At 38.7% G+C, this 116,153-nt stretch overlaps 1 protein-coding gene across 2 annotated transcripts; it reads right to left on the reverse strand.

Moving 5' to 3' along the window:
• Positions 1 to 5,879: 5,879 nt before the first annotated feature.
• On the reverse strand, positions 5,880 to 93,219 carry GALNT1 (polypeptide N-acetylgalactosaminyltransferase 1). 2 transcript variants are annotated; one of them, XM_039550171.1, is made up of 13 exons: positions 93,033 to 93,219; positions 67,786 to 67,960; positions 50,699 to 50,928; positions 43,331 to 43,505; positions 29,862 to 30,028; positions 23,808 to 24,015; positions 22,153 to 22,323; positions 20,579 to 20,696; positions 19,431 to 19,611; positions 11,984 to 12,123; positions 10,955 to 11,053; positions 10,057 to 10,191; positions 5,880 to 7,399 (listed from the first exon to the last, which is right to left on the reverse strand). In XM_039550171.1, exons 3-13 carry the CDS (start codon positions 50,835 to 50,837, stop codon positions 7,253 to 7,255), a joined length of 1,680 nt encoding a protein of 559 aa, XP_039406105.1. In that variant the 5' UTR covers positions 50,838 to 50,928; positions 67,786 to 67,960; positions 93,033 to 93,219; the 3' UTR covers positions 5,880 to 7,252. The 2 variants fall into 2 exon arrangements, with proteins under 2 accessions (XP_039406105.1, XP_039406106.1); XM_039550172.1 differs by having other exon boundaries at positions 6,022 to 7,399; positions 67,786 to 67,955.
• Between the last annotated feature and the right edge of the window lie 22,934 nt (positions 93,220 to 116,153).

Below are 116,153 nucleotides of genomic sequence, written 5' to 3' on the forward strand. Positions count from 1 at the left end.
GGGAACCCGAAGAAAACAATTTCTTTTTAAAGATGTCAGTGGTGATTTAAGATCACTCCAGATTTATTTGTCACAAATCTGACTTCAGGAACCAATAGAGTTAATGGATTATACTTAAATGGTTTCTGAAGCTTGCATAAGGCTGGAAGATCATTGATCCAATTGGACTGAAGTGTCCAGGAACAAAGTATATCTTAGGAGACTGATCTCTGCACATTCAGGAAACCCAGCCCTGGAAAGCTCATAGCCAGAAAAAACCCAGAACTTATGGATCTGGTTTCTACAAAAGCCATGACTCAGAAGAAGATATAATTTCCTCCAAGTCACATTCCAGCACTGTGGCATAGGGTTGAAATGCATTTTTCAAGGCAAAAGTACAAGGCAGAAAAGTGGAAATGGCACCTGATTCCTCGTGGCAACCCAGAGCCATGGAAAGGAAGGAGAACAATGAAGCGTCTCCTCACACCAGGGACCTGACTGAGCAGGGTTGAGGTGGCACTGGCCAATTTCTGTACCAAACAAGACAGGCAGGGCTAAGCATGCCTACACCATTTAACAAAGTTGTACAACAGCCTCTTGAGTATAGATTGGGTGCACATGCTCCTGCTGCCGGGTTCAACTTCAGTCCTAATTGAAGCAGTTTAATGTGCTTTGTCTGAACTACTTCACGTAAATACACACATATGCACAATCTGTAATTGAATAATTCTCTGTTTTCATTCAGTAATTCACATTCAAGATCACAAAAAAACAGGCCAGATCAGAATAATGATTGGCTTTGACTACAAAGGGTAATTCTGAGAGCTACTTCATTCAAGCGTGCCCTAAGTATGGGTAATACAGTTGGTTCCTGTGGTTTTCAGCATCTGGGAATGTGAGAGAGGATTTTGGGGTTTGAGATTTTTTTCCAGTTCATCCACTATCTAAGTACAGCCACATTTAAATGGAATTATGTGTGCAACTTGATCTCACTGCCTCAAGCACACATTTCTTTCATCATTTCACACAGGGAGAGGTTCTTTACTGTGGGTAATGGAAATGACACTTTCCACTCCCAGCACTTCCCTGACTCTAAAGAGTACAGGAGAAAGCACAAGCAAAGGGTCATTGGCATTCAACAAGCCATCGCTTACCCTATTACAGAGATCATCTATAGTGACAGCTGTTATATCCTGAGATCCTGGAATACTTACCACCAGAACTGGTCATTTGAGCTGTGTCTATCTAACTGGCATGGACTGAAAATGCTAGTTTGCTAATCTGGGTAGCTACCTGAAAACATTTTCAGACCAAAATGATCCATTAGAGACTCAGATACCCTGATGAATCAATTCATGAACATCAAAACCAGGAGAGAAAACAGCAGCTAGAAAATTCTTCCTGTTTTCACTGAACTTAAAACAAGTTTTTGCTCTGAAACAATCCAGATCTCCTCATCGCACAGCCAAGGCAACTACAAAACTTACTCTCAAGTTCTTTGGTCTGAATATTTCCAATGCTGAAGTCACCACAGCAATAAAAGCTGGGCTTCTTTCCCACTTCTTGTGGACTGGACATGGACCCAACAGTTTTCCTTGGACCATTTCACAGGATAGGTGCCTCTCTTTGCCAACATTAAGTTTGTAGGAAAGGCATATTTCTAGAATTTACAGGAAGTAGTGGTGAAGTCTCTTGAAACAGTGGTTTAACCTCTGTTCTATTAGCAGTTCACTCTCAGTATATGAACTATACATGGCCAACTGCTAATAGTCCCAGAAGCAGGAAGATGACAGTATCTGTGAAGTAAAGATTTATGATTAACTTTGAAAGGCACAGTGAAAGGCACAGAAAAGTTGCAGGAAAGGAAATTCTGATTAGGTACTGGCAGGGAAGTAGGGGATTCTTCACCATGAGAGGGGTCAAACAGGTTGGCCAGAAGGTTGTATCCTTCAAGACAATGAGAAGCTGACTGGGAGAGGTCCTGAGCAGTTTGATCTAACTTTGAGGTCAGCCCTGCTTTAGCAAAGGTTTGGACCAGATGACCTGCAGAGGTCTGTTCCAACACAAGAGAAAAGCAAAAGTGGGAATGTCTGAAACGTGTGACTGAACCAGTATCATTAAGTACTGAGAAAAAGTCCCAAGTTATTTAAGACAGCAAATTAACCAACCCTAGGTGACTAAACAGCATACATGGAAAGAAAGCAAAAATCTATAAATTTGACTTTATGCAAAATGGAACAAAGAATTACTTCTGTAGTCTTGTATAATAACCTAAATGTTCCAAAGACTAAAATGCCACTGAGGATCACTTCCTGAAAACATTTACTTAATGCAATATTGGAATGCCTAAAAAATAAAGCACAAATAATGCACATTTCTAAGGCAATATATATGTTCTCATCATTATCTTAAACACCACAATCCAATTCTTGAAAATAAATAAAAAATAAAAAAAAAAGAAGACACAGAGAAAGGTGATGAAAATGAGACAGGACTTCACAAGAGGTGATCCCAAAAGGCTTTTCTGAAGAATATGAAGATGAACGACATCGAAGTTATGAGAACTCCTAATGACATCCATCCAGTGAAAGAAAGAAAGATGCATTTAAAATTGAAGGAAGTTCTATGTGTCTTACTATTTACTCCAGGGGTGAGGAAACCAGTCAAGATTATTTCAGAGGCAGGTTGCTACCTATGCCCCAAACCAGTGCTATGACAATTACTCGGTTTGTTGTCAGAAGTAGCAGTTTGCTTTCTTCTTACAATTCAATTCTGCTATGGAGCAGTATCACCAAGCCTGGCAAGGTAAGGATCACCTGACACTGCATGAAATGCAAGCAGAATGCTACAAAAACACCCTCTAAGATTCATTAAGAAAGTGAACAATGTTGTGAATTAGTTTTCTTCTCAATGCCATAATTTCTAGCCTTTAGATAACCTATTAGTTATGTGCCAGTTTTGTTTTCTGCATTAGAAACTTACTATTTCTATTACTATAGAAAAGTACTAATTTATTGTTCAAAGTACCATACACTGTGCTCACCACCTTTACATATCACAACTATGCTTAGCTGAACAATTCTCAATCATCAGTGGTCAGAGTAAGATGCAAACCTGAGAACTATTTGCTTTAAAATGACTGTAAGAAATGCTATAATAGACCTGAGAGCAAACAGCACTGGGACACTCTGCAAGTTTCAAACTTTGCACATTCCTGTCTTGTCCTAAATCTCTACTGTTTACAATTTCATTCAAATCAGATACAAGGCTCCTAAAGCCATCAAAATTTATTCTGCAGCACTTATGTTTTCCCACATTTCTTCATTTGAAAGCTTGAAGGAACAGTTAACGTAGTGAAGGAAAGATCTGAGTTACTATTTCTTAGTTAATCTTCTGAAGCACATTTGCATCTCCTCACTTACCTTGAAGGGGAAATATAGCAGAATAAATCTGCCAGGGTTTTGCTCATCTCTCTGAATGTGCTACATTACTTGAATAAAGACAAGAAAGAATTAAAAAGGATTATCTTAATTTTGTTTCTAACTTGTAACACAGATTCTCTCTTTTGCTTACAGTACATACCTCAGATGAGGACCATTGCTGTGATAAAATGAAAAGTGACTGCTAAGCCCCTTTGAATGGAACTACCATAAAAATAAAGCTACTAAAATACAACTTAATTTAATACTGATAAAACAAACTGACAGATTGAGACAACAGTCACAGTCATATGTACACACAGATAACTTCTGCAACTTTCAGTATCTGAACAGACTGAAGAGGACCTAATCAGACCTGGCACAATGTAGTTATCTAAAGTTTGTACCATAATGTATAATTTACTTCAACTTAGTTAAAAGGCACTGGTGTTTCTCAATAAATGTCATTGCACACGCAAATGAAAAGAGATGGAAAATGGAACACAGCCTTTAGAACATGCATAGGAAATTTATGCTAAATACATTGAGCACAGGATAGACAAAGGACAACAAGAGAACTTACCAATTCTCTTCAAAATATAGGTACTGATTTTTTTTCACTACCCTGCATGTATTTGCTATCAAGGTCAAATAAGACAGCAGTGGTCTTTCCCCACCCCCCCTCCTATGTCTGAACAGCAATAAATGCTGAGGAACTGGAGTGGGATTTCTACTGGAAACTATTCATATGTCTCATAACACGGGTGTAACAGTAAGGAAAGGCAATGCTTTGGTTTTTTTGAAACAGGTTAAATAAAAATTCCTACAGAGATTCTTAAAATTCTATCTGAAGACTTCAGCACAAGAAGACAGACTAGATAGAAAGGAATTAAGTATGCCTGCAACTGATACAGCCAACTAATATTCCTACTCGAAGCTGGTATATAGAAACACTCTGCCTGTAAGTGGAGGACCACTGCTGGGTGACACAACTGAGCAGGGTCCTAAGGACCACTTGCAGCAGGGAGCTCTGGTGACACAAGCTTCTGGGTCAAGAGAAGCTCTAAGATAACTCTGTGTGGGAAGCTGTTCCGTGGCCATGTTTGAAAAGTGCTTAATACGACAGTATTTGAAATGCACGTTGGTGCAGGGAATTTTTGCAGAAGCCCTGTGTTGTCCACCAGCACAGCACAGCTGCTGGGTACGTGCCACAGAGACATGGACAGGCTAAGCACAGCCCACTGCCCATAAAACCAGCACCAGTTACCCACCATGGGACTGGCTGAGCTGAGGGGTTTGGAGCCAAACACCTCGGGGCTGCAGCCGCTCTTGGGTCTGCTGCTTCCCCTCCCCATACTCAGCAGGCAGGAACTGGTAACGTATAGGCTGGAAATCTGATTGTTCCTTCAGCTTGCTGACAACTTGATACATGCAGTTTAAGTTGTGCAATTATTTGTACTGCAGTTTTATGTGACCGATATATAAAAGGACTTGTTAAAATAAGAAGGGTAAAATCACAGTAACTTCGAGGCCTGCCTATGAGTTTATCTTGCAAGCCATGGCACTTCAGTTTTGTTAACAGGATATCACAGCAGGAATCATAAGTGTTGAAAATACAAAGTGAAAATGTGTTTTGTGTGTTCAGTGATGTGCTGTGTGCATATGAAATCTGAAAGAAACTAAGAAATTTTGAAAACTTACAGGACTTTTGCACTGCATTTCTGATGCTCCTGCTTCTCACTCCATGAAAGCTTACCCAACTCTGATTTAGAGCCTCTTTGCTGGAAATGTTTTTAAAAGGATGTTTTGTGTTTGGGAAATTGTTTCTGAAGTAAAAGATACCACATTTTTAGGCACCACCACACACACATGCCCTAAAAATGGCTAGTCTGCTAAGATTAAAAAAAAAAAAAAATTACACTGTCACCCACCTTATCCACTTCACTGACCATAAGAAAGGAATAAGTCTTCTCACATTCCTCACATAACCATTAAGATGGACTTTTTCCCTTTTTTCTTTTTTAAGTCATCTTGGCACTTTTCAATATATTTCTGTTAAACTGCTTTCATAAATCCACTTCAATCTCATACAATTTGCAGGACTATCCAAACAAAGGGGTCAATATAAGACAGTTAGATATTTGGATGTTTTCTCTGATATTAACCCCACACTGTCTCAGCCCATGTATTTTTAAAGTAGTGATGTAATAGTACAATTTGTTAACCATTCCTCTGCTTTCTGCATGAAAACTCTTGTGTACTGCCACAGAAATAATGGAGATAACACTGACTACAACAGCCTGGGATAGTAAATCTAAAAAGGCCTTAACAGCCAAATATAATTCCACACAACTTTTGCATGAGTCTAGGTTTAATTTGCTTGACAGGACAGTTGGCCAAACAACGACATTTATCATAAAAATATCCTCTCCATTAAGCAAATCTCATTTTTCTTTCCAAAAGAAAATTCAATGAATACTCTGAGTGTTCAGTGGCTCATTTTCAAGATCAGCCCATACAGATTTTTTTTAACAAAACAAAGCAATTCAGTTAAAAAATGCAGACCAATGTAATGACATAATCATATTGCTTTTGGCTATGTTAACTTTAAAAACCATGCCAATTTCGCTAGTTTTCTTTAGGTTTTATTAGAAAAAAGCAGCAGATCAACATTACAATTCAGAGTCTAATCTAAATATGCACTTGACAATGAAGCACATCTGAATATGAAGTGAAAAAGGATTCCAGAAAACCTTCAGTTTTGCCAATCTTCTGCTACCCAAATCATGTATCTTTTCTTCTGGCTTTCTGATGACTGAAATCAAACAAGGAACAAAAGATTTATTGCTACGAAAACAAAATTGTAGTAGAGTAGTACAAGTCTTGGGCACTAAAGCATACTCAAGTTAACTTAATTTCAAAGTGTACTTAAATCTTTTGTTTGGCCATGAAAGTCCATAAGCTGACTGACCCAAGTATAAATTGAAATGGCAGGCCTGGGAAAAAAAAAAAAAAGTTAGACAGCATGTTAACCTCCAGTTTTCAGACAGTAATAAAAAGATACAATTCCAACAGCCAAGAAATTAAAATTTAAAAAAAGTTGATCTGACATTCAAGAGCTCAGTTTATTCTTATGCTCATTTTGTTTGCGCCCAAAATAGTTTTAGACTCGCCAGGAAAAACAGAAAGTATTTATGGACTATCACACAATTGAAAAAGAGAAACAATTGCCTTTTGACTTGGTTATTTTCCCCCACTGAGGTATAAAATCTACATATAAATTTGATACTTCACTATAACAAATTGTACTTTTCATAGTTCTGATTTAGTTTCATTAAACCCTGTTTACTTTTTGTTCTTAAACCACAGAATTCTTATGTCATGATACTGAATCTGGTTTCCAGCTCTCTCTTTCATTTATTTGTGGATCTATATTTAGCAGTCTGGTTACCACTGCTAACCAGGAAAAAAAGAATTCTTGAAACTTTCTTCATTACAACAGCACTTTCAGCATAGGTTACTGACGTGCAAGCAAACTAAAACGATATGTAGCTCTTCAGAGAGACTATTTCATTGATTATGTTTCCACTGTCCAAAGGTTCTCTAAGTTATTTGCTGGAAGAAACTCTTTCAATCTTGTAAACATCAGTGGGCACAGTTTCACTGCTATGTGTGGTAGTTTCACATCCTTATACAGGAAGGCTGGTTCACAGATACTGAGAAGCTGCAGGAGTTCTAACAGCTGAGGAACTGTGGATTCTGCTGAGCAGAAGTTTCTTCTGTTGCTACTTAACAGTGTAGCCAAAGTATCAGCCGAGGTAGCCCAGTCAATCTTTGCTTTTCTTTAGAACCCCTCAGAATATTTCTGGAAGGGTGACGTTGCGGAGCAGCCACTGCTGGGAGCGGCTGCCGGTGCAGTCTCTGATGCTGGGTACCTGGCTGTCCTCTTCAGTGGCTTTGTCCAGGCACTGGTTACTGTTCACATGCAACAGGGTTAATTTCTTGAAGACAAAATAAAAAGAAATTAGCTTTATAAAAATCACCAGGCATAAGGCAACCAAAAAATTCCTAGTTGGCATCAAAACTTTTTCTGTAAGTAAGAACTAGACAAGACCCTGTGGTTACAGACTCCAGATCCCAATCCTAAAAAACACTTAAATATGCTATTTGACATTGTAGATACTAAAAGCAGTGCTTTATGAAAAACAAAACAGTCTGAACTTGTAAATGATGTTCTTTATCAAGCAACATCCACCATTCTTTAAATAGGACTATACAGCTAGGGATCTTTGAAGAGTTAGAAATTACAGGTTGGTAAGACATACAACTTCAATTATTAGTTATAATAGTAGCTTTTATCAGATCAGAATGAATATGTTTTCAAAAGTACATTTTTTTCCTCAGCTGGGGACACAATACTGACTTTACACTATGTTCTTTTAGCACTTCTTCGGCTCTTTTCTAAAAGTATGTTCTTTTATAAAAAGTATGTGCAATTTCACGTAAGTATACATCTTTTCCAATACCTACTAATCTCATTTATACAATCTTTGGTAAACCATTCCATCTACACCTCAGCACTACCCTCATGGAGAAGAGCTCTTCAGAAGCTGCATTTCCTGCCACTGTACTATGGATACTCCTCAGTGCACCAACTTGTCTATGGTACCACAGGCCTTACTATCAGTGTTTCCTCTCTCATTCAACAGCTCAGCCTGGACACTGGAATGACTGGAAAGTCGTGGCCTTATGTGCACAAGCAGCAAAGCATAATTTAAAAAAAAAAATCAAATTCAAAAGCCTGAGCACATCAATCCCCTGCACTCAGAGAGGTGCTGAAGAATGAAGGAAGGAGTCGAACAGAGGCAGAAAGAAAAAAAAACTACAGAAAAAAAAAAATCACTCAACTATGTAGGCAGGAGTTCTTTTAAGTACCTTATAACTTATTTTTGAGCTTTATTTGCCATCTTTCAGTAATGTTCTGAAGATTATGCCTAGATTTTCTGCTACATATAGCAATATATATAGCAATACATATAGCAAAAAACCACATATAACCAAATTTATGGCTAAGGATCAACAAAGGGGAAGTCTGTGGCAATCACTGCAAGACAGACTATTGCGATTAGGTGCCTAAAGATGCATTTTTCTTAGCACTGATAAGGTAGAAACCTAATGAAAACCACTTGCCCTTTGGTAAAACACTGTAGGTGGTAATATTATTCATGTTACTGCTTAAGTCAGGTAAACTAACTACATTAAAACCAAGAACAAATAGTTCCCAAGACCAATTTAATCCTGCAAGCCTTCAGCTTTCTTCAGTGTCCTATAAACAGTTGCCAGCAATGTGCAGAAATCCTAGTAGAGATCCATTGTCTTCCACATTAATGCCATTCTAATCAGAAAACCATACTTATATATTTGCTCTTAGTCTAAAAAGCTGCAGGCTTTGTTAACACCTCAGCTACTGAAGTCTATAACAAGTATATTTAGTCAGAAACAACCCCCACCTTGCTTTTTAATTAGTGAAATTACTTTTTAGTAGCTAAATATCTAAAAGTTCTTTTTAAAAACAGTTGTTGCAAATATACTGGCAAGATTCTTCATCCACAAATTGTCTCACAACTGTCTTTTGTAATAACTGATTTTAAATTAATAAGCTTGAGAACTACTTTTTTTTAACTACCCATGAAGTCAGAGTTCTTGACTGCATTACTCAATCACAAAATCATTTTTAGACCTTGCAAATCAAGTTAATGATGAACTGATCCATGGACAATGATTTCTAGATCTGGCAGATCAGCATATGAACCTCAAAGTAAATTTGAACATTATGTACAAGAAAGACCCTGACTTAAATAAAGGTGTTTTAAGCACCTATACCTCAGACATACCACGATTAGAAATGTACAATCATTTTTATTAGTTTGGAAAGCTCACTTTTTAATTAGACAAGCATTTCCTTGTAACTTTGTGCAAGAGAAGACACCAAGTGCTGAATTTGTCAAACATCATTGTCGCAGCGGGGATTACTGCAACAAGCATATTTCAAACCAGGAGTCCCGTGGAAACGAAGTATATATGGACAGATTCGTGGTAGATGTTTCAGAGGTGTTTATTTCTCCAGCCGCATGGCCGGGGCTCAGCTCAGGAACTCTGCAGTCGCGGGACCCGAGGGTCCTTGGCCACCCCGGGGAACCCAAACCAACCAATGGGGAATGAATCTGAGCAGGGGCAGGGAAACCCCGTGTCTCCCCCCCAGGGCCCATCTCCCAGGGCTCCATGGCAGGGGAGGGACCCCAACACATCATTACTCTTATCTTTTATTGGTCCAGTAGACACCTGGAACACTTCCCCATTTTTGATCTAACTCTAACACAACACTACGCTCTCTGACTATATTTCTCCAGAGGGTCCAAAAGCACATTCAAAATGCTCTTCCAAAAGCTCCCCCAAAACTCACCAGGTAATTAAATCAACACAGATGTCCACTGTGTGACTACATAGTGAATTAATAACAGAGGGAACATGATCCTGACTTTTGTTTCCTGTTTTGTCTGTCCAGCAGTGGTCTCACACTGGAATAACGTTGCTCTGTAGGCTCATGTAAAAGTCCAAGTTGTCTCATTTTACAGTCAAAAGTCATTAGAAGACTTACCACTGGATCATATTCCCAAAGCTGATTTCCTTTTAGATGGTGGCACTTGAGCATTGTTACTGGGCCGTTAAGTTTGGATACATCTAAACACAAATCATCTGTTCGAATTTCTTTGTTGGCAGTATATGAGAAAACCTAGACAGAAAAAGAATGAGAGGAACTGAAAAACAACTGTTTCAACCAAAAGATTCCTGGAGTGAGGGGAAAGGGAAACATTTGTGCATTACTTCACTTATCCCCACTAATTTTTTCTTTTGTTTTCTGTTCCCTTCACAATAGTGAGGCATAGAAACAATTTTTTTTTATTTGAACAAATATAAACACTGTCTCAAGCTCTTCAGTCAAAACAGACTTCTTTTGAATTGAAGATTGCTTGCTGTGAAGGAACAGGAGAATCCCCAAACACAGGTAATCTCTGTTTATATGAAAACAATTCATCAAGAATCATTAAGAAAGTAGAACAAAAAAATAGATGAAAAATATATCCCACACTGACACCCAGAAAAACACATATTAAAAAAAGTATTTCAGGCATGGGCATGTTTGTTTGGTTGGTTCTTTTAAAGTAACAATGCCAGTCAGGAGCTCAAACCAGAATGCATTTCCAGAGAACCTACAGGAGGTGAAGTCTAGCTCACAACAGTATTGTCCTCCCATGATTTTGTTTTTGACTTTAAAGTTGATCTAAAATGTACTGCAATCAGGCCTCAAAAACATACAAGTACAAACCACCACCAAATCTTCTCATGCATTTCCTCTTACAGGCATTTCCTTTAATGAGGGTTTCCTAAGTATATTTTGAAGATAACTACTGAAAACATCCAAGAATTTCCCCAATGAGCAGTAGTGTCCCAAATAATTCAATACATTAAGAAAATTCCTTTTTAAAAATTGTCACCTGATTGCCACCCATTCCATGGCAGTTAAAGATTCCAACTTTCTCATTTTCTTTTCTTGCCATGTTATCCAGACATTGATTTGTCTCCACATTTCTTATCTAGAAGGGAAAAAGAGCACATCACCAAAGGTTGATATTTTTATCTCTATACACCAGAGGTTATGTGAAATAAATGACCCACATTAGCAATGAGGCATCACTGTCCAAGACTCAAACTCCCAAGCAAATGTTCAAGCTACCAGGTTACAGAACCATGATTGTTTCTGTGCTTTCTTTGGGGGATCCTTCCACCTTGGGAGCACTTTTTGCTCAAATACTCAGTTACAACAGAATGGACACAATGGAGTCTCCAGCCCAAAACCTTCAAAAGTATTAATCCCTGTATCACTGTACAGTAAGCAGGCAGGAATATCAGGTCTCCTGATAGTCATGCAGAAGCACAAATGCCTGCTCCATTTTGCTAAAAGTGTTTCTTTTTAAACCAAACAGTACAAAATCACTCGATAGCAAACCTGATATTTAGTTCAACATGACTTACAGAGGAGAGGGTGCCTACCTATTTAGGACAGCATCATCTGCACTATTTCTACAGTCACAGCAAGGCTTAGAGGTCACTAGAATTTTCTGGTCACTGATGAGGGTTCTGGGGTAAAGCTCAGAACAGCTTTTAGGCAAAGACCTTGCTTGACCTAGTACAGCTTTCAAGCAAAACTTCACTCATACTGTATGCAGAGAACATTATACAGAAAGTTATCCACAGCTACATTTCTGAAGGAATATTTCCAAAGCCATTTATATGACATTTTGTACTGTAGTAGGAAAAAGGAAAATATTCAAATTACAGTACTGTATACCAAAGTTCAGTGTCTGCCCCACTAAGAAGCCAGATTTGTCATTTTACCTGTGACAGAAACACGGGTGCAAGATACTTGAACTTTGCTGGAACTTGCTTGCACTACTCAGTTCAAAACACAACTTACTGCACAACGTACTTTAGATAGGGAAGATGAATATGAAAGAAAATCTTACCTCTCCCAGAGAAAAGTAATGGCGTGGGATTTGGGAATCAGGATAAACATTCTCCAGGTACCAGGAGAAAGGCCTGCACTGGAGCTTGCGCCTTAGCCCAAGTCGTGAAGATATGTCCCCATAATCAACTTTAGTAACTCCTGTAGGAACAAAGGAAGTTGTTTTCGATGGCTGCCAATAAATATCATTTAATTCCACTTCATAAGAAAACACATCAGTATAATTTACTACTTCCATGAAAGGCTTTCTCTCTAAAAAGTCACCTCTATACAAAGGGGTTTTTGTTTAATAGAGCATTATGCTGTTTATACTCAGAGAGAACATGTCTGAACCTGTGACTTCTTTTTCCACAACAGATAGAATCACTACATCTGGGCTGTGCATGACAATTTCTTACCTGTGGTTTGTGGAACAATTTGAATGTAGTTGCTTACTAAGTTAACAGAGGAGAAAGGCTGAAACCTTTTTAGTTACTAATGCCATTCTATCCCCAGTGGTAACTGGAGTGCATATCTATGCAGGATAACACAGCAGTCTCCTTCTGTGGAGCAAGGAGAATTCCAATTTAATTTATTTCTGTAAGCCAGGTACCACCTGCTGGACTCTTCCTCATCTATCTAGATGCACAAAGAAACAGGAAGAAAGCAGCCTTCATACAGAGCACTAAACCTTAAATAATTCAGCATTTGTTCAAGATAACCGCAGCATTTGCAGGAAGTATGTTCACCATTATGACTGCTATCATTTTCTGGTGGTATTTTGCTTGCCTTTTTATTCCTTTGCTCCTCATTTATCAAAGTGCTCCTTTATCCTGCATCTTTCTACTCCTTTATGGTTGCTTTAATTCCTTCTGAAAATTAATTTGTGCAAGTCCCATCTGCAGATGGGCTGAGGATGGTGCACAAGAACAGCAGGTATTTTTGTTTCACCTGAATTCAGCACTATTGTATCCAATACAATATTCCAATAATAACAATTAATAAGAGTAGGATAATTTCTAGTTTTCCAGCATCATGTCTTTTTTCTGTTTCCCACACCACACTCCATATCACACAGGTCAAATGCAGTACAGTACCAAAAATCCCAAACAAGAACAAAAACTAGTTGTGACAATTTAAATTCCCCTAAGAGACTACTAATATGGCTCAACTGGCCAGCACACAGACCTCCAGATGCACACATCTTTCAGAAATCTCTCCACTTGGAGGACTGCAAGTAACCTCTAAAATTCTTGAACTGGGAAAGAGTTTGAGACATTTCTAAGCTGGCATACTGTGTATTAAATCGACTTGCCAGCAGATGGTGTCTTTCTACTCAATTGAGACAGATAATTGGATCAAACTTTAGCTAACTGTCTGTAAATGTCAATGAAAAACACAATTTCAATATTCCAGAAAGAAAAAATGTTAGCCAGGTTTTTAGGCTTTTTTTTTTTTTTAATTAAAGACTTCATTTTAATAAATATATTGGAAAACTATACTGGTAAGGGAATGAAAGCAAAGGAAAGCTTGTTTTTATAGAATCCCAAAAAATTTCAATCTGGGCTTTCATGTCACAGAAGAAATCCCAAAATCAAAAAACACAAGACAAATTAAAGAAAAAAGAACAAAAAAATCAGCCACAGAATGCTGCTCTATCTTCATGAGAGCAAATATTTGCTCTACAAGAAAAGCAACACTCTTTCAAAAGCTAATGTAAGAACAGAAAGTTTCCAACCACAGCTAAGTACTTGATTCTTCGTTTTTTAGTGATGCAAAAGCAGCTGATGGATGAAGCAGTTTTCATGCCACTCTCACAACAACCATACAACACTCAAAACTTACTCAGGTTGCTACACCAACCTCCAGAAAACAACACTGTTAAGGCTTTGTCACATTACTGAATGGCAATAAGAATTAAAGTCACAGCCATAAATAATTAACTGTAAAGTGAGACTTCACAGCATACAAGCAAGCTGTTTCTTAAGGTAGTTTTAAATGTCACCACAAAAAAGTGCCAGCTCATTTTTCTCTGTTACAAGGTATTCCATTAAACCATTTTTATTCAGAAAGGTTTTTAAAAAATCCTCTCTGAAGTCAGGTCTGCACCAAACCATACACAAAGACATCAGGTTAGCAGATGGAATGAAGAGCAGAACAGGTAGAATTGCCTTGAGGGTGTCCTTTACTAAGGCTGAACTATTCTGTTTCCAAGATTTCTGGTACATTACCAATACTACTCTAAACCAGCTTGAGTATTTCTATCCCGTGCAGTGCCAGTTATTTATGAGGAATTTCTTTTGGGGGGAAAAAAAGACTTGAAGAAAACAAGGGAAACTGCAGCAAAGTATAAAGCCTACCAAAAATTAAGTACAGGTTTAAATCATTATTTCCTCCACAGACCAGTAAAATTTATATGTATATCTACAACAGTGACATATGACCTTCCAGGAGTTTTGGACATTTTGTCAAAGGCTCAGCTAAAAAACAAAACAAAAACCAAACTGCAAAACATGACTTAGCTCAGATTTCCTCCCAGGAGAGAATTATGCCAGATTCTAAAGGTATGCACACCGTGAGGAAGACAGCCATGTCCACTTGATGTTTTCTCAAATCTTTGGTTCATTTAAAAAAAAAAAAAAAAGGAAAAAAATCATATAATCACAGAATGGTTTGGGTTGTAGGGGACTTAAGGATCATCTCATTCCAACCCCTCTGCCACGCGCAGGGACACGCTCCTCTACGCCAGGCTGCTCAAAGATGCATCTAACCTGATCTTGAACACTTTCAGGGATGGGGCATCCACATCACACAAATCAGAAATAGTATTTAAGAAACCTTGCTACTGTTGTCTTTATTTGACCATAACAATATATTTTTCCTCAACCTCCCTGCCCCCAACCCTAATCACATTTAAAAGTTTGGGCCTCCCTGATGATTCTATTTGTCACGCAGCTTGCTGTTTGCTGTGGGACAATCACATGCTTTTTTTCACACACATGCTTAAAGACAAACAAAATATAAATATTGGTAATGCAAAAAAAATCAACACCAAGTCATCCAGCACCAGCACCAGTTCTTTTGTGCAAATATAAGACTACACTTGCTTGTACCATCACAATTCTTGAAGTTTGGTACACAGAACCAAATCACTCTGATTATTAAATATAATGGTCTTTCTTTATACCTTTACAAAAACATAAATGTAATGATGTCTATCAGTAGAATACTCCTTTAAGTTTAATATTCTTTGGCACCTTATATTTAAGCTTCCCATCAGTCATGTTGCAACAGTTGTGACATCCTCAAAATTTCAAGAGCCAAAGGTTTCCTTGCCCAAGTTTAATAGTGTGTGGCAATATACTTATGCTAAAATTCCCTTGAAAAAAAATAGCATGTTTTTATCATCATGATTATAAATTGCTCAGTCATTTTCAAAAGCAGAGTATGAAAACTGTTTCATCTAAATCTAGTCTTCTGATAAAAATAATATAACTTGTTTTTATTTAGTATTATGAAACTCTATCAGCAATAATAATTTAAAACCAATTTGAATAACTACATTCTTTGCATTCCCAATTAATGCTAGCAGGGAATAGTGGTTGAATACAAAACCACAGGGAAACACTCAGTATGTATTTTGAACACAGGCTTAGCTACACCGCAAGATGTGGACTCAGTCCCTCCTCTGTCCTCCCTATCAACCATAAATAATGTTTTCCATTTCCAGTCTGTACATACTGCACCTTGACTTACCATACCTGGCTAGAGAACAGTGCATGCAGCGATTAGATATGAGGCCTACAGATCCAGTTTTCAGGATAACACACCCCTGTCACTGTCTAGGTGACTCCTGCTTAGGTAATTCCACAGTGCTGTCTTTTCAGGCTTTCTGCCTGCCCACTTAGTCCCAGGGCAACACATTTTCTGGGTATATCCCAGAATATACCCTTTGGGGCATACATTTGGTCACCAATGAAATTAATTTCCGTATAAGTTATATAAGGCTGTACCCAAGCTCACTGGAGCTGCTTTTGGGGATGTCTTCAGCTCACCAGCCTAATGCCTTGCAGCTGCTGCTGCCAAAGGGGCAACTTCCCTTGCTGAGCTTCACATTCCTGCTGTACCTCCTGTGCTGCTACAGGTTCTAACTTAACCCCAGGGGACCCAGCCCACAGGAGAAATAATCCTGAGAAATCCAGCAAGTCATAGAAGCAGTTGATGCAGATGAAGGATCAGTAAGTGAGGGGAGGTGAAACCCTATTACCTGCCATACCAGCACACCTGCCATGAAAAGCGAGGCACTCCCCTCACAGCAAGCTGTGAGACTGGCATCACCACCTTGTGAAGCCTCCTCACCTTGGACAATACAGTCTTAATATTTCAGCCTGGAGAAAGTGATGAAAGACCAGCACTGGAAATAAAGAAGTGGCAGAGCCCACAGAAGGAATGACTGGAGCCAGGAAACAGATTATTCACATGCTGGATTTGTTTTCTGAAAGCTGAAGAGAAATAGTCTGGGAAACAGGGCCCTGGTGTAACACACAACTGCGAGAAAAGCTACCAGCTAATGAGAAAGGCCTGCAGCCAATGCCTGTGCTGCCGGGGAGAAGAGCTGCTGCCTGCAAAGAGACAGGCTTGATTTTGGCTGAGCAGCAGCTGCAACAAGTTCCTGCCCAACCTCCATCTGTACCTAACCACTCCTAAGCAGAGGAGTAGGCTTCTAAAATGCACACAAGCTTAAAACAGACAAGTAGCATTTTCTACTGGGCTATAGTTACAAAAGCAGAAAAGGATTACAGGCTTACTTTTCAAGAGGGCAGCTTTCCATTTAACTGCATTACATCAGTAGTAAAAGTCTCTTGAGTTCCTATCATTCAAGCAGCAAGCCTTTTTTTCCCAGACAACACAGATTACGTGAAGTGGGAAAGCTACCTGAGAATCTTACACTTGCTTTCCTGGATGAATCCCTCTATGTTTCACTATCCTAGGGGAACAGAAAAGAAAATATAAAGGAGGAAACAAGTGTCTTTTTAGCTAGGCTCAATGTTGCTTGTCAGTGTATTATCTCCTTCGAAATCCAATTTTTTCATCCATATCAACTAGTGAGAAAAATTCTGGGTGCACAGAGGATTGCCTGCTTTCCACACTCATCTGCACCCAAGGCTTGCAAACCTGCATCAGCTTAAGAATCCTCACCTCGCTCCTTGCAAGAACTCGTGACACTCTCATAGTAATACTGAAAGTACACATTTGTACTAGCAAGCAGTTTCACAGGCTGCATACTGCACTCTGCCTGAGGATTACTACACCAGCATTCTGTAAGAACTATACATTTAAATTTTTATATTAGAAGGATATCTGGAAAAGCTAAGTGAGCCAAGCTAGCAGAGATTCACTGAGTTCCTAAACAACTAATACCCACAGGAGACTTACTGAAACTTGTACTGATGCTATTTGTTGTCAATGGGTAAAATCACAGTCTGCAACACTCAGCTAAGATTGGAGATACCAGAATAACAAGAACAAGGTGTTTGTGAACTTCCCAAAATAGTAATTCTTGTTAGTTAATATCTACTGGCTCTCACAATTTGGGGGGGGTGAGAGGCATGAGCGGCACGGAGTACATTTGTGTGTTCATTCTCTGAACAAGAGGTTTTCACCAGAGCTAAGGAATGACCCACAGTACTGGGCATTCTCCTCAGCCCCAAGCAACAAATCAATTTCAGAATAACCCAACTTATTCAGATACAATATGATCCTATTCTCGAGACACTTGAAAATTCTGGCATCGAACTTCAGTGCACGGTCAATACGGTCATGGGGACACAAACGAGAGCGTGTGACAGGCAGCAGGTGCAGATGCTCTAAGAGGAGCTTGGCAAGAGCACATCCCTATCCAACAATCACTCAGGCCATTAGCATACAAATTATGCAGACATGCATCTCTTGAAAGGAAAGAAAATATACAGTGCAGTAACAGAGAATTGCTTGTTACTTTCACCATTTCAGAATTTTTACTGTCTTTGGAGAATGCATACATAGTCTACAGTACTGCAATGCTATGAAAGTCCTATCAAAAAAACCCTATCTTACAAAATTCAAAGAGTGTAACTCCTTTTGTAGCTTATGCTTACCACACCAAATTGAAGGAATATAGAGATTACATATAACGTAACAGAGCCTTATCATGGCTTATCAGTAATTTACATTTTGGAAAGGATTTGATTATTTTTTATAATTAGGTCTTCCTGCAACTTTGTATATTTTAAAATCTAGCTTGACATGGATGCATAAGAGCAATCTTAATGAAAAAAGACTACAACTATTTATATACAACTTTTCTGAATATTTATACATGCTCATGATTGAATTCATAATGCTGTATTAATTACAGGGCAATAACAATAAGTTCTTAGCTTCTGATTTCACCTAAAAAGCTTTGAATAATATCAAGACTTTCTTTTAATTAAAAGTCTTACACAGTCTCATTTGAGTAAAACATTATTTTATGACAAAACCACCGTAAATCTGCACTGTCAGTTGCTCTCACAAGCATCTCTAAAACCCATAATCTAAAATTTAATGCTGTTCAGACTCATATTGCATTGTATTACAGCTTTCAGATGTCAATAGTAATGCAGGTTTAATAAGCAGGTCATAAGGAAATACTAGTTTTAAGGAAATTTACTTGGAAAAGCAGATGTGGCATAAAAACTACCACTTAGTATATAAGGTCTAATGTCTCAACTGTTTAGAAAGGTTGCCTGTTGCCACCCAAAGTTTGTCTTTTTTATACAATAAATATAACCTGTAGTTGAAAGTAATAATTCAATATTTCGCAGGCTTCCTTTCTTCTCCTGTTTTTTTTTTTTTTTCCAGCAAATGTCAGTTTATGGGAAATTTACTCTCATACTTTACATCCTCTTGTTTTGTTAACATCCACATAAAGAAACATAGTAAATACCATCACAGTCAATTGTATTGGCAACTTGCCCCTATACTCTAGATAGTGAAGTACAGATTCTATCAAGACAGACAATATTCACTTTTGCCACTCCTACTTCTGGGTTTCATTTAAATCACTTCTGATGTATTCAATGTGGAATGCCTACAACATAGAAGCCAGAGCCCAAATTTCAGCACGTTACGATATGAATTCAGATGGCTAGTTTTCAGCACTACAGCTGAGCTCTTTCATGTTCCACTGAGTTCCAATTCTATTGCACAGGAAGCTCATTCATAAATCACGTTCATGTTAAAAAACAAACAAAAAACCCTTCAGGGCACATCTCTGGCTAACAAAAGTCTTCTTCAATTAAGACCTTACTTTTTGTACACCTTAATTGAGTTCTGTCTTAACAAACTTCAAAGCAATAACATTCTTATATAAATACTCACTTTATTTCCCAGTAGTAGCAGCATTTTAATTGTTAATAAGTATTTCTCATAACCAAAGACCTGCTCACCTGGGGAAATAATGTAGAAAAAGTTTTTGAATTCATCCATCCAGACTTCTGCGAGCCGCCTGTTATTTTTGTTGATTATCTGCCCTGTACCTCCTGGGAAAGTGTACGGTGTTGCTTTTCTGAACACATGCCCAACATGAGAACAAGTTACAATTTCCAAGGTGCCACCACACTGCCAGATCTGGAAGCGATAGAACAATTATTGCATAGTTACAAGTTGTTAAAAAAAGTTCCAAAACATTAATCACTTGCTTCTGTTCAAGGTGGGGAAACAACATTAGCTGAGGTCTAGAACAAATGCATACTGCGTGGAAGAGAACTGCATGTTTTTTCCTGCTCAACAGCCAAAGACGCTCACAAGCCCAGGCAAGACAGCATGTGAAAGTACTTCAGCCCCCAGAGCAGTACCACATCAGCCAGAGATTACTTTAAAGAACGGGGCAAGCTGACCACAAAGGAAGGAAAAGGCTCGCATGAATCACAGGAACTAACAGGTGTCTAAAATAGTCCATTATGAAACAGAATCTCCATGTATAAGAATCCATACACTTCCCAAGTCTCTGAAAATATTTTCAGTTTTATTTTGGACCTTGAAAAATGGCAGATTCAGAAAGCTGAAGTACTTCAGAAGAGTCCACCTATGTACCTTCTGCTGACAAGTACAATGAAAGGAAATTGTGCTACTTGGTAGCAACAAAAATGAGAATAACAATGGTTAGATCCAAAACCAAATGAACACATGAGATCATGAAGTTAGTAAAGAGCAAGAAGAGAGGGTTTGTAACAGAGGTGCTCACATTTCACTGACACATTAAACAGCACACTGACAACATCACCCTTAACTGATGCTCCCCCACCACCTTTTCTAACCAAATTACTTTTAACAGACAAACACACACTCTTCAGAATAATCATCTTAATCACAGAGATGGTTAATCTTTTAATCACAAAGCTCTACCAACTATTCACCATGCACATTTCACTGACAGGTACAGTCTTTGTGTATCTCTGCTTGAGGAACTTAATGGGGATGGGAAGTGCCAGCTGCAAGAGAAGAGCACACTGGTGCAGGCAGCAGATCTTGTGAACTCAAGATGCACTGTCCTAACAAATTAATGATTAATAAAACACTGCAGAGTTTTACCTACCCTGAAGGAAATTTCTAAGTTTTCTCCACCCCAAATATCCATTCCAGCATCGTATGTTCCAATTTCCTGAAAGTAATCTCTGTCTATTGAAAAAAGGCCTCCTGCCATTGTAGGTGTCCTGGGGTGGAAAAAAAATGCACATCAGTCACTAAAAAAACATACTTAGATACATTTCACACTTACACTGACAAAATAGCTGTTTATTTCCCAAATTCCTAACATGTTCCTTCTCAGTAAGCTTCCACTCAAACTCTGTTACCATTGGTGTACTTGCTAGCTCAAAATTTTCCAGAGCTGGAATCAGGTAGTGGCAATTCTCCTTATTTTCTCACTTCAAACTGGCATCTGGATAGAGAAACAGTCCCTAGAAAGCTGCTATCACTCCTGAGAAAGACTTCTGCCTCCAATGCTGGTAACTCATAAAAAAGAAACCAGTTCCACACAGGAAAATTATACTTCTGGCTACTGCTCTTGAAACAGTTTTGGGAGGCCATTAAGCAGCCTGCTTGCTTTCACTTTTATTGCTTCATGCAAGAAAATTGTACAGCCAGGGTTACATCCAGATTTTCCTTACAGACTCCTTATTGGTAGAAAATAATAAAACTCTGCTAGTAGCTTCTCAGAGCTTTAGAAACATCTCCCAGATTTCAGCTTTTTTGAGACAATGAATATACAATAAGTAAATTCTATGTTAGGCTGCTGACATAACTTTGTAGTTCAATTATTTACACTTCTGGCAAAAATGGTTTTATATCACTAGCTATTTTCCTGAAATGTTTTGGGCTTTTTCTGAAAGACATATAAAATACAAGCTAGGTCACAATCTAACCACAAATTTATATGTCTTTTCCCCACTAAAAAGGAAATAGGGGGAAGGGAGGAATACAATTAACCATAACCTGAGAAGACCTCTTAATTTCTTAAACTAAAGACAAAAAAAAAAACCCAAAAAAACCCAGCAAAGGTCAGATCCTGAGCTTTACTGCAAGTGAATATTGCCCAGTTTCCAGAAAAGTAAGGACAGAACATGTATGTCAAAAGGTACATATTACATTCAAGCTATCTTTCTTATTACCTTTCTCATAAACCTACATGATATCCAAGTATAAATTCACCTCCCATCCCCCCTTTTAAGACTTAAAGTTTGCATATGAATGCACATACACAAATACACACACACCAAAAATCAACGCATCTTTACAAAATACAGTTTACTTTGTTAGAATAAAAGATAAAAATAAAGTTCAATTAAAAAAAATAAAAATAAGCTTTGTTAAAAACTTGTGCATCATTGTAAGTGCTATCTGAAAACTAGCAATTCTGCAGTAATTAAGATAGAACTGAAAAGTATTTCCAAAGTGACAAATTGATTGATTCCTTTACTGCTACCAAAAGTTACCGACAACCAATCAATGCAAAAACATTTATGTTATTCCTTCAATCAGACAAAAAAGATGCTACAATGATTAACTAAGTACTTAACAACCTTAAGTACTTACTTTCAAGTTTAACATAAAAAGGTTATGAGCAAACATCAGACAAAGATTTTAACCAATTTAATAATTTCTCATCACCTAACAGGGAGGGTTCGGTCTCCTTTCCGTCGATCCATCTCTCTCTGAGGAACAGGGTACCAACGAAAATTCAGCTTCCAGTTGAATCCACCATAGGTCATATCAGATCCTGCCATATATTCAAAGGTGTCATCACTGATTACATCAATGATGGGACACACTACTGTCCTCCTAGGAAAAGGAAAGAAACAAAATCTATCAACCAAAAGTGTCAAAAAAGATGTTTGGGTTTTTTTTTTAATATTGTTTTTAACACATACAGTTGAAATTTTTATAACGCCATCTCTTAACAACACTATTCAATAAATTATTAACAGGGAACACTCAAATTCTACCTTGCGAATTGTAATTCTGATACAATTTTGGCAATGCCACATCTTTTTTAAAATCATATTTGCATTATTACCAGTAATAAATACTCATCCCTCTGCAGACAGAAATAATGATCCCAACTTTCTCATTGTTACGTAGTAATTAGATAGAAAACAAGAGGTTCTTGTTTCTAGTTGAGTGGCCAAAGTAACTTTCATGTTTTGAAAGTAAAACTTGGGCATTAAGTCTGGGTAAGTATTTTTATATACCCTCGGGACTAAGTGATGACAGTCATTGGTAGAGAAGTACAACTACTACATCATAGTTGACAGAAGGTGGCCTTGTTGACTAGTGTCCTGATGTTATTAATACATATATTCACAGAAACCAATTCTAATAATCTTAAAGACACTTAAGTGTCATGCTCAAGCAGGCTTCCTCTCATGGGAAGCTCTTTAAAAAGATTCAGAGGTTGCTTGCAACTGAATTCAAAGAACTTAAGTGGAGGCATTTGCACAGATTGTAGCAATGGATGTACAGTAGTCTCACAAAACCTGATTAATGACAACAAAATTTACTTTGTTTTTGCATAGTGCTGAAAAAAGATTTTTCATTATTTGTAGCTTATTCTTTATGTAACACTATATTTTGTAACGTTGAATTTTAAGTGTGGTTTTTATCTATAACAATAAAAACTAGGGATCTTTAACACCATACCTAATACCTATTCTATTTAATACGTTGTCTACTAACAGACTAGTGTGCAACTACAGCTACTGTTCAGATGTATGAATACTTTACAAAGTGGACAATTCTCTCACTTTCATCCCCAATACAATTTCCATCACTGATGTAAGTGTAGATCATCATCATTCCAGTAATTATTCTAACTTTAGAAAATACATCCCAGAAGACCAAGACACAGTACAACCAAAACCATTATGTAATAAAGAAATCACAATGAGAGCCTGGAAACAGTTCTTGCTCACAATGTTGGTGCTACACTACATCAGGGCTCTATTTCTTTCTCAAGAATATCTTCCCAAATTCTTGAAGGAATAGGCCAGGCTGCAGACTGAAGACCTCAAATTCCCTTAATTCCTCAATTTCATTCATTGCTCCTGCTATTTAACACATTATTCCATGCATCCCAATATAGACTTCACGTGAAATGGAGTTTTACTTTTAAAAGTTTAACTGAATTAGCCTTTTATCCTTACACAAATGAGAATTTATTCAGCCCTTCTGAAAGTAAATATTTGCTTGTAGGCTATTTTGTAATACTTGGAAAATTTCTTAATAACTGGAAAACACTCAACATGGGGGAATAGATGGATAATTACCTGTCAGCTTTGATCCTTGCCAGCAGAGGTTCAAGCCAGCCTACTGTACATTCACAATGAGCATCTAAGAAGGTGATGACCTGGCCTTTAGAAGCAGCAGCCCCCTTTAATCTTGCTCTAATCAATCCAGAACGCTGTTCCATACGAATCACATGAACAGGTACTTTTAATTTTTTCACATAACTCTCCAGTGGTCTTTTCAAGAAGTCTGTAAAGAATATCAAAACAATGAAAACTGTTGGTTATGTAGTTCAGCTTTTTTTTTTTTAATGAAGAGACTTGAACTAAGACACATTTCCTCTTTTCTTGCCTATCCTTTTCTACTTTCTTAGCTGGTTTCCTCTACTGCGTATTCTTCACTTCACAATACTCCTTCCCACATCTCCCAAGTGTTTCACTGGATAGCACAGAAAGTTCTTCCTCCTATTTATTTCTTCGTTATGGAAAACACAAAAAAGAAGAGAGGGTAGAACGCTTACACAAAACCTAGATGGGATAAGCAAGTTTTTACGGCAGAGAAGATGTGATTCTTACTTTCAAAAACATGCATAAGTGCTCTTGGACATTACACTTCTCCACCAAGGAAATACAGAAATGGTTTGACTAGGTGACCATAATGATTTGCCTCCTACAGTAATGCAACTTACAGATAATTTCTTTGTGAGAAGTTTAAAACACAATCAAACTGACTTTTCATTGTGCCTTCTCTGGTGTTTTCTGGCTAATATTTTTTCCTATTAAATTATCCCTATAATACCTAAAAAAAAAAAAAGTAATCAGCCATACATAAACGAGAATCTGTAACAACAACAAATCTCAATGTAGCAAGAATTATGCAGAACAAGTTATTCAGAATACAACAGTTGATTACCATACGCCTAGAGACTCAAAGTTACCTGCACTGCAAAGAGCTATTGGGTTGTGATAAATGATGCCAAAGGAAGAACAAAGAAATGAGGGAGAATCCAATGGACAGTCACAGAAATAGACTTCTGCAATAACTCGCAGATTCTAAATGTGTAAAAAAGGCAAAATGGTCTTACTGCACACTATGGAATATTACATTGTACACTCAAAGGACACAGGAGCTGAAAGTTGTACTACAGGAGTGCAAAGCCTGTAGCAGGATTTCACATAAGGTAGTAAGTACCTCATACAAGAGTGACACTGGAGGGGATGGGAAAGGCTCAGCATGAACTCTTAGGGGGTCTTTTGTAAACCTCAAGAGGCAGGGCTGACTTGAAGGTGATTACCATTCCTTACCACTTCCATGGATGAATGACTTCTAATTGCCTTCACATTTTTTTCTGTGCATTGTTGGACTGCCACTAAAACCCACAGAACTAAGTTCTGACATGCCTTGAAAGCTAAACTGTGCTAAAAGTACATAAGAATTTGATACATCTAAATATTTGTTTCCAGAGAAACTCAAAGCAAGTTAATTCTTATTTTGCATATGAACAGAGACTCAAATTAATAAATATTTATTAGTACAAACCAAGCGTATACATGTCTGAACATTTTGCAAGGCTTTGTCTCAACAGAGACCATCTGACTGAGTCTGTAGCAAATACAGACTTATCTCTTTACAGTGTAGCTTTCCAAAGACACTAATTTAAAAGAAATAGTATCATGGCAATGTTTATAGCTTTAATGTATAAGGCTCCCATGATATATTTATAGAATGTGCAGCATTCCTCTCTATGCTCACCATCTTACGAGCAAGTCACACAAATCACCACGTTTCTCTGCACATTTCAGGTGTAGTACTGATAAGCTTTTAAAGTAGTTCCATCCACTTTAAACTTAAATGAATGAATATAGGCTGTGACATTGGTTCTTGAATGTAGTTACATTAACAAAACAGTAAAATTCTGGCAGGGGGAAGAGAGAAAGATTGCAATAATACAACTGCAGCCAGTCAAGAACTAGCATAAAACACAAACTTACATTACAGAAAGTCATGCCCAATGTATTGCATATAAAAATCTTGAGTCCTACCTACATTTTCTCTGTAAAGTATTTAAAATTTCAATTTATCAAGTACTTTTCAACTTTTTTTCTCTAAGAAAGAATCACAGATGCGTGCAGTGTTTTCACTATGGAGGGAAAAAAGTTAAGAAGAGTCCTTCTCCCATATTTAACCATGTCCATAAGAATATTCTTATGAACTATATCACCTTGTTCAAAACTTCAGAAGGGACAACTACCCCTCTGACATTATGACAGACCTTCAGTAACTGTGTTCTTAAAATATTACTAGAGCTTCAGCAAAATAGGCAGAAAAGATAAAGCTTGATGTCTCATCCCTATAAAAGCAGAGTAAATAATTCAGGCATCAAGATTTCCAAAGTTCCTCTGCTACCAGCAGTTAGGGTAAAATGCTCAAATCTAAGCAGCTATTTTCCCTCCAGAACACCCTCTCTAATAGCATCCCTTACAAATACACATCCCTTACAAATTGCTCCCTTTGTTCAAGTAGCAGGAATCTAGCTTTTGTGATTAGTCATGCACCCAGAAACTAGTAATAGTTTCTTATTAGGTAAGCCTTGGTTTTTTCCCTTAAAGAAAAAAGCAAATATTTGAATAATCTTCTAATGACTGTAATACATTTTGGCCTACAAGAAACACCAGGATCAAGCTGTGAAGATGATTTTTTATACAAACCTGTTGGTCATATTTATACAAAATTCTATATTGAACACTGAGATGAGAAGTTTTATGCATTATAGTGTCAGCTGCTTTTAAGTGACCCAGGATTAGAGCTGATTAATTTTTCAGCATTGTTTCATTTACTTCAGAGTGAGGTTTGATAACATTTAAAAAAACCTCAAATATCTCCACAATACTTCTAATTTGGAACAATATTAATTAATGTAGTTTCATAGGTATAACTCTTTGTGGTGGATATTCCTTTCAAGATTTTTCTCTGTCAAAACTCTGCATAGTTTTACCTAGGACTGAGCATCTTTTGTGCAAGCAGCAGAACTAAGGAAGCCAAAATAGCAAATATATTCTGTTCAAGTCAACTAAGTGCATTAGTTGAAAAATACCTTGCCAATTCTATTACTGAGTCACATTGATATGAATATAAATGAATATAAATGAAAAATTAAGTTTCAAACCTTTTTTTAAAATTAAACTACAATAAAACACAGATTTATCATTTTTATAAGCATGCAAACATGGTTTTTTAAGAAGTATGAACATTTTTACAAGTCTTGTTGGCAGGATTTTGTTGCGGTCGCATTGCTTTGACCTGTATCTCTATAACTAAGTTCTGTGGATGTGATCTATCCTGATGTAATCTGCCTACCACACCTGGCTATTGGGTGCTGACCTGCTTTGGAGTACCAGCAAATCCTGATTTCCCCTGTTAACTGTTTTGAACTAGTTACCAAAAACCAGTACTTAAAAACTAAAGGTGCAATTCTGATCAGTAAGTAGAGAACAATGTTACAGATATGCCTTGTCTCTCCAACGCTTTTCTTTTGGGTGTAAATAAATGCACGATATTATGCAAATTCATTCTTCTAAGAGCATGACACTAGCAGGTACAAAGTGTGCTTCAGGCAGACTGAATGCTTACTTTATTCCAGTTAAAATGACTCTGATGTTAGAATTCAATATACAATACTCAGGCTGAACATTGTCTTTTTCTGGAAAAGTATGCTGGTTTAATTCAACACAAACAGAATGCTTAAGTAGCAAACACAAACCCTTCACATCTTCAGTCATCATACCTTCTGTTTTGTTTAATGTAAAAGCATGCTTGATGGAACCGTAACAAGTTCTTGGAAAACAGAACAACAAAAAAAAACCTCGCAGTAATTGTTGAGAATAACAACAAATAAAAGATGCCTAAGTGATCTGAAACGAAGCTCACAGACTTCAAAAAGAAATACTGGAACAGGTTCAGTAACACCACCAAAAAAAGTATGAAATGCTCTATCTTTCAGCCTGGAATTAAGTCCATTTGTTTATATTACCAAACCCAGAAACAGAAAATTTAGCTAGAGAAAGCCACATGCTTTTTAAAGTGGACTATAATTCTATTATTCATAGTGAGGACATCTCTATTGCTACGTTGAAATTGATTTTTTTCTAAAACAGAAATTGAAGAGACAAAACATAAGTAATATGATGTCTACATCATTCAGATATTAGCTTGCTCTTCATTTCTAGGTCATACTGACAGCTGACCTGTCACAAAAAATAATTAGCACTGATTTGAATTCGTGCCAAGATCTGTTTTGATTTAAAAAAATGTGGAATTTTTATATAAAGGTTAAAAAACTGCAACAAATCAAGGGCTATAATTACACATTACCCACAAGTGCAAAAAGCAAAGATTTGATGTTGTGCAAAAGTTGATCGTGCCTCTCATTTAATCTGGAACACGTTTATGTGGCACTTTGCATAGGCATTTCTCCTCTGCTGCCAGAATGTCATTGTATTTAATGCTTCTGTCTTTTCTTCCAAATTGCGCTGGAATTAGCTGAATCATTTAGAGTTAGGTAAAAAAGGAAAAGCAAAAGCCAGTGAGAGTGCCCGAGAGAGGAAGGGAACAGAGACAAGTGCAAGCACAACCCGAGTGCGTGAGCTGCGCTTCCTCAGGAAAGCCGATCGCTGAGAGCGCAGTTGGCTGACGGGATCTTCCCTCGGCTGCTCCACAAGAGCCGTGCTCCACACCTACTCAGCATGGAACAGGCCAGCTAACGTGCCACGCATCACACACACACACCCCTAAGCTGAAGAAGCAACTCAGTATATTTTCTACCACCTTAGTGCAAAAATCCACTTCTAATGCTCCTCCAGCTACAAAAGCTCCTGTCAGCCATGGTAGATGGTTCCTAACTATCCTAAAACCTCCCATTAGCCACTGTAACCCACATATCATAGTGCTACTTCGAGCAAATCCAGTGTCTCTCTTCATACATGCAGATCTGGGGCAGATCCTGCTGTTTAGACAACAGTCAGACATCCTACCCTGAATTTGGAATTACCATAAGCAGCAAAACACGAATTTTGCATCACTGGAATCAGAAGCAACAGGCTGAGCTGTGTGAGCAACACTGAGCATGCTGTGTGTAAAACCCTTCTCTGTGTGACACATCGGAATTCCTTCTGATACAGGCGACAGCCTACAAGTGGTGACTGTCAAGACTTTTTCTCTGGTGGCCTACTAGCCATTAGTTCTAGGAGAAAACTTTTGAAATAGAAATATAGAAAAAAAAGGTGGATCAATATAAAAATATAGCCATGTTTTAGATGAAAAAACCTGTACTACCCTCTCACCTCCATTTACCAGCACAGGGGAAAAAAGTACTTCATAACCTCTACCAACAAGAAATATTAAGCAAAGAACAAGCCAAATATCAACTATTAACCAAAATTAAATGCTAAGTATTATATAGATTATTATTTTTATTTCTAATATACTGTAATTTAAAAATACCACGAAGTTTAAAATCTAAATAATATTATATTTTAAGAAAAAAATCAGCTTCAAGTTTTGCTTATTACACATGGCAAGTTTCATTCTGTAGCATGGAGTTTTCGTCTGGAGCACTATTTATCAAGAAGTGGAACCTTCTGCAGAATAGACAACTGAATTTTAACTTCCCATGAACTGAATAATCAAAACTGATCCCTCTGAACCCCAAGCCTAATGGTGGCAGTGATAGTAAATTCAAATGCGTGCAACAAGCAGAATTGCCTTTGCTACTATTCACCAGATGATTCAAGTACTAAACACCCTCAAGCTGTATGAACATGCTAAAATTCTAAATGGAAAACACTAAAACTGTAATAGAATAAACCCACTAGCAAACACAAAGTCCATGCTGCCAACAGAAGAGTAACCAGACCAACAAACTTACACCAGTTTTCAGTGCAGAATGATCCATCTGTATTTCAAAATGGGCATTGCTCCCTCTGCCTTCCCCTGCCCCAGGTGCTGTGCTTTGCTAAGAAGGGCTAAGCCCACATCAAGTCAGTTTCAGCTTTTGAAGTATAAAGAGCAGCAAGCTAAAGCATCGATGTCATCCTCACCTCTTTCACTGGCATCATCGACGAGGACGATCTCTTCCAGCATGTGCCGCGGGGAGCGGTTTATCACGCTGTGAACGGTCCGCAGCAGGGTGCTCCAGGCTTCATTGTGAAACACAATGACAACGCTGGTCGTGGGAAGGTTGTCTGCATACACCTTCGTTTTACACCTAGTAAAATTAAAGCATGTGTTTGTAAAGGTCAGGCCTTCAGTTGGAGCTGCAAGTCTGGTGGGGTTCATCTCTTGAGTATTGATGCTAACATTCCTGATACATCAATTTCATGCAGAGTGTGACAAAGGAGCACACAGTGCACATTTGATACATGTTCAAAGTGCTCAGAAGTTCATCAGATTAAAAGAGAATTATATTCACATTCCAAAGTTAGCATGGAAAACCATAGGTTTAGCTGTCCAACAGCACATATAGGGGATTCACGTAAACTATGACATACACTTCAAGTAAACCCATATGCCGCCAAAATTTTTACATTCTGCAATGCTATTCTAAAACAATTGATGTTTTCATTATTTTCTAGAAAAATCAATACACTGTACACAAAGTACTGATCACAATTCTGAAAAAACTCCAATTCTGCTCTAAAAAATAACCACACAAATTTAAGTGTTCTCTGCAGAGATCTGTTCCTCCTGCACTTTTAAAAATGACACGGTTACTTATGTAAGATTTCATGGTATTAATCCTCCAAGAATCAAAGTTAAAGAGATATATGCAGATCTTAAACACAAGGAACACACTGAGGTGGAAAAGGAATTATATTAAATGGAGCTCCATTCCAACAAAAAAGCTTTTATTAGATCCCAAATTGTTAAGTCAGTTCACTGTAATGTAACCTGATCTAGGCGCTACAAAAATACATTAACGAGTATTCATGACTAGCGTCCTAACAGCAGCACTGTCCAAGGGCTTGAGAGGCAGAGTGCATATCCTCTACCCTAAATATACAGAAGCAATGCTTAAGGAACAGCCTGCCAATACAACAGGATTATGGTGGCAGCATGCCAGACAGTGACACCAGGAATGTCAGCCAGAACCAGGCTCCCAACATCAGTATTTTATTTTCTGGATAACTCAGCCAGAGCACTTCTCAGAGAGAGCAGCTTCTCACAGCAAACCGGCATTTCAGCTCTGAGGTGGTGACAAAAGCCCAGCATGCACAGACATCTCAAAAAGGATCAGTAAGTCCAGGTGCAAATGAAGAAATACCTGGAAGAGCTTCTGTGAAATCATTTCTGAGAACTGAAGCAGTAGGATCAGGCACTATCTGCCTTCAATATTGTACCTACTTATTATACAACTATGCCCCATTTAATTATTCATCACACTGAACTAATAAATCTTTATGAATAAAATCTTTATGGAAAGCTTCCATATATCCCTATGTTATCCTGATTTATTTCACATGTGAAAAAAAAAAAAAACTTGCAAAGCATGCCAACTGAAAAAGTTACTTCTTTGGTAACCCTTGAAAAATAAAATAGGTTTTCACAAAAATGCTATGAATTTCAGATGAAAAATTCAATCATAAGCCATGTAATTTTATCTCCATGTTTGCCACTTGTTCAGTCTGCTTTGCTACTTTAAAACCAAAATGTTTTATTCCTTCTGCTGCACTGCTCTCTAGACCAGAAAATAAGTCTCTGACTGTAGACATTCAGCTACAATAGTAATACAAATCCACCATTGCTCCTCTACTTTTCGGAAGAATATTTGTAAAAAAGTCAAGAGAAGCCTGTTAGCAGTTCTCTGTGAAAAACAGTAACAATGTGTCATTCACCAGGAATATCATGCTGCGATAGCCCCAGGATCTACTATTGTAGTACGAAATCTCTCATCTTCAGCCTTGCCTTTTATCATGGTTTTACAGAAGATTTTATTTTACTGAGCTCAAATCAATGAACTGGTATAAACATCAGCCAGGTGATCAGGGACTACAATGTTTATACAGCATTACACTGTCTGAAGTATAAATATATCAAAACATTTGAGTTCTGTCTTTGAGGGGGAACTTTTTAGCACCAACAGGAAGGCTTACAGGAATTTTTTGGGGACACCCCTCCCTACCGCAAGGCATCCCTTCTGCAGAAGGTGAATCTCCACTTTGCCATAATGAATCATGTCGATTCTCCCCCCAAGAGATCAGCTCTTCCTGGGCTAACAATTTAGGAGTGACCCTGCACTGGCACTTGGTTGCTGGCTGGGTTTAACCCATGACACTTGTTTACCAACACGTGAAAGGCTGCCAGGCGTAACACAAGGGTGCTTCATAACAAAACTTGGCATTTTTGAATGCTATTCTTAATAAAGCGTTTGGTGTGAAATTATTCTGGAAAGATTCATTGATGCAGACAAGGTAACTGAAAGAATTGATGGTATGAGACCTGTTTTTTAATATCCCTTTTACCTGCCCTTCTCCATATACCTTTTAGCTATATCTGTACAAATTGTTATGAATACATTATAAATAAAACCTCCTGGTTTTAATTTTGAAAACACTGGTAACTCCTTCCCCCCCAGGAAAATATCACTGCAGAATATAAGACAAATAAAAGAGAACACTTGATGCCCATGATTAGACATTAGCCTTCTAAGGAAACTTCATGTTTTATTCTATTAACAAACATTTAAATTAAGAATTCTTTTTGTCTTTCATTTGAAAACAAATTACCCCAGAAAAGACTACTATAGAATTTAAAATACAGCATTAGCTTCAACCAAGTTATGCAACATTAGAAGCAGAATAAAACCATGAGGGGTATGACACACAGCCTATGAATTAAGGATAATTTGAATTTTAATGAGCTACTAATACATTATGTTCCTTTTGTTGGATCATGCCTCAAACAGCTTTAAAATTGAGTGCATAATATTAGGAAGGCATACCATCTCCAGTAATTTAATGAAGACTCCAAACAGCAGCTGAGAATGTCTACTCCACATGGAATGCATCATCCTTTCCTTAATCTACGGAATTCACTATGTAAACTCTCAGCTAATGTGACTCCATATATTATTTAGATTGTGGAACTCCCCAAAAACATCATATACTTTAAATACAAACAGAGACTTCTGTCCTATTACCTAAAAACACATAAAAAGAATAGACCAGATTGTTAAAATATGATCAGAGTGATGGTGTTTGTCTTCCCAAGTCACTGTTCCAGGTGATGGAGCCCTGGGGATGGCTGAACACCTGCCTGCCACGGGCAGTGGTGAATGAATTCCTTGCCTATGTGGCTTTTGCTTTCCTGATTAAACTGTCTACCTCAACCCATGAGTTTTCTCACTTCTACCCTTCTGATTCTCTCTCCCAGCCCACTGTAGGGGCAGTGAACAAGTGGCTGCATGGGGCTTAGTTGCCAGCTGGGGTCAAACCACAACAGAAATAAAGTGGAAAATTACATAGGAAATAGAATTAAAATTATCAAAGATTTTAATGCCCCATCAAAATCAGATGTGAGAAAAAATAATTAAGTTTAGTACCTATACTTTTTAAAGCTGTTTTACAAACACATAACTGTAAAGACATGACTCTGCTCTGACCTCTGTAAGATGCTCACACATATTCTTCACAGAATTTCATCTCTTTGAAATCTTGCATCACATATTCAGAATACTGAGTACTGCATTCTGTCTGCGGCCATCAACATAAGAAGGACATGCACTTGTTGGAGCAAGTCCAGAGGAAAGCCACAAGGATGACCAGAGGGCATCTCTCCTATGCAGACAGGCTGAGAGAGCTGGGGTTGTTCAGCCTGGAGAAGAGAAGGCTCTGAAGAGAATTTATAGCACCTTCCAGGACCTAAAGGGGGTATAGAAGAGCTGGAGAGGAGCTTTCTACAATGGCCTGTAATGACATGACAAAGGAGAATGGCTTTAAACTGAAATAGGGTCAGTTTAGATTAGATAATAGAAATAAATACTTTACTGTGAGGGTGATGAGAAACTGGAACAGGTTGCCCAGTTTGTGGATGACCCTGAAAGTGTTCACAGCCAGGCTGGACAGGACTTTCAGCAACCTGGTCTAGTGGAAGGTGTCCCTGTCCACAGCAGGGGGATTAGAACTACGTGATCGTTAAGGTCCCTTCCAACCCAAACCATACCATTCCACGATTCTATGGGTCTGTGAGAATAGTTTGGCCCAGTTCACTACAACCACATAGCTAGTCCTAGGTCTGCATCTCCCCAAGAACACAGGGCAGTGTAACAAGTCAGAATACTTTATAACTTGAAATCAAGTTTAATGGACTAAAAGCAAAGAAAGTTGGACAGATCCTAGCATATAACACTGCTAAAGAAGAACAATGACAGCAAAATAAATACACATTGTTGCCCCTTACACCCTGTAGCCAGAACTCAAAGTTTTACATCCATTACAAAAGTTTTTAAAATGAAAGGCTAAAAGCAATGGAGTTTTGTTTTGCTTCTCCATTATTGTGACTCTCTGTGAAGGTGAAAGTTGAATCTTTCATAGAAGCTCTACAGGTTTTATACACAAGAGATGTTCAGAAAAAAAACTCTGAGAATTTTATTCAATAGATTAAGTATAACCACTTGGAAACTACCTGATGCTACTTCAAATGCATCTGAAGAGCCTCTGAATAAACTGTTTTGCTGCATTCTCTTTCAGCCCAGAGTACAAATAGTCCACAGGAGACATTACAAAAATAACCAGAAGAGACAACAAGTAAGGCAATTATGTCCAAATAAAATTAAGCCATTAAATCTCAGAGTTTAATTGCAGCTTCAGCATAAACTTGCAGAGAAAGAAGACAACTTTTCATTTTGCACTTTCTACAACACAACCAAATATACACTCAATCCTTCTCCACATCTGACAGAAATGGAAGCCTCTCTTCTCTCACACTGCTGAGGCAATAAGGAAACAAATGCACTTCACCTCTGCAGGGGCAGAAGAAATCTACCAGGTGATCATACAAGATGCTTCAATTGAATTCATCAGAAGGTGAAATTCTTCTGACACCTATCTGATCTGCTCAATCTCCAACCCAGAGATAAAAAAAGCTACCCACAGCCAGGCATGCAGAGACTCCAGAAACTTGGGACATCACCTGCGCTGTCCTCATGCCACCTCTCTCAGTTTACTGCTGGGTCTTTGACAAACACTCCAACTATTACTTTAGGAAAACCCCCAACTGTGCAGCCATCTTATTACAGAATAGCACTCGGCAATTTATCAATGTTAAGAAATTGCATTCACAGATCAATTTAGGAATCATTTCTGAAACCCAAGATTGAGTGCTACATGTGTAGTGTTGGCAAATCTTGAAAGACACCTATTTACAATGTTGGTAGTGATCTGTCTGCACATCCTTCAAACTTATGCTAAATCATTTCTGAAAGTGACAAACAAGGATTTACCATTTGGATAGCTCTTAAATACCTTTTCATAGGCTAAAATAAAAAATCACACCCCAAACAAAGCTACAAGCAAGGAAGAGGTCTTGTAGGAAATCAGTTATACACTACCATAATGCTCATGCAGTGAGACACAATGAGGAAAACCTCATTCACTGAGGCAAAACATGAAATAAATTTTAGGTCATTTTCTAGAAAGATGAGGCCATAATTATAGTCTGTATTAGAAATAAATGCTAAATTTCTAAGTACTACAGGGCAAATGTCTCACCTTCTGATGCTGCCAACATGTTATTCTCCACAGAGGAGAAATAAGAGAAGAAGTTACACATTGGAACATTATTTTTTATATGGATTTTTCAAAACAAGGCCACTGATGCTTACCTAATCATGAAAATTAACAGAGTCAGACACTACCTGAGCCATGATTTGCCCTACTTGTTTCCAGTTTTATTCCCATATTCCACCAGCCTTTCAAAGGAACAAGTCATGAACAATAATTTACAGTGGCTCAAAAACATTAACAGCAGTAAAACATGTATGCAATCCTTGTTTTCTAGCCCAGTGCACACAGCCCAGAGCACTCTGATAAAGGACAGAGAAGGAACACAAGAGCGTCTCCTGTGCACTGAGCAGCTCAGTTGGGAAGTCCCAGTGGAGCTCAGATTGTGCTCGTACGTGCAGTATGATAACACAGTGGTAATGCATTTTTGAAAGCTGAACTAGCAACAGATTGGGGCAGGAAGGGAAGCACATTTAGTCATCTTACAAATTTAGTACAATCTTGTATCTAGCACACTACAAACAACGGTTATAAATAAAAACTGCAGTTATAAATAAACTGCATCTCAGGACTTAAATTTGACAATGACACATTGGAATAATCCAAGTCTTGCTGAAAATCAGGTTAGAGCTGAAGTATTGAGGAAATACTACACAGCACAGCCTCCGTAATAAATTTGTTTAATATTACTGATGCAGTACAAACAACACACATTTCAGTATCAAAATATATTGAGTGTCTCTGGAAAGCAAGCATCAGTATCCTTTGACTTGAAAACACACATTTATTTTCCTTTGAGGTTACAAAAGTTAATTCCAGATCGATAGAAAACAAAATCGGAAAATCTGAACTCCCCTTGTGAAACCTCAGGTTTAATTACTGATATCTGATGAATATCACTGCAGTGCTATAAAATGTCAGCATTCCATTGCTTACCTGTTCATATGCCTTAAGTTATAGGCCGCAATAAAGTTAATGTAACAGAGCTGAGGCACAGCTATGCCCAACAAAAAACCTCCTCTCTACTTAAATCACAACTGAAAACAAGTTTTGAAATAAGACTGCAAGAGTCACCCCGAAGCTGCTGAGACTGACCTACATTTCCATCAAGGGAGAACGCCCTGTGGCAGAGTGTCAGAGAAATTGTCAAAACACTACAACAAGAACCACCAGGACTCAAGTCACATGGTGTTTTTCTGGTAGACACTGCCTTAGTCTTTCCTGGATCACAGAATCACAGAATATGCTGACGTGGAAGGGACCCACAAGGACCATCTAGTATAAGGAGCAGCCTCACAATATCATTTAAGAGCAGGTGTTAGTGAATCTGCTTTTTATATAAATTATAAGAATGCTCCAAGCTCCTAAATTGAAGACAATCAAGCAGGATAAAGATCTGATTTTCACACAGAAGCAATACAGCCGAAAGGACTAAAAGCACTTCTTCTGAGAAAGATGGGATCACTGGCTGTTGTAACATACCAAACCACATTTCACTACTCAGACTTTGCACACAGCCATGGCTTAACTTGCAACTGAACAAAGAGAAAGCACTGCAGATAAGGTTGCAACAAAACTTCACGCTACCCTGAAGCTGCTTCTTCCAATCAAATCAGAGCAATTCATTTTAGGAAGAGGCCTTCTTTTCTATAATTCATATCACAACTTCAATTAATCTTTGTGAACAGGTGCCCTGAATGCAGGCAAATCCCTTATCCTTATCTAGACATTTCAACGCAGCCTGCTTAATATCCGCCTTCAATAGTATTACATAATTTACCTGACATCAAGAGTATGAAATTTTCCTTTCTTCTGATTTCAAAGATTTGGATATAAGAAAGGTCGCATTATCTCATGAGTCAAGTAGAAATCTTCTTTAAACCCTGAAAACAAAATCCAAAATGGTTCTTAAAACCATTGTGGTTACAGAATTCAAGCAGAACTACATAAAAGTAATAGTAGCTGCAATTGACTATTTTCCTTGTCCTAAAAGCAATCACAGAAAAGCATCTCTTGACAGAAGCAAAAGCAATTCTGTCCACAGAGACTGAAATTGAACCTTAAGATCTCTAGACCAATTATTTTCCATACCTGACCTAACAATCTGAATAAATTTCCGGATATGGCAGCTCATCCAAAACGGATAAGCATGAATAAAAAGATTACAACTAAGAAGGAGATTGCCAAGTATTTGTGCACATATACATCTGTGTGTGTGTGTGTGTGTATAATATATAGATATATATACATATATATATATATAGATCTATATCTATATATATATCTATATCTATATCTGAGTGTATAGTGCTAACCCCCTCCAAAAAAACTTTACAGGAAGTAAGCTGATTTTTAATGGGTTTTTTTTCCCCACTAAGCTTTCTCTAGGAAAAAGGTTTCTAGGGAATTTCTTTCAGCTAACTCACTAAACCAATGTGAACAAGAACAATTCCAAACACTGACTCTACAAGGGGCCAGTAACAAGCTACAGGCACCATGAAAGCCAGACAAAAAAACATTCCTGCTTGAAAGAACAGTAAAGTCTTTAATACCTCACATGCTTTCAGACTTCCATGACATTGCTGAAAGTTACATTGCTGGTGATGAGGTCAGCAGATTTTCTTTACAGATGCCAGGTTAATTAATAGCCTGGATTTCTAGCTTGCATCAAAAGCTCCTGAGTCTTCCACCATTTATGTTGACAACTTTGCTCTTTTTTTATAATGTTTACATTACTGTGACCAGAGCTAAATGAATACCTAGTGTTCACAAACTGCATCACAACTTATGGAGCTATTTAAATCCCTACGGCCTTATGGGGATTTCAAAACTCAGGTTCTGAGAAAGCTTTTTTCCCCACCATATTCCACCTAATCCAGTGTGACTGTGGGCTGCTGCAGAAAGCAACAAACCCACCTTTCACCATTACATTTTTGTCCCGTTCCCTTCTTTCAACCAGATCTGGTAGTCATATGGCTGCTGTGTGTGTTGCTTCAGTTTGCTGAATCAACAAACTGTATTTTTTTTCCACTTTTTGGTGTCCATCCAGTCAGTGAACATCCAGGCCACACAATCATCAGATTAGTATCAATAGAAGTGATGAGAAAACTTCTTTCGTCTGCAATCCACATTTATACCAAATTATATGTAGTATGAAACTATGCCCTTAGCTATTCTCCTGAATTAAACTAACTATAAGTAGAAAGCACACTTTCACAAGCCTCACATAGAAGCAAATACCTTCAGTGCTGCCTTTTAAAAACCCACGAAATATCACGTTTGAGTTCCAAGAGCACGCTCTTGCATGTGTGCTTTCATTTGTATTACAACAAATAGTTCTACTCAAGCTATTTTCCTCACATTGAGATTGTGTTAATTTTAGGGATATGTTATATTTTGATTCAACTGTAGAATCCTAAAGCATAGAGCAAATAAATTTGCTTTTACAGGTAAAAAAATCGAAATTCCAGTGTATTCTCACATGCATATTTCATACTTAAAATCAACGTAACATTTTTAAAGCATAGATATGAAAAACAGATTGTGGTAACTGAAAAGCATTATATTGTATCATCTAATTAACAGTGCCTAAATCCAAATTCTGTTCTTACTCATCAAAGATATGACAGAATCAGTCAGAATTACTATTTTACTAGATTTACTCAGAAAGAAGCCCAGCATAATTGCCATAAACTCCCCAACATACATGTATAACTTAAACTTGGAAGAATGGTTTTTAACCTGGAAAATTGTCTACTTCCTCCCAGTTGTGAAAGGAAGCTTGGCAGCAGGAACTGAGCAGGGTAGTTTGATTCAGAAAAAAAACCCCTTCAATAATAATAATCTGACAACATTAATGTACCAGTTAAACATGAAGGTCTCAGAGATATGCACCTTTCTTTTTTCCATGAAGTGGCTGAAGTCACAGTTTGTATGGATTCAAACACAGTTCACTCAAATATGTAGGGCCATCTGGCTAAAAACTCTGCTTATACCCTAACAGGAACTATAGCATTCAAAATGCCAGCACACCTACCTTCCTGAGTACAGACAGTTTGAGAAAATGATAGTTAAAAGATCCCAGACTTTATGCAGAACTAACTGAGTTATAACAAGATGTCTGATACCTTTAATTCTGGCAAAATTATACCAAACAGGGAAAAATGACAAGGAAGACCTTTTATGCCAAATTGTATGGAGCCTGTAGCCTTGGAGAAAGGGTTGCTGAGGGATCAGCAAGGAGCGTGGATACTCCTCCTTGCTGCACATCTGCTTGGGGAAGCCCATCACCTTTCCGAGAAATCTCAGCCTGCAAAATATGACACCCTGCTAGCACTGCATCACCAGATCCAGTGGGGACCAGAGCCTACATGAACACAAAATCATTCTGTCCCAGCTATGCCTCCATTGTTTGAAGCCTTGATTCCTTGTGCCTGAAAAAGAAGGGTGTTTTAAGCAGCTCTTTCCAAGTGTAAAAACCTCAGAATTTGGTTTAAACTCTCACAAAAGGGAACAAATGTCCACTTAAAAGTTTTATATATTCCACAAATTGTTAAATAATGAATTCAGGCTGGAAAGCTCAGTCTTAGAACACAATACTCATTCTTCATTTTGCAAAGCAGTTTCTGAAGTCACCTCCAACTGCACCGAGAGCCAAACCAAGTCACAAAACACGTGCAAATTTCATGCTTTCAACCCCCCCCCTACTTTCCAGTCCGAACACCAATCTAAGGCACACAGGAGAAGCTGAACTCATACTTTACTCACTGGCACCTATTTTATTCATTGCCTCCCTCATCTTCAGCAAGATCAAGGCAAGACACTAGTGCTCCTGATCATCCATCTTTTATTCTTTGCTGTCATGTCAAGCCCACAGCTGCATATTTTCCTGGCAACTGTGAATCAACTCCCACTCTGATGATTGATTCACAGACTAGAATAAGACATACTTGCAAGAATTATTCTATTAACAACTTAAAACCAATCTGGCATGCACAGCTGCTTATTCCCCTGCAAGAGCTTTTGTCCAGAGGTTGTAGCCTTGTTCATTATACTAGTTTGTTACACTAACATGTCCCAGTCCAGATTCTGGGAAGTATCCAGGCTAAAAAAAATTACTTCTGGTTTAGCTTTTTCTGTTGAGCAAATCACACTCAGCTGGGATAAAGAGAAGTAGAACAATGATAACAGACACAAGGTGACTAGCAATTCAGGCACATGTCAATGATTTTATAGGTGTCCATGTGCCTCAGTAATTTTGTGCCAAATAATAAAAATAAATGTAAACCCGTAAATACAACTGGGGGACACTTGCCAGAACAGAGATGTCAGCTTCTGTAGATGTCTTGTACTGAGGAGTTCCCTTAGCTGGAGAAGTGCCTAGAAGTTATTAAAGAAGCTCGTATTTTTGTTCTTCTAGTAAGGGAACAAAATTTCTTGGCCACAACATAAACAGGATGCCCTGAGTGGGTCATCTGCAGAGATTAACCTATGAGCACTCCAGGACCAACACACTTGTCTTTACACAGGTGATAGGGGTTTGGCAGAACTAGAAATTAATTGAAGGATAATGCACTTTACTGCAAAAGCTGCTCTCCAGCTGACACGGTATGCCATTCCCATTAAATACATGTGGCAAATTGGTCCTGGCACTCTTAATTCCACCAGCTTTCCAACGATTAACCACTAGGCAAAACCTCTGCAGGCTTCTGCACTTCAGAAAAACTGACATGCTGGAGAATTAGAGGACTTGAAATAATCACTTCTTTCCACCACACCACATTAAAGGAAGCAACCCACAAAACTTGTGAAGAAAATAATTACATGGTTGAATAGCTAAGTGCGCCTTTGAACATATCCTGCTTTTTCAAAACCTTGATTGAAAGTACTACTGGCAGCTGTGCTGTAGACACATAAATGTGGTAAGAAATGATTAAAAATTACCCATTCTCCTTCTCCATAAACTATTTCCATATTACCAGGGACATAGATAGAACAAATTATAACAGAAGTAATTCCACTAATGCAGCACAGTGTTTCTGACTTTCGAGTATTTTGGCTAATCAGATAAATAGTTTCATAAGACATACACACAACACCAGAGTATATTTATAAGTTTCACAATTCTGAAAATGGTTACAGTGTTCTGGAATAGTAATACTGATCCACCCATACTGATTAAGATACCCTTGCATTGTCAACACAGTACTGTTCTCAAATTTCCCAGAGAAATGTTAACGTACTCCACGACTTCTTAATTAGCACAACCTTATAAAGTACACACTGAAAAGATAACAAATGGAAGAGGTTTTGGGGAAGCATTTTTCTCTCAAAAACTACTAAAAATGCAAACACATGTAAATGTTAAATTTTGGCAGGAATTTACAAGAACAGAAAAATCCAGCTCTGTCCTGAGACTGTACCTAAAATTTTATACTACGATTCCACTTTCACACACAGAGTATAGCAACAGCATTATATCCAGAAAAAATGGAAGAGAAGCAAATGCAACATTATAAAACTTGTAGCACATGTCTTACTGTGAAACACAATAGCTGCAGAGCATAGCCAAATGTGAAAGACAGAAATTTCTATCTAGCTAAACTGGATTTTGAAATTGCAATTTCACTTGATTGCAAGCTTGAGTGATGCCTAGGTAATAATTTTTTAATAGTTTATAACAATTCCTCTCTCCATTTTTGGCTAATTCAAAGTCTAGACCTCAACAATTGAGTCAACTTTTCAGATCCTCAAATGTATGTTTTCATATTTGAAAATCGATTGAAAACCTACCTTATTTCAAACTTGTGAAATCATATTTTGAAAAATATGCCTCCATTATTAAGAACACTAGCACTACCAGGAACTTGCATGCTACACAGAATCACTTTCATCACAACGGATGAAGGCACCTACAAACCAGATCTTTATCACTCATTAAAAATGAAAAGCAGCAAGAGCATCATCTCACTCTGCTAATATTATCTTCTGAGGTAGGAGATGAAAACAAATTCCTCCAGCAGCTAGGCCTTGTGTATACAACAGCAGAGCTTCTAAAGAAATGGGGTTTCTATAGCATCTGATTCTTGCAAGAGAATGTAGATAATTAGGAAAATTTTGTTTCATAAGCTTTATTCAACCTGAATGTCCCTTTCATAAAGAAAGGGGGTTGAGGTGAGTGGAGTCATCAGCTATTCTGCCAGAGTAATCCCAGGAGAGTAAAGCAATCTTATTTTTTGTTAAAATAAGGCTACAATTTTCTTTTTAATTACTTATGACTCAAATAGCTCTGAAAGGATCAATATTCCAGAGGCAAGATCAAAAACAAACCAGATGGATATTAGAAAACATTATAATGCAATCTAAATGAGGCTTAGCACATTTCATTAGGTAAGAAAATTTTTGAAGCATTTCTCTCATCACCCAATCTCTTTTATTTTATACAATGCAGAATTTTAGTCTGCCTCATTACAAGCAGTGCATGAATTTTTTAAACAACTGATTTTTTCCTGAAATGCCAATGCTTAAGTTAACTTTCCTTCAACCAAAATAATTTCTGTTCCCTGAACAGGCTTCATACTTGTAATCAGATTCAAAGTTAAATAACACTGAAGAAAACTAGTTTCTGCTGGTCCATCTTATTTTACAAATAAGTGTCTTATATACAGGAAATTCTCCAACTGTTTGCTTGAAGAGTAATATCTTCCAGAACTGAACTGTTGCTTTGGATTAGTCTTTGCACATTCTTCATTTAAATAGAGTACATTTTTAATACAACATATAGTACTTACCCTTCTAACCTGACATCAGGTAAAGATCTGTTGAGTGCAATCATTTCACTTGCCATTAAATTAAATTGATTTATTTTAAACATTTCTTTCATTTTCTCTTGCTCCTCTTTTGGAATGACCACAGGCTTCCCCATCTCTCCAGGTCCTTCATGTGGTTTTTGTATGGGTTCTGGAACTTAGAATAAATAAAATGTTACTAACTCCTTTTATGCTTGTTTTTGTTTGCTTATACATTAATTCACAATGTAGGCATGCTTACATTTAGAACAGTCCTAAACCCACCAGGTTTTGAAAGTGAAAACCAATCTTCACATTTGGGAGTTTAACAGAAATAGTTAAGTGCTATTCTTAGACACCAAAATTCATGTAAAAAACCAATAAGGATTTATTTCTATCCACCATTATATCATAATTGACTTTAGTAAAGTTCCTGTAAAGGAAAATTCAACTTTTCCAGGAAAACCTGTGTGTGCAAGAAAAAAATGGGATATAAATGACCTCATCAGAGTCTACAGCTTCCTCATGAGGGGAAGAGGAGGGGCAGGCACTGATCTCTTCCTGACCAGTGACAGAACCTGAGGCAATGGCCTGAAGCTGTGTCAGGGGAGGTTTAGGTTGGATATTAGGAAAAGGTTTTTCACCCAGAGGGTGGTTGGGCACTGGAACAGCTCCCCAGGTTGACTGAGTTCAAGAAGCATTTGGACAACACTGACAAGAAGCACAGGGTGTGACTCTTGGGGTGTTCTATGCAGGGCCAGGAGTTGGACTCAATGTTTCTGATAGGTCCCTCCCAACCCAGCACATTCTGTGACTGTGATAAATGATGTTCCAGAACAGTAAAGGGTCGATTAAAGTAAAAGTGTAGCTTTACATTTATTTCCACATTTTTATTTTGACAGAATGACATTAGCAGCAACAGTTTAGAAACAATTTCTCTTGTTTACACCAATGTTATTTTTATGCAACAAAATTACATTTTGGAGTTTAACATTAGTACTCAAAAACAGTAATACTACACATCTTAAACCTTGAATATCAAATATTTGATCAAACTAAAGAGAAAGAAAGGGAGAAAAGGAATTCAGACTCTTGAATTAATTAGGGTTTTAAACAAAATAAGTAAAAAAAACCAGAATAGTTTTTAAAAAGTTACACTTCTCTTTACAAGTACCATTCATTTAAAATAAAGGCACCAAATCCCTGAGAACTAAGCCTAGCTTCAAATTATCTTTAGTTTGGATTTAGGATAGCACAGTGTAATTAAACTTTAGGCAGAGATTAAATAGCCACATAAAAAATTTTTAAAAAATTTTACAAAAAAAGCCTGAGCCTTCCATCCTTGCTGACACACTAAGATCTAAACATGTATTACAAATAAATGAGGCTTTTTGCTGGTCTGCATTTAGCTTCAATTGGTAACAAGCCCAGCGTGCTCCTTGACAAACTTTCAAGAACCCGAAGCTACTGCACTAGTGGCATTCACACAGTAGCATTTAGCAGAGGAAATCCTCCCATCACAAGGGTGCTTTCTTTTTACCAAACTCTCTGATTGCCAGTTGAGCTATAAAACCCTAGAAGATGCCAGCCAGCCACTCACCCACTGACAATCGATGGAGTCAGCATGTTCAAGCAAACCCTGAACAGATGGGCTGAGGTGCTCGTTTCAGCCATGGGCTAAGCTGAGCAAGCAGTTTGCTTTGCATTTTTGCCCCTTAAGAAGGTATGGTTGCAACCTGCATCAAAACTTGCTGACTTGCAATTGCATAACCTTTTAAACTACAATTTGTGCCTTCTGGAGGGTAAGTAACTTAAAATTATGGTATACAATAAAGTAATTATTTGGGCTTAATTTTATATATTCAGCTTGGTATCATTATGTGGGCTATCACAAAGATTTTTATTAAGTGTATAACAATGAGTACATAGGTTCACTTAGACAGAAAATGATTAGACAATGGGTGTTCCACATACCTAAAACAATTTAAAAACCCTATCAGAATATAGTCATGTGCACCATGCTTTTCAGAGTTCTGAAGAGTGAATGCCTTATCCTACCAAATTACCTATTTAGAAGAAAAAATAAATTTCCTGTTTCATTTATACTTCCAGTTCTTTCTTAACTTTCACTAAGCCAGCTAAACTGATTACCTAAATCAGCCAAAACCTCATCTCTCACATTTGCAGATCTTGCTGTTAAGATGAGACTTTAGCACATCAGTGACTGGGCTCCTGGTGTACAAATTCCACAAATTCATCAGTTGAATTTTTAAATTTCATTAATAAATACATACTGCTTGATTACACATTTTACCTCAGTACTCCATTCTCCTTGCAGAAAAATCCAGCAACAACTAACTAGATCCAGATATTTTGTGCAACTCACTAAATGCAGACAGTCAAACTGGGGCACGGGCAGGGCAACAACTTTCCAAGAAAAGTTAACCATCTTCTCTCAAGTTTCTGAGAACCATCTTGTCTGGGGTTTTTTTATGGTTATCTGCTTTCCCACAAAAGCACGTAGTTTTCACATAAACACAAACCAACAACGTTCTCCAAAAATGACTAATAAACGCATTGTTAAGCATTCAAACCACAGGGCTCTTTTGTCAGTTAAATACAAAAAAAAAAAAATTTCCTTTGAAGGACTCCATGTACTAATGATATGCTTCTAACAAACAGAAATTTAATTTATAGCTACAGGTTTCAGAACTAAATGAATGACTGAATCACCCCTTGATCAAGTAAGAAATCTAGTAATGTATTTCCAGACATTTCTTGTTTGTATCAGTAAACCATTAGTTTCAAAGAGGGCTTGATGTCTTCCAGATCTTCATTAAAAAATCAGGAACTCTTTATGTCTGTGGACTACAAATTTCTTTTTACCAGGCAATATGCTTGACAAAAACCAGATACTTCAAAATCTAAGACTATCTGAAGACAGGAAAAATGGTTGGATTCTTCTGGTGAGATGTCTTTAGGGCCCAGGTAAACTGACCAATGCAAAGTCCAGCCACCTTTGGAGGCTTCGCCATAATTACAAGAAAGCTATTAAGACAGGTGAAAGTTCAGAGAAGTTCTGCCTCTTACACACACCTCAACCTTAATAGAACAAGACTGATTTATGATGAATGGTTCACATTTTCAAGAATTGTATCTTGAAATTGCTCGCTTTTCTTCTTAGGATTTTTTCATGCAAATGAGATTATTCAGAAGTAAGACATAATTTAGAGATTCCATCTTTACCAGAGCTCTAAATTCAGAACACAAGGCCTTGATTGGCAATTGACAAAAATGGCTGGTCCTAGTTTAACTTTGTCATTGCTCCAGGAAAAGCGCATAAGTAGCAAGGAGCTGAGATTACAAGACTCTTGCAACACACCAGTCCTAATTCTGAAAAATTCACCACCACCCGGGGCTTCTAATCATTATACAAGGGGAATGCAGCTTGAGGGAGGAAAAAAAAGAGAAAAAGGATGAATTTGAAAGTTTAGTTAGAAACCACATCAAGTGCCAAAGCTGGAAGTTGTTTTGCAACCATACCTTTAAGAAGCCTATAGCTGGGGGTAAAGAATGACTCATTTCATCTTCATTTAAGTCAAGACCTCAGAGATGACATACAGGGTTCTTACCTAAGACAGAGCTACACAAAAATAATCTTTATAACTTTATTACTAAAACCGTGGTACTACCTAGGCATATTTTGTTTACAAGAAAGGTCCCTAATTGGACTGTTAGAGAACAGCTTGAACCCTCTCTTTAAGTCTGGAACTTGTTTACATTTGTTAAGCAAGCTCTATTCCAGGCTGTGAAATCTAAAGTGTAATGCCAATCCCCATAATGCTCAAGTAACTATCCTATGAATTTCAGATTTGGAAAAAAATACTGCGTAACATGGATGATGCTTACTAAGGTTAAGTGATTTTTTTTTTTTTTCCAATTCATAGCAACCTTTAAACTAACAGCAACAGCCTTCCACAGACAACAATTAATTACTCTTTGTGAATTTTACAGAGTAATCATCGGGAATTACAAAAAGGGAACCACCACCCAGAAGATGTGGCAGTAGGAAGAATATGTGTGGCATTTTAGGTACGGGGTGTGCACCGTCCACATCATCTGGGTGGCTCAGAGTAGGTGAGGCAACCTCAGAGCTGAGCATTGGGAGAGAGCTTCCCCCAGTCTACTCCCAACCTCTCTGGGGTGGTCACGGCAGGGAGAAGAAAGAGCAGCAATATCAGTTAGGACAAGCACAGGCTCCCTCACAGCTCCCATGGATTGTTGCTGGAAACAATACTGATGGGTGTTCCGATCCCAGTTCCCCAGGTTACTTCCTGAAGCTACTGCAGATGTCTTCTGCCATGGTGGAAGGGGTGGGCAAAAGCTTGAGTCCACAGCCAAATCATCCCACACAATTACAGTCACTAGATTCCAACTATCCCTCCCTATGGTATAATCTTAGTTCCCCAGGTTTGTACTCACCAGACCCCATGCCAGGCTCCCTTTTCCCAAGGCATCTCCACTTGAGCTGTCTTCCTGCCTGGCTAGCGGCCTGTCTCTTTTATATCTCACCTTTTGTCCCCTCAATTCCACGCTTGTGTCATTTCAACTCCCAGCCCTCAGACACAAAGACTTTTATCTCACTCATCCTACAGTTCCCCATAATCATGTACACTGATTTTTCTACAGTTGCACATTCCTTTACCATTCCTTATTTTGACCAATTTAAAAAATGTAACAGCAGTATACCTAAAATCCAGTATTAGATAAGCTGAAGTTCCTGATTTAAGATGGTAGTATCTTATGCCATCAATACCAAGGAGAAAGATTCTTCTCAAAGACAATTATGACTATGGCTCTTGCCTAATTCTAAAAAAAGAAAATCCCTCCATTTTCTGTATTAAAGACCTATGGAGAGTATCCTTCTAACTTCATGAAAGCCCAAACTGTCCAAAATTATCCTCAAAATCCTTTGCTCTTGCTGAAATAGGTAAAGACTGATTTTTCCAACTAGAAAAGCACAACTTAAAATTGTCAAACTCTTCAGAAAAACTTACTTATATGTTGAGTAGGCTCATTAAATGCCATGGAATTCTTCCATGAATTGCAAAGAGAAGCTGTATACCAGAGTGACATGGACAAGAGGCTATTAAATTCAGAACACTTGCATAATTTATGCTGAATCAAGAAAACTAATTCAATTATGAAAATTAAAAGCAGAGGAAAATGTGAAGTGAAAAAGCAGATTTGATAAAAGCTGAACAGACAAAATAGCCTCAATGTTATCTGAGAAGACTCCAGGCATTCTGAGCAGGAACAAATCCACTACAGCTTCCAAGCCAGTAAACTATTGGAACAAGTAAAAATATTTATGATCAGGCACGCAGCTTGGTTGAAAGGAAATGTCACAGGGTCAGCCAAGGTTTCTAGCAGGCCTATTTCTGCACATACCTTATACAGATCAGCTGTTTAAAAAAAAATTACCCAAGAAAATGTACAAAACTACACACAAGGTTTTGTTTGGGTGGTTTTTCATTTGTTTGTTTACCAGCCAACTATAAGATATTAAAAATATATCAAGAATTTTAACACACACAGATTTGGGTAAAGGTCAGAATGAAGACTGTACTCAACTAAGTAAAACTAGTGTTGCACAGGGAAAGTCATAACACTAATCTGTCAAAACAGAAGACTTTCCCTCACCTGAAGGTTCCCCCAATGACTTCATGTGTAAAGTCATCTGAAATTTCAACATTATCAATATATCACACTAAGTTGAGAGATATTGACTTCACCTGCTGTTTGCTGGCATAAGTTATCTGCTTTATGGGAAGCCAAAAAGTGGATCTATTCCTACATCACAACACATCAGTCATTGTCTTACCATCATAAGAATTACCAAACTTCTGAAAAAAAAGAAAAGAGAGGACAAAAAAAGACTGAGTTCCTGTAGAAGGCATACTTTCTACATGAGCCTACTTAATTTTCTCACCACTTTCCGCTTACTGAAAAAGAAACCCAAAAGATGAAATGCAAGCAACGGAAAATTTAAGTTACTTCTGCAAAATTCAGGTGTATTAGAACCTTTTTAAAATGTTTGTATGCAGTTGTGGAAACAACAGACCAGAGGTGCTAAGCACAGAAATTCTACATTCTATAGAGTGTTCTTCGGGGAGATTTATTGGCTTGTTTTTGTCACAGGGAAAGAAAACAAGTAAACCAAATCTGACATTTCCTAAATACCTCCCTAGTGTTATTCTGTAACAGAGCAACATAATTCTTAAAATACTTCAAAAAATTTCCCAGGAAGGTCAAGGTTCATACCAGATGTCAACAGGTGAAAAAGTTTTTTGTGATGGAAAGCAATAACCTTGAGTGCAATTGGCTGACTGGACTTAACAATTAGCATCTCTGAATAGGTTTCCAATATCAGCAGTGAAATACAGACATAGCCTTTTTGGTGGGAGAGACACCAAACTACAAAATCAGATGTTTCACAAACAAACTGGAGGCAGCAGCTGCCTGCAGTTCTAAATGCATATGCTGAGCCATTGCAGGGATGAGAAATCTCCCTGCACCACTCCTTTCTCCCATGTGATCAACTATGCTGACTTCCTAAAAATAAAGTTGGCAACATCAATAGTAGTGCTGCCAAAAAAGCCCAAAACAAAACAACACCACACTCCACTCATCTAATTGGTACTCAAAAACAAAGATGGCAATAACAAAACTGAAAACTTATCTGAAGACCTTTAGTAGTGAATAATACAGCTATCACTTACAAGTTATGTACATAAGCACGTGCTCATACTTGTCACTTTTACATCCAAGTCCATTCTATTATCATAAACCTTTTCATGACAATATTCACTGTGCCTTATTGCTACAGTCATTGTCCAAATTTTGGCTTAGGTGGGTTGTGGGGCAGGAAGTGTCTTTTGGTTTGGTTGGTTCAAGTCTTTTTTTGCAGGGGCAGGCAGACAAATGAGCTTGGCTGTTGGCTTGGTTTGCTTTACTAGCAAGTCTAGTGAAGTTAATAGTGACTTTGCTTTCTCACTCATGGAAATTTAAAATATGCTTTAGACTGCATTAACACGGCTTACATTTCTGAGCTTCTTGTTGCATAGTTTTTTAGGGTTATTTCATACACATTAGTGCTTAAAATTCTACATCTTAAATGTTTTAAGTCTGCAACACACATCTCAGGAAACATGGTTATTTCCTAGTCATTCAAAAAACCATGGAACATTCTGAGACACCTAAATGCTGACACAACGCTACATTGTTGGGGGAAAAAAAAATCCCATATCTTTAAAAAGAGAGCAATTTTAAAGGAGCATAATTTAAAGAATACTCAGGCAGAAAACTTACCATCTCCAGCTGGCAGGCCTCGTTCCTTTTTCTCATCACATTTATTGCATTCACTGAAGTACAGCAATAGAAACATATCCAGAAGGACCCAAACCAAAGAGGTGGCAAGGACCACCTTGCAATATGCAAATTTTTTCATGGCACTTTAAGTCAAATACAAAAATAAAAAAGTATAAATAAAAACATCAACAGGTATTTTTTAATCCAGTTTGAGAGACCACGTTCTATATCTGGAAAAAAAAAAAAAAAAAAAGATGTCACAAAATTTACCTGAGGACAGATGCTAAAAGCAGAAATTTTAACTCTATTTTAAATGTAACAATTTAATTACCAAATGATGTATGTAATAAAATGAACACTCTATGCATTTCAATGAGATTAAGGGAGCAGGGTCAGTTATAGCAGCATTATTCCAGTCCTTTATGATGTTAACATTCATCATGTGAAACATTAAAGTGAGTGACCAAAACAGAGCCCTTGGCTGAGCCACTGGAAAAGAAGGTAGGCACTCTAATGACATGAGAAGAAACTCTCTGGATCCTCTGGAAACCAGAACAACTTCAGTGAATGAAAACCAGGAACATCTTGGGAAGTAGGGTCTCAGTCTCTACTGTGTGAATCCCACGGCTAATATTTCTCATGCTTCTCCCATGAAGGACACACTGACATTCTGGGTCCATCACTAGGAATGCTGGCCCACAAATGCCAGGATTTTACACAGGGTCTAATTGCATATTACACATTCATCACAAAGATAAATGCTTTACTTTCAGCAAACCAAAAATGAACATCCCTTTTGGTAAAATTAAACAGTAGGCAAGGTTAACAACGTACCCATAAGCCACCATGATCATTTACTAGGTATGCAAAGCTAAAGTTAGTGATTCTGATACTTAAACTGACTTTATTAGTTTAATATTTGATTACAGAGTAAACCTTTACACCTTTTCAACATGTATACATTACAATTTTAGAATGCCAACCTTTGAAATTCTCTTTTGCCTTATTCCAGTTACAGACTTTGTTACAAAGACTGCATATTTCCATGACTGGTAGGGCAGAATCAAGAACAGCTTTGAGCTTCCTTACACTAAAATATGGAGGGGTTTAAGTTTTAATTTTTTTTTTTTTACCACCACTGACATATTTCAACTCAAAGTACTTCTGAAATGTTTACCAGTGGGAACAGCTTATGACTTAAAACCAGAATTGTAGACACTCTTAACACAGAAAATGAAGGGAATAAAATAAAGAGACTTCAAAGACACACTAGGAGATTTTACAAATTACATACACAAAGTTCTTCTTACATGCTTTCAGTGAAAACTGAAGAATTTACTGAAAAGGGGAACTTTAGTCACAAGCCTTTGTGCTGGTTTGGGCTGGGGTAGAGTTAATTTCCTTCACGGCAATCAGTAGGGGCCATGTTTTGGATTTGTGCTGGAAACATGTTGATAATTCAGGGATGTTTTTGTCACTGCTGATCAGTGCTTACGCAGAGTTGAGGCCTTTTCTGCTCTTCACCCCACCCCACCAGCAAGGGGGCTGGGAGTGCACAAGAGGCTGGGAGAGGACACAGCCAGGACAGCCGACCTCAACTGACTCAGGCAATATTCCATACCATATGGAATCATATAAAGCTCAGCATATAAAGCTGGGGGAGGAAAAAATAAAGGGTGGGCATGTTTGAAGTGATGGCTTTTGTCTTCCCAAGCCATTGTTACTCATGATGGAGCCTCGCTTTCCTGATGATGGCTGAGCACCTGCTTGTCTATGGGAAATAGTGAATGAACTCCTTGTTTTGCTTTGCTTGTTTGTGCAGCTTTTGCTTTAACTCAATTCATTTTTCATTTTAATTCTTCCCATTCTCTCCTCTATCCCATCGGGGTGGTGGGGAGTGAGTGAGTGGCTGCCGCATGGGGCTTGGATGCCAGCTGGACGTAAAGAACATCAGCTGTAACTATGCAAAAACTTCATTAAAAGCCTTGTTAAGACTTCCCTTCCTTTAGTATTTTACTGTCATAATTTGACCCCTGCCTACCTCCACCCTTCTTAAGGGAAAATACCACGACTTCCCTCTTCTAAATACAGCTTATTTCTTCTTATCGGCAGCAGACACATTCCTATCTCCCTGCATCCCTGTACTCTGAAGTCACACAGGTTTGGATGGCACAGCAACACAGAAGCCTGTGACCTTCCACTTGTACAAGGTTAGAAGGGTGTACATCCCCCTCTGCTTCCTGCATAGGTGCACATCAAATGCCAAGAATGAATTTTGTTTGGGATCTCAGCTTGTATCTATATAGTTTTGGGGTACAGGGATGACTGTATGAAATTAAGAACTGCAAAAGCATCTGTAACTAACAACTTGATGATAAAGTAACAGATGAAATTACCACAATGAAACATTAGGTGATGTATGTTGAGAAAAAAATCCTAGGGGTTGTTTTGTTTGGGGTTTTTTGGTTGCTTTTTCTGATCTTTTTTTTTAAATAGACATGAGGGTAGACCTGAACTCTGGATCTTGGGAGCTGTACTATAAAGTTCTGTAAAACCATCAGCAGCAGCAAAAGAAAAATAAATTTGTTACAGACTACTACGTAGAAAACAGAAACCAAACCATCACTGTGCCATTACACAGTATCTGCTTTCCCATCTTGAGTGCTGTGTGAACATACAGTCTTGTCATTTCAAAAAGGATATAGAAGGATTAGAAGGAACAAGTGAGAAGTGCAAAAGGATGAATACGACAAAGAACAGCTTCATTATAAGATGAAAGTAGCATTTTTCCTCTCTGGAAAAGATGCAACCTAAATCAAGTGGCAGGTCTATAAAATCAAAAGCTGTACAGAGATGGCAAATAGAGATCAACTGTTGCCTTTTACTCCTTCCTCTTGTATTGGCAGAAATCAAGTGAATTTAGCAGCAAGAGGTTAAAACCCAAAAAAAGAATGTATTCCCTACAATGGTAGTCATCCAGGGGAACTGCCTGCCACCATCCCCTGCCAGGGCTGCAAGTCTCTTCATCAGCTATTAAATACCAAGTCCTCACTCCTACTTCAGGCAGTCCCTGACCATGAACTTCTGAGCCACTGCATTCCAGGAGAGTACAGCGAGGAAGCATCATTCCAGTTTCCCCTATTCTCTGCCCTAGATATGTATATCAACCACTGGCAGAAACAAACACTGTATACAGACAAAATTTGTCTGACACAGTATATGACTGCACTTAAACTCTTCACACAATAGGTTTCTTTTGCTCCAAAGTGGGACACCATAGAAAGGATTTGGCAAAGAATCAAGTCATACCACCACCCTGCTTGTACTTAAAGAACACAAATGCTAATAAAATAAAACGCGTTTTGAAAGAAAACTCTATCAATTCTTATTATTTCAGACTTCTTGAAGTTCAGACTTGCGTGATATTAGGCTATAAAGCAGTGTAAAACACACACTGCACAGTGCTTTGGGGTCCTCAAATTAGGAAGACATCAGGAGAACCATAATCTAGACTAGTGTCCATAAAAATACCAACTATATCAAGTGTTTTAGAATGCACAGCCTGGTGGTATATCTGCCTCTAACACAAGAAAATTCCTTTGTCAGTTCAGTGAAATGTCAAAGAAAGACTTTGCGAACCCTTGGAATCCTCCGAGGGTTCAGGCAAGTGATGAAAAGACAGCCATGCAAAAGCTCAACACACTCTGTTTTCCATTGATAAGGCCCTTCCCTGTGCCTTTAGATGAAGGCTCTCATTCCCTTGGGCAGCCTACCATCTCATGAATTACACTGTATTTTCACCCCTGGTTTTATGACAGCACTCTCCCTCTCTGCTTCCCCGCAGAATTCAGGCAGCACAGCAGTGAAGCAGAGGGGCCCAGAAACTCTGATGAAGCAACTGCTCTCAGCATACTTTGACCCAGAGCTCTGGGAAGAGGGCTCTGCCACCCAGGGCTTGAGCCCTACGTTTGTCTTCTCCCTCCGTTGCTGGAGAGTTGGTGGTGGCCTCAGCCATGGGAGGGACGCTCTGCCTGAGGTGTTGCTTCTTCAGTGGAAGAGGCTATGGAGCAAAGTGAGCAAGAACTAACTGTAGGTGGATGTATTTCCACAGAGACCTTGAAGTGCCACAAGTCGAAGCCCCACGATGCAAAAAAAGAAGAGGCACCTAAGCCTTGCACTCAAAGCATAAGCGGATGGAGACTCCCAAGACAGGGGCTGAGAGAGACAAATCCAGGAAATTAGCTACTTGTGGCAACAGAAGGAAAGCCTGCAGAAGTGCCCTTCCAGAACAATTATACTGGCTGGGATGCTGTACGAAGAAAGACTGACGAATATGCCTGAATTACATTTCCTGAGCACGTGAGGAGGTTCCCACATAATCCTGGAGTACAAGTCAGAACGAAACAAGAGTAGCAACAAGAAAGGCACCTTAAGGATATATAAAAAAAAAAAAGTCTGAGAATAAAGCAGATCCAGCGCTGAGCATGGCAAAGGCTAAGATACTCAGTGGCTTTTTCAGCTTCTTTGTTATTGGGTTCCCCATTCCAGAACCTAGTGGCAGAGTCTGAGAGAGTGAAACTTTACATGCAGGACACACAGACTGAGTCAGGGATCTCTTAAACCACTTGGACATGTGCAGCTCCATGGCATCAAAAAGGTGGCATCTGAGGGTGCTGAAGGAGCAGGTGGATCTTACTGCAGGGCCATTCTCTATCATCTGTAAAAGGTCTAAAATGGTGATCCAGAGCTGCCTCAAGATTAGGAAAAAGGCTCTCATCAAGAAAGAAAAGGAGAATCTGGAGAACCATCTGCTAGTCAGTCTCACTTCAGTCCTTGAAAATATTATGTAAGAAATCTTACATACAAACACACAAAAAACCAAACCAAACAACAAGCAACAAAACAAACCCAACCCCAAACAGATCACCACAACACAGAAACCAAAAGGGGAACAGGCAGCATGGATACACCAAGGCCACACCATACTTGAACAACTCGGCAGCTTGCTTCAAGGAGAGCACTGGTTTGGTGAACAAAGGAAGAGCAGTGAATGGTGTTTGCATTAGCTTCAACAGGGACTGTGACAGTCTTCCAGAGTACTTTTTCAGAACTTAATGAGATTTAATCTGAAGAAGTGGGCTATCAGGGGGGTGGACAGCTAGCTGGACAGCCAGGCTTTATGTGCTCTGACCAGCAGTACAAAGTCCAGCTGACAGACAATCACTGGTGGCAGCTGTCTGAGGCCAGAACTGGAGCTGATACTCGTTAGTGTCCTTACTGAGAAGCTGTGGGATGGGACTGAAAGCATACTCAGCAAGGTTGCTGGTGACACCCAGCTGGGGTGAAACATGCAGACAATAACCTGAAACAATATGCAGGAATGGATCTGGGTGTCTGGTTCAAGGGACATCCAAAGGTTAGAAAAACAGTCAGGTTAAAACCTCAAAAATTTAGTAAGTAAAAAGTACAAATTCCTGTACTTAAAGGCCAAGTTGGATAGGGCCCTGAGGAACTTGATCTAGCTGGTGGCATCCCTGCCTATGGCAAGGGGCTGGAACTAGAATGATCTTTGATGTCCCTTCCAACTCAAACTATTCTATGATTCTATGATTATTATCCATATAGGCTGGGTATTACCATGCTAGGAAGCTGCTCTGCAGGAAGAAACCTTTGAAGCCTGATAGCAAATTTAAAATTAATAAGCAGTGTGTCCTTATGGCAAAGAAAGCCAACTGCATCTATAAACTAGTCCAGCAACCACAGAAATAATCCCCAAATGCATAGGTTTAATAACTGCATTTACCTACAGAGTAATGTAATAAAACTGAAGATTTTTGCAAAACCAAGTATTTTTCATCTCTTCAAAATACTGGATTATAGATGACAAAACTCTTACACCATGGAAGAAAAAAGAGTATTAAAAACACCTTGGGAAGGGTAGAAACGAAGGCTGTACTTTATCAAGAATAAAGACAAAAGAGGAAAAATGGGTACATTCAAGTCTTGTTACTTCTGAAGGTCAAGTGAATTTTTCTTCCCTGTGACAAAATCCATGATACATTTGACACTATAGGAAAAGGTCATCCTTAAAATTACTGCTCATATAAAGAGCATTATTTCACATAACCACCTCTTTTACACACACAGTTGGCATGGCACGAAAACTTGCTCTTTTTCAGTATGGCATACAAATACTCAGTCATTTTTATCTTTGGATCAACTTTATCTCTGTTTATACTAGTGATCAGTCTTCAATACGACTTTGTGGCAGACCTGACAAAGGACTTCATTGCCGTTATTCAGCTAAATCAGGATTCTACACTGGATGCAGCACGTAACCAGACAAAGCTGATGTAAAGTTTGTTTTCCAGACTTTCAGATATGAATAAACAGAAGCTGGCACAAAGTAAGGGCTCGTCAAAATCCTGACACAACATCTGCTATATTTAAGCTACTAATATCAATTTAAACTAAATGGCAAATGATTAACTGAACAGCATCTAAGGAAAGACTGAAAGCCTACACAAAGCTGAATTTTCAGCTTCTCCGTCTACTTAGTAATGACAGAAGTGATGCCAACACTACAGTCAGGTTTCAGAACTACTTTTGCTACTGTGCTGATGTGTTTTGATTTTTGTTGGCTTATTTTTTTTACTGGCCTATGCCCTAAATTGGTTTTAGTGCTTGTTTGCAGAGAGCTGATTACCATCAGAACGTCAGTAAACAGGTCAGTTTGAGGATAAACAAAGCACTACCTTTCAATGCTATAAAAGCAAGTGTAAAAAAATGTTTAAATCAGAAGGTCAGCCCATCACCTGTGGAAAAAGGGTTATTCTTCATCTTTTTCACAGAAACACAAATACATCCAGTAAATTTCAACAGGCAAAAATAATACTAAAGAGTTTGAGGGTGCCAGTACTCTTCTGCTCAGAAGTTAATATAAGAGAAGTAGGTTTCATGGGGCTATGCTCATTGGAGGGATTTTGAAAGGTTTTAGTACTCATCTGTTGAGTACAATTCAGCAAGTAAGTTCTGAGGATGTGATGAGAGAAAGCAGATCATACCAGTCTAAACAGTATGAAAACAAATCATTAAAAGCAAACCTGCTCTTCAGAAAAATCTGAGAAATGTAGGTCAGTAAAATAAATTTCTATTCCTTTTGCTCTGTGTAGGAAGACTGCACTTTTAATTCATCAGAAGTGATGTTTTAATTCATAAGTCAATTTTTTAATTGACCATTTGAAAAAAATATCAATTAAGTTTCCAAAACTGGTAGGCCTTGGAATAAAGGCAGAATAACACAAACATAGAAGTAGCTGACTACAGTTGAAAAACAAGGATGAACTTCATATACCAAGGCAGAAGCTATTGGTTCATACCTCCTTTCCTACAAATGAATAGAATGCATCATTATACTTACAAAAGTAGAAGCTCTTGTGAGGTTAAAATCTCTCATCACATAGAAAACCAATACCCAAAATGGAACAACAGATATGCACTACAACTACAGTTTTATCAAACTGTTTATAACTGTATGGGAACCATGCGACCGAGTACTTGAACCTCTGATTCTCCCTGTTTAGAATCACAGAATCATTGACTACTTCACTCTGGAAGGGGCCTTCTTACCCAAGTAGTCTTTACTTAACCCCTAAACTTTTATGGTTAGTTCTAAGTACTTCTACATAGTAAGGAAATTACATTTCTGAATTGAAAAAAATTTGGCTTTTAAAAAGTTTGACTTTTAAAACAAGTTCTTTCAGTTAATCCAGGAAAGTTAATTGAAAATACAACGCTACTTTGGTACCTATAGTTTTCAGAAACCTCTTAGCTATAGTCACTGAACTTCTGAAAACAGCTTATAATTTTGCAAATCAGTTCTTAATGGTTTCTCAAATGAGTTTGTAAGCATGCCAAATTCCCTCAATAGAGCATTTTTGAGAATGAAATAAAATATTATTTACACAACTGCTCAAATGAAAACCTTTGAAATCACTTAAATTACCCTTTTTCCCAGTCATAGTCAGACCTTTTTAGATTGACTTTAAGAAAGCCTTGTCTTGCTTGCAGGAAGAAACTGCAATGGGAAAGGTTTCAAAGGACCAGATGAACAATATCTTAATCAAATAATAAGAGTTCAAACGAATCCAATCCACAGATTTTGGATTTACATTCTTTTTTTACAGCAATTTTTGCTATGCAAGAAAAGGAATAAATTGATCCAGGAGGGAGATGAAATATTCCCTATCAGAATATCACTGTAAATATTGTAAGAGCTCAAGAGGATAGCTAAAATTTGAAAATTAAGAATACAATAAAAGTACAAGGACTCCTGCTGTCATATAACCAGCTGAGATTCACTAGATGTCTGCTCTATGACTTTGAAGTAGATTTCAAATGTCTGAGGCAACAACTTCATTTCTCAGTTGTTCTACAGGTCGAATGAAAATTATCTAAAACCAGACATCTCATTCAGGGATTCTCCACATATTTCCATTTTTTCAACTGCTCTAAAATTTAAAATATACTTCTACTATGTCCAGTGAGAAATCAGAATACATTACTTAATATTGCCAATCCTATATCAAAAAACAACTACACATCTTTTTACAGTACTGCTTCAAATATTTAGAGTACATCATTAGCCCATGTTAACTGCAACACGTAACAAAATGAATACACAGATATACAACACCCTGAAGCAAAGAGAAGTAGGAGGTGTTTGCATGGGCATTAAGTTATTGGGTGTTGCAGTACTGGCAGGTAAGTTCAAACCACTACTATTCAAACCTTTTCCCTCTTAGACCGAAAAGCAGAATTGCCTCTCCTGACAGGTGCAGAATAGGCAATCCTTTTAGGAAAGCAGATTTATAAGCCGAAAGACAGTTATTTCTTTTCCTGAAACAACTGCAGTCTTAAATTGGGTTACTGACACCTCAGATGCTGACAGAGAGCAAACTTTCCTCTTCAAAGCCATAGCTACTTCACATGTACACTCTGGGAGGGCTGCTGAGGGTGCTTGACTAAGAGTAACAGCCAGCTAGAGAACACAGGCAGTATTTTCATCACTGAGTATCAGAGGCAGCACAAAGACAATGAGCAATTCATGAGTGAAAAGCTTTTGTTGTTAACAGCAGCAAGAGATGATTTAAGCTCATAAACCCTTGACATGCAATAATTAATGGCCGAAGATGCATCAGTAAGACCTATTTGAGCCTTCTGCTACCCTTCACAGCAGCCTAGAAGGCTGAAGTGGACTAGAACCACTGAGTAGTTTTTCTTTTTGGAAGATTCACAGATGGTGACCCAGCACTTAGCTTTTTCAGCACAGCAACACTCCTGCCGATCAGCATCCCAGAGCTATAAACTGACTGCAGTCTTTAATAAATCCCTGAAGAGCTGTGTTAGCTGTCTTTCAACCTCAACACTGCAGGACTTTTAGAGGAAAATCGAGGTCACATCAACACAGGTGTTCTAGGTGAGGACCTCCATTTCCTCGAGAAAAACAATTTGTCATGTGAGGTACAGACTGTGCAGGTTTACTATTACTCAGAAGAAACAGTTTAAAACTAAGTAATTTTAGGCTCCCTATTGGAGCTAAGTGGTCTTTTAAGAGATTAAAAGCTGAACTACCCAAAATTTATATTCAAGTGGAATAGTGTCACAGTAGTAGAGATTAGGCTATTAGGATCCTATTTGCTGTCTGCAAGGAAAAGCTGTAAACACCTCCATATGTTTAGGTACTTGATCATGTGACAGGATGTAACACAGCATGAAGGCTTCTAGCCAAAAGCAGCATCACTTGGCCTTACAAGGCATACGTTCACTAAGAAACAAAGCATGTAAGCAGTCAAGAATTTCTAATGATCAAGAAGTCATACATTCCAAAGATTATTTTAAATAACTTGGCAGGTGCCAGATGAGCTGTAAGTAGAATAGGCTAGCTGATAGGACTTCTTTTAAAGTTAAAATTCCTTCTGGAAAAAATTAAATTTAGTATTGTGAGAAAGATTCTTTAAGAAATCATATGCAGGAGATTAGATTATGTGGAAGTAAAAGAACAGTAAGCAGTTTCATAGTCTCAATGCTCATATTTTCCATCTTCCTTTAAAATGTTTCTGCATGGTTCAGAAAACCAAATTGTCTTCCAAAATGTTTTAAAAGTTCTATATTTAAATGTCTAACAGAAAACTCAGAATTTACCAGCTGAGACTGAACTAAAATGGATACTATCCTTATCAATAGGTTGCTCTTCAAACAAATGTGTCAAATAACAGAATTTTCTGCAGACGATACTTTCTTCAGTCTGCACATGTCAATGCTCATAAATGTCAGGTAGCATTTGCTTTTGAAGTATTTTGAGGAAATAAGCAAATTCTTCTTGAAAACAGTGACGAACACAGACAAAAGGGTTTCAAATTTACTCTCTGTTCTTCTATTAAGTTAGAAGAGAAGAAAATTAGAAACTCAGGTGTCAGAATGAAAGAACTACAAACTTCAAGGAGAAGTCTTTTACTACTTGAAGGTCAGGTGAATTCACCATCACGAAGCTAGCTACACATTTTTCATAGACAAATACCTATGCAGGCTCTGAACAATCAAGTGAATAAATCTTATACAAGACATCCTTGACAGCTTCCTTGTATGTTGTAAGAAATTGTTAAATCTTTCAAGCTAAGTCTCAAATGTTCTAAAATATCAAATCTCTATAAAGCTTCTGATTATTTTTTAGGTATATATCAAAGCCACAAGTTAGAGCAGAATAAAATTATTCATTAATTCTTCAAACACTTTAAAAGATGGCAGAAAATTACATAGGCAAATAGCCATCATTAAGGGTGAATCACTAATGGGCAAGAATTTGATTTAAAGAAAAGCAGAGTCAGCTAATTAGAGAAAAAAATATATTATAGAGGAGATTTCCAGTCACTAGATTCAATCATCCTTGTCTGAGTAACTGCAGACACCTCTAATCCTGAAAACTTTCTACTGTAGATTAAAAATCCAGAAGGGAAAATTGAAGAAATACCAAATAACTTTGAAGAACACTTTTTCTCTGCCTTCTCTGCCTATGTGGTAAATATTCAAAATAGTGTTTTAGAAGAAAAGCTTTGAAAAAAACACAGATAAAGAAGAAATTATGATACATGCTGGGGCTATAGGGTGTTTATCCCAGAGGAGCTGGCTGAATTCTGCCTAGAGTAACAGCAGAACTTGCTGACAAATCAAATATAGGCCGATATCAAATTAAAAACTGCTGATAAGATAACACATACTAATCGTGAAGACTTGAAGAATTGGGATATGTAATTTGAAAACATAAAGGCGACAATCATTTAACACATTTAACATTGCAGTTCTACTATCGCAAGTAAAATGAAGAATGATATTGCAAGTAGAATGAAGAATGGCAAAGAATTCAAACAAGTTAACAAGTTCTACTTCCCATTCCTTTAAAAGTGGCACTGAAGATAGTTTAAAATAGAAATTGAAAAGCACCACACCTCATTATGTCTAGGGAAACATCAAAATTCTAACCAAAATAAATCAGTAGTTTTGCAGGGCTAAACACTTTTTGAAATACAGAGAAAACATCAGATCTCCATCCAGAAAAGTCTAGCAACAACAACAAAATATCAGGAAGTATGCATGCTTCTCTTTCTCTAGAAAGAAAAGACTGATCGGATATGGAGAAAAAAAAGAAAAGCATTATCAAATTTTGCAATACATTCATGAAATTTTTGCAATGTTTCTCCCAAAAACTTGTGCTTTATATACATAGGCAAATAAAAAGTCTACCTAGAGAGCAAAAGGCTGTATTTATACAGAAAGGCCATACAGTTTATAAGCGTACATTCTCAGATAAGCCTGTTCTCACATCATAAAGCTGTCTGCTCAGCAGGTAACTTCTGCTGCTAACAACTGCTTTGTTCTTAATTAACACACACAGTATCGCACTAAGGAGAAGATTCTTCACATCCATCTTTCCCTTTCCCCCTTAGACTTCCTTGGTTTAGATGCAGTTTTTCTTAATTCTGTCTTTCCAGAGATCGCTGATGTCTTAGGTTACAATGTAAGATGTAACCAAAAGTATGTGTTCTATCACCATCTGTTAAAACCGGGTAGGGCAGGGTTCTTTATCTCTTCCACGACACACCCCTGATAACTCCCTTTGGGGGATATCTTCTGTTAATGGGCCGTCCAGCCTCACTGCATGACTCATAAAATTGTATCCTCCCATTGTGAGGTGCTCAGCCCAGGGGGAGGAACCAAGTATTCCTACCTGGATATACTCTGAGGTTTGGAACACCACACTCAGCCCTTTTCTACTGGATTCCCAGAGGACAAGAGCTACATAACCACCACTGGACCTTCTGAGGAGGACCAGACCCTTCTACAGGATCACTGCTTCAACAGAACCACATCTATCACCTCAAGAAGACTGCAGCCACCACTTAACTGGAGTGCTACCACCACCCTGCCCGACAGGGTGTCAGGTTGTATCCTGACCCTGTCAGTGTTTCTGTACTACTGCATTTATTTTTAATTTTCCTATTAAATTGTAGTTCTGATTTTGAGTCTCTCACTGGTTTGCTTTCAAACTAGTACAGCTGACAACACAAGTTTGAGAAATATCACACTTTTAAGTCCTTGGTTTCAATTGTTAATCCATGCAAATGTACATATGGTATAAAAAGAACAACGATGAGATTTTTTTCAACCATGAGACTCATAAATTTTTCCATGTAAAGTTTATTTCTAAAGTAGGCATATTTTGGGTTCTACACTGAAGAGGTGAACAAGAAGAAAAGAACTGTCAGATAAAAAGCTAAAAAGGCAGAATAATAAACGCAGAGTTCTGGAAATCCTGTAGAACTTGAGAACATTTTCCAAGACTGGACAAGGCAAGAAGAAACTGATAGGGAGAAGCTGCTAGAATAGTTTGCAAGCAGAACAATATAGCAATGGCTCTTCTTCAGGACTAGAGTCCTGGATCTTTGTCCATGTGGCATTTTGGTCGTCAGCACTGGTACTGATATTTCCACAGGAACTGAACTTAAGCTCTAGAATTCAGACTTCAGGTGAGCTACAGAGGTTTATATGCTGACCTGTGATGCCTGACATTACAAGAGAGTTTACAGAGGTATCAATACTGTCCATTGTGAACAAAGGCTTGCAAAGGCTGGTTTCACACTGAGACATTCTCACCACAGTTCTACTGTCCCTTTCCTTTTCAGTGCCTTTTTCTCTTTGCTATTCAGCAAGCAAACTATCCGTAACTCTGCCAGGGAGCAGCTATCACCAATTCAGGTCTCTGCAAGCAGATGCCCCCTCCTACCCCATTGTTCTTACCTCTATGGTAGCTTGCTACCATACCAACAAAAATTAAGATAACAGGTAAAGTAGAGACAGGATGGAAAATGATCTGCTACTGCTGGACTCAAGACTGTAGAAGAAGAGGAAGAGAAAGTGGCAGAAGAACCCACCTATCTAAGAAATATAAAGTAACTCATACGATTCAAAAAGCATGGGGCACACAGCATCCACCCATCCAATTAAATACATTTCTGTAACTGTAAAGGTAGACAAATATGGGCCAAATCACAGAGATTTTAATTGGCCATGCCCATACTTCTTCCTAATCTTCAACTTCATTGACAAATATAGAAATTTACATTCAAGTTTACATTTGGTCAAAAGCAGCACTATGGAAAAGATAAGTAGAATTCTATAGAAACAGCAGTTGTATTTTGTTAACAGCTTAAAAAATCTGCACTTTTTTTTAAAAAAAGGCAAACATATCATGCTTTGAGTTCATTTGTGAAAGAAAATGCTAGAAAAACAAAAATCAAAACTTTTAAAAAATAGTTCTCACTTAGGCCATGGGAATTATTTAAACAAAGTCATTTTCAAAAGAAAATGCTACATTTTCATTATTCTGTAATAAATGCTTTTCAAATGTAGCTGGATTTTATTTCTTAAATATTTCTTTTTATTTCTTAAGTATTTCTTTCTGTGGAAGAAAAATGGCAGATTCACTCAGACATTAAATTTCAAGACTATACTCTTCAAGCTAGTGATTCCAAAACATGTTTTTCATCTGGCCTAACTTGTAAGTTTTCATCCTAGTATGAAAGAGGTTTGACAAATTTAAATAAAATAGCCGTAGCAAGATATAGGAAATGCATCAGTAAGGTAAAAAAGAAAATAAAATTTAGAATTTATTTGTTGTGCTGTACAGCAGTCCAGAGAAATCTGAAGAGTGTGATATGCAATTTGAGACAGAAAGATTATTTTGTGGAAGAGTTCACTTGTTTCCCCAGTTACCTATAAGTGTGACGATAACAATTTTCTGCATAGTTGCATAGAGAAAACAATCAGCAGAACATTCGGTATGGCAGGTATGCATCAGACTTGACTAAATTACTTACATTTCCTCAAATACTTTGGTGCTTACTACTTTGCCATTCTGTTTTCCCAGAAACTGTCAGGCACTTCATGGAAAAAACAGCTGGTGTATTTAATTTGACACATGATTTTTGAAAGTATAAAGCTTGTAGCAACTTGAGCTTTTTTACAATTCAAAATTAATTCCTGACTAGAAGCCAAGAGACAGACTCACCATAAAAAAGGTCAGTCTGTCAGAAAACATTAAAGAAAGGAATATGATGGAACTGTTTTGGAAATTCAGCTATATATTAATTGAAAATCATGGAATTTGAGAAATAAAAATAACTGTTAAAATTTAAATTAAATCAGATCAGAGATCAGACACTTTTTAAAACATCTTTTAAAATTCTGTGCTCCAAGACATTTAAAATTACTTTTCAGTACCTTTTCTGAAAGATTTTCATGTTCTCTGAAAGCATTAGAATCCTTACAAGGAGACTAGACATGTCTGAGAAGCCAGACCACAGCTAAAGACTTATCAACACACTATTACTGTGTAAGTAGCTGCTACTCCAACATGCCAGCCTTCTGCTCTGCCAGCAAAAATCTACACAGCAAGGAACAAACTTAACCAGAGAACTGACACAACTGAAAAATAACCAAGAACAATTGTGTTTATTCAGCCACACTGGTCCCTCAGTGCAGACCCAGACCAATCCCCCCAACAGAAGTTATTTCTACTCAAATCTGTTATCTCATTAAACTCAACATTAGAGTCAAAAACCACAGAAGAGGTGATTGGGCTACCATGAAAGAAATATCAGTGAAGATACCACTTGAGCAGCCAAAAGAAGTAAACCCAGAAGTAAAAAATTTGCTCTACCTTTTTTTACCCTAGATTTTTTTCTTAGTAGCCTCTACTACTAAAGAGTATTAGGTAGTAATTTTGGATATAATTTTTCCTCTCCTCTAAACTGATACATGTTCCATTTATACCTTTTAAGCACTGAATTTCAGAGTACAAGTTAGATCTTTTCAAGTTGACTGGAAAAGGACCTACTCAAACATGAAACAGGCTTTTCCCATTTTACCCTGCTGAACCTGAACTTCAGAATTGGGCCCAAAGAGTCCTTCAGAACTCAGCCTGTGAAAACTAATCTATGAAAACTGCTAATAGGTTCCAGGAAAGAAAAAAATCAGGATGAAAAATTAGCACAAAATGCCAATACCGACGATTCCAAGTGCAGGACAGCATTTAACACACTAAATACAACTGCACTGGCTAAACTTTTCTGCCAAAGGAAATGGACTTGTCATCCCACATCTTTGCCTGTCCATCCCAATAAACTTTGGTTCTTCATCTTGCTTCAATCAAGCTTAAAAAAAGTGTGGGAGATGCACACACAGAGGAGGCTTCACGAGTACTCAGTTGTTAAACACCTCACTGCACACCCAGTGACTACACAGTGGTAGTTTAATAAATCTTCTTTGGTCTGACAAGGATGGTTTAAGGGTACTGTGTTTGTTGTAGAAACACAGAAAATGAAACTCAGGCTTTCTTAGGTCATCTGGATGGAAAGTTGATCTGAATTCCAGCTCACTGGACTAGATAACTCTTTTCAAGATATACTGAGAAGGTAAAGGTAAAATTAGGAAAACCAATAATGAGGTCTTTTATCCACTTGGATACTATACTTCCCAATACTCAGAGACAACCAAAGTAACAGTTTAATTAGGTCTGCGCTAATATCCAAAGGGTTTCTTATGGACACGTGTTCAATAGCTGCAGAAAACTGAACTGGTCCAACAGGATGTTGAAGGAACAGTAAAATATGGAATACGCATGCGGAGTATTGACCCTGGCTGGATGCCAGGTGCCCACCAAAGTCACTGTTCCTCCCCTCCTCAGCTGGACAGGGGAGAAAAAATATAACAAAGGGTTTGTGGGTCAAGATAAGGGCAGGGAGAAACCTCTCACCAGGGACCACCACAGGCAAAACAGCCTCATGATGGGGAAATCAGTTCAATTTATTACCAATCAAATCAGAGTAGGATGAGAAATAACAACAAATCTTTAAAAAACTTTCCTCCCACCCCTCCCATCTTCCTGGGCTCAACTTCACTCCCAGTTTTCTCTACCTTCTCCTCCCCCTAGCAGCACAGGGGAACAGGGAATGGGGGTTACAGTCAGTTCATCACATCCCAGCTCTGCCTCTCCTTCCTCCACAGAGGGAGGATTACTCACACTTCTTCCCTGCTCCCACAGGAAACAGCCCTTGACAAACTTCTCCAACTTGAGTCCTTCCCATAAGCTGCAGTTCTTCATGAACTGCTCCAGTGTGGGTCCCTTCCATAGGGTGCAGTCCTTCAGGAACAGACTGCTCTAGGATGGGTTTCCTGTACAGTACCCCAGACACTCTACCACTAAGTGATGGGCTCGGCCTTGGCCAGTGGCAGGTCCCTCTGGGAGATGGCTGGCATTGCTTCCATTGGGCACAGGGGAAGTTTCTAGCAGCTTCTCAGAGAAGACGCCTCTAACTCACTAGCAAAACCTTGCCACGCAAACCTAGTGCAATGCAGTGACAAAGCAGGGGCACACAGGCAGTCATTGAGTGCTCCCTTTGCTCTGACACACACCCAAAGCTGCCAGACCTGACCAAAGCACCAAAAATTCCTGGAACACACTCTGTACTCACCTCCTCTGCAGGTTTACAGCCATCGGGATGGCCCACTAGCACTGGTGGCAAAGTCCCAACACATTGCTGTAGAGCACCTGTGGCAGGAACCATAGAGGAACAGACTGGCCTAGGCCATTCCGACATGAACGGAGAGGCAAAAGAGGTCTTCCACCAGCAAGGTCTTAAGGCTGCCCTAGAAGAAAAACAAATTCAGATAAGTTCCTAGCTCAGTACTGGCAGAGCTTGAGGTGGAAGGGGAGGAAAGTTTCCCATTTAAGATTTCAAAATCTAAAATCCCATGCAAGGAAGAAGGAGTCAAAGATTGTTTCTAAAAGAAGGCAGTGAACTGAGCTTGTGAGGAAAACAACATATGCAGGGTAGAGTGGAGAGGTGGAACAAGTCATCAACATTTTTTAGCCTTCCAGATGATATGATTTAAGTGGGAGGACTGCCTGTCCTCCCAAATAAGCCGTTATCTATTTTTGAGTTCTATATATGTCGTCCTCTATCCAATCATGAATACTTAGCACAACAAACTATGAATTGTTCTCAGTAAGGCAAGAAAACAGCCTCCTCAAAAAACAGCACACATTCACATGAGCAACTCCCCAGATGATCACTCTTTTGGACTAAATCTTCCTATACATATTCTAGTTTATAGATGTAGGGGTTTTTACATTCTTTCATCTCTCGCCCACAAGTTAAACATTAGCATTTATAATGACAGCTTTTGTAAAAAAAAAAAAAGGTGTTATTACAGTAACACAGACTTGACGCTTAAGAAGCGACATTTTTTCACTTCTAGAAAAAAAGTGACACCTGAAAGATGATGGCTGAGCCTTTCCAAGTCTTACCCGTTAAAACTTTAGCAATATTGAATGAATTCCTTCAAATCTCTGCCTTTGCCCAGTTAATACAGCAATGTCTGAAGGAAATTCTAAGCAGCTGAAAAGTAAAGAATGTGTCTTAACATTCAAGAGAATTTTGTTCAATTTTTAATGCAACTGTAATTTGTCTACACTTAGGTAATATTTGCCATATATTACTTAAGCTTGTATCTTGCACTTGCCACATTATATCTGAACCTACAAAGTTACTCAAGTTTCTTGCTCTGCCTGTTTAAACTGTTACCTCTATACCACCCGTGTGTGTCTAGATTAACATCTTTGCACAAGGGAAGAAAAAAAAAGAAAAGATGCTGATACTCTGGTAAGATGACAGTATGAAGGAAGTATGCGGTAAGGAAGGCTAAGATTGGCAGCGATAGAAAAGGTGTTTGTCAACTGCCTAATCATTAATTATTACCCCTATACTGAAGCAGGTGAAATAAGCATAATATTTGGCAGTTTCCCGTCTTTTGCATACCAAAGTAGAAGGGCAAAATGTCTTGGCTTAAAGGCTGATTATTAAAAGAACTGGCTAAAGATCTCCTAGAAATGATACCAATTTTTACCAAATCTGAAAAAAAACAGGGAGGTTTCAAAGAGCCAGAAAAATATCCAGCAGGAAACCTAACATAAACATGTTTGTTTCTTTTCTGAACATGTTAACATAAGAGCTCATGACATAATTCTGAAGAGACCCAACCTCCTTTATCAAAGCAAATTAGCTTTTGCCTTCAAGAGGTTAAACAGATTTCTATGATGTATCTGACTAGGCTCTATACACTGCACTGTAACATGCACTACACACACAAAAAAATGAGTGTTGCTTATGGTAAATTAGCCTTTTGTGTAGCACTTTTCTTCACTAAAACTCAGGTGCTTACAGAGGAGGAGAACACGATCCTTTTTTACCGATGGGGAAATTGGTCTGTTACTGGCCAAGTGGCTGGCAAGTCCGGGAGCAAATTTTCTTCTATCTGCTCTAAAGTTTAAACTGAAGTATCTTTCTATACATCTGTCTGGTTTCATGAAGATCCTTACTACAGTGATTTTGCTAATTTATATATTTCTTCAAAGGATCCTAAGATTCAGGCTCTTTGTTCAGTGCTGTCCACACACTGACTAGAAATAGTCCTTATAAAACACAACCCCAAAAAGCAAACAGTGAGAGGAGGACACACAGGGTATGGCCCACGTTGCCGCTAGTAAGCAAGGCACAGCTACCAAGGGCAGCTGTTCACTTACTTGTAGTGAGCTTCCACACACTTAAAAGCTTATTATTTCCCTTGATCTTTTCTTTGGGTTACAGAAATGCCAATTCAATTATTCCTTCTGCACATAGCACCTTTTCCAAATCATTAGTCATTACAGTCCTGAGGCAACTTAAGTGTGCCTACATCTTTCTTGAAGTAAAATGGCCAAAACAGATACAATACTTGAATTTCACAATATAGAACAGAGCACAAGGTTCAACTCCTCACCCTCCAGATTATACTACCAATTAGTAATGCCAATACATACACGCACCTCTTCTTTGTCAAAAGTACAGTGTTGGCTTTCATTTTATATTCCATGGTGAGGAATGGGGTGGCAGGAGGAACTTAACAGATGTCCTCCATACTTTACATTATTTTGACCTAAATATAAAGCATTTCACGTATTCTTCTAAATCAAATCCTATTCTCCCAGGCCACCTTTCCAACATTGAAAGCTTTTCTGAATTGCCATCCCACTTTCGTGTAAGTGCATTTATTCCCAAACACATCTTGTCTTTAGATTTCATAACCATATGCTAATTAGCCAGTATGAACAAGAACAGTTAGCTGAAAGAACTATACAAAATCCCATACAATATGCTTTCCTTGCTGAAAGAGAGCTACTGAAAAAAACCTCTGCCTACTGTTAACCTAATGAGTTTACACACATCCTAAAATAGCTTTTTTTATCTGTGCCATATTTCCTTAGTTTGCGTTGTAACCGTATCACATGCGGCTTTCTCCAGTCCACAGGCTTCCTGTTATAGAGGATGTTACACTGGCTTGATTATGCATTTCTGATCTTCACAGAATCATAGAATGGTTTGGATTGGAAGGAACCTGAAAGACCATCCAGTTCCAAGCCCGCACCATGGGCAGGGACACCTTCCACCAGAATAGGTTACTGAAAGCCTCATCCAGTCTGGCATTGAATACGTCCAGGGAGTGGGTATCCATAACTTCTCTGGGCAACCTGTTCTAGTGTCTCACCACCCCCACAGTGAAGTTCTTTCCACATCTAATCTGTATCTAACCTCTTTCAGTTTAAAGCCATTACCTGTTGTCCTGTAATTATCTGTCCTTGTAAAAAGTCCCTCCCCATCTCTCTTTTAGCTCCCTTTAGGTACTGGAAGGTCTAAGGTCTCCCTAGAGCCCTCTCTTATCCAGGCGGAACAGCCCGAAATGTCTCAGCCTATCTGCACAGGAGACGTGCTCCAGCCTTCTGACCACCTTGGTGTCCCTCCTCTGGACTCACTCCAGCAGGTGCACTTTTTCCTTGCTGGGGACCCCAGAGCTGGATGCAGAGCTCCAGTGGGGTCTCACCAGAGCAGAGGGGCAGAATCCCCTCCCTCTCCCTGCTGCCCACACTGCTTTGGATGCAGCCCAGGACACGTTTGGCTCTCTGGGCTGCGAGTGCACATGGCTGGGTCATGTTGAGCTTCTCATCCATCAACAAAACCACTCCCCACACAACCTGTATTTGTACCCCAGGCCAATTCCCCATCCCCCCACCTCCTGCTTATATACTGAGTACGATGTCCTATGGTATGGAACATCCCTTTGGTCAGTTTGGGTCAGCTGTCCTGGCCATGCTCCCTCCCTGCTTTTTGCACACGCAAAGAGCATGAGGCACTAAAAATTCCTTGACTTGGAGTAAGTCCTACTTAGCAACAACTAAAACATCAGTGTGTTATCAACATCATTCTCATACTGAATCCAAAACACAGCTCTGTACCAGCTACTAAGAAGAAAATTAATTCTATCACAGCCAAACCACTTGAAAATGAAGAAAGGATTATTTGAAACTTTTTTAAACCTAAACAAATTTTAGTCAGTTGCTCTAATATGCTGACCAGATTCACAGCCACAGTGTTTGTAGATTGCAAAATATAACTGTCTCATTTTCAAGCAACTGTCTATACTGAATAGTCTCAATATTTGCATTTGTATTATGCAGAGAACTTCCTTCTGATACATTTAATATTAAAAACAGCAAGAATCATGCAGAGCTATCTATGCCCAATGAAATATCTATCCCAACTTGTCACACCTCACTTACCACTTTCACCTCTTCCTAAATATAATACAGATTGATTGTATGATTTTTTAGTCACACATTACCTTTCTAGTCTGTGCAGTCAATTTCTTTTGTATTCAGTGAAACACCTCCCCACACACACAAAATCGTGCACATGCCATAAAGTATGAAGCCAACTCCATTGCATCAAATTACTTTTCTACCAGCTCAGTATGACCCTGCACAAGGTCAGAAAAATCAGTGCAAGAGACTGAACAAAAAAGCATTAAATTATTAGGCTGCCATTAAACTCTGGAGAAAACAGATCTGTAACACTGAGAAAACCACATCATCTTCCTGTTTTCTTGAAGTGACCAAAATACATAAAAAATGCAGAGTGTACAACAAAACAACCACAGTTTGGTTCCTTAAGTCTCCATGGTTTTATCTTATACAGAAAGGCAGCAAGGGAAAAAAAAAAAAATCATTTGAATAAATCTTTCTTAATGGAGACAATCCAAAGATTTTTTTTTTCCCTGCATGCAACTTGTCTGAAACAAAAAAGATTTATAGGCATCATTTATAATAGAATCAGCAAAACCATAAAGAGAGGTATTATGTTTAACAGCTGTTAAGTACACACTGCTATCATATCATCTCCCCAAAACTTAGGAAAAAATCTGTCAAGGTAAGACTTGCTTTGATCAGACTGACATCTAAAGCGTATGTCATTACTTTTCTTGGCCTTCACTGACAGGTTGTTCACCAACCAAGCAATGACTCTGGCACACACAGCCATGCAAACAATGCAGGAGCACCTTCCTCTCACAGGCCTCCTGCTGCCCATGGGGACAGGGACCCAAAGCAACACAAGCCAACACAAGCAGTGTATGAAAGAGACCAAGAGTGATTGAACACATAGAGGTATTTTGAAGTAAATATGATTTTTAGAAGTGCACCCCAACCTGTACCCCCAAATCAAGACTACTGAAAAGCTCATTTTCATGTTACTTGAGAGTACTACACGGCTAGAAAGCACCACGAAAAAATAAAAAATATAAGACAGTCTACTGCTCTCACCAGTGAAGTGTCTACTGTCATATTCAGCATCACTACTAAATCTCTTTGGACTGTAAGAAATGGCTTTTTCATAATTCAAGCTACCTACACAGAATTGTTCAACTCAAAAAAAAAAAAAAAAAAAAAAAAAAAAAAAAAAAAAAAAAAGCTATCTTTCATAACCTCACAACTGCTCTCCAGAAAGACAAAAAACCCAAATTATTCACAAATAAGGAGAAGCACTGCAGGTTTGTAAAGATGACAGAAATCTTTCTTAACTATCATGACTCAAAAACATTAGTAAGGCAATCAGCAAAACCAGTTTATTTTGATAGCATTAACTTACATCAGCCTTAAGTAGGAGCACAGAGCATCAATCCAGGCATGCTCATCTCCAGTGGGACTATCAACAAAGAGTTGTGTGTTGACTGCTTCGAGCTGGCAGACACCCTCTGCACCTTCTCTTCAGCCGCCAGGAAACACTACCCTCATTGTTTCACAAGTATGCAAAGCAACCAGCGCTGGTGTGTATGGAGGATGTGAGCCACAGTGCAAAATGCATTAGACACCTCTCAGCTCCCTCGACTGACAAACATTCACTATGAAGGAACCCAGAAGCCAAAAAAAATTAATTCTGGCGTCAACTTAAGTTTTTTGTTTGCATTGTTTGTTTATAAAGAGTGGGTAGTGTCATTTGCCAGTAATGCTTCTATTGTAATAGGCTATGAAAACATAAAGACTGAGCTGTACTTTGCCCTAAAAACTCCAACTTCCTATCCAATTTCAACTCCAGTCTTGTCCTTTCACCCCTTGCTTGGATGAGTTCAGGTGGGACCAGCAGCAGATGCACATGCCTGACACTACAGACAACACATTTGCTGTGTAAAGAGCAGTGACTTTGGACTTCACCAGCAACTCTTCACCACAAGTCACATGAAGCTCAGGAGACATCAGAAGGTTATCACTTACTCTAACAGATCAAGTAGTCATCTTCCTCAAAAAACACAAGTATGGCAACAGCCTTAGACCAAGCAGCAGCAACCAGGCAGAATCATCAGCCCCTCCACAGTACAAACCAGTAGTAACCCCAGATACCTACATATGTGTGTGCATGTGCATAGTCATGTACACAACGTGAATTTCTTCACTTGGTTTTTATAAATGTGGCTCAGTTTCCATTTTCAGAATACTGTGCTTTGCTAGAAAAAGTGTGCATAACATTAACACTGGCAAACGTTATCAATGAGGGTCCCTTCAGCTGAGAAAGATGGTGCTTTAACATTTTCTAGTCTTCCCTAACCCATAAGAAGACTAAAAGTTTCCAGACCTACTGAGTAAAAACCTATCCTATTTAATCCTATTTAATAATGAATACAAACCAGCTAAATACATAGGTACAATAAAATCAATGACAGCTGCCCTCATAAATTTTACATTCTGTAAAATTGCATGCCCTATGATCAATGCTTTCTTCAACAGCATGCAGAGGGCTTCAGCAGAGCTGCCGGCTTTCTTCTAGGTATAATATTCAAATGAATAACCTGTAACCTCCCTTTCACTGATCTGATGCAAAACACCCAGATAGTAGTAAATCTTACAGGTATGGATGGCATGAGTTTAGGGGGAAAAAAATGTACATGAGTTATTCCCATACCCATTTTATTCATTTCCACTGATAATTACTAATGAAACTACAGAGTGAAATAATTACAAATATCTCCCATTACCTCAGAGATGATCAGAGGGATGCAAAATTACAGACATCCAAATATACTGCTTTAATATTGCTTAAAAGACGACAACCTCAGCCTTCCATGGGCCAAGAAATCAGTTCGCAAGTGTTAACAACTGTGGGATAATAAAGTTACAGCAACTCTATCCTATATGCAGAAAAAGGGAACTACAGAATTGTTCTAGTCAAAGGCTTAGATTTTTTAAGCTCACACACATGGAGTATTATAGAAGGAACGATAGCACATTACTTAGTGAGAAAAATGGGAGGGGGAGGTAACTAAGCAAGATCCTAAGACTTGCCATTCACAAGAGGCAGTACTTGAAATAAATCAACCAGTAAATTTGTAAAAGCAAATGTCACATTTACACAATGCTTCTCAACATTTACAAAGGACCTCAGTGATATTAATATTTTCTCACAAAGATAACAAACAAAGTCCTAAGTGGTAGAAAATCCCCCAAGTAAAACCACCGCTCCACACATCCAATTATGTCTCTTTAGACACTGAGAAATCATTTCTTGCAGCACTCTGGCATGAGACAGACTACTGTCTATTCAGCTCTGTAGCCTCATCACAGAAGAAATATAAATATTAGAGTTCTAAACTAAAGCATTTGTGGCTGTATACAGAGCTTAAAAAGGCTGTTTATATATTTACTGACTTAGGAACTAAATGAAATGATAAAAACTCTCACAAATCAAACAGGAAGTAGTCTCTTGCACTATGTAATTAGCACTTGTTAATCAAAGAGGAAAATGAGAAAATTGTATTCTTGTCCACAAGCTTTTACGAAGTCTTACATTATCACACATTACAACATTAGCCCCCAGTAAGTAATGGAAACCTTATTAGAGACAGCAGTTTAAGAGGTGAACAAGCATCATAACTCCAAAGTCCAAAATAACACATTGCTTATTAGGAGGACTTTAACTCAGGGAACAGTTAAGTTCACAGTACACAAAAGTAAACCTTCAGAAAAAAGTTACCCTAGGGCACAGACTAATACATAGAACCTCCCCAGGGGAAAAAAAAAAAAAGTTTGGCCTAGGGACTCAATTATTTAAAAATATTAATGCTCTATTTAAAAACAAAATTTTGTGGTGAGGGAAATAAATAGTGAGGAGGGAATAGTTTCCTGCCTTCTGCCAGATTTAAAGCTCTTCAGTAAGACTGTCTGTCAGTGTCAGCAGGAGAAAATAAACCCAAACCAACAAACTGCTTGGCTGAGCATATGTCTTCATGCACAAATACTAACCCTCCCACAGAAATTCTAGTTTCGGATATATGCATCTGCCTCCAGGCAAAGCTCTGCTGCTTGCAACAGTATCTGAAATTTGGCTGAGCTGACAAATGACTATCATTTCTCACTTGCAAGAGTAGGAAGATCACTTTAAACAACAACAGCAACAAAATATTCCATTCTTCTAAGTAAAATAAAGCAGGCAAACTTTTCCTGGCTTCAGGTGAGATAATGGTCCCTTAATTCAGGAAGTTTTGTTTACCATGGAGGAACACAGGAAACATTACGTTATCAAGTTTCCAAAACAATGGATTCAGTTAGTAATACAGATCCTAATTTTTTTCTTGTCCCTTTTTTTGTAAAGTCAGTAACTACTTTCAGGTTGTTGAAACAGAATCCTGAGCTATTAACACCGTCAAAACAAGGATGAGGAAACTGCGACAATAACCCAATGAATTAGCTTTTCTAAAAAAAGCACTGCTGTTTTAATGCAGCCTTTGGCAATGCAGCAATCCTGCCCACGGTTTCCCAAATCATGCTGCAAACCTTCAGGTTTCTTCCTAGAAATATCCCATTTCACTTAATTTACTAATTGCTGAGTAAGTCAGCTGTTTGCAGCATCTTTCTTTTTACAAGCACAAAGCCAAAAGATACCTCAGGATGCAGGAAATAAGGTATGCAGTTTACATATACACCATGCTTAAAACAAGTGAAAAAAAAAGAAGTCAAGAATGCTGAAAATCAGCACTGCAGCTCAAGGACTGCACAATAACATCCCCTAGTCCCTAAGCATTTGCTCTATCCCCACACTCCTTTCTGACAACATCACAGTTGAGTACAGAGTAGAGCTAATTCAACACAGAAATATACTGCAATCGAGAAATTTTTGCAATCTATTACACAATAATTGCCTAAGCAAGGGAAAGAATGGCCAGGAAAAGACTTTACTTCAGCAGCACGGGTAGACTCATGAAGCTAAAAACCTAGCTCTTAAAATTTAAGAGTTGCCACTGTTCTTACACTAAATCTCAACATGGCTATTATGTGGCAATTGTATCTTCTATTTTCTCCGATTCTGCAGTGTTTTTCAGTTATTCTGTATCAGTTTTCCACTTCAATTTAAGCAGCTCTTTAGCAGCTGGGCTGCAAACATTGTTAATTACATCATAACATCGTGAGGAAAGGATTATTAATCTGATACTTGGCAGAATGCTTCAGGGCCTGAGAAACTTTCACTACTGGGAAATCTCCATCAGTTATTCAGATATGAATTTGACCATTAAGTATTTTCAATAACTGGCAAGACATGAGTTGCTTCCCTAAACACCTGACTGATTCAGGGTTGAGGAATAATTTTTGCTTGAATATTCCAGAAAGAGATGAAACAGGAATCTTCTATATAGAAGCTCATCCTAGTGTACATCAAAAGCTAGGCAGCAATATGAAAACATGCAGAATGTTTAAGTTTCTAATCAGCTCCTAAAACTAAAATTACTAAAGATAAAATAGTGTAACAAGTAGGCTAGGCACCTGCTATGCTGAAAGGAAGGCCAGGATATTGAGAACTATGACTTACAGAAGAATAAAATCTGAACTTTTTATTTGATAAGTGGGAGCTGCTATGCTATAGAACGTTTCAGGAAGCATCAAAATTAAAGAAGGCACCTTTTAAAAATACAGTTAAATAAAACGCAAAAAAAAAAAAATATTGTACTATTTTTGTTCAGTCAACACTGAATTATTTTTATCCCTTTAGACACATGGGAAAAATCCTTGGAAGTACTATACTGTCTTAAACCACTTACCCCAAAATGTTTAACTTGTCATGCAGCAAAGCAAGCAGGGAGCTCTCAACACTTCTGCCCACCTCATGACAGGCCAAAACAAAGCCTCCCAACTCATTCAGCTCTAAGCTCAACTGTTTGACAAAGTTACATGCTTTGCAAAGGACTCCTTAACATTGGCTCAGGTGGAAAGTATCAACTGTCTTTTTTGTATATGCTATTTAAAGATATACATATGCTATATGTACTATGCTTTTTAAAGACTCAAATTCAGCTCATCACTACTAAGTAAACTAGAGAAAGCAGTGCCAGATCAAACAGCATTTCTAAAACCTTCCTCTGCAACTGAAAACCTCAGGCTTGCAACTTCCTCCCTGTGAGGCTCCCACCAAAACAGAAAACCATCCATTTGTCAAAATACCTGAGCTGGATTTCCATGATGATAGATGACCGTTTAGGTTCAAAATACTTTGATATAAAATTAAGAAGAACCAACTTATAAGTAGTAGCTCAAGTGCTTCATCAGCTTCAAAAGAATAGCAAGTGCTGAGAATGGGTATTTGCTTTGCAAGCTGAAGTGTTTTACAAACCAAGAATGCTCAAACCAGTGATTTGTCAGCATTGCTCTTAGATTTGTAGCAAAAAGTGTTGCATTCTTCCAGAAAGCAAGTTCTAAATAAACTCTAAATAAAAATATGATTACTTAAATATGATCCTTTCAGCAAAAGCCTTATCAACCTTCCATATTAATGGGAAAATTACAAACTGAATGGGAAATTAAATTTGATTTTCCAAACCGTGATGACATTCTGCTTATTCATCAAGAATGAATATGGCAAAAAAAGTTTGTAAAAGACTTACAAGTCAGTGTTCTCTTCACCACATGAATGTAAAAGAAAATTACAAGTATTTAAAGAACATGTACATCTAACTTCTTATATATGGTCCATGGTTTGGAATACCAGTAACTTTTTGCTCAGGAGACATATTGTCTTATCCAAATACATAAACTGTCTTTCCCACCCCCTCAACCACTATTCCAACACACCCCAGGACTATATTGTTGTGCCCTATGCTGTAAATGAAAGTAGAGGATGTGCCTATTCTATATTTTACTGGGGCATATAAACCCATCCCAGATCTTGCAAAGATCCCACTGGTATATTCCCGCAAACTAAATCCTATGTCAAGAGCAAATTTTACCCTCGCCATTCAAGAGGGGCAGGAAGAAAGAAGGTCTGAAATTGGCTAGACAGGCAAACCATGCTAGTCAAAACTTTTACCTGCCAACAGGTAAATTGTCCCCAGTCAACACTTCCACATTCTCTTAACAGTTCTGGATTTGCCATCTCTTTTACTAATTACCTTGCTATTACGTCCATAACATCACTATTTGACAAAAGAAATAGTGAAATACTATTTAGACATTTTAATATTTTTGTGATCTTCTAGAGCAACACACTTACATTTTATTCTCTCTTGCCAACTTTTCTGTTTCCTTTTCCTACAGGTTTTATGTTGCCCAGTACCTGTCTGCCTTTATTTCGAGCTCGCAACGAACACTTGCCAAAGCCTCTAATTCTGACACAATGCAAACTACTTTTATCTGCTAAAAGATGCTTGGTAGCATCACTCACACCATCCAATCTCAATTCTCCTCAATCTCAAATATTTGCTCTTTGAGGTAATCTACTTCTGCAATAGTTTTCCACAAAGCAATGTCTCATTATCAGACTTTGGGCAATTTTTTTAAAGCAGAGGCCTAGCCTTTGACTACTTACAAGTTACATACGTACTGAAATAATTCCAAGCTGAGGAGCCAACAGTACAGTATTCCAATATCGTGACCCACTGATTTACTTACAATGCTTTGAAAAGTATGTCAGTGACTCATGAACATCACCAGAATGACCGGAAATTTGAGTGTAGCAGTATGTTTTGTGTTATGTGCAATTCGGAATTTTTTTGCTAATGTGCAGTGCAATCCCTGTTAGAAAGATCAACATAAACATATAATTCAGATACCAACAGATGAAAAAATAGTTACAATATATCCTAAGACAACCTACACTTCTTCTTAGGATTTATTAATTTCAAGGTGTGAAGTAACTACCTCTTTTCATGATTACACTGGTTTATGCCAAGAAAGTTGTTATAATATTATATATCATGTGTATAAAAAGCAGATAATTCAGGTAAAAACCGGAATGAAAGTATAGCTGACAACAATGTTAAAAATATGTCCATTCTTACATTAACATTTCACTTTAGTAACAGTCAAGTCTTCAAAATCATATCAGCTAGTAGCATTCATTCAGAAAAGTGGAGAATACTATACTTTTATTTGCAATATAAGAAGTCTTTCTTAATAGTTTCTATGACACTACAGTGTAGAACACATGTCCACCAAAGAAACAAGGTTATAACTAAATATCCAACAACTGAATTTGAAAGTTCCTTTATTAAATTTTTGAACTGCAGAAAGTTGCTTTATTAATATTCTCGTACACTCTTCTGTGCAAGTAGCTGTCACAGTTAAGAAAGAAGTCTCAGTTTTCTCAGTAAGAGTAAGGTATCCACTTTAATTTTAGTGCAGGAAATATTAGCACGAAGACAGTACATTCAGATTCTTTCCTTCCTTTTCCTCATGCAATTCAGAAAGCAAATAACCTAGGTTATCTCTCTTCCTAATTACATCAGCTTACATACTTTACATGCATGAACAATACATTAATCTTCTCCTCACCTTGTCTATAGTCTGCTCTCCTGTGCTCCTCTTTGGTTTTCCAACAGAGGAACAGGAGAAGTCACACTTATAAAATAGCCACTTTATCAGCTAATTGCCCCTTCTACAAGCAGCTTTCAACTGTTCCCATTAAGAATAAAAAATATGAAACTAACTCTTTCCATAAATTCAGACCAAACAGTTCCTACGCAAACTGTGGAAACTTTGTTTCAGGGAGAAGAAACATGATCAACCATTCATTAATGCAGAGTGGTTTAACTTTTACCACTATGCTCTTCTAAAAAACTCCCCTGTAGCAGCAGCTGGATACTTTTTTTATGATTTAAAAGGACCAGCTGCAGTACCAGCCGCAGCACACTGAAAAAAAATGACTGATGGAATGTTGATGCTTGGAAATAAATTACAGTCTATCTGCAAACAGCCCTTGTTAAAACAATTTATCCTGCCTTGTGGAAAGCAGAACTTTTGGGTTTATCTCCCACTGACAGCAATAACCTCAGCACCTTGCTGCTGCTGCCCCTTACAAGCTCTCCTTTATTCCTCCACCTCCAAAATGTTCATTCCCCTCACAATACTATGACATCTTCCCTATGCCTCTTAATTACCAAATCATCAAGAGGTATCAGATGCTAGGGTTTGTTCCAAGGTTTAGGTATTCCATCTGGCCAGTCAAAAGTAAGGCTCACTGCTGAACTGGCAGGCTAGAAAACAACAGATAACTGTAGAGTTACCTTTCTTCAATTTTCTCCCAGATTGTGCCAATTTAATATTTTGGGGATTTTTGCCCATCAAGTATGACTAAAAGCCATCTACAAATTGGAGCAGGAGGGTGGTAGGAGCACAGGGTAAGAATGATGGAGGGCTGAGGGTGAACACAGCAGGAGATCAAACTGTCTCAAAAAGGCAACTCTTCCTCTCCAGCCAAAATTATTTTTGCTGCCTTACTGGGGCAAGCTTCAAGTAAAAAACACTATTAGCTTTTACAAAAAGGAGTATCACAGGGCATGATGTCACCATATTTGACATACGATCAGAAACCAGACAGACAAACTGTGGGCAGGGAACAGAACCCCAGCCAGTGGTGGTACACCCAGGGAAATGCCCCTCCCATCACTTAAGTCTGGACATTTGATCCATCCATACGCAGGCAAAGCCAACAGATTTAAGTTTTGTGTGTTCACTTTTTGTGTATTAAAATTTTGTCTTTAACTTCCCTCTCTCCCAAAGGAGCTTTCTTTTTGAAGTTGAACAGAAGCCAGTATTTCCTCCATAAGCCTTCATTTACAGTGGATACAAAGATTTTCAGACATATACACAGTTTTAACACAGAAGTGTTTTAAAATTTCCCTAGCCTACGCACAGTCGACTTCATAAGCTTGGAGACTTTTCAGTTATGTTCCTTCATAAACATTCAAGTTTTTATAAATATTTTTTGGCTTTTTACCCTTCCATCTGAAACAAATCCCTTCTGGAAAAGGAAGGTAATTCTTCAGCAAGTATGCAGAAGGCTGGCTAAACTTCTCCAGTTCCAGCCATCACCAAACAGCCAAACTCCTTTCCTCAAAACCTAAGATTGGGATATGGCAATTTTAAACACAGTGTTTGTCAGTTGGGCCATTTTGATGATCTCCTCTTCAAGAAGCCTGATGATAATTACATTTCAATTTACTTCAAATATGCCAGTCTTCACTTTGCTCTTAAAGAAGTCTTGTCTCTCTCCCCTGACATATCCTAGTTTACCTTTTATGTAACAGTTTAATAAGTTGCTAAAACATAAAGAGACTCATTAAGTTATTCAAAACTACACTGAAATATCTTTAGTAAATTATGTCAAAAACTCACACGCAGAAGAAAATTCAAGACCTTACACCTTTTCTGGATACTCTCCAAGCACCAGTACAGTAAAATGAACATTCTCAGTCAGCTGACTTTGAGGTAATTTCCTTTTTTTAAAAATTTAAATACTTGAGTTACATGAAAAGTGATGATTTTTTGGAAAACACTGAGCTTCACTTTCAAACAGCCAGATCTCTAAGACATATGAAACCATGTATCAAAACCTCCAAATTACTAGCAATTTCTACTATTTTGACTTCCTTCAGATACATTTCTCCACTCTCATTCTTGAATCACTACCATGTTCTTCTGCATAAAATTAATGATACACCCAACCACTAATTACATACCCAAACAAATGGAAGAAATGGAGAAATCACAAATCATGGAAACTTAAGCTGGTTTGCTACAACACTAATTGATGGGAGTTTTAAAGTAACCATTACCCAGCATTCTACAAGTGACAGATAAAGAAGCAGTCTCTTAGAATAATGAGAAATTCTTCTCGGGTTTGCTCCATAGAAACATACCACACAGCTCATCCCTGCCAATGGAAGCAGTTGTGAATCATAATTTCATTCACCTCTGCAATAAAAGATGGATTGGCTGTGAGAAAGTTGGTTTCAAATATTTTTACAGCCACAGAGTTGAAAATGTAGCTATGAAGATTGCAAGGTAAAACATTTGATTTGGAAATGAGTGCCTGATGTGCATGGTATTAACTCTTCTGCACAGAAGAGGTCATAAAGGAAGTCTGTTCACCTTAGAAACCACTCCATTGTGGATTCTTTAATTAAAAATGCTAGTGACCCAAACTAGCAGATTAGTGCGAATTAGTGACCACAACTAACTGCTATTCAACTCTACTGCAAATAACATGGGGTATGCTAGAAAAAAAACACAAATAAAAGGCATTGTTTTCCTGGCAGAAGCCAAGATGTTTTATGAAGTTTTCCATACAGAGGAAAATATGATTGAAAAAGGAGTCCTTAGATGCCTCTCAAATATACATAACACCCGCAAAATATAGAGAAACCATTGTTTCAAGCTCTTAGAAGTTCTTACTGTGTTTGGGAAAGCACAATTTGGGGAGAATGAACAGTCATGATAGTCTAAAACTGCATAAGAAAGCTTCGATATGATCCAAAGCAAGAAAATGACATATTGTTGTACTTTCATGAATCAGATCCCAGTTGAGATTGGGTCAATTGGTTTCTTGCACACAGCAGATTTCAAGCATTAACTGCTTGCAGAAGAGTGATTTGTTTTCCTGGACATGGAAAGACAGAGTAAAAGCTGTGATTTGACAGCTCTGCAAGATCCAAAAGGAACTAAAAGAAAGAAACATGAGGAAGAAAGGAAAGAAAATAATGTCTAATAACAAGGGGGTTGGTTTAACGGTTTTTATAGGATTTCTTTTTTTAAAGATTTAACAAATTCAATATACAAGATTACTTTGTTTCCTGTGGGCATTGGTTACCGTAGTTTTTTTTAAATTAACTACTGCAGGTATAAAGATTTTATGATTTAGAACTGCAGTGCAAAATTAGATATAGGATTTGACAAGTATATTTGGCTAGAGAAAAAAAGTTTTTTGCTGAGTCTGCATACACAATGTATTAATTACTTTAAAATGTTTAACCAGCTCTGTTTGCTCACTAGACTCCTAGAATTCTTCATGGTTTTTTAACACTTTTTTTCATTTGATGACATGACACCACAGCAGAATAATGTGAATAATATTATGAAATAGCATTTGAATTCGTAATAGCAAAAAAAAAAAAAAAAAAGCCTGTACCACACATCCTTCAAATATCCAAGTTAAGATTTTCCTCGGATGCTCTTGTGCACCATATTTAAGTATCTATCTTCCAACTGCACTTTTACAGAGTTGATGGATTGTTTAATATTTTCTGCAGGAGTCTGTTAGTGTTACTGGACAGTCACAGTACCCATGCTTTTTTCTTCAACATTTTGTACAGCCAAGTAGTATTTTAACTACCAACACATAACTTCAGACTTGGTAAAATATTAATGCAGCTCCCAGCAATTCAATGAATCTATTCACAGCCAAACACCAAATACAAATTTTAGAGCACACAAAACCTATGCTGAACACTACTTTTTCTAAAGCTATACTAAGAATAATTTTAAGCTCTCATCACATTAGTTGTTTTGAAGGCTAGATTACCATTTACTTCTGGAACTCTGCGTAGCCTAAGCTGTCCTTAAGGATGATGTTGATCTATACTTTGAATATATACTATATATAGTATAGTACATATTCAAAGTATATATACTATACTATAATTTGAAACTGTTTTATTCCAATGTTCATAAAACCTGTGATACCATACGTAAAACCAATTTGATGCTGAAAAAAAAAAAGCCCCAATCAACTAAAACATTTTTGATAAGTATGCCATCTAACATAGCAGCCCCACTCTGTTCTGTTTTAGCAGGGAACTTGACAAAGAATGAAGAATTCCTGAGCACCCTTCCTGTCACATTATTCTCCCTGTTCACTTCAGTGCCCAAATAAACCACAGCAGAAGCTGAAGGAAAGGGACCACCGAGCAGCTTGGAGTTGTTGTTTCACAACCATATCAGACCACATTTTCAAAAGGTTACCAGGCTGCTCTTCTAAGAGGTCAGATAATCAGATTAAAGCTAAGTCTCAAGCAAATGTACGTTTAACTTACTGGACTTTCCCATCATATTTGTAACCCTTCTTATACACCCACAGCACTGGAGCAAGGAACAAGTCCCGATAAGAATCTAAAGGCCTTTCAAAGACTGTAAGAAGGTACAAAGAGTGTATTTTTAACCTGCATTAAGGCTCCTGGAGGTGGTAATGTGCTTCCCTACTCCCTAAAGTTATTGAACAACTTCACATTTTTCATGCCATTTCTGAGACTTTCAGATCACAAAAATAAACCACAAAATCAAATATTTAGAAACTTCAGCCTGAAAAAGTTCTTCAACTTTATAATCATTCTTTGCAGGCAGAGGACCTTAAGGGGTGAGTTCTTTTTTCTTGAAATATGTATTTCAAATAAATGTATTTAATCATAGCACCTCTGCTGCACATTAGGAAGCTTAATATTTGTTGTATGATGTGTACATGTCCACACTATCTTCAGAATTTGAAAACTGAAAACAAAACAAGTTTACTAAACTATTACTAATTTAAGTACCTACCTTTCTTAAACCTCTGATCAGCAAGTCCTGAAGAAAAAATTGCAAGAGTATATTGGAAAATGGAAGAACAAAGTTACACACTGCCAGCAGGAGTAGGGGCTTTCTTTTCTATTCTAAGTAGAGCTGTTATTCAGGTATCTCTTTGGGACAGGACTGCTCTGGTGTGCTGTCTTCAACCGTTTTTCAGAGATAAAGATAGCAGACATTTGATTCATTCACATGACACTACAGACAGTAGAGTTTAAAACCACAAAGTGATCTAAAAAAAACCAAGTTACATGAAAATGCATACTTAACTTCTTTATGGCAAACTCACAAACTGGACATCCAAAGTAATATTCCAATCAGGCGAAACTGAAGTAATTCCTTACAGAAGTATTGTCTGGAAACAATAGTCAAAGCTGGGGTTTGCACCTAAAATTAGGTTTCAGCTTCTGTGTTTGAAAAGTGTATCAATCCCAATTTCCCCGAGTACATAAGAAACTGAAAATTAAATAAATCCATTAGTTTAATTTTAACCTAAATGAGTCCTTAAAGATACTTTAAAAGTGCTCCATCAGTGAATGTTCTCAACTGAATGTATTTAACGCAGAAACATAATGAACAGGATATGCACATAAGAGCCTGGGCTGTTCTTAATGCTAAATTATTCATAGTGGTAATCAAACTGATGAATGTCACCGAGTGAAAAGACAATTTGATCAATCTTATTTTTTCATCCACAACTAACATGCATTTGGACCATCAGAAGATTTGGAGGCCTATCGTACGTGTGGTTTGTTTTCTTTATTTTTAAAAAGTAACACCTAGAAAAGTTAAGAACTGACCTCGTGAAATTACATCTACTTGTTAGCCACTTTTGGTTGGGGTGAGAGACAGCTTTATACTTGATCTTAGTCCTTTCCCACCCTGGCCATGGTAGTTAAAGTCATTTTTGAACACTGTTGTGGAGACACCTGGTCAAGGGAGGGGATTGTCCCTCTCTTCTCTGCACAGGGCAGCCTCACCTTGAACATTGTGTGCAGTTTTGGGCGCCACAGTATGGGAAAGACATTAAACTATTAGAGAATGTCCAAAGGAAGGCAACAAAGATGGTGAAGAGCCTTGAGGGGAAGCTGAATGAGGAGTGGCTGAGGTCACTTGGTCTGTTCAGCCTGGAGAAGAGGAGACTGAGGGGAGACCTCCTTGCAGCTACAACTTCCTCATGAGGTGAAGAGGAAAAGCAGGCACTGATCTCTTCTCTGTGGTGACCACGACAGGACCCGAGGGAATGGCCTGAAGTTGTGTCAGGGGAGGTTTAGGTTGGATATCAGGAAAAGGTTCTTGACACAGAGAGTGGTCAGGCACTGGAAGTGCCTGGGATCCCCTGGGGAGTGGTCACAGCACCAAGCCTGACAAGGTTCAAGAAGAGTTTGGACACTGCTCTCAGGCACATGGTGTGACTCTTGGGGATAGTCCTGTGCAGGGGCAGGAGTTGGACTTAAAGATCCTTGTGGGTCCCTTCCAACTCAGCATATCCTGTGATTCAGACCAATACTAAATACCTCTTTGTCTTTATAGACATCCATGGTAATTTGATCAATTTTTCATTCTGTTTTTCAGTCAGCTTCACCATGCAGGTATGTAATAAGCACTTTCAAATCTCTCTATATATACCGACAATTGATTCCAACCTGTTACCAGTATTTCCATCCCCTGGTCTGTTCCTCACAGATATCTGAAAAACAAACAGAAAAACCCAAAACAAAACAAACAAAACAAAACACCAAAGCTTTTTTAGAAAAAAAAGCAAAACCAAAAGTCCAACACCAAAACTTGTTTCCCTCTCCCTAGAAGAATCCTGACATTATCACTTTCCCTTTAATTTTCAGCATAATTCTGGTTATCAATATGCAATAAAGCACTGCCAGCATACTGAGTGTAGGTTTAAAAGGCATGAAAAAGAGAGAAGATAAAAATGACCCATGGCTATGGAAAAATAAATAGATTGGGATTCAAGTTCTTCAGGTTCTGTTGGCCTTTGTCATGTGATGCCTGTAAAATCAGACCAGTATTCCTGCCTCCTGTCGAGCTACTTATTGTGAGATATTTATGCGCGCTGTTATTATCATCATTCCTGTGGCTGACAGGAAGCACCAGCTGAAACTCCGGAGTCTATTCTAATGCACTGTAAAAATAAAAAGTCAAAGAACATGACATACCCTCTCTCTTGCCTGTAAGAAGTTTTCACAAGCAACTTAGATACTGAATATCATCCTGACTCAATTGTTCCACATAACCAGGATGACAAATTTTGTTGTATGACTTTATTTACACCTCGGGAACTCTGTTACAGGAAGATATATTGGAACTCAACGTGAAAATAGTACTGAATCCCATTACAAAGAAATATTATTTGTACAAAAAAGGCTAAGAGCTCATCTACAGTAGGAAATCCCATCAAAAAAATATAATTCCTAAAGATTCTACCACAGGCACATCTTAACCAATCTTAGTACTAGTGAAAACAAAGTAAACTTTTCCAAAAAATTTACAATATAACACTGGCTTGCAATTTACAGGACCAAGTCTTATAAAACAAGATGAGAATTAAGCAACAAAAGAGCAGTTCACACGTTCTGCCTCCAAAGGATGCTAATGTTCTATCAACTAGACAGCAAAACACTGAATTGGCTTATCTTTTGGATAAGTTTTCTAACAGAGTAAAGTTTCTAGAAGTTGATACCAGCATGGCACAAGAAGAAAAAAAAAAGTATGAGAACACTTCCCTCCTTAATTAAGAATGAATTTCACACCAGCTGTACATGAGCTTGTCCCAGAGTCTGAACTACCACAGCAGCAAACTGCTGCTGCTTTATACTGTTCTTCTTTGCAGTACCTTCTCACAGGAGAACAAACACAAATGTCTTGAGGACCATCAGATTACACAGAACAGCAACACAACATAAGCAGTGCTCAAATCCCTACCGGAATATTTCTCTTAAACGCTGGTCAGCCAATAGAGGAGCAACTCACGAGCTGAAACTATCAATGAGAGTTGCTGTGGTCATTAAACGCTGATTCCAATGGAAACGCACCATTATGAAGCTCTTCCTCTTGAGGATAACTTTTTAATTCCAAGGAAATGAAACTGACAACTCCAATATGAAAATGAAATACTTTGGGAAAAAGAAAAAAAAAGTTTTGAAGTCAATTAATAATCAAGCTCCACACCACAGTTGCCTACTGCTTAAAGGAAGGAGGAAGAAAAAAAAAAAAGCAATGCCGTGGCAAGGTTTTTTAATATTTCAAAATAAAGCCCTGGATCACAAAAGCAAGGTTGGTAACTGGTATCAAAAGACAGTCTACAGAGACTAGCTTGCCAAGGGTACCTTTTCTAAACTAACCAAGTCTCCAAGCACATTGGCTTTCAGTGACAACTGAGGTTACGAGCTAAACACATCTTTTCCATGTTGACTGTTCAGTTCTATTGGTCAAAGAAGGCAGGAATCAAAATCACTTTTCCTACAAGGAACTACAAACCATCACTCAGTAACATGCACAATCCGGGGCTTTAGAATTCAAGCTAATTGTCTTTTGTGGGTTATAAAAAGACATTTATGTGAACCCAATGATAAGAATGCCTCCATGAGTTGGAAATTACTACAACAGCACATGCATGAAATCATTTATGCAGTGCTCAAAGTCACAAGCTTCCAATTTAGCCAAAAGTAAATGACCCTAAAGAACCTTCATATTTCATAGTGCAAAACCGTATTTAAGTAATCAAAAAGTGAATAATAGAGCAGTTAGCCTGCTCTTTAATACATTAGCTAAAAGTATATCAATTCCATTGATTTTTACGATGGGCTGATTTCACATAATGGATTAAGCTCTCTAGAAAGACTGTAAAGGGGAAAAATGCTTTGCCAGAGTTAGTGGAAGATGGTGTCAAAGTGCTTTTATGACAAACATGCAGTTAAAACATTTTATTTGGAGATGCTAAATTTAGAGTTCTTCTGTCAGGAATAACCTGGTGCTAACAGTTGAGTAAAAGCCATGATTTCAACACTACAGATATAACTGAAATATTGAAAATATATTTTCCTTCAAATATTTTATTCCTAGCTAAGAAACAGGAAGTTTGAACTAGGAATATGTAATCAAATTTCAACATGGCAAAAGGTTAGCAGCAGGATGCTTCAAGTATCCATAAAGCTAGCAACATTTAAAGGCACTAATTAATGAGCTGAAAAAGAAAGTAGAAAAGTTAATAGTCATAGGTTTGTCAAGTACATAAAACCAAAAATATAACCAACTGCAAGCTAATCAACCATGATGTACAGATAATATACTGGCAGATAAAAGTCAACGTTAATAAATGCAGAAGAAGTTTCACTGAAATTTAAATAATTACTAGTATGGTTAGCAACCTCCTAAGTTAAGTAGGCCTAGTACAAACAAGAGGATTACAAGCATCCCTGTGGAACTTGGGGAAGATCTCTGCTCAATATGAGAACATTGCTGCTGATAATTAAAAGTATCAAGATTCAAAAGCAGCAGTGGCAAGCACTAGCACAACTGCCTTCATATAAAACTAGTGCTTCATTCTTAATGACGACCTGAAAAAGGCTGCTGCAGCATTAGATTAGATAAAGAATTAGAAATTAAACAGAAAAGTTCAGAGGACAAAGCATGAAAAAACATGGTTATAAGAAGACTAAATGTTAACAGAAGGGAAATAATTTACACCTCAAAAATTAAGATGCTGCTCAGTGAAAGCAGGAAGTATACAGTCCAGAGATACGCTTTTTTGATACAATGCATAACTGAATATTCACTTATCTCTAGCACAACTTTATAATAAAGAATCTGTCAATATTCAAATAGGACAGAAAAAATTGACTGGGATGAAGAACATTCCATGTAATGATCCAAGTCTACTTCCATTAAGCATTGGGTGCAAGACCCATACCATAACAGAAGTATCCAACACTTGCCTTCTTTAACACTTCTTATATCTGTCATGAGCTAATCAACCAGATGAACTCCAGATAAACTCCAGCATCACAAAATTTCAATACTAAAATCGCCATGTTGACCCTTCAAAGGAGGAGAGGGGCACCAAAACCACCTCCTTCCAAACAAACTTTAAAAATCAAGATCCTGAAGAGCAACACTGGAATGCAAAAGATCCACTATAACTTGGCCTGAAGGACAGCACCACATATTTCCAGATTTTGGTTAAAATTTAAGACAGATAAAAGAACTCCAAAATTCTTAATAAGGTGATTGGTTAAGTATGAAACAGCACCATTTTAAACAGCACCACTACAACTATTAAAAAGTATTTTAATGCATCTTACACACAAAAAGAATTTTATTTGAATTTGTAGGCTATTCCTTTTCTTTATAAGCACTGAAAGCTCCCAATACAGCTCAACTTGAAACTAGAGATGGTCCCTGTACTTCCATGAGAAGACACTTAAAGACACAGGCTGGGGAAGGCTGTAGAGACAAAGACCATACCATTTTGGTCCTGTGAATCAAACTTTTGTGCTACATGGACAGTCTGATACCATGTGCACTAAAACGAAAAAAAAAAAAATCACTAAAAATATAAAATGTAAAATCTGTCAAGAGTCTCTAGTCTCTTGAACAAAACATGATGTAAATTGCATTCAAAGGAGCTAAGTATTTGGAAGTAACTTATTTTTAGATGAGTGTCTCTGGAGCTACTTTTTGTTCATAGCCCAAAGATTACACACTTTTTGTGATAGAAAAAAAAAAAATATTTAACAAGTTTACAGCTAACATATAGGTTATCAACACATATGCAAGAAAGAAAGGACAGCAGGATACTATTTCCCTACAGCAGCAATTTGGCATTGAAATTTATTCCAAATTACTTCCATTCTTTTTCTGTAAAACTTATTCCTAACTCATTTGAACAAATCCACTCTGAAATGATGAGGGGGGGAAGAATAAATCTTTGTGAAAAAGTGAAACAATACCACCTCACCACTAGGCTCTGAAACGACTGTCACATGGTATTTTTAAAGCTTTTTCATGACTTTTGTTAGTGTCTTTGAATTGCCCTAGTCCTATAAGAACAAGGTACATGAGGAATAAGGTATACTCATTCAATGCAGCTTACGATTCTGAACAGACAGACATCATCCAGTAATAGTCCAAGTGCTGTCCTTATCACCTTGATCTCAAGGGTGGCTTGTATGTGGTGTCCTTGCCAAGTAACATCTGTATCATTTTTCTGAAGATGACCATGCTGCCACAATTTCCCTACTGACCATAATTGTCTCAGGCTTACATTCGTGTTTCACAGGTAAGCCTGAGAAAATGCAGCAAACAAATTCAAAGTGCTAGCAATACCACTCAAAAAAAAAAGGCCAGCATCACAATTCCAAGTCACAGAAAACGATGAAGCTGGCACTAGAAAGTGAAGTGCTTTCTTCCAGATAAGTAATCCTTTGTATTCACAAGAAAAACGAATTCTGTGGTGTTCCAAGTGTTCAGGGTAGCATGATCTTTACAAACGAGTGAAGTTGAGAGCAGCAATGCATAATAATACATGGTTAGTTACATAGTTTTGGTTTGCACAGCTGTTGGCTATGTTCGTTTACTGTTCATCTAGTGCCAACACCATTTATATAAACAGAAGAGGCTGTTTCACTCCTGTTCATCGCCATAAAAGTTATTTCTCTCAGCAGCTGCTGCACAAAAATCAGTTTCTATTTCAGTATCTCACGCTCTAAGTTCACGAAGTGGCAGGTTCCAGAATCCACTAAAAACAAGTGTGACCTAAACAAACTTGCCCATACTTAATAATAAATGGGGAGCGGAGGTGGAGGGGGCAGAAGACACGCACTTCTGCTTTCCTAGAGTGGAAGGAGGTAGTAACCCTCTGTTAACACAGCTAAAGACACAGGAAAACCAAGTTCCATTAGGCAACCACTCAGAATGAGAGCTTCCCCGACTCTCTTCAGCTTTATGAATTAAAATGCAATAAAATACGGCTGATCCGGAGCCCAGCAGATAAAATAAACTCTAGAATATTAGTCACATGTTACGTAATAAACATCAACTGAACGAACTTGATGTGACAGCGGTGAAGAGGTAGAGCCGGGGATGCAGCCCTGGTACTCCCCCCTGCACACACACACACGGCCACGCTGCCGGAGGCTGCTGGCACACAGCAGCTCCCGACCCCTGGAAGCAGCAACAGGACGTCCCCAGCCCCACGACCCTTTCCCCGGCACGAGCACCTCGGGAAGGCGCTGGAAGGCAGCCGCAGGCTGTGTGTGCCCGTCCGCCCCGCCGCCTGCCCCCGAGCGGGCACCGCGGCGGGGTCACCCCGCTCGGAGGAAGCGGCGGCTCCTCAGCAAGCGGCCGGAGAGGGAAGAAGCCCGGCACTGCCTGAACTTGGCGCTTCCCTTCCCCCGAGCCCCAGCACGGCTGGGAGCGGGGCGGGGGGAAGCGGAACCCGAGGCGCCCGGAGCCCACACTCACCTCGGCCCTCCTCTCCGTCGCTGCCGAGCGGACGTCGGGGCGAGGCGAGGAGCGCCGCCAGCCCCGCCGCTGCCGCGCCTGTCACCGGGCGCCCGAGCAGGAGAGTCCCGCAGGGTAAATCCTCCGGGCGGCGGCGGGGACGAGCCGCGCTCCACCCGCTCGTCGCGGCGGCCGCTGCCTCGCACCAAGTTGAGGCGCGGCCGCCGCTGCCGCTGCGCCGCCGGCGGCTGCCGCTACAGCCACGGGGAGCCGGCGCCTCCGCTCGCCGCCTCGCTCCGCGGCCGGGGAAGCAGCGCTGCACCGCCGCCGCCGCCGCCTCGGCCCCCTCTTCTTGCGGCTGCCGGGAGCCGCGCTCCGGGCGCAGCGGCGTGGTCACACGGAGCCCCGCGGAGCAGCCGCCGCCGCCGCCTCCCTCGGCGCCTCGGAGCCCGCAGCTGCAGCCCCCCGGCGGCGCCCGCTCCGCATGCCCCGCGCTCCGCCGCTCCCGCTGCTGCCGCCGGCGGCAGCGCCCCCGCCCGCTCTCCCGCGCACCACCGCTGCCGCCCGAGCCCCGCTCAGCGCCGCGTCTCCATCGCCGGCGGCAGCGGCGGCGGCGGCGCGGGGAGGCGGGATCAGGGAAGGGGCGGTGACCGCCCCTCGCGGCCCCGCTCCGCCCCGCCGCTGCCCCGGATGTGCGGGGGTCGCCGTGGCGGGGATGTCGCTGCACGGGGCGCTGTCTCGGGCGTGCGGGTGCCCGCCGCGGGAACCGCCGCCCGCCCCGGTGCAGCAAAGCCGGCGGTCGCCGCTGCCCTCGGTGCCCGCGGGTCCCCGGGCGAGGGCGGCTGCCGGCTTTGGCGGGTTCTAGTGCAACACGTATCGACCCGGGGGTCCCTGGCTGAGGGGGCCGCGCGGTGCTTCGAGCGCGGCCCTGCGGGCTGTGGGTGCCTGGCTGCCAGCCAGGTTGCGGCTCTCCGTGGTGTGCAGCGTTTGCAGCCGGTGAGCAGGTGTGGTGTTTTCCTGTGTCATCCCTGATGCGCTGGCACCTGCTGCACCCGCGCTTACGTGTGCTTTAAAAGTAGGTCTGGTCGGTGGGGACGAGCGAGGACCGCGTGGCACCGTCTTGTCCTTCCTACGCCTTGTGATGGGGGTCAGCAGCAGCTCCCAGCTCCTTGCTGGGCCCACGGTTGGCTTTGGCATAGCTTGTGTGCCGTCAACGTGGTGCGCCGACAGCGCTGTTGGGACGGATAGCTGAAACACATGTTGCATTGGGTCATGAGGTTGAAAAAAGCCTCTTCTTAGCAGTGGCCCCTGGGCAAGGAAGCATCAAAATGTTACGTATGTGCCCTAGGACCACATTTGTGTACTAAGATTATTCAGTACAACCAGACAATTACTTCACACACACACACTCCAAGATATATTCTGACACTTGAATTCTGTGAAGTGTTTTATCTTCTCCCTAATCTTAAATTCAGCTTTTTAAAGTTTATAGATCAAAGTTTGTATGTCCCCTTTAGAAAGTCTAACTCACAAAGTTTCAGCGAGAAAACGTTGGGTTTCCTTGACGAGTGAATCTTAAGTCTCTGAAATGATGTATAACTTTAAAGAGGTATTTGTTTACAGAACCCAAAAACCATGCTGTGCTCATTATAAACATTTTCAACAAGTTTCTTGGCAGAAACCCTATATTCAAAATAGAACTTAAACAGGGAAAGGAAAAAAAGTGTGCAAAGTTAGGTGAATGCTGAACACATGTCATACTGATGCCTCACAATTTCGTGGGGAATTTTGCTGGTGCTTCCATTTATTTCTCTCTTTAAAGATCTTTCTGTTCAGTCACTGACTGGTTCCACCCCTTTATCCACAACAGAACTTGAAGTTACCCTATGGTGTTTTTATTTTATTTAACCCTACGAGCGATTTTTTTAAAATTTTCTTTGCAACATCTGCAGGTGCTACTTGCTCTTGCTGCCCTCCGAAGTAACTTAGGCTTTTTTAGAGGCATTTAGGTTTTCCAGCCACTCATTTGGGATGCTTTTTCTTCAGACAAAACCAGCGAGTTCAGAACCCTCATGTACCCACACAGATCCACTGAGGATGAGTACTTAGTTTGCGAGGTAGCATACAGGACCCTGTTTATCCATATATTTTGATGCATATTTTGAAGCTCTTTCAGGCCCAGCCTCTTTAAGGAGAGTGCAGGCAGCAGCATGGTGGTTCTGCTTGAAATCCATCTGCCTGTTCTCCCCTCACTGGGGAAGAGTCAAAAGTGCAGGATAGATTCCTGAGAAGACATCTAGCCAGGGTGCACTGAGGATTAGACTAAAAGGGGATTTGGCTAATATTGACTGAAATAGTTTGAATTTTAAAAAAAAATATTTTGGAAAATGCCTAAAGGTGTAGTCAGGTGACAGAGTAAACATTCCTGTGAAAATACCAAGGTAGCCAATGCATAAACAGTAGGACAAGGGGGCATTCTTTGCCCAGTGGAGGGTTCTCACATATGTTCACCTTCAGTGAGCTGAATGGGATTCCTTGTGTGCTTAAACAACTTAAATGTTTGAGCTTTGCTGTATTGCTCAGCTGATACATCCACCAGGGAGTGTGCACTGTGACAGGTAGCTTCCCTGTGAGAGGCAATGCACACAGGAGCTGTCGAGCTGCCTTCACTTAGCATTTATAGGCTGGGCTCTAAATATGTGTGCGCTTATACCCAGGCAGATAACACAAGAAGTATCAGGCTTTTCTATGCAAAAAAAAAACCAAAACAAAAGTGTGTTTTATATTTACACTAAATTTTTTTTAAGTGATCTATTGTATGCAAGCAGCTTAACACTTTTTCTGTTATGATTGATGATGCCATAGGATGTATCCCAAGTGCCTCTGGTGGAATGTCTTTATGACACCTCAATTATCTATTCTATTGCATTGCAGCCAAGTCCAGGAAACTCACTTAGCAAAAATGTTACTAATTTCATGAAAAGAAAAAGTCAGTGTGAGATGTCTAGATACAGCCAAAGACACTTTAAGAAATGACATGAGTTCACTAAACTCTGTAAATAAAAATATATAATTTAGGAGTAAGTGAACTTTCAAAAATATAGTTTATAATTTAAGGACTGATTTTATGGTATTTGTATTTAGAGAATTATACTGAGATTCAGGTTTATGGATTGTGGAGCACTACTAAGTCAACTTTGTAAAATTACTATTGGAGGGATGTTTTACAACATGTACATCTTTAAGGCATGAGAACAAATAAATACTTTTAAAAATCTTTGTGTGGTCTGTAATTATAGTCAGTGCTAGCCTTTTGATTTCATGAGACTCTCAAATTCTTCTAACATACATGTTGCACAATTGCCTGGAGGGAAGCAAGAAAAAACTTCGAGTATTTTTCTTACTTTGGTATGTGTTTACCCAAGCTGCACCACTCCTCCTCCCAGAACCCCATGAAATACCAGGTCTAAGGAAAACAGTAGAGGAGAACCTCCTGTGTAATTTGTACTACAGCAGGCACTAATGGGCACAGTTCCCTGCATAGGTCTCCATCCTACATCTGGAGCCCACCTACAGCTGCAGAGAGGTGAATTGACCATGACAAATGCCAAAGCTGCCAGATGAGGAACTGAAGTTCAGGCTACCTACAAGATAAATGGAAGCATCAGTGACTAGACCCCACAGGCAAGGTACATGTAACTATAATTCACATCAGCAGCATGACTTAGTGTCCTGAGGACAACAGCCAGGAGTAGCCTTGCCAAAGAACCCCCACAGAACTGGGATTAAAATACTCCCCAGCTGAAGGAGGTCACAGTGTCAGGGTTTTGCAGTTTGCTGCATGTGAGGCAGCAGCTCATTTGAACTGCAAATGGGCAGTACCTTAGTGGAGGTCATTTTGCACTCATTCAGTATTTAGATGGTACTTAGAAATCTTAGAAATAAAAAGTATACTTATGTGCCAGATAGAGTCCGCTTTGTCAAAAGGAAGAAATATGTAAATACTGTCTGCACATCAAATTTGGGGAGGTGTTTGTCTCACCACAGCTAATTGCCAATGAGGAAATTGCCATTTATTGTTGAGGTTGGTACAAAGGGTGTCATTAACTAACTTTATTACAGCAAAAGTTGAACTGTATTTGCATTATTTCCATCGCATCGTCTTTGCTATACAAGCTGTCTGAAATAGCTGTTCCTGGAACGTCTCCAACAAAGCATTCTCTTCGGGGCTACTAACTGCAAATAAGATTAAACTTTAATATGCCTGGTAATCAGTTGTCTTTTAAAGAGTGCAGTCTGATTTCTTATGGTCAGTTGGGATCCCACATATCCTCGTCTCCTCTGTTTTTCAATTTGCTGCTTTCAATAACCCAAAAAGGCAATTTGCCAACAGATGTCCTTTCACCACTTTTCCTGAAATGGAGCACCATCTGAGAGGCAGTCATACACAGCTTCTACTCTAGAATCCCAGGCTTCTGTCTTTTCAATGCAACCTCTTTTTTTTTTCCCCCTTGAGCCTTGGGAAGAACAAAGTGCTTTATGCCCTTCATTTGTTCCCATGAAATGCAGTGAATAAAGGTGGGTTAAAGCTCCTTTGCTCAAAACCGAACAATAGGAGCAAGTAATCACTCTATTCCTCACTCAGATCTTTGATTTGCTCCAAAAGAACTGTGGCTGTACTGAATGGATTTTTCTTGATATCAATTAAAACACCCTTTGGGGCAAATGGCAAAAAGAAAGAGCACCACAAGAACTTGTCTGTCTTTCATGAACCCAGTCCTACCTCCCAGCTGATCTGATCTCACCCGACTTTTAAGGATGGAAGGAGGGAACAGCTGGGATTTCTGCTAATACCCAGATGGAGGGTAAGAACACCATCTCACCTCCCAAGGTGAGGAGTACAAAGGTCCCAGCACTCTCACTTCCCATGAATGCTCCCTGAGCCGATGAGTGGAAAGCCCTTGTCTGATTTGCTCCTTTGCTGGGAAGGACTAAAGAGAGAACAGGTCTCCTTCACAGCACCCTTCCCCCTATATTGGACTGGCACTAGGATGCTGTCCTTTACCTGAGGAGAAAATTAAGGACAGAAAAACAGTGAGACTGGACCTGCAAGACTGGACTGTGTAAGCCTAGCCATAAAGATATCATGTGGGTTTGACAGCCTAATAATTATTGAATTACTTGGCATCCCCTGCAAGCTGCATAGCAGCCACAAGGTGCTACTGACATCTATGCTGCAATACTGTACCATGGAAGGGTCGGGAGTTGCAGGAGACCATGAATCATTAAGCAAAGCTTTTCATAAAAGAGCATGCTGTAGGTGACTTTGCCAGGTTTTTTCCAATATTCCTAAAATTCATCTTGACTGATACTATACTTTTCCTATTGGGCCTACTGGAGGAAACCACCAGAGAATAACAAATTCAGACTTAGTTCCCCATTGGGGGATAGTTTCTCAAATCTCAGTCCTTAATATTTTTTTTTCTTAACTCTCCCATTGAACAGGTTGCCCAGAGCAGTTGTGGAGTCTCCCTTACTGGAGATATTCAAGAACTATCTGGACACAATCCTGTGCCATGTGCTCTAGGACGACCCTGCTTGAGCAGGGAGGTCGGATGAGACAACTCACTGGGATCCCTTCCAACCAAACCCATTCTGTGCTGAAAACAAGCTTTCACACAGCATCAGAGCATATCAGTATATTCATCAATTTGGTTGTCAGAGGTCCAAAAGGATTTAAACCAAGTTGGCCAAAGTAGGAGGTTGCTCCTAGATATAAACATTTCAAAGAATGTGAACACCAGTTTTCAAAACGTTAAAAGGTTTTGGCAGGTATGAAAGTGCTTCCATTAAACCTGGAACATATTCATCGCTCTTACACAGTCTGTTGTTATTCCATGTGTGATAATTTGTTTTGATACTTAGAAATAAGTCCTGTAACATGAAAAAAAAGGCAAGTCCTGTGTTTCTAGGACATTTCTGTCACAGCAATGTTTCAATATATTACAAAACACTTAATCCACAGCTACAAAATGTGGATGTTCAAGAGACAAAAGAAAAATAACTATTACATTTCATTCAAATATACATGCGACCAAAAGGACTGAAGATTTATCACAAACAGCTCCAGCCTTTACCAAGTGGTCCCATTCTGCAAGAAATATGAATGTGCTTTCTCCCAAGAAAAATGGAGCCAGCCTGAGGGCAACATAAAGGTATAGTAAGCTTCTAAAAGATGAAGTCTCTATTTTATTTTTTACCATAATAATTTTATGTTATGGATAAACAAAGACAAGACATAATTTTATGCAGCCCTTTGAAAGTTCATAAGCCTGGCTAAAGCAACTTTTCACGAGCAGCCTTAAAAAACAACAGTAAAACTAGCAACTAATATGTTTGCCTGATACACTGTCATGTCTACAGGATAGTAAGGTCTGTCTAACACTACCAGCTCTCCCTGCAGATGGGATCCCAGTGTTCCTATTTCAGCAGGATGTTTTTGTCACTGACTTAAAAATAATAAGCGATTAAAGCGAGAGCAGATACTAAATGTTTTCACATAAAAGCCTGTCACAGATTTCTCACCCAAATGTTTCCATCTATCCTTCACTATTTACCATCACTGTTCACACAGTGGGTCAGCAGTATAATTTTTTGCCAAAAGTGAAACAAGGCAATTTTGTAGGGGATGCTGGAGGCCACTTGGAAACCAATTGCTTGAAGGAGAAGGTACCTTCTGAAAAGGGACTGTAAAAGCGGCACCCGAGGCCTCAACTTTGTACCTCGATGGCTTCTTTAATAAATAGGCTCTGTTTATCACATACAGAAGAGCAAAGAAGAGGAAATGGGCTTCCCACAGACAGGTCTGCAAGGCGAAGTTACCGTCTGCTTCACACATCATAGATTAAGCAGAATAAAAAGGCTGAATTCATCAGTGTAGAGATACACTGCATCATTAAATTATGCCTTCAGTGACAACTAAATAGTCCATTTGCCTTCAGCAGGTTTCTAGTGGAGGCAATGACTGGAACTTAATAAACAGTTGTGTTAGAAAAACACTATTTGTTACATATATGGCTTGTTAAGCACAAGGAGCAGATGAAAGCAGGAACATTTCTTTTTTTTTTTGTTACAAGCATCAGAAGAAATACTGGCAGATAAAGAAACTGGACTGATGTGATAAAAATATACTACTTACCACTCACTTTTCAGGTAGAATAAGCCTTTAAGATGTATTTGGTAAGTTTTCCTTACCTGGTAATTCTGGTATTCCTAAAGTGTGCATTAAGTAGCATTCCAACATGTTATTTTCAGTCAAAATACTCCACCCCTAATCTAGATTCCAGTTTGATTTCCCAACTGGGTTTTTTAAATGATTAACATCCACAGCAATTCAATTATTTAATTATATTTACCATTTACCTAAATGGCATTGCAAGTGTGCTACACCTGCATCAATGAATGGTTTGGGATAGACCAAAGGTGTGTCTAACTTCATATCCTCTCTCTGACATCTCACAAAATGAGTACCCTGGAAAAGATTACGAGGGCCACTACAAACACATGGTGACACCTCCCCAGCTTCCAGCTGAACTTGGGTTTCCTTCCTCTTTTCAATACAAAGGTGATTTGTACTTCACTTGTTTTCTACAACTTGTAGGAGTCTGCAGAGGCAATAACCCTGAAGATGATCCTTAGCTAGGTCTCTCCTGAAGTACATGCCTAATTGAAATGTACTGACAATATGCAATTGCTGCAGGTGAGCTTTGTAGACAAGCAAGCTGCTGGCAAAAGCAAAAGGCAAACATCACCTCTGTGTCTTAATTCAGTTTCTCCATTATGATCATTCCTAGACCATGGGAATTCACATACCTTCCCTAGGGGGTTGATTTCTGGAAACAGTGGATGATGTGTATGTGGGTCAAATAATTTATCCAAAGTATAAAGATGTTTTTCTGTATAACCAAGGAACCCATCACTCAGAGCTCTTTGTTAAAAATTTTCAAGAATTAGGAAGATGTCTAAATTTTTACAGCTCTGTTATTATTAAATCCTTCTACCCCACAATATCAAAGTATATACAAGTATAAAATATTTGGCTCAGGATATGTTTAAGTGATATGGGCATTCTAACATGTTTCCTTCTGTCTTGCTGTGTAGCAATGATCTTTGATCTTAGTACGTTCACTGCCTCCCTTCCAGGCTTGCACTGATTTTAGACAAGGTGGATGGAAATCCCTCCACCTGGAGCTATTTTAATGCTTGCTGCCCAATTTTTAAATCCTGTACAGGAACAGAGTGCACTGTGGCTGAGCACAAGCCCAGGATGGAGGGATTAGAGAAAAAAAATCCAGCACCTCAAGGCAGTACTTGTCAGCTGCTGTTTCAGCCCTAGAGCTAGAGCAGCTGCCACAGCCAAAGCAGTACTGCTTGGCACAGACAAAAAAAGGAAGGTTTGACTGATGTGCTTTTTCCCACCTTGTGGCTGGCCTGCATTTTTTTGCTCTTCTTTTACATGATGCAAATAATTCTACCTGGAGAGTAATCTTGTGGATCCAAGAGAAAGATTATGTTTTCATGCCTATTACACAATACAGCCACAGAAGCCTCCCCTATATTCCCCCAGCCAATTATTATGCTAAATTAAAAATAAACCTCATTATTTTCCAAAATTATATATGAAATAATTATGTATTCTTATACATTACAATTATATATCAGAAATCCTAGCACAGGTGGACAGTAAGAAAGATCCTTTCCTCAAATGTAACAAACACGGAGACTGTACAAGCAATGAGCTATACTTTTTGGAAAAGATGAGAAAAAGATTGCATATAGTCTAGAACCAACAGAGCAGCATTAATGTATTTAATTCTGTATGAATCTATTTTCATACCTTTCTTTTCCTCAGTCTTTTCTAGAAAAAGGTTTAACTCTCCAGAGTGCCATTTCTGAGACAGCTTCCCATAATGCAAGAGGGAAAAGTCTATGAGCTTTCCAGTATAATAAGCGAGCAGCAGATGTGTGTGAGTACAGCTCAGTAAGTAGGTATTTCCAGAGAGCTTAGATAAAGTGCTTAATACAATGCCCAAATACCACAAGTCCCAGTGGGATAGTGAGGCTTGCTATGGAAAAGAGACAATGGAAGAAAGTCAAAGACAGTGCAGGAATATGATCATTCCTTTTTGAACTGTTTCAAAGCCTTTGTGTGAACTCATCAGCCTGATGCAGTCAACAGAATGATGCAGCACGGCCTGTGACCATGAAGGGTAAAATAGTACCTGCTCAGGGTTATTAACTGCATTCCAGCTGTCCGGTACTTATTCTGGGGCTAATCATCAGTCAGGAGTAAGCACACTACAATTTATAAAGTAGCATCTTTGCATTTAAACAAAGTGTAGCTTTTTGCTACTCATCTGAACGTACACAAGATCTGAGTTTTATTAAATATTGGGAGCACTGGCACTGGTTAGCGCAAGTGTTAGGTGAGTAAACATATATGTCCCCCATGGTTTTAGCCTGAGGTTCTCAGCCTGAGGGTCTTCTGAGCTTTTGCAGATGCAACTGCCTCAGTCCCCTTCCTTTTAGACAGACAGCTACACTTGCATCAAGGCCAAGAGACACCACACCGAATCCTAACTACACTACATGTGACCCTGTAATGCAGGGTGCAACCCTGTGACCTCCCTCCCTGCTTCTCGGGAGGCCAACTGGGGTCTTGCCTCAGGCTGCAGAGCAAGTCAATGACCTAGTGCCAAAAGGACTCAAGGTCTCACTTCCCCTCCTATTCCTGGGCCACATTATTAAGTCATGCTTCTATTTTGTTACATGCAGCTCACTCTTCATTACAATGTATCACTGTGTAGCAGAGTTTTAACAATAAAATTTACTTTTTGATTTTAAGCATCCTTCTTTGGATAAAGAGAAAAGCATTTTCGTCAAAAATACACTCCCATCTTGCAATGTAAGTGTTAAATCTCTAGCTGAAAGACCATTTATGGTCTGCATAGTTATTCTTCCAGGGTATGACATCATTCTCAGCACATGCATAGCCCAGAACACAGTAAATTATTCTTCCTGAAAATTCCTTTCATTACTCTCAGATTGTTAAACATCACCCAGTGGCAAATTAGTAACTGATGTCTCTTGCCTGAAATTGATTTGCATGCTTATTTCTTTTGTTAACTCACTGGGGTCTCTTACCTTTTGTGTCCATAATAGAACTAAGGTTGTACATATTTTAGGATTGAGAGAATAAATTATCCTAGCCTATTTGCTCTTTTCTAAACCTGTATTTATTTACTTCTTAAAAAAGACTTTTTTATTACAAACAATACTCTTTCACACAGTTACACATCCTCTGGTATTACCTCAGATGCAAAATACAATTTTCTACCCAGCTTTTGATGTAGGACTTCAACCTCATCTGCAGCCAACTTCTGCCCATGGCCACTCTCTCTGACTTTGCAAAGGAGTGACCTCTGGAAGTTAACACCATTTCATTCATTCACTATCACTACTCCAACTAGTTGAACACTATCAGGATGATCTGAGGCTTCTGAAAGCAAAAGGTTTAATCAGAGCCTCTCATTCAGTCTTTGGAAGTATTCTTCAAACACAAAAAGACAATACAGGGTTAAAATTGACTTCTTGCAGGACCTGTGAGTGGCTGCTGCAGAGAATAAGGAGATGGCACAGATAGAAGTCCCAGGAGGAAAATCACTTTAACCTGAAGAACACTGGAATTCCCAAAAGCTGAATGGTGATGAAAGCAATTACCTGAAAACATAGGCAGTGTTTTGATGTTTGTGCTATTGCCTTTTCTTCCTGGCTTTTGGAGCTGTTTTTCTCTTAGTTCCAGTAGTAAAGCCAGCACCTGCAGTTTGCTGCTGTCTATCAGCAAGTGGCCAGTATTGCCCTTCTGTTATGGTGGATCAGGCCCTGAATCTGAACAGTACTGTCTGTAATGAATCAAACAACCTCCAGGGCAGTTCTCCTGCATATGGCACAGGTATTTGCTTCCATGTAAAACACGCTTTTTAGGCACAAGTGCTGTGCTGCTTCTAATATCCAAACAGCAATGAACTCCTGGTCACATACTCAAAAAGAGCAGGAAATACCTCCCTTTCTAAATTTCTTTCAGCTGTGCTGTCAGTCAACCAGAGTTTCTGTTTCTATTAAGTGGGCAGATTTGCCTTCCCTCATGTGTCCAGCAAAAAGCAACCTGCTCTAGTGGAAGGTGCCTCTGCCCACAGCATATGAGTTGGAACTAGCTGATCTTTAATGTCCCTTCCAACCCAAAACAGTCTGTGACTCTCTATTTTTTTGTTTGGGCTCTCATAGTTGATCACCTCGCCAAACAACATACCCCAGTGTTCTGAATAGCGCCTTTATTAGGATTGCTGTTCTAGAGGCACTTCCTTATTCAAATGCAAATGAAGTTTTGGACATACACAGATACAGAGGTAAAGAAAGGAAATGGACAAAACTGATTATTTTTCTATTAGAAAACAACTTTTCCTGCTGTTCTAGACAGATGGAGAGGAAAAAATATAGTACTTAATGAGGTGGGACATATTGTACTTCTTGACAGCACTACTGAGCCAGAATACCATTTTTTAACAAGAAAACCAATGTAGTAAATAATGTGCCTTTCAAATACAGATTTAAAGTAAAAACCAATACACGAACCAACTCATCTCACCTAATTTTCTCATAACATAATGGTTTTATTGCTTGTATTTGTATTTATTACTGCTCCATCTTCCTCCCATTTCCTACCCCACTCTTTTTTTCTCGAAAGAGAAGATAACAGATGCTAGCAGAGTAACCCTCAAGATAAAAATACCTAAGAAACCGTGCACAATTTCCCATGAATTCTTTCAAAGCATGGTCCTAAAGGAGTATCATCATGCACTGCAGCCTCATAACTGAGCTCTGGTCAGTGTGGGACATTGTTTTACACTGCTAGAATAGAAATGCTGCTCTAACTATATCAAAAAGCTTCCAAAGTTTATAAAATTGCAAAGTTTAGAAATTTTCTGCTGGCAAGGTTAAATTACCCCCTGCTCTGAAAGATTGAAACCATCTGGGAAGGAAAAAAAAAAAAGAGGTGTCAATTATCTAGAATGAGCTTGTGCTTTACATACGGCTTATTAATAAATATATAGGCAGACCACAGCAATTCTACTGAGCCACCCCAGCCCGCAGAAAACTTATTTTATGCATGTGATTTGGGAAGCATGAAGAAAAGAAGGTTCATCCAGCGCTGGTGCGCTCACTTGGAAAAATGGTGTTAACTGGAATGGAGTTCAAAGGACTCTGATGGGTAAAAGCAGATATCTTTGGCTGCCAGCATCAGAGTAAAGAAAAGCTGTGATCTTCTACACTTACTCCCAGCTGCATAGAAGCCAAAGTTACCTTGACTATCAGTGTTCATCAGTAGGCTGGAATCTTACTGTCCAAGGTCTACAATCCTTCCTCTCTCAAAAACCCCAAAGAAGGCAAAGTGATACAATCCCTGGAGCAGCACTCAAAAATGTAGCTTTTGAAATTTCAGAAAGCCAACTCAGATTCTTTAAATGTAATTTTGGAATAATTCTAATTTAATTGTTGTGTTTTGCCTCAGAGTTTTTGTGCCTATGTGTTTCAATTAACATTTTCAAGCCAAAACCTAAAAGCATTTTGCTGTAAGTAACAGTAGAAGCTAATGTAAAAGCTAATGGAGATTGTTCTTACAATTGAATAAGGCACAAACGAAAATAAGAGCCCCAAAGAATTTACCATCTAAGGGCTCATTAAATTCAGTGGGACTACTTCCAAGATTAAATGAACACTTCTGGGCTGAGTATTTGTGAGATCAGTTTCATATTGCAGACGTAAGATACAAAACTTCCCCTTGAGACTGGGAGAATAATTATGCATAGCGGGAGGCACGTACTCACTGTACTCCATAGCAAAGCTTTAATGATACTAGGAGAGCCCTCTGAAGTCTTCTTACACACACTCACTTATATCTCTTTATATGTATATATAGACTTTTTTTTTTTTAATCTATATATATTTGTGTCTGGGTATGTGACTTCCAGTCACATAATATTGAGGTCCCTGTATATTCATATATATATTTATTCAAATCCAATCAATCACTGCTGTATGGCATATAGTGTAATAAGAATTCACAAGCTAACAAAGCAAGGGGGCAGTTAGATACAAACTCTTTCATACAATTTGCAACTTCATTCTCATAAGACATCAGAGATCCCACTTGCAGTTATAGAGAAATACCACCTCCTTAACTACATGAAATACCTCCTCTTTCTGCGGGAATTCTAGCTCCTGCTATGGGCAATGGAGAGTGTTCCTCTGCTTCCAAGAGGAATCAGACCAGGCCTTGCTCCATCCAAACAGAAATCACTCAGGCAAGACTGTGGTGTCCCTGCTGATGCTGGAGTTACATATTTTAAAGCAGAAGATATTGCATGACCACCAGTAAAGGAAAAAACCTCCAAACAACACAAAACCCAAACCACACGCAAGCAAGCTTATTTCTTCTCTGTATTGTTTCAGATGTAGCAAAATTCCCTCTTTGCAACCTCATGTATAATTTTAAACAATCAGTTAGAGTCTTATGAAAGTGGGAAGTGGACATTGACCACTGCTTTGGGACTAGGCAGGTTAACATTCTGGCAAAATATAAGAATTTAAACCTTAAAATTACAAGGGATTACGATCTGCAGGAAAACCCTTACATCTTGCCGGCTGTTCAAACTAGTTTCTGGTATTCATATTGAGCTCCTATCAGGTTGGGTATTTTGTTTGAACAAAATTTGGGATTTATGCAAACATTCCTGAAATACAATGAACTTACACCTTTTTAAACAGGAGACTGAAAACTGCCTACCTGCCTACAAAATCATCATCGCTTCATCAGTTAAAATCACATCCCATATTACTCTCATTTAATCAAATGCCAGTCTTCTTAAGTTAGTAAAAAGAGGTAGCACATTGGTGTTAGCTAACACCAACATTAAACAAATCAAAATAAACTACTAGCTCATTCAAAAATTAAGGCAAGTGTGGAAAGGAAAAAAAAAATATAATTGGAGTAGACTCTTCTCCAAGAAACATAAAGAAAATACCATCAATTTTCAACAAGCATTGGCAGAGCACACATTTAGAAAATCACTTAAGATTTCATCACGGCAAAAACAAGATAGCATCAATATTTTAGATTCTGTAACATCTGTTTACAGTCAGGAATTTTTTCTGAAGTACTATAAATTGGCAATTGTTTATGTACAGTAATGGACTCAATTACTCCTACCCCAGATTATGCAATAAGCATATTCAGTAACTGAGATAATTAAGCAATACACATATACTTTGAGCTACAGCAAAGCCTTGCCAGCATTAATTCTGGCAAATCAGAAGCCATGCACACATTGCAATGTCATTTATTCACACTTCGTTTTTCAGTGCTTCGTCCTTCACTGCTCTCTTCTGTAATGCTAATGTACCATTGCTTTGCAAATAATTAATATTATGGTCTGACCACATGCAGTTTGCAGAAATTAACGGGTGACCTTCAACACTACACAGAAACACATACATGGTAGAAAACAAGGTTATGTAGCATTAGGGAAACTACTACATAAACTTATGCACATTATAAAAGTCAATACACCAACCAAAATTTTAAGACACCTTTGGATTGCACAAAGATGTATGCATTACAGCCCTACATTACAGAAATGTTTGGTTTTGTTTTTTTTTTTTTAAAGTCTCCCTCAAAGTCTCAACCACCATAACTTGTCTCCAGGCTTTAAATCTGTCAGAAATATTCTCTATTTCCATTAATATTTCTTTTTTTTTTTTTTTTAGGCCCAACACTTAAGTTGCTGATAGTTGTCTTTGAAGGCCTAAACCTCCTTAAATTTACTACATCCATGGCAGAACAAAAATGCTTCACATCACCAAACTCACATTATCTAACATCTCTTAGAACTTACTAATTGAGAGAGACTGAACGTCACTGCAGATTAATGCACCTCCTTTCAGTTTGAGCACCTGAGTTGAATCTAATCTGCACAAAAGTGACTAAAAATCAATCTAATCTGACAGTGGTGAAATTATTAGGTATAATTATATGCATTCTCAGATTTTTAGCTGACAAATTCCTTTAAATACTTCAAGACAGGAATTTAAATATTTGTAGGTTTATTGGGGTTTTTTGTAAACTGAAAACCAGGCAGATAATATTTTCTATCATAAAAGATGAAAGGTGATCAAGACAGTATCTTCTGTTCATATCAGCCCTCAATATTTGCCACAGGAAACAACACATTCCCATGCCAGGAGTGTGTTGGAGGAAGGAAGGAATTGGGGGAAGGGAAAAACCTCGAAAAGTACTCAGATACATAATTTTTAATTACCTGAAAATGTGCATTACATTTTTAATGATGGGCTCTTTTCCATTAAAGGGGCAGAGATCTTAGCTTGCTCATATAACAACATAATCAGCAACATTTCTTGTTTGCAAAGGGCTGTATATATCCACCTAATACAGGCAAGTAAACTCAGTCTTTTTACCAAATTCAGAGCAATGGACATGACCAGGAGAGCATAACCCTGACTTGAGGCTGCTTTTTCTTTTTCCTCACTCAGTTTGCTGAGTTATATTCAACTACAAATTAGAAAATATAAAAGACAATACACCTATTTTTGTCAACAATCTCAGCAATAACACAACACTAAACAGTACTGAGAAAAAAATGTCGTTTGTTTCAATAGGCATGATTAGTACTGAAAAGACTCAAATTGGTTTGCAAATTTTTTATTGTACAACATGACATACTCAACAGCACACAGTTAACAATGTTCTTCATCAGAATCTTTCTTCAAGCGGTAAAATGCATGCATTTATAATGCCAGTACTAAAAAAATTAAGACAGAAATGATGACATCATTGCATTCTGAGCATTAAAAAGCACAGAAAGGCCATGTGTCAGAACGTGGAAAGTGACAGTGTGACTAAACCAGCAAATTTGTATTTGGTGAAGAGAATAGTTTCTCATGTCAAAGATAACCACACTGTTTGCTACTACTGTCTTATTTTTATTCCCAAATGCACATGGACAGTGGAAATCCAGATGATACAATCTATCAGGATTTCCAGAAGGGTTAAGGAAACTAAGGACAGACGAAAAAAATAATGAAGGCCCTTGCACAGATGAAGAATTTTTCAAAAATAGAATAAAATCACCTACAAGAGTTAAGAAAGCCAGAAAAGGAGATGTAACAAGGTGGCAAAAGTTGCTGATGCCACTTCATTATTTAGGGTGTTGAAGGTGAGGGTTTACAATGAAGAGCCACATACAGACCTTACATGACTTAGAAATTCAGCAATAATCCAGCACAGGAAATTAGCTGTAGACAAATGTTTAAAGATAGACAGGAGAACAAAGCTGTCCAAATGTCAAATATACAATGAGTTGACCAGCACTACTAAGGAAGAGGGGCCTTGAGGTTAGGACAGCAGATTATGGAAACAGAAGGTTAGTGCTCAACAACATCACAAAAAGAAAAAAATCACTTATTTGAAAAGGAATTGAGAATAAAACAAAGAACATCTCTTTGCTACCTATACAGCACCTGCATCTTAACTTCTAAATTACTTTTGTTCCCTCCATCTGAAAGGATGCAGAGCTCAAAATGTTCTAAACAGGGAAACAAGGAGAATCCAGGAATCATCTACCATATAATAAATAGCTAAGTAAACTAGAACTTTTGAGGCTAGACACAGAAATGTTTAAGAATGAACAAGGTAAAGGTTTATAAAGTCTTTAGCCGCAATGGAGAGGGTGGGTCTCTAATGTCTGTCTAAAAGAAAGAGCCAAGAAGCATCAAATGAAGCTAAAAGGAGGTCAGGTTCAAAACCAAGAGAAAGGTTTTCACACAGGTGACTGAGCTGCAAGAACTTCTGGTTGTGGAATACCATGAACACCAACAGCTCAGACTTGTTCAAGGGGCACTGGATAAATTAATGGAACTGGAATCTAACGAAAGCTACTAAATACACAGAAACCATCTACAGAAAAGGTATCATCCTGTGTAGTCACCCCATTTGTACAGTATTCCCTGCACATCTGCTTTCAGCTCCCACTGGGAAGGTGCACTGGGTAAACAGTCTGACCCCGTCCAGCCAGCCTCACATTCTCACTGCTTTGTGTGAAAGCACATGCCTCTAACGAATAACCATGGAGTTGACAGAATCACAGAAAACAGAACTTCAAAAATTATTGAGAGGTCATTTAATCTACTCTCCTGTCTCTGGGCAGAATCAGTTGTGCATGATCTGCTGTGGAAGATGTCGAACCTGTTTTTCAAAACCTTCAAAAGCAAGCTATTCTAGTGTGAAGTGGGCCTTCTCTGAAAAAAAGTTCTTTGTAATACAACCTGAATCTTCTTTGCTGCAAAGTTAATCCCTTTATTTCTTCATTGTTACAAACACAGAGAGAGATGGTCCTCCCCCTTTTGCAGTGGCTTTTCATATCCTTCGACTTAGCTACCAAAACCTAGAAAGAAAACCCAAGTCCTTTCAAATTGTAGTCACCCTATCATTGAAAGAAAAAAAAAAAGCATCATTCCTTGCAAATACCAAAATTCCTCCACATATACCCACTTGAGTGCATCACAGAAAGTAACAAAAGAGATTCTTCTAGTAGGGACATTGTTAGTAAAAAAGAAGCCACAAACACACAAACTCAAAAATGTGTGAAGTCTGGTTATTATATAAAGAATGGCCTATAGCACATAATAAATTGAGTACATCTACAACAGGCACAGAGAACAGCTCTTCCTTTTCTGCAGGAATCTCCTCCAGTCCCCTTCTCCTCCTTATCCTTATGCCACAGAGATAACCCAAATTCTCAATCACTCTTCACAAACTACAATCCCTAGACCTCAGAGCATCCTCTTCTTCTCTCCGAGAAAGACAGGAAAGATTTGGAGAGAGTCCAGAGGTGTAATGCCCAAAGCTAGGCATAGCATTCAAATTGAGCCTAACCAAAGCTTTGACAAGAGAAGGGAATAGAGCGTGTGCCTTGCAGGCTTTCTGCTTCTGTGACATGTGTGTTCAGGGCACTGCAATCCTGCTGATTCATAGCCAGCTCATAAATCACCCAGGCTCTGCAGTGCCTCCTACTGCAACTGTTATCCACTCATTTTTACCCCAGCCTATGATTTATGCAGTTCAACTAATTTTCTTTTTTTTTCTTTCATATAGAACACTTTTTATTCAAGAAGAGACGATCCTTTTAGGAATGTCTCAAAAACTGCAGTGATGATAAATATTAATTTGCTTCTCTTGGTCACTTCACATGGACTGTAAGGATTTCCCAGGATCAACTGGTGACACTTTTAAAAATCTAAAAATCACTGGCTGTAGAAATTGTGAATTTGTGCTTGTCTGTGCTAATTTAAATATATATATATATATATACATACATACATATATATATATATGAGATTAAGAAAATAACAACAAAACAGCCCAGAAACATTTTCTCTAGGTTCTAATCTTATGCTCCAACTGGGCTCCTCTTGAGTATCTGCACACTTAGGGCTTTTTTGTCCATCCAATCATCTGGTTTGCACAGTAGCAACTCAGAGCAGACACCTTGGCTAAGACACTGGGTGCAGTCTGACTAGCTCAGCACACACCAGAGTGGTTGTCATAGGTTAGCAAGCTAAGTCTCGGAAGTGATGCCTGATAGAACCTATCAGCTGGCCAGTTTGAATATGGACAATTCTTTAAGCCACTTAAAGTTGTGACCGCCTCTGTGATCCACACTTAAGAATAGACAAACTCCCCCCCAAGCTCTCTCTCGTTTCTGGCGCTGGGACAGGTGGCTGCGGGCCCCGTGCGGGGGCCAGTGGGCACAGCCCAGGCCCTGCTCGGGCCAGGCCGGGCCGGGCCGGGCCATCCTGGAGCCGATGGGCGGAACCCCCCCCCCACCCCCCCAGCAGGGCTGTGGGCAGCGAGAGCAGCTCGGCTCCCCCCTTCCCTCCACTGCGGCCAAGATTTCAGCGAAAGGGGCACCGCTGTCCGGCAGAGGTCAGGTGACCAACAGTGATAAACCACATTCCAGCTGCAAGGCCGGGGTGAGATTAACCTTTTTATTGCTGTGAAGAGCTGAAAACCTGAGGGAAGAGAAAGAGGAGATGCTTCAAGCTGAAATTCTGTTCTGAAGCTATGATATATCAGAGTATCCTGTTGTAATTTCATGAAGATATGGGGGGTGGAGTGCTCAACTCGTAAGCAAAAGCACCTGCGCTGAGATAGGCAGATGCTGAAGCAGCTGTAATTTCATGAGAAGTTTGGACAGGGAGAGATGGACCAGATGAGGACTTTTGCTCCAAATGGGAAAGGAGAAAACCTCAGTTCCTAGAGATGCTCCCAGAGATAGTCCTAAAGATGAAGATGAGGAAGACCCTTTGCTCCCAGGGAAGGCGAAGGTCCTCTATTCTTAGAGATGAAATGCTCCCAGAGATGGGTGAAGAGAACTTCTGTTTCTGAATGGCTCAACCTTAAAATTATACCCCAAAAACCTTCAAGAGTGGACCCTCGAGAGCAGTTGCAGGAAAAGCTGCAAGTCGGGGGAGGGGACTCACATGGGAGCAGAGAGACTCCTCTTCCTAAATGGACTGAACAAAGTTATTTGGAAGTGGGCGGCTGTCTCATTGTGATAATGCGTTCATAGCATGAGCAAGAGAGACTCCTCTTCCTAAATGAACTGAACAAGGTTATTATGGAAGTGGCAAACAGACTGAACATCTCAAGGGTTGTCTTTTCACATTGTCAGTGGGAGAAGGGAGGAAGGTGGGGGGAGGAGGAGAGTTCTGAAGGTGGTATAATTTTTTTTTTCTTCTTTTAGGTCTGTTAATAAACTTCTTTATATTCTTTCAAGATTGGTGCCTGCTTTGCGTTTCTCCTAATTCTTATCTCACAGAAGATAAACAGTAATGAGTATTTTAGACCAAACCACTACACTAAATTGGTGTTTCTGCCCGGTTACAAACCCAACCCGCTACAGTGGTTTATCTAGCACTTGAAGTGCTAGTCAGCCTTTAGGGAAAAAAACCAAGTGAGATTGACAAACAACCACCAAAGTCAAGATGTCATCAAGCAGATGTCACATCTTGGCTGAATTCTGCATCTTCACCATTTGAGTTTTTTTCTTGCATTGAGAATTAATAGTGAGCAAAGTAAATAACATCCACAAATTGCCCACTAACAGTTAGAGACACTGCTGGCATTATTGACTTACTCAAATTTGTATCCCAGTTGCAATAAAAATACCACAGGCTTAATGTACAGGCAAATGCAAAATTACTAGAGAATTAAGAGTGTTATAGCACCAAAAGACTTGTTGTAACAAGCAGAGATGCGTGAGCTAATCCCTCTGAGCAATTTATTCAGTGCCTTCAACCCCTGTTCTGTTAACGAATTCAATGGGACATATTTATTTCTGTGAATTTATTCCTTAGAATTACTAATAAATTAATTATATAACCATGCTCAGTCTCCAGATCGCTTGCAAACTAATAGCCAACCCACCAAGATTTTATGTTCCTAAATCAGATTACTTATTCAGCTAATCCACATACTTTTCAGTCTACAAACCCACAGCATTTTCAAGGTGGTTACTACATTAAAGATTATGCAAATGAGTATCATGACATTTTTATCTTTCTCAGCTGAGCATTTCGGAAATCAAGAACTTGTTCACATGAATAACTGCAGAAAACATTCATCAGGCTCTGAATGCAAACTAAATAGGGAAATTCTTAACCCATTTTCACTTTCAAAGAGATAAGATTAAATTTAATATGATAAACTAATTCATAAATCTTCTGAGACAGTACCTAAATATGCTAAATATTGCATAATAATTAATTATCTGGGATATACAGAATACAGGATTCCATTAACTTGCACAATGGTCAGCTTCTTCCTTTCATACTGTATGCAACCAGAACAATGTTTAAAATCAAAGTCAAATATTACATGTACCTTTTTTTTTTTTGCCAGCATAAAACTTTATTTTACCATAGTGAAATCTGTATTTAACAAAACCTTTTGGGTTGGATTTCCCTTGCCTACACAGTATTTTGGCAAAACCTGCCAGGCACAGCATGAATAAAATTTTTGGTCAGTAGTCCACACTTCAAGTAATAACACTGATAAGTGGCCAGTGTGCTACCAACATAACTTTACTTGACTTAGTAGCAAAACTTCAATTAAAGTACAACTAAACTGTAAACCGAACAGCACTTTGACTCTTATTGCTCATTTCTGATGTGTCAAATTTCTCACATTTTAAAATAAATTTTGAGAAGGAGAGGCTACTAGGAAAGTGACAAAAGGCATTTCTAAAGACCCTGCTTTTCTTTCTGTGTTACTAAGAATATAGAAATGACTTCAGGCAGATTGCATTGAATGTTAGATATTTGATGTGCACAGTAAAAAGGCCTTTAATATTACCAAAGTAGTCTCCTTAATCCACAGTTCAAATACCTATTTTAAAGGCATTTGGCATTATATTTAAACAAAGCTAGTGCAATGCCTGCAGCTGCAAATTGCAGGGAACAAATGCAAATCACAAGAGTTCACACTGCAGGCTCTGAAAAGTCATCAAAGCCTCCAAGTACTTTTAAAGAATAAGGTACAAAACACCACCAAGACCCCACAAGCTACCCTGCAGAAATCCATTGCCTTCTACCTGATACAGCACTGAATATAAGAACTTCAATCCTTCCCTTTTCCAGAGCCTCTATGAAAATTCAAATGACACCCAGTAGACATATACACAACCAAAAGGGGAAAAAACAGTTGTTGTTTTTGTTTTTAATACAACTTGAGTCTTTTTGAAGAGTTAAAACCTTACAAATTATAGCACAAATTGCACCTGTGCAACGCTGCTAAAAATGGCTAAATTAACAGAAAACTTGCCTGAGCGTGTTGGATACTGTTGCCAGGAAATTGTAATGGTACAAATCACTATGTAACCATCACTAGGAGCTATTTCCTAACTGGCACAGCTTCCTAACTTCATTTCAACCTACTGTCCAGTAAAAGGTTATCCCCACTTTGTATATACAAAAAAACAACCAACCAACAACAACAACAACAACAAAAAACTAGACCAGGAGGAGGTTATGTAAGAATTCTAAACCCTTCATTTCAATTCAGTGATATAGAGAGGGATTATACATATTCTCTTGCACCATTTTAGCTACCTGATAATCTTACAAACTGCAATACAGCCAATGAGTAAAGCCATAGACAATTTCATTTTTAATCCACCTGTTTTTTTGCAGTACAGAAGTAAGAATAGTAGGAATACTGAAAGCTAAACAGCCAGGCAGGATGTAAGTTGGGTACTGAGAGAGATTTAAGTTCAAAGCTTGAAATAGAATAAATACACAGTTACAGATACTAGCCTTTTCCTTTTGATGGAGCAGAAGAATACCCATGCATTTGGACTGAAAGCATCCAACACATTTGCTCCCAGGCAACCTGAATGTGTCAGTCAGAAGGCCTCCCACCACAAGCAGCAACTCCACTGGGCCAGCTCATCGGTAGGAAGAGAGCTGGCACAGCTTTCTACTTGCTGGGGAGCTGCGCTTGGGGCTGGGGCAGGGAGCAGCTCTGACTCACACAGCTCCTGGGGACCTTGCTCTCTCCACTCTGTTTATCCTAACTCATGCTAAAGATATTTCTGCTGGCTTTCCAAACATTTTTTTTCTCCCAGCACTTTCTTCCTTCATGAAAAAGAATTAAATCTTAAGTCGTGAGGCACCCGCCACCCTTCACACATCTCAAAAAGCTTCCCTGTACTTGGGAAGCTACACTTGGTCCCCTCTGCATGATGAGAAAACTATCATGGTCAAATTTCATCCAACCAAAGGGTAAAAAACCCAAACCCCCAAACCAACAAAAAATCCAAAACCCCACCTCACAAACCTGGGATAAGAGCCTGAGATGTTCTTCCTCAATTCAGAAGATTCCTGCATTTTGCCCCAAATATTACTAAAAAACGTACCAGGGGCCTTTCCAGCTCCCTGAGACTATTATGA

The sequence above is a fragment of the Corvus cornix genome, chromosome 2 (genome assembly GCF_000738735.6).
Source record: "Corvus cornix cornix isolate S_Up_H32 chromosome 2, ASM73873v5, whole genome shotgun sequence".
NCBI classification, from domain to species: Eukaryota; Metazoa; Chordata; class Aves; order Passeriformes; family Corvidae; genus Corvus; species Corvus cornix.

Excerpts from the sequence above, each read along its gene's own strand:
- GALNT1 (XM_039550171.1), bottom strand. The coding sequence starts at position 50,837 with ATGAAAAAATTTGCATATTGCAAGGTGGTCCTTGCCACCTCTTTGGTT. Across the intron at positions 30,029-43,330 it reads CCTGATGTCAGGTTAGAAGG|GTGTAAAACGAAGGTGTATG; the intron begins GTAAGTACTATA and ends TAATTTTACTAG. Across the intron at positions 7,400-10,056 it reads TTTGGGAATATGATCCAGTG|AAATTAACCCTGTTGCATGT; the intron begins GTAAGTCTTCTA and ends TTTGTCTTCAAG.